Source organism: Colius striatus, chromosome 1 (assembly GCF_028858725.1).
Source record: "Colius striatus isolate bColStr4 chromosome 1, bColStr4.1.hap1, whole genome shotgun sequence".
In the NCBI taxonomy this organism is placed as follows: domain Eukaryota; kingdom Metazoa; phylum Chordata; class Aves; order Coliiformes; family Coliidae; genus Colius; species Colius striatus.
Window position 1 is genome coordinate 60496878 of NC_084759.1, and position 122095 is coordinate 60618972.

A 122095-nucleotide genomic window follows, 5' to 3' on the forward strand; every position below is an offset into this window, starting at 1 on the left:
TACCTATCTTAGACAAGGACAGGTTACTCCCTCCCTTACAACAGCATCTCCTGTACTTCAACACCTGCCGTGTCACACCTTAGTGTTCACTCCATCAGCATAAGAAGATCTGAGATGCTGTGTTTTTCTGGAGATCTCATCGTTTTCACTGCTGTCCATCCACCTATTCTTCCCAAAATGTGACACCTTAAACTGGACAGAGTATTTCATACAAAGTCTTGCTAATGCAGAGCAGAAGAAAATAACTCGACATACCATGTGTGCTGTATTCTTATTTATACGACACATCAGGACATCTGGGTTTTTCAGTTTATCTCCAATTTGCCAAGAACATTTGAATTCTGTTCCTGGTGCAGCATGCCAACAGCCCCTCTCAAGTTTTGCTTGTTTGCAATTGCATTGAGCACAGTTGCTATGCTATCGTTTAAGCTGTTAATGAAAACTGACCCAGATTGCTGACACTCAGCTGCTCTTTTTCAATGGAGTGAAACATGTCATTTTGTGGTGGGAAAACACCATTTTCTTTTTCAGTCTCTGAGTATGCATGTTTGGTACTGTTGTTTGTAATGGAATTCCCTACCTGCATTTTTTTTTCATCCCAAGACCTTTATCAAAACTCGATGCAGGAAATGGCAGCAGGAAAACCTCAGGTTAGGAATAACAAAAGACATCGTAGCAACAGGAATGGAAAAGCAGTTGGATAGAATGTCAGAGGAGACAATGGGACTTCCAACATCACTGTTGCTTATGAACAAGTTGGATGAGACTCCCTAAGTGATTAGAATGTGATATTGCCTTGGAAAAGTCTAGCTCAGCCCCTGAGATCACATCCATGACTCTACCTAAAGATTGCTATCTAGGACTGCTGTGAGTGCACGACAAGTAGGAAAGAGAAGTGAGTACTACTGATTGAGAGGCTACTCAGCAGCATATTGTTACATAAAGCAAGAATAGCTCTGTAAAAGCAGGCAAAATTTCCCTGGGGAGCTTTAATCTGTGAGTAGTTACCAAGTGTGGCAAGAACATATCTGTGTTACACTGCACGAAAAAGAAGCAAAACAGTTTAAAGATAAATGCCATGTTTAGGTGCTGATGTATGTCCAAAGAAGGGCAATGAGGCTGGTAAAAGGACTGGAGCACAAGTCTGATGAGGAGTGGCTGAGGAAGCTTGGGTTGGTTAGCCTGGAGAAGAGAAGGCTGAGGGGAGACATGACCACTCTCTACAACTACCTGAAAGGAGCCTGTAATGAGGTGGAGATCAGTGTCTTCTCCCACATTATAGGCAATAGAATGAGAGGAAGTGGCCTCATTGTTGTGGAGGTTTAAATTGGATATTAGGAAAAATTTCTTCACTGAGAGGGTTGTTAAGCACTGGAACAGGTTGCCCAGGAAAGTGGTAGAGTCATTCATCATCCTTGGATGTATTTAAAACATATAGATGTAGTGCTGAAGGACATGGTTTAGTGGTGGACTTGGCAGTATTAGGATTATAGTTTGACTTGATAGTCTGAAGTCTTTTCCAACCTAAATTATTCTGTCAGTCTATGTAACTATCGAATTTAGACTACAACTTTTTATAATTATCTTGACCTTGAACCACTAGAGAAGGGCAGGAACAACATGCAGTTCACTTTACATGAGCCAGTACATGTAAAAGACAAGGGAAACACATGCTTTCCATCAGAGGGAAAGCGGTCTTCAGAAGTGCTGAATGGTGGATTCACCATCTCTACATACACATTTCACAAATTGTCTTCTAAGTTAATCAGTACTTAATATTTTCTCAGTGTAGAGAGAAGATGGCCAACACTTAACACTTCCCCAACTCATTGCACTGGGTAGTGCCAAAGTGGAGCAGTAACCTGTTTCCCTAATGAGAAAGATTAAAAAATTTGTTGTTCTGTCCTCTCATCCACTGGTGCTTAGCATAACAAAAGTACCATAGTCACCATTATACAAGAAAACAACAGAATTACCTTTTCTAGTGCATCCTGTTTTTATTCTTCAGAGTACAACCAAATTGGGTGTGTGTGCACGTCTGCCTGTGCATGCTGCATAACCGGGGAGGGGGGGAGAGCGAAGTATGCAGAATAATGTAATTACTCATTCTTGAATAGAAGGATAATTACTGTCACAGAAACCCACATAACTTGCAGATCTTTTTGTTCTTTTTAAGATGATAAATACGGTATTTTCCATTTTCTAACAGGATGCATACTTTTCCTTCTGATTCCCCTTCCCCCTACTTAAGCTGAATTACATACATTCTGAATGAATAACAAGGGTTATCAGTTCACATATAGGACAAGATGAGCTTATCTTCATTTTTTTAAAAACAAAATTAATTCCATGTCTCTGGAGTCACTGTGGTGAGTCACTGTTGGTTAAGAAATTGGGCTGTCATTAGTGACAAACTTCCTTCAAGTATGACTTTCAACAGCACATCTGGAAGAGAATGGTGAAAAAGAGGTGTCAGTAGAGAAAAAAACCAAACTGACCAACCACAGCCAGTGTGGCTTTTAAAAGTCACACTGTGAATCTCATTTCAGACCATTAGTAGCTACTGTGTACCTTGCTGTCAGCCACTGATACAGCATAATCCAAAGGCAGAAAATAAGTAGGGTGGCCCTTGCCCAGATATTGAAAGATTCTTGCTTGAAGACTCCCACCAGCAAGAAGCAACACCTAGAACAACAAAGGACCAATGGGGTACCATTGGATTCACAGGTGGTGAAACTTTTGCTTCTATCTCCCTCTCTCCTCACACTCCCCTCCTCTCTCTTCCTTTCTTTTCCTTTTCACTTCTCATTATACCTTTTCATAAGCCTTAATGAAGAATAAAAAGAATAAACCATTCTGTATTATCTGGTCTTGTTTGTATCTTAATCTGTCATAGGGTAAAATAAACATTAACCCCTTACTGTGAATTTGGACTCTATCTTAACTCTTACCTCTTCCTGTGATTCGTGACCTTACAGCTATCACCAATGTTAAACTTCAAGTATGAATTTCACAATAGCTCATCTGGAAGAGGATGGTGAAAAAAGAGGTGGCAGCAGAAGAAAACACACTGACCAACCACAGGGTAAGACTTTTAGAGATCTCACTGTGAATCTCATGTTTAAGAGCATTGATGGCTACTGTGCATCTCACTGTCAATCACTGACACAGCATAGTCTGAGAGTAGACAGCAGGTGAGGCAATGTGAAATGACACCTGAATGGCTGGGAGGTCACAGCCTCTATTGTCTGGCTGGGTCCATTTTCCCTCCTCCTATCCGGATAAGCCTTTGGAAATGGATACAATTGCCACTGTGGGACTAAGGGGCTGTTTAAATGGAGGGACAGTTTGCAAAATATTCTTCTTGCAAAATATTCTTCCAAATAGATTTATTTAAAAAACTCTTTTAAGCCCTGTTGCCAACACTCAGGCAAGGAAGTGAATTTTTCTGGTACTTTTGTTAGGTCTAAATTTACATCTAGAGAAAAGAAGCTGCCTGGTTTTAGGATATTAGAGAAACAGAAGTAGAACAGATACTGGGAATTGCTTTAATGGGACTTTTTAACACTCGCTGATAGAACAAACCTGTTCTTCTTTAGTGACAAGGGGGCTGCAGGGAGAACTTTCAAAGCTCTCATGGGAGATCAGAGCTCAGAGACATCTCTGTGTCTCTAAGAACCACAGTAGTTTAGGAAGCATCTGTTCTTATATCTTCTGAAAAGAAGGGTTTAGACTATTCCTCCCCAGCAAATCTGCATTGAGGTTATGTTACATTACAGCTAGCTTAAAACTAACTGGGCTTTGATGGGAGTATAACCATGATACAAAGCCACCTAATATGACCAGTTTCTGTGTGTTTACCAGGATTTTTTTTCTCCCACTTGTGACACCTACTGAACCATAGAATAACAGAATCGTTACAATTGGAAAAGACCTTAAGATCATTGAGTCAAACATTAACCTAACAGTACCAAATCCACCCTGGCCCTAAGTGCCACATCTACACGTCTTTTAAAGACCTACAGCAATGGTAACTCCATCACCTCCCCAGGAAGCCTGCTCCAGTGCTTGATAATCCTTTCAATGATGAAATTTCTCCTAATATCCTATCTATACCTCCCCTGGCACAACTTAATGCTGTTTTTTCTTGTCCTGTTCCTTGTCACTTGGGAGAAGCAATTGACACTCACCTCGCTGCAACCTCCTTTCATGTACTTGTGGAGCACAATAAGGTCTCCCCTGAGCCTTCTCTTCTCCAGGCTAAACAATCCCAGTTCTCTCAGCTGCCTCTCATCAGGCTTGTGTTCCAGACCCTTCACTAGCTTCATTGTCCATCTCTGGACATGTTCAAACACCTCAGTGACACTCTTGTAGTAAGGGCCCCAGAACTGAACACAGTACTTGAGATGTGGCCTCACCAACACTGAGTATAGGGTGACAATCACTTCCCTGATCCTGATGGCCACACTATTTCTGAACTTTGTGCTGTCTCGATTCCACCATCAGAATTAACTGAATATGCCTTTCCAAGCTGCTGTGACCAAAATGTGGACATAATATAATAAAACCTGCACCTAGGAAACATATTATGCTCTGATTATGTACATAAGAAGAGTGAATAATCCAACTCACGTGGTAGTACCAAATTTCACCATCTGAAAAAGAAGACATTTAATCCCAAGAAAGATTACTTTGCCAGTTCTAGGAATAACCTTACTACAAAAGTAATAATAAAGAAATGAGAACAGGCAACTCCACATCCCACCCAAAATAGCAGGCTGCCTGCTCCAGGCTCCAATTGAAATTCTGTCTGTTTGTGATAGCATCCTTAGCAACCAAAAAATCGCACAAGATAATTCATGTAGGTGAGGTGTATCCAAGCAGCCAACATTTCAAATGCAAGCTTTTCTCATGGGCCTCAAAAGCTAATTTTTTACAAAAAAATCTTGAATTTATTTGAAACTCCATCCAAGATATCTTTCTCACTCACAGATTTAGCATATCAATGTTCCCGGGAAGTCATAATCATTGCTTTCATTCTATAGATTTCCTTGCCCTCTTAACTACTCAGATTGTGTGTTGTCTCAACCGTTCCCTTCAAGTCAGCTCTGACAGCTGAGTCAGACCAGAAGAATGGTTGAATTAAAAAGTCTGACAATCCTCTACCCCTTATTCAGCCAATAACCTCATTTGTTCATTGATTGTAAATTAAAGATGCTAGAAGTGGCTTTATTATTTTTGCTGGTGATGATTTACAGCGCTGCTAATTTTGTGCAAAACTCTATATTATTCATTTAGGGCCAAATTATTGCAGAGAGAAAACAGGAATGCCCATAATCAATTACACTAAAAACACCAAAGAGGAAATAGTTTCAACCAGGCAGGTGTATCTGACTGGTGTCTGCAGCTCAGTTGAAGGATCGCTCTGTAAATTCTCAGTGTTGTACTATTTCTTTCAAAGCAATGTGCCAGAAAGATATTTGCAGGATGCCACTTCTCCAGCAGTAGGAATATACCAGTGGCTTCACTGACTACAGGGAAGCATTGTGCTGCCTGGGGTGAAAATGAATATTTGAGTCCCCCACTCTGTTAAAACTGCAAGTAGGGCTTGTGTTAGCTTCATTGTGTGTTCTGCTGATAGCTGAAATATTCTCAGTGGTTCAAAATTCATATTTTTGCTCTTTTAATTATCCCTTAGCTTAGCTTCTGATATTGGAAAATTATCCTCTAATTTTCTTCCTTTAACCAGATGGTTTATATTTTTAAAAATTCCTGATTATACTCATTTTCATATCCCCACTTAAACATAGTTAGCATTTGCTGACCTCTATCCCCTGTTAAAACAGTGATGAATCAACTGCAGTCACTCCAGCTGTTCACTAAATATTTTTCACATTTCTAGAGTGGATTATTCACTCAATATGGGATTGCAACTCCAGTATCTGAAAGGCTCCTTTTCTAAAGGCTCTTCACATTTATCCATCTGTGCTTTTGACATCTAAAATGTTGTAATAGTAAGATCTGAGGTACTTCTAAATATCAAACCATTTTACAAACACTTATTTTCTCAAGGTGAAGCCCAGAGTGGGCTGTGTTCTTACAGGCTACTTGGCAAATTGCGAAGGACTCCTGAACTATGTCTCAGAACATCTTTCATGTCTACTCCTCTTGCAAAAGATGAGGAATTAAAATGCCTTGATCCAACCTTCTGAGAAGTGCATTTTTGCATGTGTAAAAGATTTTGCGGTTCTCCATCTCTACTTGCTCTGAATGGGTATAGTAACAATCTGATTTTTGGTGATGCCTGTTATCCCTGAATCATAGTCAAACATTTGATGCTTATTTAAAAAAATATTGTTAGTCCTCTCTGGGAAGCACTCTATTTTGCTTAACTGACAGGGCATATTCCTTTAATGAAGTATAGGGCTCAATTCTGGGCTTTAAAACATTCAGGAAAATTACTAGAAACTTTGTTTAAAATAGCCTAATAGTAAAAAAAATATGATATTATGTATGGGTAATTATTTTTCCAAGCAAAAAGGTTTACACTTTTGAAAGTGTAAATTCTTTACTTGAGCAATCATAGTTACAAATATGTATTTGAGGCTTGCAGACCAAAGTGTATCAGAGTTTACATAGCCTTTCTTTACATCCTTTTTTGGTAGTAAAGATGATATTAGAATATTGATATTAAGGAAAAAAGCCATCGGGCACTAGGAAGTAAAAAACCCCACAACTGTAAATTTGTATTTATCATTAGCTCACTCTCAGACAGACAAACACTTTCTGTCCTCCAAGGGACACAAAAGCAGTATATGAAAAAAAACCAAACTTGCATAAACACTGAGGGCATTTCATTGGAGCATTGAATACAAGTGAACTGACATGACTAAAAGACAAATTGCCCACAGGCACCCCAACTTTTTATCCTGTGCTAATTGGCTGTCTAAGGGCCCAGAGGAGCTCCTCAGACACTGTGTGCTCACTGCCTCTCTGGCTACTGTTCCCTGGGGTTACCAGCATGTGAGTATGGGGAGAGAGGGAAGTATTTTTTGACAAAAGAGCAGGTGCTTACAGGACCAGCCCCCACTTGCAGGACAGTAACAAAAGAGCAGCCATGGGGTGGATGCAAAACTGGCCAGAAAGCTGTACTAAGAAATTAGTTATCAATGGTCCACCATCAAATTAAAAGGGCGTATTGAGAGGGGTTTCCCAGGAGTCTGTCCGGTGCCTGGCACTATTCAATATTTGCATTATCAACTTGGATGATGGAATAGAGAATGTGTTTTGTAAATTTACATCCGACTCTAAGCTGTGAAGAGCTGGAAGTGATTTGGGGGACAGGAATCAGAGTCTGAATGAGCTTTGGGAAACTGGAATTGTCTGGAAAAAAAATGGATGCAAAGTTCTACATTCAGTTCTGAACTTCAGCTGTATAAATACAGAGTGGGAAATGACAAACCACGTAACAGCTTTGCAGAATCTGAAGTTATCACAAGCTGAATGTCAGCCAAAGACTTCATGTGGCAGAAAAAAATTAATCCCAACATGCTGGAATGTGTAAACAGGAGGGTCATCTATATAGCACATGAAGCAACCCTACTTTACTTGAGGTTGGCAAAAGCCCAGCTAAAGCATTGAATCTAGTTACAGGAAACATAGCAAAGGAGTAGTTGGGCAAACTGAAACAGCTACAGAAGAAGACTGAAGACATTAACCAGCAGTTTTCAAGAATGTAAGGACCAGGATAGGACAATAAGTCAGGCAACAGGTAGGTCTCAGTTTAGATGATTACCCCTGTCTCTCTGACATATATGGCGGATATATCTTTAAGGAAACTTTTTCGACGTGAAATATTTGTTCTCAGTCACTATGGTATTTACACACCAAGAGGCTCTAACAGTCACTGCTATGCTGTCTTTGTATATGAACTTCTGTGCTGTTTATATCATTTCAGGAAAGAGCCTTGGCTAGAAAATCAGACATTGTTTGTAGGAAATTGATCACAATTTCATCTTGTAGTTACTGTATTTTAGACTTATTTCTTTTCTTAATTTATTTCAGACTTGCTTCCTTTATTCTTTCTCACAGGCATGTACCACATTAACTTCTCTCATCACATTACTTTTATACTGCACACTCCCCCTCCTCCCATCCCTAAGGCCCTATTAATACATCAACTAATTTCTACACCTTTTCTCTGGCTGTGGACCCAGGCATCATTCTCAAGTTACTTGCCTTCAATGTCTGGATCAGCTATAATGTATCATTTCCTTCAGCATAAGGGATGAGAGAGAAGGTCTCTCCCATTTCTCTAATCCAATTTATTAACTGAACTCATCACATCACGATCTTCTCCTGAACACCTCACTACATTGCTATATTTAGATTCTTACATCTTACTGTGGCAAAAAATAGGTGAAAATAGTACTTCCTCATTCAGCAGACTTTCAGCACATTCATGCATATTAGCCATTTACAGAAGTACAGTCCTGTTACCCCACCAAGGTAGTCCCTCAAGGCCAGGAATAAGCATTCAGTCCCCTGTACAACCACCTCAGTTGCTGATACACACAGTTTTTACCTTGTGAGCTCTCAGTTAATAATTAGCTTATGAGAGAACATATGATGATGGAAATGTGTAGTATGTGTGTTTCACTGGAGTTACTTTTCTGTTTGAGAGATGCACAGAGGAATGAAAAATAAAATGCTTCTCCATGTCGTCTTGGCATACACTATCATCCCATGGGCTACCATTTCCCCATTTCTCATGGCAGAGCAGAGATGAGTACTCCACTGCCCCTTCCCCAAGCGTAGCACAAAATCCTGACCTTGCCACTAGGCTGCCAGCATTCACTTTAAAGGACATGGAGGACACTTCACGATCCAGCCTTCTCCCGCTGCTCTGGAGGCAGTAGTACAAAGCAGCTGTGAGGAACTGAAGAGCTTGAGGACCATAATTAAACCTCAGCAGAAATTTACTAAGTCAAAGTATGTCTCAGTACTCCATCTCTTCTAGTTTCCTAATCATGCCTTGGGCTTCTCTGCATCTCTGAAGAGGTCTTGATCTCTCTTTGCCTTCATGGGACCTGAACATCACTGTCATCAGGTATTCAAAGACCAATTCAAAGACTATTTTTCCTGGTCTGCTCACTCAAGTTATGTCCAGGAGTGCTCGTTCCTGAATTAAAATAACATCCTTTCTTGGAAATGTCGGTAAACCACTGCAAGAATATTCACTGAAAGATGTACTTAACTAGTTTGCCCAGCAGACCCAGTGCAATACCAGTGAAAGGTTAGTGACAGAGACAATCTCTACATAGAGTGGTACCAGACAAAAAAAAGGTATTTCCTGAGGCTACACAGATTCAGTGAAGGCTCTTGAGGTGACAGGAGGGCCAAATCAAATGCCTGCTCAGCTTGCTCTGTCTTGATCTTTTAACTCAGCATCTGGTAACCCCAGGCAGAAATCTGAGTACCCTGGGGCGTGTAGCTGCACCCTTTCATGCAGCTATGTGTACACAGACAGATGTGCTAAGCAGCCTCCAGGCACCCTCCACTCTTGCAGTAAAAGATCTTTGTAGGAAAAATGGTCCAAGATACATTATTTCTTGGCTCCACAGGTCTTTTCCAAAAGCATTCCATCATTTCTTGTCAAGGCTGAACTCTGTCTTCTTAGAGTACAACTCATATGCTCTGGATATAAGGGTATTTTGAAATCAACACTGCCAAGGGCACTGTGTAGGGTACAGCACCATCAGGACAGCACAGTTTTACTGTAAATGTATGGAAATGCAATTTAAAAATTAAATCACTGCAAAATGAGGCTGAACTATTTCATAAGAAAACTACCTGGTTTTTAGTTTTTGTAATGTTAATGGAACACAATAAAATTAGTGGCCTGTGAAGGCAACTCTCTATTTAGAACCCGTATGTTATCTGAGTTTAGTGTATTACAATAAATACAAAATCCTTGCTGAAAGTGAAGCATTGTAGTTCATTGGTTAAGAAAGCATCCATTTTGTGAAAGTTCAAAGTTCAGCCCTATTTTGCATTTCAGTTCCTGCATATTTATACTTCAGATGGTAGCACATCACTAAATAAACCATTTTTCACCTTATACTTTTTTAAATGATTGGTCTACAACATTTTAACACTGCTGTATAGTAAACACTTTTTGTAAGAGGTTCATCTCAGTGGTTCAAATGGAGTGGCATTGTCTGCGAGGTCTCATTTCAAAATTATTGCACTTTTATCTTCTTCGTCGTGCCACAAGATGTGAAGTCCAAAATATTTACCTTTCTGATTGTCAGTCTTTCCTTCATAGTGGTGTCTGAGTGAAGACAAAATAGACAACTTGTTTTGTTGAATCAATAGAGGCATATTATCACAGCAAGATTATAATTCAGGTGTACAATACCTGTATTTTACCGAGTACAAAAATGAAACTGCCATGTGCTGTGTGTCACAGCAGGTAACTAATATCAACAAAGTACCAGAGACTATGTTCAAATAATGTGTGGGTCTAACTTCAATCCACAAAAGCAAGGCAATTCAAAGTTAAAGCCTTAACTCTATCCATAATCCACTCTCTTTAGGAATTGCATTACGAATGCAACTGAACACTCATCTCGACATGTAGCTGTGCAGCTACATGTTGCCACAGAGGCGGTGAGAGAAAGTAAACCCACTGTTACATGCAGATTCCTATCGATTATTTTATGTCTAGTAAAGATACCATCTACTAGCATTTGTGTTTACTTGAGCCTGAAACCTGGGACTTAGGGAACAGGCTGTGATAATTGCAAAAGGTGTTTGGGATGAGTAAGGTTTAGATGACTGCATATTTTTCTTTGCTCTTTGGGGCATGTTGGAGTTTTGTGATAGTAGAGAAGGGGGAACACTTGTTTCGTGAACTATCCAGTCTGGTGTTGGTTTCTGTGTTTTTTTGAACTGTAGTTACTGGGGGCATGAAAAAGGAGGGGATATAAGTCTATGTTGAAACTAAAATAAAACGACATCAGTGGTATTCAGTATTAAGAACCTCTTACTTCAGCTTGCCATCATAAGCAAACAAGAACATTGTGTAGGAAGCAAAACAATCTGTTTTCAGCTGAAGATGCAGGGGGAAATGCAACTAACTTAGCCATACCTGAGCCAAGGGATTTGTTTCTATAACAAAGATCAGATTTCAGACCTGGAAACAAAGGTTGCTTTTGAAAATAAATAAACCTGTAATGACCGTGTTAGTGCTATGACCAAAATGTTTAGCCACTGCCAAAAACAGCTGGTATCAGGGACCTATATCTCCCACTGCTCAAAGACTGATATTAGGAAAGCAAATGCTGCCCCAGGCTGCCCCACATCTCAGGAATATTGGTTATTTGCAGCTCTGTCTGGGGTGGTGTCAGTCCTGGAAGTGGAGTTTTGCTGCTTTTCCACAGATTTTGGGGTCAGTGGAGAAGAGAAGGCTTCGTGTTTTCCATGAAGTGACAGACCTTGCAGCTGTGCCATAGAAACACATGGAAGGGGAGCACCCTGAGCACTACATCCCCCTCTCCAGTGATGTTTTTCTACATGCATTATCTATTCAATAACTTTTTTTCCTCTACAGATTTCAATGATTTCAAAGCTCTGATTAATTTAACTAACGGCAGAAGGAAAATCAGTATGGCTAATCTGTAGCTGTAGAATCCATCAGATTGAAGAGCTTCGTAACCACCATTCTAGTAATCTTGAGCTTTAACACACCTTCATTTTTTTATACAAAATGGACCTGAAGCTACAGTCTCACAGCTCCTTGAGCCAGGCAAAGCTTTGCCCTCAGTTTCAATGGCAGCTGCCATCACAGGATTTTCTGGCTGTTCCTGAGGAAAAAATTACACAATGTTTTCATTTCTTGAAGTGAAACACACATTGTGAATGCATAAATGCAAGGAAGCTGAGTTATGGCCATGTGCACCTAGAGCCAGGGTCCTGTAACATTTTCAACTATCCCTAGTGCTGAGTGGCTCAAATGGTGTCTTCAAAGTTTTGAAGCAGGCTGCTAGGCAGACAGGACCTGCCCTCTGCTGATGCTTCATAGCTGGCTCATAGCTTTCATAGCTGTTTTTCATTCATTATATTTCTTTACATCTGTGTGTTCCTGTGTTCCACAAAGAATTCCCAGGTTCCTAGGCTGGCATTTGTTATAATGTCAAGGGAAATAACTAGAGATGAAGAAGTGATGAAGGGAGCTTGAGGACAGGCTGCTGGAGTGTTGCGACAGGACAGCTGCAGCAGCCCATGGTACCCTGTGCTTAGCCCTGAGCAATTTCTCTCTTGGGTGAAACTAGTGAGTCCTGGGATTCATGTGACACTTTATCACATCAAAATGGAGTGAGGGGGGTTATTTGCCTTTTCTACTGAAAAAAGAACCCAAAATACTGAAATCTGTCCCTGTTCCACTCCTGGATTTACAGGGTAAGGCTATGTGATTGAGAATACACCCAGGCAAGACCTTACACTGCAGCATTTCCCCCTCACACACACATAGCATAGATGTGAACCCAGCAGCATCCAATACTTCAGGGCTAGATCCCATCCCCAGGACTGGATGTGTACCCTCATTTTAGGGGAGCACTCAGGAAAGGTATTGCCAGGATGAGGCTTCTGAATAAGTGATATGGTCCTCAGTCCAGTACTAGCCTCTTTCTCCCAAGGAGAGAAGATACTGGGGAGTGGTTTGCACAGCCCTATTCTGTCGGCAAAGCAGCAGTCCACAACCAACAGCCTGTCTGCTCCTGGAATAAATGAAGCTGTGATCTGAGCTGTGACACGAGGTATTACTACAGAACAAATAAAAACAGAGCTAGAACTCCGTACTGCAGAGGTATTCATCCTTTGTATTGCCTCAAAGATTAAGCCTAATCTACTAACCCAAGTAGATTAGTAAACAGTACATTCAGCTTTCAGAGATCTTCAGTATCTCTGTAGGGCTTGTGATGTAAAATAACATCAGTAAAAGAAATAAATGGAAATTTTAGTAAAAAAAAAAGAAACTGAAGTATTATAACTTCTTACTTTCTCACTGCTGTGGGGAAGATCAGAGTCTTTTGTGTCAGTTTTATTTTGAACCCATTTTGCTGCTGAATATGGGAAGAGATTAGTTCACTGCTAATTGTGCTGTTGGTTTTGTGAATCTATGAAAAACCCCTAAAAGTCTGCATGCAAAACCAATGAGGTAGAACATGTTTGACAAGCTTAGTTCCAACATGACCAATGTAGCAGGAAAAGATTTTAAAATCATTGCCTCTCTTCAATAACAATAGTACATACAAGTGTTTACAAGAGGATTAAAAGCTGCTTTAGCGAGTTGTATTGAAGATTCCTTTATCAGACAAGTTTTATCGAAGAACCTGTTGGAGCACTATGCAGCTAATCAGATGCAAAGAGAAGCGGGTGATGTTGCTGACTTTATTTTACTTGTTTTAAAAGGATGCACGATGTATCTGTAAAATATACACCATGCCTACAATAAGCCATACCTATTAACAGCCTGCCCAATTACAACACCAGCAAAAGAAAAAAAAGCTCCACAAGCAACGACTCCTAGCACCTGGTAATTAAAATTGCTAATCACTAGCAATTATCTGGCACAGCTTTATAGCCAGGCGAAACAGTTTGACCCTTTGCCCACTGAAAGAAGAATGTTTGCTGTCTATTGATAAGTGCTTAGGCAAAGCTGTGTTCAGCTCACATCCATTAAGTGGTGACTAATAGGAAGTCAACAAAAGAGCTCTGACATCTGTAGTGGGCAATTCTAGCAGGCCAGGTTTGGGAGCACAGGTGTCCTCTGATGGGTTCTTGCCAACGACCGGCATATAGAACATGGGGACTTTTTCTTACAAAGCAAACCTGAGCTGTTCGTATTTCCTGAGTGGCTCCTCTGTAACCAAAGAGTAAATGCAGTTAGGTTTCCAGAACAAAGATTAAAATAATTACTCTTCTTAGGAGAGGTGGCTTGATTTCGCATTCAGAGAGGTAGGTCTTGTAGGCTCAGTAGTTTAGTCAAAGGTTGTTCTTTGGTCTATTTCTGTTCTTATTAAGCATTGAGGTAAAGATATATTAAAATGTCTCTCTAGTGTGCTTTTTAAGTCTGAGAGAGTTTGAGATAATAAAGAGGTGGCTTTCTTTTCCATAGGACACTGTTATACTCAAAGCTATAAAATATTCTTCCATTGTTATAGCTTCAGGAAGCTGCTGCTAGAGATTATTTGAGCTACAATAAAACATCTCCATTAAAGCTTATGAGCTCACCAGTGACTCTTATAAGGTCCTTTGGGTGGCCTAAATCATTTCAGCATCTCCCTTACCAGAAGCAGGGCGCAGGGAATCAGAAAACAAGGAGAAAGATGGCAAACCAGAACCTACACATCATATACCTGGGATGATGATTCCTCCTGGTACATGTTGGACTTTTGACTGGTCCGGGAGACAGATTCCTTCAAGAAAGGTAAAAAATAGAAATACAGAACTAAAAAAGTGCCCAGTTTATGTCTTGCAGACATAAGCAGACTAAATCCTGACTTCAAACTTTGCAACCGTGTTATGTGAAGTTAAAATTACTTCAGATTCAAAAATTGTAGACTTTATGGCAAATGCAGAAAGTCTGACCAGTTAGTGGGTAAGCAAACAGACTATAAGGGGAACATAGTGTCTGTATTTGTTGGAATATGGTATTCTTACACAAAAGGCAGAGGCAGCCTTCTGAAGCACTTTAGGTTTCACTTTAAGAAGACTGGCAACATTTTACTGGCATGACATAGAGGACTGCTAAGCAGCTGAGGAATCACTGCACCAGAAATCAAGAATTTAAAGTCAAGATCCTCCCTTTATATAGTTTATTTTCATGCTGTGTTCAAATGATGGTCTTGTTCATCTCTAGATACCTGAATAAAACAGAAGTGCAGAAAATTACTGCTGTACTGACTATTTATCCTCTTTAGCCAAGCCATATTCTGTCCCACTTACAGCTATTTCTGCTTTATTTATTGAGATGCTTGTGAAAGGCTTCTGGTTTCTTGTACAAAACTATGTAGCAGATTTTTAAAAATACAAAAACTTGTTAAGTGGTTTTGTTGATAATTTTTCTGATTACCTCAAAGGACTTAAACCTAAACAGTACAATATTTATTTCAGAGAAACCTTACCAGGTTTCCCTGGCATTCTGTGGCTTGTCCTCGGCCCTTGTCCTTGCAGAACCCTATCTGGTACTGAAGGTAGGACTGTTTACAGTTCCCAAGGCCACTTAAAAGATCTATTTTTTTTTAAAACAAGTATCTTTATCATTCTCAGATACATTTTAATGACAAGAAACCATGGTTTAGTTACAAGCTCAGTTACCTCCTGTTTTAGTTGTTTATGCTCACTGCATGCACATTGTGCAATTCTTTCTGCTTAATGTACTCCAGAATCTTCTCTCGACACCTCTTGACTTGTTTTACCTTTATTATTTGAAGAGATGAATATTTTTGTAAAATCTTCTGGATGGAAGGCAGACACAAACAGATTATTTAACTCACTTGAGATGCTTCTACCCTGCTTAGAAGCCTTCCAGGTTCTTCATACGTCCAGAAGATTCATCAGCTCTCTGACTACATTCTTTTGCTAATATTTGAAGTGAGGTTAATACATTGTAAATTGTTTTATAAAAGAAAGCAGAAGGGGCTTGGTCAAAACTCCCAATGTTTTACATACTCCCGTAGGCTCTGAACATGGGGTACATAACATCAGCCAAGCTGGTAGGTCTGATGGTGCTGATGGCACTGCTGCTTCCATTTCTGCTGTGCCTCTTATGACTGTTTGAACCCAAATCAACACAAATTTAGCAGAAAACTATGCCTTCCTGTTTACCATGTCCAACCACTGAAGGAACACCTTCTGCAAGAGAGAATGAACGAAAAGCTCACAAGTACTTTTCTCGCTGAAGATGTGAATAAGTGTGTCTCCCAGAGGACTGAAGCAAGCACCGGTGCATCCATTCATTGGGTAGGAATCAGACACCCAGGGTTGTTTGTAGGCCCTAATCTCACAGTAAGAATGATTCAACACCAATAGTCTCTGTTATGCTGGTATTACATGGACCCAGACAACCAGGACCAGGTTTGGCTATGAATCTGGCTGCAGCTTCTACAAGTCAGAGAACCTCATGACAGCTGGAGCATGGCTTTAGGACAAAAGGGGCACCTGAGCCAACAAGCTCTCTGCCCTCTCACCCTTGGAAAGGTCTCCAGAGTCCTAAAAGGTGCCTGAGACAGCCAAGCCACAAAGACAGTGCTTCTGCTGAAGCACAGCAGCCTCCATGGTTGCCAGCTCTCAAGAAAGCCATCTTTGTGGAGAAGGGTGGATTAGTCAGATATCAGGGTGAGACAGCTCCCAGAACACAGAGACCTCATATCTTTCCAGGCTTATGCACCAATGTCTTCCAGCTTACAGGGTTTCAAATCCCTATGGTTTCTTCTGCTCAATGTGCTCCTAGCCCATTGGAACAATGCAACAAGAGCCTGATAGGCGATGGAGGCCAACCAGAGATAACTGGAGGTGTTAATATTGATCTTTTGCTCTAGCTCTCTAAATCTGAAAGGCAACTAAATAGAATTTTCAGACCAGTAGTACAAATGCATCAAACATATTATCAGACTTGGCTGCAATGTTTCCCCAGTAGCCTATTAGTAGGTGGAAAAGGCCTCTATTAAATAAGAAGCCCAATGTTTTTAAAAATAGGTTATTTCTGTACAATGAAAACTAAACCTTTGGCCACCAAAGATCACTGTTAAGCTGAATACTATGACACGCTTCCATTTCAAAGCATTAGAATAAGGATGTCCTAGATCAGAGGATGATGACACAACAAAATTTCTTTAGAGAGACTAAATGGAGCATTGTTATTGAGATATGATGTCCTTGCTGAGGGGTGTCATGAAGGTAACAGCTCCATGAAACAGCTGAAAAGACTACTGGAGATGATAAAAAAACCCCACAAAACAAAAAGACAAGTGTGACAATAAGGTAAAATAAAAATAAACAAAAATAGGATGGTGGAATGGGAAAGACAGCCAAGAAAAAATGTTAATAAAAGGTATTGGATGAAAGCCCAGAATAGAACTACAACAAATACAAACAACTAGCAAATGTACACATAATAGGGTGGAAATCATAGTCTGTTTTTCTCTTGCATGCAGAACTGAGCAAATAGAGCTACAAGCAATTTTGGAGAATGACAGCTCTGAAGCATCCAGAGTATAAACCTTTCTTTCAGGTCACAAGACAGAGACCAATGCCACCTGTGAAGTATTAAGGAGAGAGATGATGTACTAAAAGCAGACACAATTAAAATATTCCATGGGCCATTCAAATATTCTATGTGCCATTTTTTAAAATTTCTCAGTGCAATGGTGTAACAAAAGTCTCAAAACTATCTATCTTAGTTGTTATTACAATGCCTCCTCTCTAAAAGTTTTTGTAAAGTTTCAGATGATGTTCATCTGTATCTCATGGAGATGAGTAATTCACAGTTCCTGGTTACACAATGAAATCTCTATTTTTCTATTCACTGGATATCTGCAACATTTCGGGTTTATTTAAGAATTTAAATTAATAAACATTGAATATTACTGGTTATGTTTACTCTAAAATATTTGTAATACTAATAAAATGTTTGCTATCCAACAGCTAGAATGCAAACTGTGAGTTTCAGTTTGAGTTTGGTCAAAATGTAATAGCTATTTCCTGGCTTGGTCAGCATCCCATTGCAGCTAGGAGAGATTTAACAAGACTCTGAAGATAGAGTGTATTTGTACAAGATTGAAAGTTTTACATGATAGTAGTCCTTTTTCTACAAGTCTAAATATTGGTTTTGCTAGCCAGAAGAGATATTTAAGAATAAAGAGATGAGGTAGTCAATGGTAAAATGTATTAACTGAACTCTACTTTTAAAGTAAGTTTTCTTGATCAGAAAAAAACCCTGCTGATCCAGATCAACTTGTAAAGGATTCATTATCTTTTTATTTTTTTTGGTCAGAATTCAGGTTTGGAAAACTTCTTCCCCTTGCTGGCTCAGCAATATTTGTCTCATTTTATAGAAGTTCCACTTCCAGGGCAAAAATATTAAAAAGAGAATTAAAATTGGGTATACTTCATATTCTTTAAAAAAGTAATCTTAAGTACTTCAAGACACTTGACTTTTAACTAAGAACACATATGCAGAGGTAAATGTTCATATGTAGTTAGAGATGGAATAGTTTTAAGTGAAAATATGAGTTTTTTTCACAATATAAAGTACTTCTCTGTGAAAATGAGAAGGAATAAAATTAAGATAAAAATGGATAAAGAGAAAGGTTAAGTAGGTAAGTAAATACCTACATTGAAAATTAAATTGAAAAATTGTAGCACAGAAGATAATGTGGAAATCATAGAATCACAGAATCACAGAATGGTAGGGGTTGGAAGGGATCTCTAAAGATCATCTAGTCCAACCCCCCTGCAGAAGCAGGTTCACCTAGATCAGGTCACATAGGAACATGTCCAGCTGGGTTTTGAAGACCTCCAAGGAAGGAGACTCCACAACCCCTCTGGGCAGCCTGTGCCAGGGCTCCCTCACCTGAACAGTGAAATAGTTTTTTCTTATATTTAAGTGGAACTTTTTGTGTTCCAGCTTCATCCCATTACCCCTTGTCCTGTTGCTAGCTGCAATAGAAAAAAGGGAAGTCCCAACCTCCTGATATCCACCCTTTAGATATTTATAAATGTTAATAAGATCTCCCCTCAGTCTCCTCTTCTCCAGACTAAACAGCCCCAGTTCCTGCAGCCTTTCCCCATATGAAAGACATTCCATTCCCCTGATCATCTTGTTGGTCCTGCACTGGACTCTCTCTAGAAGTTCCCTGTCCCTCTTGAGCTGAGGAGCCCAGAACTGGACACAGGACTCCAGATGAGGCCTCATCAGGGCAGAGTAGAGAGAGAGAAGAACCTCCCTTGACCTGCTGGCCACACTCTTCTTGATGCATCCCAGGATACCATTGGCCTTCTTGGCCATGGGGCAGGAAGAAATATTTTAGAAGAGTTTCCTTTTGTATTAAATAAACATTTAAAAAATTGTTAAGTAACCCTGTTAAACAATTTTATATTTCCCAGCCTTTTCTCTTTCCTTCTGTTTAAGAGTTAAACCACAGACCCATTGACCTTTGTCCAATGGATCAAAGCAAATTCCCAAGTGTCCTTTCTGTTTCTCAAGCGGTACACAAACAAATATCTCTTGATCCTCTTTTCTTCTGACTGCAAAAAGAAAAGCTTCAGGAATCAGATGTCTCAGGAAAGTTACTCTCAGAAGATATTTCATCTGCTTTCAGAAAGCCCAATAAACTTCAGTTTGGCTACAGGGATGTTACCATGAAAGAAAATTTTGTACTGACCTGATGGGAATTTTGTGAGGGGTGAGTATTGTTTTTTAAAAGCCAAAGGGACATAGCAAGGCTTTGACCAGCTAAAAAGCAGAAGGCTGGCCTCCACTTTGCACAAGGCAGCACAAGCACATTGTAAAATAAATAAAAAGTATTATGTAAGGATGCACAATGGGAAGCCCACTTTGGGTGTGCGATGGCTCTTCAAGCACAGCTATAGTTTCAAGTACGTTATAACAATGAGTTTTAGGATCAGCAGATAAGATGGGCAATGAAGGCTCCAGAGACCTTTCAGGCCATTTTTGCTGAAAAAAAGGTGAAGCTTAGGCATTAAAGATTGAGAGGATTAAAGAATTTTTCAAACTGGTCTTTCAGCAGTTTTTTAAGGTAGTATAATGTTCATCATTTTGTTGCTGACAATGAAAACAAGGCAGCAGTTACAGAGTGTTTTAGCAGAACTAAAATCCAAGATGTGGAGATATTTTGCAATCCACAATACCTTTGTTACAGTTAACCACGTTTATGAAGTGCTCTATTGGGAAGCTTTCAGAGGACTATGTGTACAAATCCTGCTGGTGTAAACACCTAAACTCACTGAGGATTTAGCAAGAAACATATGAGGGTTTAAAGAAAAAGAACCCCTTTTTACAAAAGGAAACCACATGTGGGTGTCTAAAACCAAAAGGTCTCTTGAAAAACACTGTGAAGAGACATTAACTGATTAAATTTTCAAACTGCATTAAGTTATTAGCCAGGCACAAAGGACTGTGTTCAGGAGAAAAGATAATGAGGATAAGAAGGTTGTTGCTCTTTTTACTCGGAGAATTACAGAAAGTTAATACCAAAGAGAAAATTTCACATGACTGGAAAAAATATAGATGTGAAAGGAAAAGTGATTATTGGTAAAATAGTTGGCATGGGCTACTCAATTCAACAGCTTTGTGGAAGTGATTTAAATCTATGTCATTTAGATGTTAGGCACTGCTGGAAGAAAATAAAAGCAATGAAAGTTTTAACATTCTTCTCTCCAGAAACATTAAGGTTAGGTTTGTTCCTATAAAGCCTTAGTTCAGGTTTTACAAAGTATATCATTAAATGTTCACCAAAACACTGCCCTTACAACTGGAGTGGTAGCAACAGCAAGATTCTCTTTCAAATTGTACTTGTAAGAACGGAATGTGTTCAATGCTACTGCTTGACTTTTCAGTCTCAACAGTAAAAAAGTTATGCTGATTCAGTATTTTGATCCAAGGCTCCACAAGAAAAAATATGGCACATCATAGAAAAATATATCCCAATGAGACTTAACACATTTTATACTTAAGTTAGTCCTGATTTAAACTGTTTATAAATTTCTCTTTATCACAGTCATTTCCAGAAGCTTAAACTTTTAGTATGTTTCATGGATGTCATAGGATACAAGTCTGCAGGGAACTTCTCTATCTAACCTGACCTCAAAAGGACAGGCTATTTGCCTTCACTACATGTGGAAATATTAGGCCCCTGTGAGTAACAGTACCATTAAATTTGAAATCAAATCAGAGCAAATAAGATGCAACTCATTTTTCTTTATAAAAATTGAGAACCTATCACTCTTCTCCCTTTTAAAAATGGGAGAGGTAGTTGTTCCACCTGTTCAGTCACTCAATATATGAACAATGTGCTTGAATTTCTTTCTTGACATTGAGGAAGCAAATCTATGTGTGACATAAGAGCTGCAAATTCACGTCTTTTTGTAATCTAACCCAAGCAACTAGCACTTCTCTATGCCCTGCCAGCTATGACACTAGCTTACAACAGAGAACATTAAAAGAACAGTATTTTAACCATGTTCCAAGAACTGTTAACAAGGCATTAAACAGCCAAACATACAAAGAGCAAAATACAGTTCCAGATTCATCTGCTAAGGTTACTGAAGTAAAAGGAGTAGAAAGCAAAAAGTTTTCTCCTTGCCCGATTTTTGTGGAGTCAGACTTCTGATTCATCCTGGCACTTCACTTTGACAGGGTTCTTTGGGTTTGGAGGTTTTAGCGGGGAGTGCTTTTTTAGTTCTACACTTTTTCTCTGTTTTATGTATATAAAGCATACTTCTGTCTGGGAGACAAAACCAGAAGTGGGCTCATGAAGGAACAGAAACCAAGTAATGTAGGTGTGATTTACAATTATGTGATTTCCCAGATGGACTATAGAAGACTGTGAAAAGTCCTGGTTATTCTTTGCTTCTTGCCTAGTACTGTATCAGGTCTTTGTAAGGAGAACTACAGTGATGACTGTTATTGGTCATGACTACTGCAGATGTGGCCAACTATGACCAGCACCAGCTTTGGTGGTCATCCTACTCACTTTAAAAGGCACTGATTCTTTAGTTTCTCCAGGCAGCACACATCTCAAGGAGCAAAGACCTCTGGCAAGATAACTATAGGAAGAATTCCTATTTTGTTTGGGGTTTTTGTCCAGTCTGCCTTTAGGACCCTTTATGGCTATATAATTGTAATGTGTATTACTATAGGCTTCCTACTTGTGCACTACCAGGAGTTTTGGGAGGTGAATCATGCCCTCATTGTCTGTGCCTAAGGAAACTGAATGGCTCTACCATTTCCACTGACAAATAGACACAGATACAATCTGAGCTCCATCCTCTAAGCCTAGGAGAATATAGTAGACATGAGAAGTGGATGAAGAGACAGTAGTAGTTTCTGTACACCAGCAAACTAACCATTTTAGGATCTTTGTAGATCCTCTGTAACAGAATAGTCTCAAGAAGAGATCTGGTAAAACAATATGAAGGTAAGAGTTTTCCTAGCAGAACCAAATAAGGTGGGAAATAGCCATAGAGAAAGGCACATGTCAGTGAAGGTCTAAGAGGCCACTTTTTCACCAGACTGCACAATACCCTTCAGGATCCTTGTTTTTGACAGCAAGGAAACAATTTGTTTGTTGGTACCAAGACAGGATGTGAGGTTGGGGATGGGAATGGCACATAGAGAGATACTGAGGACATTAGCCTAGAGATGATTCCCATAGTGCTCTATGACAATGGAGCAACACGTCTGCCATGGGGTTTCTCAGAAGCAGATACAAACTGGGTGTTGTGGGGCTGATGAGCTGTTGTCAAAGCTCCCCAAGAAGTGTTTTGCCTGTCATTCATGCAGGGACAGCCTGACACATGTCTGGTTCTTTATACAGGGCTGGAGCAGGGGTGAGGATGCCTTAAATGCCAAGGATGGCCTGAGGAGGCCCCTGACCACTAAACTTTCAGGCTAGATCACAGCACTGATCTCATTCATTTTAGGAGAGGCCTTTAGTTACTAAATGAAGGCAACATCATCTTGCAAGATGGTTCTGTGCAGAGTCAGCAGTAATCAGCTTTGCTCTACATTCACAGCATCTTTTGGGGACACTGAGACTTATTTTAGCATAACCCTGAAACATTGTTCCTTGTCTTGCTCCCTAGTTATGTACCACCATGCATCCCTTATTAATTTGTCTACAGAGTGTAAATCTCACTGAGGATCCTGTCTCACAGGTAAATCAGGTTGTTACTGTGACATATTACAGTTACAGCTTATAAATTCCTGTAGTCATTATTCATATTTGCTTCACATAACGATTGTGGAATAACAGAGAAAATAAATCAATGGTTTTAAGTTTCAACATGTCAAAATCCTTAACATCATGGTGCCTATTATTTCAGTTCTATTTTTGTTTCCTGTGTTTACAAGTTTCTGCAATGCTCCACATTAATGATCCCCCATAGATTTTTTTTTTAATCATTGTCATATTATCAGGGCATGCAATATAATAAACTGATCTGTTAAAGCGCCAGTGATGTCTCTATTGGCAGACTTATAAAGGAGCTTGGTGACCTTGGTTAATTAGCCATGTAATAAACCAGAACTGAAAGAGTCTATTCCCACAAACCACAGCACAGCACCCCTCCACCCCCCGCTTGTCAGAGAGCCTCTGAATGGGAAGTCAGCAGACACAATGCAAAGTGCAGCCACTTAGCCTTAGAACCCTTTGGAATATATGCAAAGATTCACAAAGACATTTCCTTCCAGACATTGATTAAGAAATAGTCTTTAAACAAAAAAAAAATCCGGTTTTGGGGTACTTGTGACGGTTATTTATCTTATTTTACTGGCTACTGTGAGTTACATTTAGATAAATGTGTATCTCTAAACTCTCTGTTTGGTTTTCATGTTAATTTCAGATATTCCAAATAGGAAAAAAAACCCCTCTAAATTAATAGCCATTTAATTTTAACATTACAGCACAGTCCTCTTGAATTGTAAATCACATTAGTACAAATTATAAGGAAGAGTGTGTTACATATATTTTTGTCACTCACTTGACTGGTCCAAAAATTAAGCCGCTAAAGTTAGAAATATACTATAAAAATCAAATGGTTGGCCTTTTATCTGAGGAAACAAAGTAAAATGAATACAATTCTTTTACAGATTCTTTGACTGTATGTTGTAAGACTCTTTGAAAATAAAAGCATATTTATGTACATGGAAGAGTCACTACTGTTTTAAATTGACTCAAATGTCAGTTCATAACAAGCATAACCACAGCTAATCAGGCAGCCACAGAGTTCATATTTTCGTCTGCAAGTTCAACAGTTTTTCTGATTGTTACAGAAATCAGTTCTTTCTTAAGTAAACTTATGCAAAGCCCATGACTGTTATCCTTTCATGGCATGCTCCTGAGCTCTGGCACAACACAGAAAAACAAAAAAAACCCCCAGATTACTAAAAGAAGGTAACACTGGTTTTTGTATCTTTAGCTGTCACTTCCATACAGAGAAGTGATTTTCAGTTCATAGAAAAGAACAATATCAGCATCAGCATCTCCTTTAATTAAACTTTTTTTTTTCTCCAGAACACTCTTAATTTTCCAAGTAAGCATTAAAATTGAGGTGTTTTTATGCAGTGAAACTAATAAATATCACTCTGGTTTTAAATCCTATACATCTGTTCATCCATTAAGGTTTGGTTTGGCTGCAGTCATTTCTTCCCATACTAAAGATCATAGTAAATTCACGTGAACAGGAGTTTCACTGGGTCTGAAAAAGTCTCCAGGGAAGTATCAGTAAGAGTATCTCGGGGAAACTTTAGAAGATCAAGCACAACGACATCCTCAACAAATCAGAGATTACAGTTGATTGATAGCAGAGTACCCAAGAACAAACTTCTTCCTAGGTGTTCTTGATTAGCAAATCCCAAAGTGAAGTGGGAAATGTATTTTGGGCAAAATATCTTTTTTAACTCATTCTCTGTATTTTCTAATGTGATCTGAGAGATCTCTGGAGTATACCTAAAGGCCCAGGAAGCTATACAGCTGCAAGGCTCAGCAGCTCATTCGATAGACTTGTGTGTGTATGTGCGCACGTGCCTTTGTTCACATTCATAAAATCAAAGATTTTGATCCACGTGCTATAAATACAAATGCTAGTACTCATACAGGAGTGTGAGCAATCCCAATGACTTGCAGTAAGAATATACATAAACAGTTCAGGATCAGACACTTCAGCTGAGTTTTCCATTCAGTGCTCAGCTTCTAGGGAAAATACAATCATATCAAAAAAAGCCTAATTAGACAGGGAGAGGAGGAGGTATATGCTGATACAAGGGGGCATCATAGCCTAATGTGAATTTGAAGAAAATACCTGCAAGCAGATAAAGAGAACAGGCAATTATGAGTTAGTCACTTTATTTAGATCCTTCTGTACAAGTAAACACTTCTGCGAGGCAAATCGATATGACCCTTCTCAGGAATTAAGATGGGCACAGGTTTATGAACTGATAGGACTCTTACAGTTTAAAAGTACAGTTTACTGCAGGGCTCTTACAATTTAAAAATGTTATGCTACATAAGGTACAATTTGCTGGTGATTTAACAATCCCAACAAGAGGGCTTGGTGGATACTGAAAATACACATGTGCACCAGGATCTTGTCTGGCAGGCTCTGGTCCTGTCACGTGCCACATGTCAGTGCAAACACACTAAGGGCCAAGGAGCACACTGTTGCATACTCAGCCTGCAATCTAGGGCACAGGAGACCTGGGGTTGGAGGTCAGTGTACCGGGTCAGTCCAGCATGTCATTGGGGAAATCCTGAAGACGCCAGTCCAGAAGCCAGTTCACTTCCCATGGAGGGTTGCCACAGCTCTACAAGTGTATACCCGGGAGTGTGCTTTCCTGACTGCAAAAAGCATGTGCCACAGAAGAGAAAAGTTTGGAGATGTCCCATGGAGGGTTGCCACAGCTTCACAAGTGTATACCCGGGAGTGTGCTTTCCCGACTGCAAAAAGCATGTGCCACAGAAGAGAAAAGTTTGGAAATGTCAGCTGTATGTATGCCTCTCCTCTCTGATTTCCAGCTCCTTCAGATCTGCAGTTGCTAAGGCTGGAGGAGGATGCCCTCCTCTGGCTATGCATCCCCTTTTCATGAAGCCTCCGAGGCTGAAGAGAAATCACTTTGAACAGTGAGGCGGGGAACTGGAGGCAATTACTTGTGATTGATAGCACTAAATATGAAACCACATGTACCTCATCCATGAAGCATGGAATCAGTAGCATATTGTTAGTGGGGGAGATGAATGGGGCTTGAGATAACCTTGGCAAATTAGGCATATGTTAGCATTAAGCTTTGTCAGTAAGCAGGCTATAAATTACAGACATATTGTAACTCCATAAACTCATCTAATGAATTGAATGGCAGTGGTAATTTAAGGTAGAATGGAACTGTTTAACCCTTTTAAGAATTTAGCTGTATTTCTATATTATGCAACAATCCCAACTATTAAAAGGTTGATGTTTCATATATATCCCGCAAGATACCATAACCATAACAGGGAAACAGTTCTTCCATGTTTCATGTACATTTTAACAAAGAGCTGGCAACCTACAAATTATTTTATTTGTGAGTTGATTAAAAAAAGAAAAGAAACAGCTGGGAGGTTTTTTGCACACTCTCTTACTTTGTCGTTGTTTTTCTATATGATCAAGCTAACTATATTTAAGCTATAAGACACAGCATGCTGTGCATTTCTGGATGACTACTGAATGCCTCAGGAGGTGTTATAAGACACGAGGCTAAAGGGCAAGCGCTTTTAGTCATAAGAGAAGTGCAATAATCCCTTCCAAATGCATGGCCTGCAGTGTCTTATTGCTATTCTGAAATTGAATTTATAAATAAAAATAAGAGTAAAAAGTCAGTCTCCCACACTTACTGGCTGCTATTGACAGATTTATGCCATCAGTGACAGCTAATCCAGGATTCTGAAGCCATTTTCTATTTTACTGTGTATTTCAGCCAAAGTAACACTTGAAAATCACCATCACTTCAATAGTATAAAAGGGTTTAAACCCTAAACTGGAAAATTTGATGCAATATGTTATTAATTAAAACACATTGACCTAATAAAAAAATATGTTTGATTTTATTCAGTAGAAGTAACCGAAGAAATGAGTGCATCAACAATACCATAGGTATAGTCTACTTTTAAGGAAGTTTTAGGAAAGCACACTTTTCCACACACTTCTAGGTACTTGATCTTGACACTCACACACATGGCTGAAAAATTTCTCATCAAAATTTGTAGAATACTTGCATTTACACACATCATTCCCTTTCAAAAGACACATCAAATGAAGCAAACGGAAGCATTTATCTCAGTACAGAAATGAGGGCAGCCCTGGGGGGATGCAAAGTTGGAAGGAGTCTTTGGCAGAAGGGAGAGTAAGCAGAAAGTGAAATCCTCAACATATGATTTTTTTTAATTCAGTAAATAATCATTATTTCTGCTGTCTGCCCATGCTAATAAACCATATCTGGATTAAAATTACAGAGTTAAGTGATAACTCAGTGTGAAAAAATGGGAGAGGGTACAGTTACAGGTATTTTTTTCGTGTGACACTTTGTATTTAGCCCTTTGCATGTATTTCATTTTAGAAAAGAATAATATTTGTCACAAGGAGAGGAAATACCGGTTCATTGTTAGCTCTGCTTTGGCTGATGAAGAAATGAGGCCTCCATCTGGCTCACCTGGAGTTACTTTAAGAAGTCGGCAAAAAAAGCCAGGAGGAGTCCAGTCCTGTGAGTCCTTTTAACACATGGTAGCATTAACCCTGTGCTTGGGAATGTGTCTGAGATCAAACAGAGGCTTTCTCTTGCCAAGAGTGGCAATATAGTAAATTTGACAGTGAAAGCAAGATAGCAGAGTACAACAGCCAGCAGCGATATGAACCTTGAATAGGTCAGGGTAAAAAGGTAATTTGTGAACAGCTGGCAAGGAAAGCTCACAGGAGGCAGAGCTTCTTATCCCCAGCTATATATTCCTTCCTCCAAAGCCCAATGACTCCTTTGCCTGTGTTTCCTGTGTGAGCTGAAACTTTCCCTTCTCCAAACTTTCCAGCCCCATGTTAACCTGGAACAGAGTCAAGGGACTGTAACACATAAATAAAAATCTAATAAGGCTTGTTGCCTTCCTGTCGTACTAAATGTAAAAGGTTTCCATTTCCTTTTTTTTTTTCCCATAGAATCATAGAATGGTAGGGGTTGGAAGGGACCTTTAGAGATCATCTGGTCCAACTCCCCTACAGAAGCAGGTTCACCTAGATCAGGTCACACAGGAGCATGTCCAGGCTAGTCTTGAAGACCTCCAAGGAAGGAGACTCCACAACCTCCCTGGGCAGTCTGTTCCCCCATACAATGTAATTATAGCATACTTTGATACATGTGGAATAGAATTTGGGAAGACTTCCTCAAGACACTAGTGTTTATTATTTCTGTCCACATTGTTTTTTAAATCAAGTTTCAATAAACAAGACTCAAACTTAAGCCTTGTAAAGGCTTCTTCCAAAGGAAAAAAATCTGCAGAAAACTCCATGATTTTCATATGTATTTCTGAAATATATATATATATATATAACTTTATCATAATAATATTACACACATGTATTGTGTGAATGCTCCATGTGCCACAAGTTCAAGGTTGTTGACACTTGGGACAATATATAAGGAGTACAAAGAAGAATATCAGCATTTTGATTGAAAGTAAAAAGGTGTAAGAAACAGCTAAATGAGACAAAGGGCATTATGTTCATAGTAAAAGAAATTAAAGTAACAGTAAGTGAACAAATCAATATAATTCCTATAAGACTGACAGAGCAAGAGAGGAATTTACACAGAAATTGCTCCATTTACTCCCCTCCATTTCTAGCCCCGGCAGCCAATGATACTTTGAGCTACTGGTGAGGACTTTTGTGAGAGGAACAAGTAAAATCATTCAGTAACGAGTGGTCTTTTGTGTAGTACCACAACAAGGAGGAGGCTTCAAATATTGCGTGTTCTGTGACCATGCTTTGTTTATTCAGAAAGGCTACATCCTTTCAGCAAGAGGAGAGCAAACCCCGTACTGTAACAGCTGGTGCTGTAACACCCTTCTGCCTGGCATGGCAGGTACCAGGCTTTGTCTGGAAATGGTTCACCTGGATGTGGTTGCAAAGGTCAGTTGCTGCTGATGTTTGAGCTGGATATGAGATACGGAAAGGGGCCTGTCAGCTGTGGCTGCAGTCAATGTTGTCTTCTGATGCAGTCATTCAAACTCTGCTCCCAGTGTGACTGCTCCAGAGAGATGGAGCACACTGAGGGAGACACGTGGCTATAGTTAAGCCCTAAACTAAAGGGATTCTGAAATGCAGCTTTTTGCACAGACTAGCTTCTGGGTTTTGACAGTTCTGTCTAGAGTCTGCCTACTCACAGAATCATTCTTCGCCTTTAACACAGAATCTCCAGGGCAGGCGATGCAGGTCCCGCATGCCATTGGGCACCCTGTGCAGCTGAGGCATCTGAGAGGCTGACAGATCTCATCCAGGACATATTAGAGGCTTACTCTTACAAATTACTTGGGGAGCCAGGTCAGGTATACTGAGGCCATCTGCAGTGGCTCTAGACTTCTGTGTTTAGGTATCTGAATTTCTTCCAGTGTTTGCATGCTAAGAAGGTGTTTTGAGGCACTCAACAGTCTCTTGTGGTTGTAAAAGACAGTCTTTTTTTCCAGGAAACAAATCTAGAACTTTCATACTTATACTGCCTTCTTTTAGATGTGAAAAGGCTTTGTTAAAATAGGTTTGATATTTTTCATGTGAAAAAGAGGAAATTTAAAACAAATAATAAATAAATAAATTAAATTTATCTCATACAGGAGAAATTATTTCCTCTAGGTATCCTTGAAGGAAAGAAGAAGAAAAAAAGTAATTTGTGAGCTTATGGGTATGTCTGAGGTAGATCCGAGGTCCTTCTCCACATCACAGTCACAGATCAGAGGGCCAATACAAACATCTTCATTGGATGATGGAGTACAGAAATGTCTATAGATAATGACCCTGTTTGCATAACATGGGAAATTCACAGACCATGTGTGGAGTAAAGGAGCTGCTTCCCTCTTTTCCATCTTCTGTTGAGAAATGCTGTGTTTCACAAACATAGTGTATCAATGAAACTTTGTAAATGCTTATATAGTGGCACAATGTAAGTGCTTCAGAGTTTTTGGTACAAATCTGACCTCCGACCAAAATTGGTTCTTCATTCTTAATTCCAGAAAAGATTACAGTGACCTTTCCTTCTCCATTTTCCTAATGGTTTCTTCACTACAACGGCAAAATTGAATGACTATCTCAGCCATCTGTAAGATTTGGAATTAAATTTACCTAGTGCAAATCAATAAAGTGGAAATCAAAACTAAAAGCCTGGAGTTATTTTTGCAATACTCTATGTGCAATACAACTTTGCATTTAACCTCTGGACTAAATGGAGACTCATAACTAAGTCACTGAATACATGCTTTACATACTTCAAATAGGATCAAACTGTTTAAATCAGCAATGATCAATTAGAAGAACCATTAAAAGTGGCTTGGAGAAGGGATACCCACTCAATCTTCTGAGTTTGTTAGGCCAAGTCAGAAAACCTACTCTAGATACATATAAAATTATCTTTTCAATGGAAAATGGGATGAATTTTGTTTCAGCTGTATAATGATTACATGGTCTAGTTCTAGTGAGGGGATGTGCACGGGGAAAGGAATCTCCATTCCAACAATGTCAGTGAAAAGTATGTTAAGACTGCAGCCATTTCTCCTCATTCCAGCTGTGGGAATCTCACAGCTATGGACAGTCTCACACAGTCTTTTCCTGGTGACAGGTTCTCAGTGGCACTCACGAGACCACCCACATGAGAAACTCCCTGTTCCTAGGGCTACCATTGAGATCTTGATCGGTAGACCTTGGAAAGACCCACACGCATCTGATTCCACAGATATCAAACTGAAATGATTTGCCCAAAAGCACATCAGCAGGGAAACAATGTTACTGGGAGCTGAAATCCACTTGTTGCAAGCTCAGGTCCCTGTGTCTGCTGGACCACAGTGCCAGTGTGTTGTGGTGCTGGCGGATCACGCACACAGGCAACAGAGCTGTCACCTGGTCTGTGGCACCAGCACTACCTATCTCAGTGTTCCTTACAGTGATAAGAGAATTCATCTGCCTTAAAGGAATAGAGCTCAGGCCTATTCTTATTACCTTACCCCAGGAGTCAGTAACCTGTCAAAATGAGCCAGCCTGACATACTCTTTTTTGGCTTAAGTGCATTGGTAGACACTCAGCAGGAGCCAGGGGCACACAGTCTCTCCAAAAGAAGCAATGCCATGGATCTCATGACCTGCAGTACCTCAGCCACCTCCCCAGCAACTGCCTGCACATCCGGGCACGGTGGCAATGGGGAGCAGAGAGGTGCTCACACTTTCATGGTACTGCTGGCTGCCATGCAAAATCTGTCTGTTCAGCAGCCTCGGGCTACTTGCCTCAAGCTGCTGGTGATGGCTCTGCTCTGGTTCTTCAGCAGCACAGGTGGGGTAGAGAGGGAGAAAGTGTCTGTTCACCTGCTACCATGGTTGAGAGCTTCCCAAGGACTCTCATCAGCTCACAGGGGCTGGGAGAGCTCCTTAGGCTGGGCAGATAATGGATCTCTCCCCCGCTACAGTGTAATTATTCAGTGTTTTGCTGGAGATAAATATTAATTAACTGAGATGAACCTTCTTTTTACCTTAAGATTTCAGTTCAATTTTTATTCTTGCATCAAGGATATGTGTCATACAAGAGGAACACATTAGTGCATTAAAACTGAACATTAGTGGAGACTGGGAAAGGATGGGAGGTATAATTAACTTTCAAATAACATACAAGTATAAGTAGGCAGGATGATAATATACATAACAAATAATAATATCACTGCTTAAGATAAAAACACCTACTTTAACAAAGGACACCATTAAGATGATTTCTAAACATGTTTTTTTGAGAAGTGCCTGTTAATCCCAGCCTTATCTGAACCAGTCTCTACAGGAATGCTCATACAATAATCACAAGTGCCAGTGTGGCCAAGTCCATGCCCAGTCAGGGGTAAGATTGAAGGACAATGTCCTCCTTCATCCTAACCACCTTTATGTTGGTTTCACAGAATCACAGAACCACAGAATGGTAGCAGTTGGAAGAGAACTCCAGAGATCATCCAGTCCAATCCCCTACTAAAGCAGGTTCACCTCAAATCAGGTCACACAGGAACATGTCTAAGTGGGTTTGAAAGCCTCCAGAGACGGAGACTACACACTTTCACTGGTCAGCCTGTGACAGGGCTCCCTCACCATCACAAGAAAGTTTTTCCTGGTGTTTTGGTAGTTAGTCAGGTGTAAATCCAAAGACATGACCACTGACTCCAGCTGTCTTACTGCAGATGGCAGCCTAAGTTGGTTGAGGTTGGCTCTTACCACACAGTGCAGGAGTAAGAGCCTAATCAAGCAAGGCAGAAAGTCTGACCAGATTCCATAGATGAGAAGTTAAGCCCTGACTCTTCATATAACTTCTCATACTCTTTTCTGTACTTTAGGAGTTCAATCATCTCTTAGGTGACATTTTCTGGATGGATTTGTTGTCCCTGTTGAGTTTGGTGAGGTCACACTCTCAGAGTGTTTCATTCTGTGAGTAGCAAAGTTAAGCCAAAATTGAGAAGGCATGTTCTGAAAAGTGGAAACAGCCCGTCAGTCTTCAATCATACAGATTTCAGATTACAAAGACAGAAATCCTCTAATTCAAAGTTCATGTGAGTTAATGCTAAATCATTAAAAAAAAAGAACAATTAAGTAAGTGTTTGTATCATTTCAAAGTGCTTCACAGGCATGAATTAATTAGCTGCAATATGACTAAAACCCCTAGATGTCAAAATGTTCATGGATTTCATTGGGTCTCAGATGTCATTACATAGAAGAAAGCCTAGAGATAGCATAACTTGCGACAATCTCTGCCCCTGTGGGAGCTTCAAAGGCATTAAAGGGGTCACATTTAGTCCCATTCTGAATGGGGGAAGGGAAGGGAAGGGAAGGGAAGGGAAGGGAAGGGAAGGGAAGGGAAGGGAAGGGAAGGGAAGGGAAGGGAAGGGAAGGGAAGGGAAGGGAAGGGAAGGGAAGGGAAGGGAAGGGAAGGGAAGGGAAGGGAAGGGAAGGGAAGGGAAGGGAAGGGAAGGGAAGGGAAGGGAAGGGAAGGGAAGGGAAGGGAAGGGAAGGGAAGGGAAGGGAAGGGAAGGGAAGGGAAGGGAAGGGAAGGGAAGGGAAGGGAAGGGAAGGGAAGGGAAGGGAAGGGAAGGGAAGGGAAGGGGGGCTTAAAAGCAACAGTACTTTTGAGCATCACAACCAATTTGCAGCACTTATTTTCAAGTGAAAAAATATTGCAGATGTTTTAAAAAATGAAGAGGAACAGATGCAGTTAACTTGGAAAACAATGATTCATTAATTAAATTAAGGATCAGAGATCTTGAAACAGCGTGTGAGGAATGAAAAATTGGTCTGATGAATGACATTAGACATCAGACAATTAAGATCACATTTGACAGAACAGAGGTTTAGCAAAGAAAACTAAAGTTTATAAAGAACACTGCAGTAGCTTCTGGAAATGTCTGCATTTCAGTAGATTTTCTTAGAAGCTCTGTCAGCCAAGTCAAATTTGAAATTCATACAAATGAATTTTCAGGATTGTTTTCATCTCACTGTGTTAAACACATCCCATAATAACACTTGACCAACACTTTCTTATTGGTCTGAAAATGTTTGTTGCCCTTTCAGATATAAACTGTTAGCCAAAATTCACAAACTTGAAAGTTTGTTTCCATTATGGTCAGAAAAGGACTATGTTTACTAAAAATGTTCACACAGGCCTTTTCCTCCACAGTGAAGAGACAGGCAACAGTATTTTTGACCCTGAAATCCTTATATGAGTGAGAATAGGCCTCAATGGTTCCTTTAAGTGTGGTACAGGCATTGAAATGGTTTTTCTCATCATTTGAAGATGTCACTCTTTACACTTTCTCTTGTTTTCCTCTTACCTCTGATTCTTGCAGCCTGCAATCAGTGTCCTAGACCTGTTCATTTTGTGAGCCATTTTGAAGGTAAAGATCCTGTCTGTTGTTACATTCCTTCTAACAGCAACCCTGACGACAAAATGAAGAGGCAGATGTCATGACCTAAGGCTGTATACTGGGGTATCCTAACTTCACCTACTGAGTCCTGTCCTCAGACTTGACATGATTGAGATGATCCAACCTATTCTGTTTAATCTTGCCAGAATCACTTGATCTGAAAACACTGTGACAGGGGAAATATTAAAATCTTGTTCTCAGTTGACAAGTTTTATTTGGACAAAAATGTTAGGCCAACCCTGAAAAAGTGTTCTACAGCAAGTCTTGAGACGCAAACAAAAGATTTTGCCCAGCAATTTACTCAGAGTACCTTCACAAGAGTTTCAAGGGTTTCAAGTCCAAGTTTCAGCATTCCACAAGAGGCAGTCCTAATGTTTCTCCTTCACATGGGTTCCTAACAAACATCTGATCACTTTGGATGAATTCCTCACTCATCAAAATAATAGAAGTCTCTCCACGGACTTCAGTGAGATGAACATCACTGTATTTAATCTATCACCAAGATCTCCTTTAATTTTCCACCACAATTGCTCCCTTTCAGTTCATCTCACCAAATTATTTGAAATGGAAATTTTCCACCACAGTTGTTCCTTTTCCATCCACCTCACCAAATCCTTTGAGAAGGACACTCTTTTTAGGCTTCAGTGCTACACGGAAAACAAGTGACATCTTCAAATGGTGAGAAAAGTGAGCTAAATGACTGGTAATCATTAAATACTACGTGATGTCATGTTTACATGTGTAGCATTGCTTTGCTTTTCTTTGTCATAGAATGAGATTGTCCCGTGTTTGTAGGCTGTGCAACTAAGTTGTGTGCTCTTGTATGCACAGACTGCTTCTTCTGTTGCCCAAGTCCTGTGGATTTTCTTCTCCACTTTCCCTGTCAGCAGCAGTAAAACTCACTCCAAGGAGACATTGTTTACAATTACAAACAAGTAATACAAGAAGGGAAACAAATCATCTGGCCTCTGAGTAGTTGGTGACAGTATCTAGTAATTAAATACTAGAGGCTTCACTTAGATGACATGTGCAAGGCAAGACCTGAAAAAAGGGCAGAAGAGATTAACTCTATCCTCACTGTCTTCATGGATGCTGCTAGACTTTGATGGGTATTGGAGCAGGTGCCCAATGCTCTATCTCCCAGTATTCTCCCAGCAAGATTAGGGGCTCCTGAATCTTATACACAGATCCTTCCCCATTCTTGTCAGTTTTCCCTGAACTGATCTGTAAAGACACATACATGATATCACCAGTTTTCTTTATAATATCCCCTTATTTTTGTTATAGTTGTTCCTCTTCAACTTTCTCCAAGTAAATTGTTCTTATTTCAACTTAGGTGGGGTCTTTTACTTTTTTTCCCAATCCCCTCTGCGTTCCACCTGGAGGGGGAGGAGTTGTGGGGTTTTTTTTCCCTTTGCCCTAGCTGGGCAAAACCATGACACTTACGATGAAAGGCTGAGGGAGCTGGGGCTCTTTAGCTTGGAGAAGAGGAGGCTGAGGTGTGATCTCATTATATTGATCTCAAATATATAAAGGGTGGGTGTCAGGAGGATGGAGTCAAGGTGTTCTCAGTGATGTCCAATGATAGGACAAGGGGCAACGGGTACAAGCTGGAACATAAGAGGTTCCAAAGAAACATAAGGAAAAACATCTTCACTGTGAGGGTGACAGAGCACTGGCACAGGCTGCCCAGATGGGTTGTGGAGTTCCCTTCTCTGGAGACATTCAAAACCCACCTGGATGAGTTCCTGACCTACTTCTAGGTGGTCCTGCTCTGGCAGGTGTGTTGGACTAGATGATCTTTTGAGAACTCTTCCAACCCCTAAGATTCTATGATTCTGTGATTCTAGCAGCATTTTGTTTAAAGAAGCCACCCCTGTAGCCCCCCACTACCAAAAGCTGGCCACACAGATCACAGACTGCCAAAGCAGAAGGGAAGAAAGCTGTGATGACCCCAACCAGAGAGAAGGTGTAGTGGCCATTTTTATACCAGAGTACGTGCATTACCTTTGCCTTTCCCTTCAGGCTCATTCAGTGTCATCTAGACTGGAAGTGACGGGACATAGCTTTAGTTTGAAAGATATGCCATAAATACAACCAGAGTTCACAGAACAGGCAAAAGGGATACTTTGCAGTCCAAATATTAAAAAAAAATGTCAGAGCTTAACTAGGCTTTGGTTCCAAAGAGAGAACATGTACCTAGATGTTTATAACTTTAGGATGTTGATTTACAAATTGGAGTTCAGAGTTCATCCTAGGATTAAAACCTTTCTTCTTATTTCAGATCAAAATAACTCAGGAACAGCTTGTACCCATAAGGGAATATGCTTTTGTTTTTCACATCTTCCCTGGTATTTAAAAAGAGTGACACTGAGCACTTAGATTTTTCTCCTGGTGTTCTTTCAGCTAGACTAGGCACACTCAGCCCTTCAGGTTCTTTATCATCCAAGATCTTTCCTGATCTTTTTTTTTAAAATGGACATAGATACATAGATGCAGTCCCTGCATCTTGTTTCAGCAAAAGTGTTTAGACTAAAACTAGCCATTTAGGCTTCTAAGGGATATGGACAGAGCTTCCCCTTGAGCTCTGTCCAGATCAGATGCAGGTAGGCAATAGGGCCAAGGCAACTGTGGGTGATATGCATCAGAACTGCAGGTGTCTAGATAACTTTCAGGACAAAGATGTAGGAGTGCGATGAGGAACAGAATTGTTTCAGGATTTTTAAAGTAACACACTTCAAGTCCACTTAGAAGTCCTACTTACTCATCCAGGACAAGGAAGGGCAACGTTGTCCTCATAATTTGTGAATCCACAAATTCCCAGGGACCAATTTTGATTCAGAAGAATACTTAACACATGCTTGAAGCCACTCCTGGAAAGCTTTTCCCAATACAGCAGTGCAAATCAGCATCTGTCCTCTGGTAGGATTTGGCCCATTCAGTCCACCACCTTCCTTCTGAGGAGATGGGAAGGCTACTCAGAGCCATCAGCTGCCCAAAATCCTCTCTCATTCCTGCATGCAGCATGGTGTTGAGGCAGCCATGGATAACTCCCACCTAACTCCAAGTATGAGGCTAATGCCCTTCATTAGAAGCACCCTGAGCACATTCCTCCTCTTGCTCTACATCCCTGCCCCTGCCCAGCCATGCAGCTATTGACTTACCCATAGGCTGTCCTTGTCCCATCTTGTCACCACAAACTTCCCAATCACCTGGGTCAGGATCAAACACTATTTTAGCAAGCCCTTCTTCTCTCATTCTGCCATCACTGTTGAGATCACTGGGGGTGCCAGAGGTTCTTCAGTTTCCCAGAAGAAAGTTGGTAAAAGCTCAAAGGCACCAGCTTGCAGCTGTGGTACCTTCCAATAAAACAAGATAGGAAATAAGATTAAGTCATTTGAGATATATAGATAGATAGATACAAAAAAATCCTAATTTTTGACACCGTTAATCTGTCCTAGTGATGCTTTACAAGCCTTTGTACAAGACAAAAGTAGAAAGGACAATTACAACTACATGAAGACAAGAAATAGAAAGTAAAAAAACCAACAACTATGTATCACAAACAGCTCAGTAAATAATAGTGCCATTTTCCTAGCTAATAGAATGGTTTAACACCTGAATACACTCACACGCCTGATTAAACACTAACAACATAAACCCATGAAAGAAGATTATAAGTTGTAATATCTCTTTGCAAATAATAGCATATTAGCCACTGTTGCATAGTTCTCCAATTACATCCCTTTAATTCTTTTTATCTGGAAAACAGTTCACATTATAATAGTCAGCATCATTTGTGTTTTAAAACAAGTGATTACTTTGTAGGCAGTGTATATTGTCAAATTGCAGGGCTCTCTCCATATATAAGTGTACTCTCAAAGTTAATAAAAATCAGTAATTGGTAGTACACCTTATCTTTGCCTTGCCTTATATGAAAAAAATGTTTGAACTCCAACAAACTGTTACTCCTTGTCACACTGGACAATTTCCACAGGATTTCTTTCCTTTTTCTTTCTTATGGGATGCTGCCAGAAGCATGAATTATGTCTAACAGCAGCACCCTCACATTTACCAGAATGCACGGGGCTGCTCAAATCCATATCCAGCTTTGTTTAGCTTCTGTTCAGTTGACTTGAAACAAGTGTGTGGTGGCTTGGAAAGAAATGTGGGAAGCCAAAGCCTCTGTTTTCAGTCAGAGTAATCTCTATTCCCCACCTTTTCTAATCAATCATCACCTCTATCCCTTTTCTGTTCCGTCCACTTCCAACTATGTAATTCACTGTCTCTTCTTGCTTGGACATTTGACAACCGTGATTTCCTGACCTTCAGGCCTGCCATCGTGCTTGACTTACTTGAAAATCCCTGGTTAATTTGAAAATCCCACCAAGTGAGGCACAGGAAGAGGGCTCCTGCAGATTATTCTCTTCTGGGGATTTAAGCTAGTAAACAAAATTTCCAACCCAGTGGCAAAACAGCAGAAAGGTGCAACTCAGTGCACTGTAACATTTCCACTGCTGGAGTTCTTTAAGAACGGGATAAAAAGACGTTTCCCAGGAACAGTTTGGGTGTACTCCATTCTGTTTTAATGCATGGGGTGAGACTCCATCATCTGCTGCATTTCCACGATTCCTTCGGAGCACAGAGTGCTGTGGCAAATGAAGCCTGGGGCTGAGCCAGTACAGCAATTTATATGGTTCAGAGGGTGTTCAAAGGGAGAAGGAAAATCAGCCTGGTCTTTTTAAAGCATGCTGTTTGAAAAGAGGTGATATTCATTCATTAAACGTAGCCTAGGTGAAAGTATCTGTGAAGAACAAAGGTAGTGTACTTTGCAGATAATGGCTTTCTCTTTTCTTCTTAATTTTGTATTCCAGCTATTGAGGCATAAAAAATTGTGGCCATGATATATTCATCATCATACATAGAAGAGTGTATTTTAAGAATTCTCCATGCTCTTATGAAATATCAGATATTGGCTGTTTCCTAAGACAGACCAAGGATGCTCTGAACAAGTATTCATAATCAAATCAGCTAATCCTAACTTTCTTATCAAGAAAGTTCAAATAGATGAGCTTTTTCTTTCACTTTTTTTGACTTCTAGAAGTTTACAGTTTGCAGGATCTTTATTGTCAATCTGTCCACTAATATGCATCTAGTTAATTTACTAATTTTGCGGTGGGTTTCACAAGATGGTTTTAAATTACTTCCCTAACTGAGACAAAAACAGAAATGATATTCCTACTCTTTCTAGTGATCATTTTTCCTAGACCATAAACTCTCTCTGTGGTGGATTATTCAGCATTACCTTGACAGAACCCCCCATAACTCTTACCAAAGAGCTCTTAGTGTGCTAAAAAGCCTTATTGGACAAAGTTCACTGGGAGATAAATCAGGTTAAAGAAAAAGAAGGAAGAGAAAATTTAAAGCTTGATAGATTCATGAATGAACTTACTGGTGGCCTGCAAACAGGAATTACACCTGACTCTAGCCCACTTCTACTACCTCTACGGAAATGAGGACAATTATCAAAGGAGACAGATTAGCTAGTTTTTCAGAACTATGGACCTCTACAAAGATGCTTTCAGAATTGAAAATCAGGTAATATAAAAGGACAAATAAAAGACAACTGAAAAAGTAGAAGGCCTGAAAACATTTGGCTGCTGTAACCTCACACCCAGCACACATCTCTGTAGGCACAAATGTAGCTTGGACCAGCCAGCTTGAATAAAGATGGCAGGGATAAGTTAATGCAGCTGGCAAGCTACTTCAGAAACAGGTGCTGCAAGTTAATCAATTGGGCCCTGGGTGATCTCATGGGCAGAAGCAGCATATAAGGAGGTAGCTAGCAAAGGAAGGGTGGCTTTGAGTCAACTCTGTTGGTTGTACTATGTTGCTCATGTATGTCTCTGCATGTGCATTACTTAGACTCTCTATGTCTTAGAGTGAATATTGCCTGTACTACTACAACATTTGGTGACCCCGATGTGATTCGCTGAATTGGTTGGATTAAGAACCCTCAGCAGAAAAGCACTTGGATTCCTGCTTGAAAAGGCAAGTGATCTGAGTAAACTGATATAATGGGAAAAATGATAAGCAAAGAGGAAAATCCTATTGACACCTTCCAGCATATCCTTACTGAGAAAGGATTCGATTATGAAAGAGAGGATTTGCTAAGACTTGTAAGATGGGGACAGGAAGTAGGTCTCTTTGTTTCCCCCCAAGAAGTATATGAAAAGGGACACTGGGAAAACCTAGGAGACATGTTGAATAATGCTCACAGATCAGCATGCTAAAGGATCTGAAGAAAAGTCCAGAACTACATCAGGAAAAAGAAATATGAGTGGAGCTACCAAGACCTCATCCCTTCCTGCCAGTGTGTGTCCCTCCTAGCAACACATATCAGATTGTTTATTTTGACTTTATGGATTTCTGTATTGTATTGTTCAGCGATGTAGCTGTTATTGACCTTTTGTTGCAAACTCATGGCCATGGGTAAAAATATTTGGTTTCTTCATGTACCTTTAATTTTGAAATGTGTTGCTAAAGGCTGGCTGGTTGAAAAAAGAAAAAGGGGGGAATTGTAGGCACAGACGTAGCTTGGACCAGCCAGCTTAAATAAAGATGGTAGGGATAAGTTAATGCAGCTGGCATGCTACTTCAGAAACAGGTGCTGCAAGTTAATCAATTGGGCCCTGGGTGATCACATGGGCAGAAGCAGCATATAAGGAGGTAGCTAGCAAAGGAAGGGTGGCTTTGAGTCAACTCTGGTGGTTGTACTATGTTGCCTGTGTACATCTCTGCATGTGCATTACTTAGACTCTCTACGTCTTCGAGTGAATATTGCCTGCACTACTACAACACATCTCAAAAGTAACAAGAGCTAAGAGCTGACTGTCTGCCAGAAAGCTTGTTTGCCACAGATTTGTAGATTTAGGTTAGTAGGTTAGGAGGGTCTTTTGTCGTTCTTATTGTTAAAATAGGTAGGTACAAAGATAAAATAATTGTGCAGGACATAATGAAAATGTAATTTTTGTTTACCTTTTGGTATCTGCTCAGCTGAAAACAGTTTTAGTACTTCAAATATCTCTTAAAGGCTCTGGATTAATTTGTGTTGACTGCAATCACCTTAGCCACATGTCAGGGTAAGCACAGGCTATATGACAATGTACAGAGTTCTGATTTAGTGCAGTAATGCGGAGCATGAGAAATACATTGCAGAAATGCCAGTGTTGGGCTGGAAGGTGTCTCAAGACCACATCTAGCCTGTCTCCCACAGACTGCTGTGAGATCAAGATGGGACTTCCAGGTAGACATTGCTGAGACATTAGCTGTGATTCTGTGTCTGAACTGCTCAGAGTTAGTTTATTAAAATAAAAAAACCTCTTGACATATTAGCAACTTCAGTTTTATTCAATTCATTCATTAAAAATGAGTCTTGTAAGAAACACAGTATAATGATGTAAAAAAGGAAATGTATATACTTTGTTTCATACATATATGGCATGCCTCTCTACTCTGAATACAGAGGGAAGGCAATAAGGTAAGAGCAAAAATCCAAGGAGTCACTATTCACCCCTTGAAGATTTGAGTACCACTTCAAACAGCTAGAGTCTCTTGAAATGGACAGGGGCAGCTGCATGCTAGAAGATTGCCTTGCACATGGAAAGGCTGTGATCCGGCCTACAAACCTTCACGTGAGCCTTGCTCTCTGCAGCTGTTGCATGTAATGTCAGAACTCTGGTGACAAAGCACCTGCAAGAGCATTCATGCCTTTCCCATTCATTTCTTAATATACACATTTTTTTCCCTCTGGGCTTCATATTTGTTTCTCTTGCCTTCTGTTTACCCTCTCACATCGCAGCAGTGTAGCTGCCTGAGATACGTTTCACGTGTCCCCTCTGTGCAGATGGGCAAGTGCCCCTGCTATCTCCACTTCCCCTTTGTTCCTTTTCGGAGATGCCCTGAGGTGGAGTCATCCTGGGGCACCCAGTGGGGAGGCCAGGCCACACAAGGCCTCTCCCTGACGCTAGGTTGTTGGAAAATAGCACCATGTTGCAGCGTATGCAGTGCCTGGTGTGGTTACAGAACAGGTGTAGAGGGAAAACTGCGTGTCTAACAAAGTGGTTGTGTAGTGCAGCTGTATCCGCTCTTCATCCTTCACTAAGGCCTCATCAAAAGAGTACTATACTTTCCATTTTCCTCATTTACCGAAGGTCAGCATACTTGGAAGCTATTGTCATACAGCATCACAGACTTTTTACATATTTCTCTGGTATTGTTCCAAGCTATCGTATACGCAAATGAGTCAATTGGTATGCAGATTGTCTATCATTAAAGCCATTTCAAAATCGGCTTTGCCGTGGGTTTGGCTTTAGAGCTTTGCACAGACTTCCTGAATGCAATGGGTTGCTCTCCGGGGGTGCAGTGAGGTGGCTGTGCCACACTCACATGGGACCAGTCACAGTTTTCTTGTTGGCAGAGCTTCCACTGAATTTGAGGGAAATCATCCGCAGGGACAGGCCAGCAAGATGAAGTCATGGAATCATAGAATGGTAGGGGTTGGAAGGGACCTCCAGAAATCATCTAGTCCAACCCCCCTGCAGAAACAGGTTCACCTAGATCAGGTTGCACAGGAACATGTCCAGGTGGGTCTCGAAGACCTCCAAGGAAGTAGAGTCCACAACCCCTCTGGGCAGCCTGTTCCACTGCTCCCTCACCCTCTGCTTACAGAGTCCACTGCTTACACCACCTTCCCTGCAAACCACATGGACTACCTGTAGCCATACCGGTGCCTGTACCTTTCCCTCCTTCTCCTCTATTTGCTCAGTTGTATTTTGCCTCAGTGTGCGTTTGTTGAAAAGGCTACAAAAATTTTTCCAAGCCACCTTGGAAGGCTTGTCAGCTGTGGAGCTGGTCCCAGGTTTCCAGCAGGTGACGTGTCTCCTGTAGATACCAACACCAGTATGTGCCTTGCTGCTGATGGCACTAAACTCACATCATCATCCCAGCACATCCAAAGTTCACACCCACCCATGATGGATTGTCCTGCTTTGTGTTTACTATTGAATTCCAGCTTCGAACAAGAAACAGTGCTTCAAAAAATAAAAGCCACTTGCATTTTCTATTCTCTTCACACAGTTATTTAATGTTTCCTTTAGGGTTTTTTTTTTTTGGCAGTTCATATTCAGATATCAAGCTCTCGGTGCAGAACCTGGATTCACTCGTCTACAAAAACGATTTTAATGACTTCTATATGGAAAAAAAAGAAGTATTTTTGTTTGCAGATGCATTGTAGATGTGTCAAGTGGCATAAAAGTCTTCTCTCTTTAACAAGTGAACTATGTAATCATAATCAGAATAACATGGAAGTAAAAATTAAAAACTACATTTATATAAAAAGATTCAATGTCAGAAAATGCTCATTTTAACAATGTGCAATTTATCAGGGGCTTTAGAAGAATAGGAAATGTAGATATACAATTCTTACCAATGGTGAAGGAGAGCTGAGTTAGGGATCATCTGTACAAACCCAGTATTTACAAGTCTGTGAAACCTGATGGGATGCAGCTGAAAAGAGATGGAGTCAAAAGAGCTGGTTGAAGATAATGCAGGTCAAGGAGTCCCAGATAATTGGAAAAGGGATAATACTAAGTTTAGAAGGACAAAAAAAGATCTGGGAAGTTACACATCAGTCAGGCTCACACCTTTCCCTGGGAAAACTGTGGATTGAGCCCTTGTGGGAAGGAACTTCCAGGCAAACAACAAACAAGAGGGTGAGAAGTCATATAGTGGGAAATAGGCTTCTATGATGAAACAACTTGCTTGATACATGAGGGGATAGATTGAGAGAACACTACCTAGATTTTAGGAAGATGTTCGACAGCATCTCCAAAAGCATATGTGTTGACAAGATGGAAAGTTACAGACTGGACAGATGGACCAGAAGACAGATGGAAAACTGCCTGAACTGCTGTGACCAAATGTGGTGTTTAATGATTCAAAGTCAAACTGGCAGATACTCGTAAATGGAGTTCCTCAGGAGTCAATATTGGGTTCAACGCTATCCAAAGTTTTACAGTGTTGATGAAATCCACCCTTGGTCAGACTGCAGATCACATCAAGCTGAGAAAAAGCCACTATAGATGTAGACCCCCAACTGGCTGGAAGATTGGGCTGACAAGAATTGCATGAGATTTAAGAACAATCAATTTAAAGCCCTGCATCTGATGAATAATTCCAAGCAGCAGCAGAGGTAGGGATCTGACTGTCTGGAAAGCCACTCTGCTGGAAGGACCTGGGGGAAAGCAGGATCCAGCAGTGTGCACTGGCAGTAAAGGCAGCAAACATCCTCCTGGGCTGTGTCACCAAGCACACAGTCAGCAGTTCCAGGGATTGCCACTGCTGTTGGCACCCGGAATTGCCAGTAGTTCCAGTAGTTGCCACTACTGTTGGCACCTGGAATATTGTGTTTAGTTTGGGTCCTCCTAGATCAAGAACAACATTGAAAATCTAGGGAGGGTACAGTGGATGTCCAGAAACATGATTAGGGGGCTGGAGAACAAGATATGAAGAAAGATTGAAAGAACTGTGTTTTCTCAGTCTAGAAAAGAAAAAGCTTAGGAAAGACCTAATCACAGTTTTCTGATACCTAACACACAGTCACAGAGGAGATGGAGGTGCTCTCTTCACAAAGATGCACCGTACTGAGATGAGAGGCACTGGACATGAGTTGCTTCAGGAGAAATGGTTACCTAGATACAAGAAAAAAGCCTTTGCTGTGGGAACAATTAAACATCAAAACAGGTTAGCCAGACACATGGGAGAATATCCCTCACTACAACAACTCAACTGAAAGCTCTGCTTTCAGCAGAAGGTTGAAGCAGGTGATCTTTTCCAACCTAGACTTTTCTGGAATTTCTATGGTTTCTACCATAGTAATTGCAAAGTAGCAGGTGAGCTATGCAAAAACAAAAAAAGTTAGGCAAATTAACAGCTGCTGGATACCCTCTTAGGTTACTTCATGGAAATATACTCTTGGAGCCTGAAATCACTCCCAGCATCCCCTGAAAAGCACAGGATAGCTTAAGGACAAGCATGAGTCCAGACACCCAGTCACCATAGAGATTCTGTCTGGAGAGATTCTCTTTTCATTCCCAGTGGGGAGGAAATTAACCAAAATGGGCACATGCTCATAATGTACTGTGAAGGCTGAAGAAGCCATCACTCATTAAGCTAGGAATAATACAATAGAATAATCCCATAAACTTGGGATGTTTTGGTCAGTGAGAAAGTATTGGCTGGTCACAGTAATTCTGACACTACACAGAGTGGATACTGTGCAAGTGATTTGCCCCATGTGATGTTGAATAGCAAGGTTACGTGTATCACTGTCCCAGCTTCTGTTCCAGTTGGGTGCATTGCTTCCCACACTCTCTGCTGCTTGCAAGAGTAGGTGGTACCACGTGGCCCTATAGCACTGGAGACATGCTATGTCAGATGTCAGACCTTTGTAGCTCTTGCTTTTTGACCTCATGCACAGACCCATTTCTTCTCACAAGGTTACATTTTGTTTACACTCCCAAATACATACCTGAGGACCATTCACAGGTAGCTTTGTGTCATCCTACCATGCTGCTGCAAGCCTTTTCATTGGTAATAATGGATGGCTCAGGTTAAAGAAGTCTGCCATGTTGGAGACTTGATCCCCCATTGCTTTTGCGCTTCCCTCTGCTTTTGCATTCACAGGGATCTTCACGTTTCTCAGACATAAGGTTGTCAGAAAGCAGTGGCGTCTAGAAGGAATCATCTCACCCATCACCCTAGTCTGAGGATCCAGTACAAGTAAGAATCAGTCAGTGCACAGAACTAGGAGCTGGCTCAGCAGGCTGGGTCCTGCTCCACATCTTGTGCCTGTGGAGGTTATTGCCTGCTAGCCTTGTTCTCCTTTCAGTTTCTAGCCTTGTCACTGGGAAATGGGAGAGTTTAAAATCTGATAAAGTTAAGGGAAGTAAAAGCTCATGGTACAACTGAAGAAAAATTGAATCACATTCTAGCAATCATGGAACTACAGCAGTTGTTGACTACCGAAACCTATTGACAACAAGATATGTTTTTCCATCGCATCTTCCAAAGACCAAGGTAATATGCATCAAGCCATTTTGCATTACTTTCAATTCAAGTCCACCATCCATATCATACAGTTTGCCAATGATCTTTTTTTTTGTCATGGCTGAAGAAATTTGTTAAAGGAGCCCCCAGATCATGCTAAAACATTGGCTTTTATTTGCAGAGACTGCTTCCATCACTCATCAGTGTCCAAGGGAGAGATGTCACTCTCTGACATCACTGTTAGTGTTGAAGATGGTGGTTAGAGTGTGCTTGGGAATGGTTTGCTAATGTCCCTTAAAGGTAAACCTTAGCCCAGCCTCAAAGCACAATTTGTGATCAACTGCATTAACATGAACTGGTGGTTATTTATCCCCCACCTCTGTTGGATTTAAGAGCAATTGGTGCTTTCCCAACAGAGCGGATACTAAATACTGGTTTAAAGGGATGCTTGCAGGAGCAGCATCTTTTGCACAAGTATCATTTTGTCTTTTGATTTTTGTTTTAAGCATCTGTCATGGTTTTGCCCAGACAGCAAAGAAGCACCACAACAGTCTGTTACTCACTGCCCCTCATCCAGCTTCCACCCATTAGGATGGCAGAGGCTCCAGCAAAATGAAAGGAAAGAAGATAACCAAGGATGTTGTGAATTGAGACAAGGGCAGGGAGGGCTGGCTGCCAATTATGGTTCCAGGCAAAACAGAGTCTAGTACTTGATTTAGAGAGGAATGTAGAAAAGTTTATTCTACTACCTACAAGAAACAGAATGGAATAAAAGTAAAAAGGGAGTAGGATGATGAGAAAATTACAACCAGCACTTTAAGATCTCCCTCCCCCATCCCTCCTTTCTTCCTGGGCCCAGCTCACTGCTCCCAGTATCTCTACCTCTTCCCTCCTCAACGGCTCAGGGGGGCAGGGAGTGGGGGATGTGGTCACTCTCTAACAGATGGGCTCTGCCACTTCTCTCTTCTCAGATCAGGATGACTCCCGGCATTCTTACCCTGCTCCAATATGGGGTTCCTCACACGGGATGCAGTCCTTAATGAATTTCTCTGGTGTGGGTTCCTCCCCACAGTTACAGCTTCTGTGAATATAGGAACCTTCACATGGGACACAGCATCCTCTGGGCATAGTCACTGCCCCTGGCACGGGGTCTTTTACAAAGTGCAAACAAATCACTGCTTCACCAGTCCTCTCTGTAGAATGCAGAGGAGTCTCCGCTCCAGCAGATTTCCTCCTCTCTTTCTTCACTGACCTTGGAGTCTGCATGTTTGCTTCTCTCTACTCCAACTCCTTCCACCACCAGCCAGAAAACAAAGAAGAAAAGCAATAAGAAACAGGAAGAAGCCTCTTTTTCTGGCTTCTCCTTAAAAAGCGATCACGGAGGTGCCTAATTTGCTCAGCCCCAGAAGCAAGTCTGACTCAGCTTGGGAGAGCTGAGTTTTGAGCAACTTCTTATAGAAGCCATCTTTACAGCCCCTGCCCCATTGCCAGAAATGTCTCCACACAAAACCATGACCATTGCCTAAAAGGAAATTATCTGCTTTCTGAAAGCACTCTCTGCGTCAATGTCAGTTAAATTCATGCCAGATCAAATCTTTCCAAATCAGCCTTCCCACTAGAGGAAGTGGCAGTACGTTGTACATGGGCATGTGATGTCTGATGGTGCACTTTTCTGATGGAAGCTTCAGCAGTGGATGGATGCTGAATGTCAGTAAGGTAGCTTCACTATTTGTTTGAAAAAGGAGGAGAAAGAAGCAGGGCAATCTACCCTTTCTACTCCATTTCCCCATGACAGGCCTGAGAGTTGAGATCTGCCCTCTGCTTCTCAGTTTTGAAGAAAAGGGAGAATTCTTGGTCTCTCCGGCAGCCTCTACTTTCCTATGGCAAGAGGAAGAAAAAGATTGCCAGGAGCTTCTACTGGCTCTGTCTAGTCCTAAGTAAAAACACTTAGGTCACTTCAATGCAAGGAGCAGCATCATCTAGACAGAACCCAAACACACACATACAAAAATGTTGATTTATGATTTTCAGCTCCAACATGGCAACCCAATAGTTCTGGAGCCCTAGCATAACAGCAAGCACCTTCTGCTCCTTATCATCTCTTGCCTACTCATTTCATGTTTTCACCTGTAGTATCTAAGCTAAGAGGTCACCAGAGACACCATCCAGTATTGACTGGAAAACAGTCACCTCCAAACACAATTCAATCCAAACTAAAATACTGAAGTTATTCATCTGCCGTTTGTTCCCAAGGTCTTTCTGCTTAAAATTATTCCTCACAACTAGGCAGAGTAAGTATTTACCAAGGTCATACAGTCACAGAAGCATAAAATCACAGAACAATTTAGGTTGGAAAAGACCTTTAATATAATCGAGTCCAACCCAAAACTGCCAACTACATCATAAACCATGTCTCTAAGTGCTGCATCTACACATCTTTTAAATACCTCCAGGGATGGTGATTCACCCACTTCCCTGGGCAGCCTGCTCCAGTGCTTGATAAACTTTTTGGTGAAGAAATTTTTCATAATATTCAATCTAAAACTCCCCTGAAGCAACTCGAGTCCATCAAAAGGGCTTGCATACTAGCATATAGACTAAGAAATTAACTGGGTTGGTGACCTTGATTTGGCTCTTCCTGCCCATCTCCGTGCAATGTAGGGTTGTATAGTTAAACTGAGTCTTATCTAATGCAAGAGGGATGCAATTTTGGTCTTGTGGTCCTGTATTTTCTAAAACACAGCTATCCTCATACTGGTTTTGAACTCTTCCTTTGGGGCTTCTACTTGGTTTTTATTCATGCAGGTCAAGGGAAGTTCTTCCCCTCCTCTACTCTGCCCTGGTGAGGCCTCATCTGGAGTCCTGTGTCCAGTTCTGGGCTACTCAGCTCAAGAGGGACAGGGAACTGCTGGAGAGAGTCCGGTGCAGGGCCACCAAGATGATCAGGGGAATGGAACATCTCTCATACAAGGAAAGGTTGCGGGAACTGGGGCTGTTTAGTCTGGAGAAGAGGAGACTGAGGGGAGATCTTATTAACATTTACAAATATCTAAATGGTGGGTATCAGAATGTTGGGACATCTCTTTTTTCTATTGAAGCTAGCAACAGGACAAGGGGTAATGGGATGAAGCTGGAACACAAAAAGTTCCGCTTAAACATAAGTAAAACTATTTCACTGTTGAGGTGAGGGAGCCCTGGCACAGGCTGCCCAGGGAGGCTGTGGAGTCTCCTTCCTTGGAGGTCTTCAAGGCCCTCCTGGACATGTTCCTATGTGACCTGATCTAGGTGAACTTGCTTCAGCAGGGGGGTTGGACTAGATGATCTTTGGAGGTCCCTTCCAACCCCTACCATTCTATGATTCTATGATCTGTAAGACTGCAAACATTTTTTCCATAGCTATACAACCTCAGCTACAAAAGTACAGGTGTAGATTTTGCTGGTTTTATTGAGTCATTTAGATTACAAGGAAAAACTCTAGTAAGGGAAAATGTGGGAATTCAGAAGGAGATACTTCAACAAAAAAATGATGGTCTATTCGCTGCATTAATTTTGAAATCCAGCTGTGCAAATTTAGTTCGAGAATTTATCAAATAAACCCTAAGAAAACACTTTACAAATTAAAGCTCACTAATGAGTCTAGCCAAGCAATATTTTTCTGCTGAAATGTATTCTAAAGAACAAAGAAAATTAAGTGCAGTAATGCTCTTAATAATAATAACACAGTAAAAGCATATGGTACATGATTCTCTCATGCAGCACATCTTCAGTGGGAAGCCAACAGCTTTTAGTCTGTAGGTGGTAGACTATGAAGAGATGGCCAGGAATAGTATTCATTGAACAGAGGGAGGAGGAGCGCAGTGGAAGTCTCCCTCTACTGCATTGAGATATCTTTGTTTATGGTCCCTTTTTTACCCATGTAAATTCATTTTGAATCTGATTTTTGGATGCCAAAGGAATATGATATGTTGAGTATAAATGGCAAGGGGCTGGCAGCAGGAGGGCTGCAGAGGTGGCCTCTGTGAGAGAGCTGCCTCATGCAAGACACAGCTATTTGCAGTTGGCTGTAGTGGACACACTACTGGTTAGAGCTGAGCCCATCAGTGATGCTGGTGGTGCCTTGGTGATAATATAGTTGAGAAAAGGCAAAAAACACTGAGCAGGCAGAGGAGGAAAAAAAATCAACCAGGTGGGAAACAGCAGTGCAATCACTCAGGTCAGAGAAGAAGAATGCGTTCCAGGCACTGAAACAGATATCAACACTGCATCCCATGGAGGGAGGATCCCACATCAGATCAGTTGGATATTGCTGAAGGAATCTGCAGCCCACATTGGGGCAGAATAAAGATGTGGGAGGAAAGGAGCAGCAGAGAGCAACTACTACATGTGACGTGATCTAGGTTGACCTGCTTCTGTAGGGAGGTTGGACTAGATGATCTCTAAAGGTCCCTTCCAACCCCTACCATTCTATGATTCTATGACCATGAACATCTCCTTTCCACTGCTCATTGCCTCGCTTAAGGGACTGAGTGTATTTGCACTGGTAACACGGGCAGGAAGAGAGGAGTCTGAGGTGAAAGAGCGAGCTTAGGCACAGGAAAAGAAGGAAAAGTCTTGTTTTAATGCTTGGCTTTTTGTTTCTCACCACCTGATTCAGTAATTAAATATTTATTTCAATTGGCAATAGGTTAACTTTCCCCAAGTGGAATCTGTTTTGCCTGTGGCAGAAATTAGTAAGTGATCTCCCTGGCTTTATCTTGTCCCACAAGCTTTCTCATTCCTGTTCTTTTTTTTTCCCCCCTGCCCTGGTGTGTGTGAGTGAGTGGTTGCTTGGTTGTTAGCCATAGCTATTCTACCACATATGACTATTGCCCTGGCATTAGCCTAACAGAACACAACATCCCCCTCCCTCTCCCCCATACTTTTTTAAAATTTTGTTATCCAGGGCTAGTGTCTCAACTTCCACACACAGAGATTATTTCCAGGGATGCCTAATTCAACAGGGAAGATCCTGCAGCAAAGTGAGTGCTTTAGGTCTGCACTGTAGCAAGCTGCTAAGGATAGTAATTATTCTTTAAGAAACATGTCAACCCAAGAAAAGGAGTACTACAGGGTCTCTCACTTCTTTCACTTTTTAAAAGTGTTGAAAAGGGAAAAGAAGGCAATATCAAAATAACAGATGGCATAGAAAGGAACAAGAAAGCAGGAAAGAAGACATATGGAAAGAAGAATGAATTAACATGAAAACAGAAAGGAGGGAACATGTTACTGTAGTCTCTGAATTCGCAAAGCAAGGGTAGTGCTGTGTTGAAGGAATGAATATTACACCAAACTAGATAGGAAAAGAAAGATATTTTCTTATTAAAAATTGTCCAAAATTTTTTTAAGGCCCAAATGTAGGCTAAGAGTAATCATGGGTCCACGTGATCTTGTGTGCACACAAGGAAGGAAGAAGAGAAATTATCCTTTAGGCTCATGTTGACATAGGAACATAGACACGTAGGCTACCTATGGAAAAAAAAATCTTTTAATGGCTGTGATGTGTAACCATAAGAGTAATTCAGGGGCAGACGGGTCTTCCAGTGGGGGTGATGAGAAGAAACAGTATTCACTGTTCTGAGGGTCAACCTCATAGAGTTCTAGAATACCTTAAGTTGGAAGATACACTTAAGGATCACTGAGTCCAGCTCCCTGCTCCTGGCAGGACCATCTAAAACTAAATCATATGACTAAAGAGTGCCATCCAGGTGCTCTTTGAACTCTGAACCTGCTCATGGAAGAAGATCCTTAAACATGGCAGCAATAGCATGGATACACTAACAAGTCTTTCCTCCTATAGCCTCCCAGTCTAGACAAGAAGTTCTCCATTGGGGTAGCAGCTTTGAGTCCAGGCCTGTACTCTAGGGCCCAGACCACATGCACAGATGCTATAAAACTAAAAACTGGATACAACAGCAAATTTAAATCATTAGCAAGGCTTGGCAAGTATCCCTTGAATGTTGGAATACAGTTCTCCAAATTAGTGCTTATTAAAGGCCCAGTTCGACGCTGTTTAGTAGGAAAGCTTTTAGCACCTGACATGGGAACAAGGTAGGAAGACAGCAATGATTTTCCTTCTGTTTGATCCTCTCTGTAACTGCACAAGCAGACTCTAAGGACAAGAGGAAATGTGACTGCATCTCACTAAATCAGATCATTAAAACAGTCAGAACTGCCATAACCATAAAAGCAGCTCTACAGAGAGGCTCCACAGCACGTTAATTTGCAGTGACTTGGAAGTTCCCTTTGTTTCTACTGAAATCAAGAAACTATTGCTGTTCCAGGATTTTCACTCATTCAGAGACACTAACAAAGTGAAAGAGAAAATTTCCTGTCAATGTTGAGACAGATTACACAAGAATGTCAAACACTCTGTGAGATTACCAGCAATGCAGGATCTCCTCTTCTAACATATGGATTGTACGATTCCCTCCAGACAGGAGGAACAAAAAGGCAGATCATAAAAATGTATGAAAACACTGTGTGACAGCCTCTGCAACAGTCTCTGGTTTCAACTGGTTGGGACAGCGTTGATTTGAGCAGTTATTTCAGTGGTGGAGAAAACAGTCAGTTGACTCTTCCTTTCATGCATGTAAGTAATTATTAGCAATTGTTCCTAGTTATAGTATTCACCACTGAACTGTGGTGTGAGATAGCTGTTAATAACACTCAGGTCTTTGCTGTGAGGTCTGGGGCTTTTTTTGGCTGGTCTCTTAATTCATATCAGTGATTATCCTTTTCTGAAACACTCTTGTTACTGCAAAGAACGAATATTAACTAATACTGACACTGCCTGTAAAATAAAATAATCAAAAGCAGATGAACACAGGCAAAACCCAGGAAGAGAAGCAAAGAAGATGTGGTTGCCATACAACATGTGAATCTCAACAAAAACTGCAGTCAACTATCTGTGACTGCCAGCAAAAGAATCCTAGGGCAATGGCATGGACTGAGTAGCTTCAGAAGAGCAGCCTGCTCATGAGACATCTTACTCTAACTCAGGATCGAAAGAAAATGATGAGAAGACCAGAACTTCTGCTATTCTGCCATACCCCAAAACCATGAGCAGCTTTCACAGATACCTGTTATCTATAGCTGCTGTTCAGAAAGGAAAACCACATTACCTGCCTCACAACAGTGGAAAAGTTGCAGTCTCAATTGTTTCATACTAGTCATTTTGTACCATGAGAGCTTTAATATCTGTAATTTTATCTAGTGGGATTGTGTCTTGGTCCTACAAGTGATGAAAGTCAAAGTTTTTAATCGTGAAATGAAAAAAACACCCGTTTTTCTCTCTGGCTTAGGTACTGATATTAAAACTAATTGCATATTAAAAGTATCTTAAGCAGTAATGAAAAACGAACTAACCAAATCTTGGTTTTCCTCCATGTCTGGCTAGAACAGAACACATTTTTGGTGGCTGAAGTGACTTCTGTCTGGGTATTTGGGTCCATCAATGTAGAATTTCTTACAAACACTGGCTATATGAGGTCAGTTGTCATTAATTAATGTTTGGGGCTCCAGAGACGCTTCTGTAACAGTTAGAGTAGCGCATACAGACACTATTAAATTATTTAAACATGTCAGTAAATTAATATTGAGTTTTTACAAATGGCCAGAGCTGAAGTGGCAACATAGTTACTGTAACAGTGATACACAGAAGTTATACTTCTATACTCTCCTATAACGGAGAGTGAGACAGACCCCAGCCCTTCAGGTTGTTTGCCAGAGGTCTAGAAATGCACTTGGATTTCCAGAGACAACTAAATTTGTCAATCCTTTAAAACAGGATCCTGTGAATCCTTCAGCTTTCCCTTTGCACACAAAACAATCTGCCTCACAGACTGAAAATATTTGTGGCTGAAATTCTGCCTACTTTCATGAAACCGCACTGGCAGGCCCCTTAAGCAGAAAATAAATAAAAACTTATTAAAAATGAGTGAAGAATTCCTTCCCTAAAACATATCTGAACTCATAATTATAATTGATGAAGTCAGAGTGTACCCTCAGCAAGTTGGCTGATGACACCCAACTGGGAGGACTGGCTGATTCCCCAGAAGGCTGTGCTGCCATTCAGTGGGATCTCGACCAGCTTGAGAGTTGGGCAGAGAGGAAGCTCATGAGGTTCAACAAGGACAAGTGCAGAGTCCTGCGCCTAGGGAGGAACAATCTCATGCACCAGGACAGGCTGGGGACTGACCTACTGGAGAGCAGCTCTGCAGAGAGAGACCTGGGAGTCCTGATTGATAATAAACTCACCATGAGCTAGCAATGTGCCCCCGTGGCCAAGAAGGCCAATGGCATCCTGGGATGCATCAAGAAGAGTGTGGCCAGCAGGTCGAGGGAGGTTCTGCTCTCTTTCTACTTTGTCCTGGTGAGGCCTCATCTGGAGTACTGTGTCCAGTTCTGGGTGTCCCAGCTCAGGAGGGACAGGGACCTTCTGGAGAGAGTCCAGCGCAGGACCAGCAAGATGATCAGGGGACTGGAACATCTTCCTTATGAGAAAGGCTGCAGGAACTGGGGCTGTTCAGTCTACAGAAGAGGACAAACTCTTAGTTAAACAAGGACATCACCTGCAAGTGATTAAATTAATTGTTTCCAAGCAAAGATCAGAATCTCAGCACAGCTTACCTAAATCAGGAGAACTCAATCATCCCATACTGCAGGTGAGGAAGAAGTTAATGTAAAGCAGGCTTCCCCCTTGGTAGTGAAACTGCTTACTTAACCTTAGGGGTTGACTTTTAACTGCTTCAGTAGTCTAATGCTAATTTAGCCTACGTTTATAAGACGCCAGAGTTTTGCATCATCAGGGAGGTGCTTCTCTCTGGCCTAAATCAGCAATGTGGTGCTTAGAGATTACCCTCCTCTGTGAGACAGCAAAATCAGAGACAACTCAAACCAACTGGCAGTGTTAGTTGCAAGTCTAATCAACCAGGTTCTTCTGGTGAAAAACACAGGGCACATTATGTCAGAGCTGGTGAGAGGCAAAACAATATCTTTGCCTCAACTATGGAATCTGCAAAGTCTTAGTCAGCACATTTGTTCCAAGGGATTGGTAGCCTGCTATGAAGTTAATCTGCCCATTTTGATTTAAATTTAAAAGGTTTCCTCTTGAGAGTGGTATATCTAATTGTCCAGAAAGAAAATTGCATCGTAGCTGAATCCCCACCTCCCTCAGCCTCTGTCACCTCAGCTCCCAGGACTTGCTCACCATTTGAACTGCTCTTCTCTACTTGTCTACATCTCTTAGACCATACAGTGCAATTGAAAAGCCTATGTCCATCCCACCTAGGAAAGTCAGGATAACCTACGGGGGAGCACTGATTCCACCATCATCAGTGTCTGGATGTCCAGAGGCCAAACCTCTTATTGTGGACCTGTGGGTATGAAGCATCATCCACATGGGAGTTCACTTCTGTCATGATTCACAGCAGCCTTGCCTGTACAGCTTGACAGGCTCCTCTGCTTCCCAGGAGTTAAAGCAAAGTAAAGGCAAAGAATAAAAAAAGGCCACGGATATAGTTTATTTGAGGCCAATTTTAAATGAATGGATTCCACACAACTGTAACTTCAGTTGATACTAGTACCAAAGACTTCTAACAGGCTTGTTTGCTAGGGAGATCTGTAAACCAACTGCATCCCAAACTGGAGGTTTCTCCTTCCTCATCCTGCTCAAAAATCAGTGTCTTTCAATTGTAAAAGGCAAAACAGATGTTTGAAAAATGACTGTGTTTTTATTTTTCTGAGGCTGTACTTGTGGAATATAGTATGTGGATAGTTCAATGGCCTGATACAATGACATCCTTGCAAACAACAACAATAAAGAGGTTCCCTCGCCCAGTATCTGGGCAGCAATATATAAACATTTACCAAAGAAAAACAGGCAAGGAAAGAGAAGTAAAGTACTCTTGATTACTCAAGCCATTTTTTATTCTAACAGATCAGATTTTGAAAATTAACTACACTTTTCTTTGACAATACTGAGGTTTGAATTTCAGTTCTTAGGATATTTCATAAGCCATAAGATCACTCCTGCTCTACTTCTACAGCTTGCTCCTGTACAGTGACAACAGAATTTCCCTACTAAATTGTTTGCAATATTAACCTTGAAAACAAACATAGTTACAAATTTAATGTAAGTTTGTCATAAATATATCAAAGTAATGAAAATTAGCATAATTGCATGCTTTATATAGCTTCCTAACAAGAATATGAGGTCTGAGTCCAAAACTCTTGGCTTAAACCAAAGTGATTTCAAATAGAACAAGTATATATAGAAAAAGAATCCTATTTTCTTCTTCAAAAAGGAAAGGATGCCTTCTATAAACAAAAGAACATGTGATTTCCTGGACACAGAGCCAAGTTACAGTGGGAAGAGTTCAGAAAACTACAAATTAAATACTGCATTCATTAAGGATGGTTTCAGAAGTTGACTGGAAGAGGTTCAATCAGCCCCATTTAGTTTGGTAATTCTAGAAACATGAGTGTATAAAAAACCCTACTGTTTTTTGCTTTCTGCTCTAGAGTGCCACACAATCACATGACTGAGAACTTGTTGCCTGTGGAAATGGCAGACACCGATCACGCACGATTTGGTTGCATTCTGTCAACACTGATTGCATTGTCCAACAGGAGGTTCAACATCCTTCGGATACCGAGGTGCAGTCCTTAGCAGTGGTTTCACATATGTGAGCTTCGTCTGCCTCTGGTGCCCAAGGACACACGAAGCCTTGGCTCTCTTGCTTTGTAATGTTCATTGAAGTCCAATCTAAAGCTAAGAAACCGAAGGCTTTCATCAGAACTGGTTGTTATAAGTTTTATCTTCAAATGTCTGCCATGGACTTCAGATTCTCCAGTACAAACAGTCTTTTAAACTGCAATCCCCACACCCTGCTGGCACTATCCATCTGCAAGGAGGCTGAAAGAGCCAGGGCAGCCCCAACATACCCAGGACACCATTCAAGCCCCAACATGTGCCAACAGGAGTCATTACTTTCTTTCTACATTGTATGAACAACGCAGGCCAGGCCAGCATTAGACCACTGCTTGGTTTCAAAATATGTATTTGGTGTAGGACATCCCTAGAGCAGCAATGAGCACCCCAACACAGCAGAGAATCTGCCCAGTAGGGAAGTCAGTGCTGCTGGCCCAGGCAGCTTCTGTCAGTTTAGAGCAAAGCCCAACTATAGTCTAATGATTTCTAACAGCTCTTAAAAAAATTAGCCCAACTACTCCCAGGGAGGAAGAAGGGCACTAGTTGAACCCAGATGGTACATTGGTGGACAGCAGGATGACCACGAGCCAGCAATGTGCCCTCATAGTCAAGAAGGCCAATGGCATCCTGGGCTGTATTAGAATGGCTGTGAGTAGTAGGTCAAGAGAGATTCTGCTCCCCCTCTGCCCTCATGAGACCATATCTGGAATATTGTGTCCAATTCTGGGCCTCTCAGTTCAAGGACAGGGAGCTGCTGGAGAGAGTTCAGTGTAGGGCCACAAAGGTGATGAAGGGAGTGGAGCATCTCCCTTATGGTGAAAGGCTGAGGGAGCTGAGGCTCTTCCGCTTGGAGGAGACTGAGGGCCAACCTCATTAATTTTTACGTATATGTAAAGGGTGGGTGTCAGGAGGATGGAGCCAGGCTGTTCTCACTGATGTCCAATGATAGGACAAGGAGCAGTGGGTATAAGCTGGAACACAAGAGATTCCAAAGAAACACAAGGAAGAATTTCTTCACTGTGAAGGTGAGAGAGCACTGGAACGGGCTGCCCAGGTGGGTTGTTGAGTCTCCTCTGGGGACATTCAAAACCCATCTGGACAAGTTCCTGTGTGACCTACTCTAGGTGGTCCTGCTCTGGCAAGGGGATTGGTCTAGATGATCTTTCAAAGTTCCATCAAACCCTTAGGATTCTGTGATTCTGTGATCTCTTGCACATTTAAAGTCCTCATGTCAAAGTCCAAGATCACTATCGCTTTCAGAAAGGATCAGCAGTTCTTTTTATTTGGGGACACTTTTCTCAGTTCCCTGAGACATGAACAGGAAGCACTGAGCTCTTTTTGACTATGCAGCAGTTTACTCAGCAAAGCTACAGCTTAGCCAGGTGGAAACTTGAATTCTTAATGATAGAAAAGGCTACAATACAATTAAAAATACACAGCCGTTACAAGCTCCAACCTTATCTTAGAAAGCCACAGTACATAAACAGCACACATTAATACAGAAGTTATTCTTCATCTACATTTTCAATCAAAACTCATAAATAAAATCCCTGAAGGATCCCAGACTGACTCCAGAGCTGAAAACGTGTCATTTGCAATTCTCCGCTGTCCTCTAAAGGCTGCTTCAGGAATTTCAGCCTTGGAGTTTGAACAACAAATTGCCTCTGCTCTGTGTCCCTGTACTAAAATAAGGCAAAGGCCTGCGGGTCCAAGAAAAGTGGAAGGTTTCTGCAGAGCTTCAGCTGGAGCTCTGCAAGGCGTTACCAGAGACTGGTCTGTCTAGAGACAGGAGACTGTGTTAGTAGCTATAAAAATTTTTGCTTATCGTCACGTCACATTGTTACCTGTGGCAAGGAATGAGATCAACAGGGTTTCTATTATTCTTCATCCTGTTACAGTCTGCTCTGCTGTTGAGACTTGGAAGTCCCTTGGTGTGTCTGGGCAGCTGCTGTAAATAGTAACATGCATCCAAACCAGCTTTGCTAGGATGAACTCAAAAATGTGGTCCCGTTTGGTCCCTATCTACTTCTTTACAAGGTGCTCTTGAGGAGTTCTTTATTTATTACAGAGAAATAAGCCTACAAATATATAATTGACCATTAAGTCACAAGCTCCTGTAAACTTCTCCCACACAGCTGTTTCTTCTGAGTCACTTACAGTATTGCCCTTTAACGGTCTTAATTAGGGAAACAGCAACATTTGTTCTTTTCTCATACTCCCTAGCTACCATCCAATTACTCTTCCTGTAACTATTTCCTACTCTGTTATCAATGGCTGTTTTGCTCATTTGGTTTGCAAGAGTTTTGATCTATTTTCACTCCTAAAACTTTTTGTCTGTGACATATCAGAACCTGTGCACAGGTTCACACTTGGGGATAAGCCTGGATCTGACAGTATCATCCTTCCACTGCTCCACCTCTCACAGCTGCTTTGCTGATAGAAGATGGGACATCTTACCAGTAAAGGTGTCTCTTCACAATGCCAAAACCAGTTGTTGCCTGTTTCTTGGGTGTTCCTTGAAGATGTTTTGAAAATGTGTATCCACAGGGGCTTATAGAGTAGATCTAATCAACACACAGCTCCTGGGGGTAATGAGGTAACCTGTTTGATGGAATTATGAAAGACTTGGGAGGATATTGCTCGTAAAGCCTGTACCACGTAATGCTAGAGAAGAAGACAATCTGAGTTCAGGACTCTTCAGTGTCTGAATGCTATTGGGAGGGTGGTCTGGGACATTTTTCATGTATGGCTTTCCAAAGGATCCACCTTTCCTGCAACTCTTGACTAACTTCATCTGTCAAGAAGTGTGTTTATGAGATCCTTTAAACTCTCCTTCCTAATTGTATCAAGGATCCTAGTACTCCCCATGATGTTTGAGAGAAAGAAGTAAGGCTGAAGGGGGAGAAAACCAAAGTGAAACAGAAGTTGTGACATAACATTTTCAGAATCCATCCCTCTTTATTTCTCAGTTGTCTTTGAAAACAAGAATGACAAGAGGTTTAGGAAGTAAAGTCACTACACGTTTCCTCTTTAATTGTTTTGGGAAACACTGACCTCTGATTGTTCTTGCAGCTAAACTGCAAATGGCTTTTGCAGAAGTGCAAGGCTTGATTGGTCTGCAGGGCTTATGAAACCCATTTTCTGCAGAGCCTAATGCCCTATGTGGCATTTTGGAGGTAAACAGTGGCTCATCCATTCTGTTGCAAGTGAGAAAACTGGATCACAGCTTTTTCCTTAGCAAATAAAATGGCATAAGAATTATATTCCTGTTGGTCTACTAGCACTTTTATTAATTTTGTGCATGTATCATGTAAACACATACCTACATACACAAAGAGTATAAACTTAAGCTGCATTAGCATCTTTTACAGGATAATAAAATATTTCATTTCATTTACAGCCGTTTTGGTAACCTAGATCACAGCAGTCAAAAGTATATTTCATTTTTGTCTTAAACTTTCATTAATAGTCACAATGAACAGGAATATTCCTGCTTTTCTCATTTATCACCTTTCAAATACCATTTTCACCCCACAATTTATGTTGTCTTTATGCTTTTTGTTGACCAAAAGGTGCAGTTTTACTCCTCTCCATTTGATGGCTCAATTGCTTGTTTTCTAAAGAATTTTGTTTCCTTCGTTTCCTGCCCATTACAATGTGCTCTAATTCTTATTTTCACACATCAGGTTGTTAAAGGAAAGTTCTCATTTGCTTTTTTGGTTGTTATAAGCTTTTCTGCAATTTCCCTCTATTTCTTTGTGCCCTTCAGCATTGTTCATTAGAAACAAGAGGTAAAACTCTGTACAAATACCCTCAAGAAGAGTGTGGCCAGCAGGTCAAAGGAGGTTCTTCTTCCTCTCTACTCTGCCCTGGTGAGGCCTCTTCTGGAATACTGTGTTCAGTTCTGGGCTCATCGGCTCAAGAGGGACAGGGAAGTGCTGGAGAGAGTCCAGCACAGGGCCACCAAGATGATCAGGGGAATGGAACATCTTTCATGTGAGGAAAGGCTGTGGGAACTGGGGCTGTTTAGTCTGGAGAAGATTGAGAGGAGATCTTATTAACATTTAAAAATATCTAAATGATGAGTGTCAGGAGGTTGGGACATCCCTTTTTTCTACAGTAGCTAGCAACAGGACAAGGGGCAATGGGATGAAGCTGGAACACAAAAAGTTCCACTTAAACATAAGAAAAAACTATTTCACTGTTGAGGTGAGGGAGCCCTGGCACAGGCTGCCCAGAGGGGTTGTGGAGTCTCCTTCCTTGGAGGTCTTCAAGACCCTCCTGGACATGTTCCTATGCGACCTGATCTAGGTGACCCTGCTTCTGCAGGGGGGCTGGACTAGATGATCTCTAAAGGTCCCTTCCAACCCCTACCATTCTATGATTCTATGACTCTATGAATGCAGTGTAAAGACTGTTCTTTGCCTCTCTCTTGGCAATTTTTGAAAAAACTTTAAAGGGTGATAAAGTGGCCTTGATGAGTTTTAAGAATGTCCCAAATGCAGAAGTGAGAGCGATCATAGATGCCTAACTGCCTTGGTCTTCTGGCATGTATCTCAAACACAAATTACTGGTTTTCAGTCTCCAGGGCACTGGAAGATTTCAGAGACAGGGTAATCACCATGTAACAGTTTTTGTCAATCGTATCTTTTAATATTCAGACTGACGGTAGCAATCACTCTAATTACATTTTCCATACCCTCATGTTTTGCTAACTTAATTGCTATCCTGACGACTTCTGGAGGAAAACATTTAATAGAATTTGTTCCACAAAGAGCTAAGTAAATTACCTGTGCAGTGACAGAAATTTTACCTCCTACACTCCTGAGATTCTTCTTGGTATGTTTTTCTTCATTCTTTCCTGAGAATCTCTCTGGTCACAATTTGCTGACTTTCAGGATCTCTCTTCTCCACTGCCCTTCTCTCCTCTTGTGAGCCACTATCCGTCACCTCAGTTTCTTTAACTTTCCTGACCTCGATGTTCTCTCTGACCTCGTATACCTCTGCTCATCTTTGTCATTTCACCTGCACTCAAGTCTCTACTTCCACTCATGTTTTGGCCAAATGATTTTCTGAGAGAATGCACAGTATTGGGTAGTCAAAGTGTACTAGCAAAAAGCTAACTTTGGGATAAAAAGATGGAAAATTCTGACTGAGGTATGTTTACTGCTCTTCTGGTGAAAGAGAGTAAGCATCAAGTTAACACTTACATGGGAGTCTTATACCTTACAGATTGCATTGCTCTAACCTAATATAAAGTAGCCTGGCTTAATACTTTAGGGAGATCGAGTGGTTCACACATTAAATTTGCCATGTTCCTTGTCAATGTAAAACTTACATCTTTTCATTATATTTTTAAATCGTGGTTCAGTAAGCCCTGAGTGATATATGACTACAAAGGTTGCAGAAACTCTTAACTCTGACCAATCACAGAGTAAGAGAGAGAATATCTCATTTGAGATTGTTTATTCTTATCCTTGGCACTGTAAGTAATTTTGGTTTATTACACCAGGTAGAGCAGGTGCATGTGGCAATGCTCTTCTAGAAACCATAGAGAATTATTTCCTCTGACTTATTAAACAGCAAGCTCTTATATCTCTCCCTGCTCTACTTATAAATGTTTGCACACCTCTTGCAGCTCTCCCAACTCTTCTTTCCTCTCTCCAATTACCAGAATCTTATTAGAGGTTAAAGTGATATTTTAGGTTTTAAGTAGCCAAAAGTTGATTGTGAAAATTAGGCATTTCTGAGAAGTCTCTGAGAACCTTTATGCGTGTGTGAAATATCCTCTGTGGTCTCTGCAGCTGCCCATTTGGGTGAAAATTGAAATTAGTACAAATATGTCCATCCTCAGTTGGTTTATAAGGTCAGCCTTAAGAAACAGTCACAAAATGTCACACAGGACTCCAATCTTTAAGCCTAGAAATTTTAAAATAAACTTCAACTTTCTGTCCAGATACTTCCCCTGCCTCTTTGTTTTTAAATTTCTTCAATCATTCATTATCTTTCTAATCTTAATATGTTTAAAAATCTGCATGTGTACTTGACAAGTGTCCTTAATACTGAAAATCATCATTAGATTAGGCGTACTGGAAGTTAGTTTCACACCCACTGAAGACAATTTGCCATTCTTGACAGAAATACTATTTTTAAAGGTTGAAAAAAGTTCTTGTCCAAAAAAATAGACACCTTACACATATAACAGGAGGAAGACGGAATCTTTTCACAACCAAGTTTAACAAAATGAATCACAGAGATTTATGGTTTTTATAAAGTATCCTTCTATGTAGAGTTAAGAGGCCTTGGCATTTGTTCACTGCATGTGGTGTGAGAGGAGAAAACCCAAAGGGCTTTGAGTGAGAAATAGAATCACTAAAATGGAACTGGATTATGATTATATTCTGTCCTTGATCTCCTGCTCTAAACCTATACCTAATTCACTGAGAAATAGATTACATCATGGGCATTTCTCAGTGGATGTTTCTTAGATATTAAATTGCATCGCACCATCCCCTGAGGCAGCCGGGCTGCTGTAACTTACGGGAGATCAATTTTTCAGGAGCTGTTTTATAACTTTTTCTTCTTCAGAGTTCACATTGGTTAAGATACCATTTTCATGCCAGTTACCAGAATAAACATCCCATTTAATTTAAAAGAATAAGACAAGAATAAATTCTACTTCTTTTCCTTTGAATGCATTTATGATATTGGTGGTTGCACCGCATCGATAGTGCTTTACCCCAGAAGAGTTTTACATGTTGTATGACATTCTGAGGCAGGTGATCATTTTATTCTTAGTTTCTGCATTTCTGATTCTTACTGCAGTTTGTCAGAAGTTTCTTTAGGCCTTGGAAGCTCCGTAATGAGAAGCTGAGTGTGGGCCCAGGACAAGATGCAGAGAGCAGGAGCTGGGTCTGTTTCAGCCTGCAGGCATGGCTGCTTAGGCCTTCAGTTTTATTTGTATTTTCAGACACTGGAGCTCCAATAACAAAACGATGTTACTAGCCTGAAGCCTGTATTACACACCTTACAAAATAAATAATAACCTTCTATAGTAAAAGTGTGTTAAGAATTATAATCTTTAACATTGATTGTAGGAGATATGTCGTTCAGTGTTAAAAAAAGAAAGTAAAACCTATGTTTCTCTTCAGAAATGTACCTGAATGGTGCTACTGCCACCCACTGCATGATAAGATGCTTGTGCAGTCACAGCAGAGGGAAATTGTCAACTTTTATGCACATTTATGTAAAACTCAATACTGACAAGATCATTTCTCTCTCCCTTTTCTTAGGGATTGCTAATTCAGCAGCCTGACAGAGATGAGGCTGCCATAACCCCAAGTCCAACCAGGAGCAAGGCTTAGGATACAACCCTCACAGGCACATGCACACCACATACATATATATATACGCATGCCAAGCACAAAGGTCAACCCAGACAGACACATAGAACACTCATACAAACAAAAGCAGCACCAACAGCTTCCCCTCTCTGTCTGAGCTGGATGAGTCTATTTTGAGGAGATACAGATGTATATTGGTGTGCATTTGTACTTATAATAATTACAATCTTATTCTGCACCTAGAGGTGAGGGCAAGAGGGGATGCAAGGTTCTTTCTGGATCTCAGTAAGAAAGGCCCGACAACAAATGGTTTAAATAAAACAGCTGTTTTAATATGACAGAATAAAACCAGGAGTATAAATAGGATAAAAAGAAGAATACAAGTAAGAAGTAAAACTTATTCCCCTTCAGATACTGGGCACCTTGCCTTTGTGCAGCATCAGACAGAGCCTTGATGGATGCTCCCATGGTGCACTGCACAGGTCTCATCATCCATGGAAGGTTTCCTTCTTCCATAGCCCATGGCCACGGCAGGATGGGCTGGCACGGGGTACTCAATGGCATTCCCATAGAATAGCTGCTCATGCTGTCATTCAGGCTGCTCAAGCCCCAGGTATGAAGCCCAGTAGAACAAACATGTCTGTTCACTGAATCATAGAATGGCAGAGATTGGAAAGGAGCTCTAGAGATCAATTAGATCTCTGTTCAATATCAGTAACTCCTCAAATATACAACATTCTGCAAGGCCCTTGGTACAAAGGTGGATCCCCCTAGTAGCTGGGCTTACACACATAACTCAGCCAGCAGCAGGCCCTGGGACTCTCTCACCTCTGGATACATGCATCCTCTCACTGCAGGGCCTGCAGTTGCTGGCACCACAGGTACACTTCACCCCTACTCCACTTGCTGCACCTGGACCTCATAACACATGAAAGGAAAGAGGAAGAGGCAAAAGCAGAGGAAGAGGGATTTACAAAGGTGACAGGACAGCACTGACCAGGTGAAGGGCAAGCCTAGAAAAACAAACTGACCAGTGCCCTATTTGCATATGACTGACCCTTTTATCAGCTTATCCCACTATTTTTCCCCCACATCCTCCTCCCAAAATCACCTTTGGGTCACCTGGTTAAATTGCTGCTGAAGAAGAGAAAAGGGTGAGTCACCTTTCCCAGCATTCTTGGTCAGATTGCCACTCTGTGCAATGCGGCATTTCTACAGACAGCATATGCTGGAGCACAGGTAGCTAGCTGCGGGCAGCTCTGCTTGCATTTCTGCTGTAATAGCTTTACAAAACCAGTCTCCCCCTTTATATCAATGAAGATTCTTTCATGAAAGCCATGCTTTGTGCTGCAGAGAAGCAGCACTAGGTAATGCTGATAGTGCCTCTAAGACAGAAGAATCCAGCTGTAGTTGAAGCATAAATCAGTAAAGGGGAAAAAAAGTGGCTGAAATTGCTATAAAAATGGAAGGTGACATTGCTGGCTCCCATCCACTTCCAGGGGAATCTTTCAACAAAGCTGGTCCAGTTACTCTGTACTGGAGATTCTGAACCTTTCCTCAGCCCAGCGGTCAGAGTGGCAATGGCTCTTCCTTCAGTACAGGCACAGCAATCTCTGAGAAAAAGAGAATGGATGCCATTGCCTGAGCTATGGAAGATTTCAGGAAGGGTTCCTCTCCACTTCCAGGGGACTCTCCTGCAGAGCTGGAGAGGTTATTGTATGTCTCCCCTTTCAAATACTTATCGATGCATCAAGTCATCATTTTCTGTGCTAGCTTGAAGTGTTGATGCTCTCAAATAATTAATTACAGTTATTTCCAAGCCTAAAGGAAAATTTGAAGCATTTAATGCTCAGCTCTTGATTCACTCTCTTGATGAGAATCTGGCCATAGTGCCAACAGATGGTCACAAAGACTCATCTTTTTGTCTATGTTTTTCACCAACCTATCTTACTTGAAAAGGAGTCAGTGGTTTCCTCAAGCTTTGCTGGTTACACTACAACTGATCAGTGTCAAACGTAGGATCGAAAGGTACAAAAAACCATGTAGACTGAAATAAAGATGACAGCTGCTGGCTTAGGAGATAAGGAACTGGTCATCAGCCACAACGGAGCACTGAGGACAATGGCAGCTCCTCACTTGCCCAGGTATTCTGTATCTTGTGTTCAAAACATCCCCATCAGCCTGGCAGTCAGAGCAACTCCTGCAGCAGTGAGAACTCTTCCCAGATTGACAGATTTCTGCAGAATCACCTCAAAATGATTGTTCCCAGTATGGCCAGTAGTGCGGGTTCCTGTTTCAATGCTGGATTTGTTTTAGCAGTGAAGAGATCTAAACCTTTCTCTGTGTCTTCTCTAGTTCTGACACTGATGCTGCCTCTGTGGTCTGTGGACTAATGACACATGGGATCATCATAGAATCACACAGACTGGTAGGGGTTGGAAGTGACCCCTACAGATCATCTGGTCCAACCCCTCTGCTAAAGCAGGTTCACCACGATCAGGTCACACAGGAACGCGTACAAGTGGGTTTCAAATATTCCAGAGGAGACTGCACGTCGTCCCTGGGCAGCCTGTGCCAGGGCTCCTTCATCCTCACAGAAAATAAGTTTCTCCTCATGTTCAAGTGGAACTCACTGTGCACTCTGTTTCTCAAAGAAATGGCCAAAAGAGGGCCTGTGAAACTATTTTTTCCCCCCACCAATTTTGGCCAAAACACCATCACATAAGCTTTGTTCCTTCAGACTTTACAAGAAACAATATGCTCCCACTACACCCACAAAAACAGAGTGCTCCTGTCTGTCAAGTGATTGATGAAGTTGCCAAGCTCGGCATCCTTCAGCTTTCCTTTGGCACACAGAGTATCATAAGCTTCAGAGCCCATATTTTCTTACAGCTGAAATGCTGCCTGCAAGTACTCTAAACCCCAACGAGGGCAGTTGAGCTAGCAGGTCCTTTGAGGGCACAGGGTTAGAAGTCTTACATGTTAAACAAAAGCAAGGTCTCTGAGACCCATCCAGTAACGGGAATTCTGGTGTCCAGAGGGCAGAGTAGCCCTGCTAGTCCAGGGCTGCAAGTTGGTACATTGTCTCCATGAGTGTTCACCTCCAACATGACTCACTGCAGCCTCACTTGCACGGCCTGGTGGGTGTCTCTGCTTCCCAAGGGTTCCAGCAGCGCTAAAGGCAAAAGGTGAGAAAGGCCACAGACATGGTTGATCTGAGGACAACTGTTAATTAATGGATTGCACATAACTAACTATAGATAAGACTAGTAGGAAAATCCTGTAATAGATAGGAGTGTATTGATTTGCAGATCCCTAACTGGAAGCTTCTCCTTTCTCACTCTGTGGAAGAATCATAATCTCTCGACTACAGAAAGCAAAACACTTGTTTGAAAGATAATCGTGTTTTTATTCTTCTAAGCTTGCACTTGTGGAACATAATAAATGACCTGATATAATGACAACTTTGCAGAAGAAGAATCCCCCTCTCTCCAACATCTGGACAGCAATATATAAATATTTACAATGAAAAAATAGGGAAGGGAAGAGAATGAAGTCAACATTAGCCAAGTCAGTCTCTTTCTACAGGTTGGACTTTGAACATCAACAATTTCATTCAATTTCATCTTAACCTACACTTTCCCTTCACAGTACTAAGGCTTTAACTTCATTTTTTAGACCTTATGTACAATACAGTCCCACTCTGCTTTCTATAGTTTTCACCTGTACAGTAACCATAGAATTTCCCTACTAAATTTTGCATTTGTTTGTTAATTTTGAAAACAACAAAAAATTAAATAGAAGTTTATGTCTCCTGATACAAAGTTTCTCACGCAGTCAAACACATCACAACATTGAAAATCAGCATAACGAAATGCTGTACAGCTCCTTAACAAGGACAGTAAGTCTGGGTCCTAATCTGTCAGCTTTAACAAAAGCTCTCTTCAAATACAAGTATATATAGAAAAAATAACCCTCTTATTTTCTCGTTAAAAAAAGGAAATGATGCTTTCTATCAACAAAAGATGCAATTTCCTGGACACAGACAGAAGTTACAGCGGCGAGAGCTCAGAAAGCTTCAAATGAAATTGGCATTTGTTTAAAAGGATGGTTTCAGAAGTTGACTGGAAGAGGTTCAATCAGCCCCATTTAGTTTGGTAATTCTAGAAACATGAGTGTATAAAAAACCCTACTGTTTTTTGCTTTCTGCTCTAGAGTGCCACACAATCACATGACTGAGAACTTGTTGCCTGTGGAAATGGCAGACACCGATCACGCACGATTTGGTTGCATTCTGTCAACACTGATTGCATTGTCCAACAGGAGGTTCAACATCCTTCGGATACCGAGGTGCAGTCCTTAGCAGTGGTTTCACATATGTGAGCTTCGTCTGCCTCTGGTGCCCAAGGACACACGAAGCCTTGGCTCTCTTGCTTTGTAATGTTCATTGAAGTCCAATCTAAAGCTAAGAAACCGAAGGCTTTCATCAGAACTGGTTGTCAGCAGGACCAAGAACTGCTGGACGATTCCCTGAAGGAGAAAGAAAAACCCAAGAGAGAGCTAAGAAAACATCCCTGGTGTGTTCTACACAGCCATGCCACTTGGTACCCAGACCTGGCAAGGAGGCAGAAGGAATCTGGGAAAAGGTAAGCAGAAGCATTTATTACTCAATTTTTAGCAAATCAGTTATGCTGGATTCATTCTTTCTGCCAAAGTTCCATCTTCAAATGTCTGCCATGGACTTCAGAGTCTCCAGTGCAAACAGCTCAGTCTTTTCAACTGCACCCCCATGTCCTGCTGGCACCCTCCATCTATCTGAAGGCTGACAGGGCAGCCCCACCATACCCAGGACACCCAACATGGAGACTTCACCTTAGAATCATAGAATGGTAGAGTTGTAAGGAACCTTTAGAGATCATCTAGTCCAACCCCCCTGCAGAAGCAGGGTCACCTAGATCAGGTCACACAGGAACATGTCCAGGTGGGTATTGAAGACCTGCAATGAAGGAGACTCCACAACCCCCCTGGGTAGCCTGTTCCACTGCTCCATCGTCTTCTTTCCATGTTGCATGTACAATGCAGGCCAGGCCAGACCACTGCTTGCTTTCAAAATATGTATTTGATGTAGGCTATGGGGCAGCAAGTAGGATCCCAGAGAAGCAGAGCATTTGGCCAGTAGGTCAGCCAGTGCTACACATCCAGTAACTAACTAGACTCTAGTCATTTGGAGCAGTTTTTATGTGGGACTTGCACATTCCTGCAGCCCATGATCCCATTCAGCTCCAGCCAAGGGAATGCAGGAGCTCCACAGCATGCAGGAAAGGTGAGGACTTTGGTAAGACTCACTTGAAGAGTTCATTCCTGATCTCCATTAAATACTAAAGTGGAGATTCCCACAACAAGAGCACCCCATTACTTCCAAAGATGACAAAGGCAGACCAGGGAAGTCCTGCATGAAAAATCCATAGTAGGGATCAGCAGGAATATAGTCCAAGCAGGCAAAAGCTACATTGCCAACTTGTACTAACTGTGTAGAGCACACAGACTACAACCTATTCACAGGCTACACTTAAAGAGTTTGTCTCCATTTTCCCCTGGGAAAACTGAAATATTTGGACTCGATGATCTCAAAGCTCTCTTCCATCTGAAATGATTCTATGATTTTATGACCCAGGAGCAAACTCCTCCAAGATCTGAAGTCCTCACATCAAAGCTCAAGATCTCTACAGCCTTCAACAAAAGCCACTAGTATATTATAACCTCGGTGTACTATTCTCCTTGTTGGTTTTTTTTTTTTTCAAACCTACTGTCTACCAAGGAACAGTGAATATAAGCTTCAGAGAAGAAAAAGCCAAAAACCTAGATCCAAAAACTGCACACACAAAAATACTGTTAAGTATTATAGTACAGTAAGTTACCCCTACTCAATATCTGAAACTGATTTCTATATATCAAAGCTCAGCATCCATATTAAAAAAAAGTAATCTAAGGAGCACCTGGTAAAAGTGAGTGAGGATTCGCAGCTGTGAGCACATTTTGGGTATTGAGTCCTGAAATTCTTTCACCCTCTTGTTCTCTTCTTCATCTTCTGCCGCAGTTACACCCCACTTGCCCTACAAAGAGACCAAATGAGTTAAGAGGTCAAGTGTCACAAGATGAAGGCTGCTAATTGGGCCATCTTCTGCCCAACTAAATTACCACGTTTATACAAACTAACCACTGCCATAGAAAGTCAAATATGGAGCCTCTAATATTAAAACTATCAGTTCCCTGGGTGGTTGTACAGTATATGGAAGAAACCTGAGGTTAGCAAAGCAATCAAGTCTCACACCAACACTGCATGTCCCACAGACAGTAAGGAGGCAGGCACGGAGCTATGACAATTTTGCAAAAGAGTTCAGAATATTAAAGCCTCTTCCATTTCCTTCAGCTAAGAGACCACTACATTTCTCACCTTACTAAGACTAGTAGAGAATCTACTCACCTAGAGTTTTCAGGCAAGACAGAACACCCTTCAGCGGTTTTGTTTGACTTCACTAGCTACTGCTGCTAACTTTTACATTTGTCCCAAATACATCTTTCATCCTTTCTGTACCTCTACATGAGATCTAAAATCCTTCATATATGAAAAAACGAATATATCTGCCTCAATTAATTTTCATGTTCTAGCAACAGCCTTACTGTACCTCAAGCTCACGCTGTTTTTTCCTCTCTTCAAATTGTAACCTCAGCTGCAATTCCTCCAAAGCAGCTCTGTACATTGCATCTTGGGCATTCTGAAGCTCAATGATCTGATCAAAAACAGCTCGAAGCTGGTTGAGAAGTACCTGCATGACAGTTAAGCAATAAAACCAATGAAACAGTTCCTCAGCAAAAGAGATTTAAGTTACCACCATTCTTCAGAACATAAATCTTTTCATACACAGCTGGAGACACTGTTTTGCAAAGCCCCAAGTCAGTTGTGCATCACCACACAGCTTCTTAGGACCAAAACTAACTGGCTCACGTTGCAATACGTTTTATAACCAGCATCTGTCACTGGGTTTGAGGAGTATGTACAAAGCCTTCCATAAGGTCTGATATCAGGAAGAAAAAAGACCTTTCCTCTTGCTTCTATAACACAAGAGGAGGTAGTTTCTAAAACATGAGACAAGATCACAAAGTCACAATTCAATACAAAGGAGAAGACTTACCCTGGAGTCACTATCCAGCAAGCACCGAGCTATGATTGTATCTAGAAAAACTTCATGAGCTGCAATGATGTGATCCAAGTCCTGTGCTTGTTGGACCTTGTTCCAGAGTTCATCCCACGAACATTCAAGCACCTGGAGCAACGATTCAAAATTGGGCTCTTTTGATTTGCTAGGTGACAAGGTCTTTGAAATTTAAGACACGTAACACATACGGAATCTTACAAGTACTAAATTTTTAAACAACTAAGCGGGTGGACAGAGTATACCTCAAATGTAATGTAATACTGCATTTGATGAATGAAATGGACCATTTCTGATGCCAGAACGTGACACTGATGCAGCACCCCAGAGAGCTCTGTAAGAAATCCAAAGAGATGGCACGTTACAGACTGCAAAGACAGGCACTGCCATCAAATTACCAGTTTGGTAAATGTCTTTCTACCACATTGAATACTTCATAAAACACCCACTAATTTTGCATGCTGGCACCAATACTGGCTGTCAACAGATGAGCAAAGAACATTGCACAATTATATCCAAGATGACACTGACTGTGTGTTCAGACAGTGCTGGAAATTTACTGAGTATCACAAGTGAAAAAGATCCTCTTAGTATCAAGAGACCAAAATATACTTAATGTGTTCTTTTGGTTGAAAATCTGAGGCCACAGATCTTCAGTTGCTTCTGGGGCCTCTCACATCTCTTACCATCGGCCTACAAAACCAGAGACAGTATCTTCTTCCATTATCCAACTACACTGAGAGGGTAGTTGTGACAGAGGTAGGGAATTTGTGGCTCACATGGTCCAGGTTCATTCCATGATCCACCAGAGAGACCCACAGGTAAGTCACCAATGGCCTCAGCTGCTCACCTGTAAGTAGATGGCACCTCTGTTGTGGAAGGGTAATATTGAGATTACCATCAACTGCAATAATTCTCTGGAATGAAGATACTCAGCCTTCTGGAATCATGCAGATATCCAGGCAGAGGAAGTCAATTTCTAAAAAGCTGCCAAAGGAATTGCCACTGCAACAAGTTGTGAGACTACAACAAAAGGAATCCTACATTTTCATACCTTGGGATGCCACAGAACCATTCAGTGATCTGAAAGATATTACCAACAGGCTACTCTGTCCTTCATTTCTTGGGTCTTTGCAGGAAGACTATCCCTAAACATGTTATGTTGCATGTACTTTAAACAGCATCAATGAAAAAAGCCTCCAGGCTTGGCTAAACAACACAAATTGCTCAATATTGGTAAGTTGGCTATAACTGTGTTTCTTCTTCCAGTTACTGAAGGAGAAGGTCAAGCTTGATAATGCACTCTAGCAGTACTCCTTTAAGCCATTAAAATCCCTGGCTGTTGAGACTTTTGGAGAATTGTGAATAAATCTGTTCTTAAAAGTCAACACTACCTCTTTGTGGCTGAAAAACAAAAGACCCTGCAGCTGCTTCCTCCTGTCAGTCACTGTCTTCCATTTGGTGCTCTGTGACTGGAAGGGGAAGGTAGTGTTTTGGAGGGGGAGAGAGAAAACAAAACCAAGTTCTGCCTCTTCATAAATCAGTGCTGGGGTGGACTCTCCATGTATTTCAGAAAAGAATTCTACTTGCAGCTTCCAACTTTGACATGTCAGTGAGCAAGAAAGGCTCCTGTTTCTTCAGGTAGAAGGCAGTACAGATCTTTGTAAACACACTGTCCCTTGTCAGAGGCACAACCGAGGAATACAACACTGCTCCTTCTGCCAACAGTAGCTAAAACAGCTTGGTAAGCATTCTGAATGTCTGCTTTCCTTCAAGTACAGCCAAACCTAAAGGCAACATGCAACTGAGCTTTTAGCTACAGAAGACTGCTCCATGGCAAAGCACAAGAAAGGCCTCCCAGAGGAAGAGTGGTGGTGGTGGCAGTGAGTGCAAGAGGGAAAAAAAAAAAAGGAAGTAAACCCAAACTTCGTCCTGAGAATAAAAGAATAAAACCCTAGTAATGGGAGACAGCTCCAGCCTGAAGACCCTCAGGTGTTAAGAATAAAATGTGTTACCTGCATCCTAGTCTCAAAGGGAACTGAAAGCAAGAACGCAATAGACCACTGATTTGGAGTCAAACAAGCACTTACTTGGGACAGGGAAATGACAGTGAACTAAATCCAGTCTTACAGAAGCTGAAAGGAAACCTAGTCATCCTGTGCAGTTCCAGAGATCAGCCTTGTGCACAAGAGCTTGTCTCCCAGTGACCTTCTAAGGCCAAGGTGTCCACACTCCCACCCACCAAACAGTTCCTAAAACCATAAATATATCTTTGTAACTATTACTATGCCACAAAGAAGTGTAACCCTCAATAGCTATTTTTCTACTGAGAGAAATGTAAAAATTTCAAGAGTGAGCCAGTGCAGATGCTCACAAATAGGACTACATTCTCAGCCAAGAAATAGGATCAAAAAGTCACAGACCATTAAACACAGAGCGGAGCTACTACACTTAAGATGTTTCCTATTTCTTCTAAAACATGTTTCTCTTCTTAGCCTCTTCTGCTCTCAGCTAAATAAAAGCACAGGGAATAAATGAAGGTAAAACTAGTACATTCAGAAGTGTGAATGTGTGAGTGAGACTTACTGTTTCCAGTACAAGAGAGAGGAAGACACAGGATACAGATAGGAAGAATTAAGGAAGATGAATAAAAGGGGATGGATGAGTAACAGTCTTTTTCCAGAGATGTGGAAAGTTTTATTTGCTCACTGCTACAAAAACTCACAACCAGTGATTAAGTAAAACAGAAAACAGGAAACTTTTGTTTACAGTAATGCTACCTTCATTTTCATCTATCATTGAACAGTCAAGAAGGAGCAATAAAATATAACAGCCAGCTGTTTCACAGACTTCTTTCCCCCCCGCCTCCTTAACATACAGCTAACAGTTAATATCAAAATAAGATGCAGCCATATAAATCCAGTTTACAAGTATGTCATCCATCCGGCCTCTCTCACCTGGCATACTTTTCAGAAGCTTGGCATTGCACATGTGCCCCTTCCATATATCAGTAAGAATATATTCCATTCGCTTAGCTCTCCAGAGGAAATTAAACACTCTGAGATAATGGCTCATGCACTCACGTGTAAATACCTACAAAACAGACAAAATATCAGTATAAATTTAATAGACATACTATGTGTTCTGAAGGACAAAGAACTTCTTCAAAGTTGATCTTATCTGACAGTTTCTCGGTAAATATTGTCAAAACAAAATCCCTGGAAACCCTAGAGCTTTTGGAAAGATCTTCCCTCAAGGCTGAACTGAGTTACCTAACATCCAAGTAGGCACAGGGCACTGCAGGAAGCATAAGGAGGAGTGAACATCACAAAGCCTGAATATTTAGGTCTTTTCAAACTACATATGAAAACTTCTTCTGTTGGTCACACTTTAATTTTGATGTCCTGGTTCTTTTTTTAAAAAAATAGTGCTTTACAAGACCTATATAGAGGCTAAATGCATTCTGATCAATAATGCAGCTATTTTCTCTGTAGTTCTAATGAACACTACCTATCAAATTTCATTTAGGCAGTGCAAATAGGTTCTCCTCAAATACATTCTTCAGTTCTTTGCAAATTATCCCAAATTGGTAGCTACAGACTAGTAATAATGGAAGAAGAAGAGCACTCCATTTATTAAGTACTTGCTAAAATCTCTGCTGAAAATTACTATTTTCAGTAATGATTGTTTTAAATGTAGTTTTTCAGCACTCAGTTAATTTATAAGAATTGAGATTTTGGCTCAACTGTTTATACAGTGGGTGCATCCTAGATGCCAAAAAAACCCCAGAAAAGTCCCTCTGATCTTACACTCCAGACTAAAAAAGAAAAAAAAAAAAAAAGTTATTTCAAGACAAAAAAAAATATATTTAGCAATACAATTCAGTATGAGACACGTTGACAGCCAGGAGTACATGACATTACCGTTGCTATTGGCCCATCAACATGATAGTCCAAGCTGAAGACATCCCATCCAGTGTCCCCAGGAGATACCTGTATTAAAAAGATACACTACTTTGACTGTATAATCATAGAATCCTTTTGGTTGAAAAAGACCTTTAAGATCGTTGAGTCCAACCACTGCCAAGCCCATCACTAAACCATGTCCCTCAGCAACTTATCTGAGTCTTTTAAATATCTCCAGGGATGGTGACTCTACCACCTCCCCGGGCAGCCTGTGACAGTATTTAACAACCCTTTCAGTGAAAAAGTTTTTGCTGATATTCAATCTAAACCTCCCCTGACACAACTGGAGGCCATTCTCTCTTGTTCTATCACTTGTCAGAGTATACTAGTGCTGAAGACCCAACTCTTGCTTACTCTTCCATTCTCCAAAGCTTATGAAGAAGCCAAGCATCCACATCAGTGTGATATACAGACGATCCTTGCCAAAAGTAGTAGATGATGCAAAAATTAATCAAATTTTGACACAAGGGTGGGATTCACCTCAGCCAAATATTGATACCTGTAAAGTCAATGATTTTCCACTGGAGCTAGTAAAGGAAATGAAGGAAAGACTTCTTAGGACTCATAAGGTCCTAAGGTATAGACTCATTTCAGATGCTACACAGTTAACTCCCACTTCTGGGACCTGAGCTTTCTTATTAACTCAAGTTTCTTACCAAAGAATTTCTTACATTCACAAAACACATTGCTTCACTCTTTGTGACTATTGGTGACAAACTGACTGCCTCCCTACATAGCTGTTTGCAGAACCTCAAATCAGGGCCACCAGTATCAATTACTGTTTAACTCCAAATACTCAACTTCATATTGTCAATGAAAAGATTGTAAATTTATAGCTTGAAATATAAATAGATAATAAACAGGAAATGGGAAAAGAAGACTTATTAAATGAGGTTTACATAATTCAAAGTAGACTTTAATGAAAAACTGGGTAGTAGGTGTTGGTGGAGGGTTTACTATGTACACATAGGAAAATTTTGCTTTGTATAGATGTCTGCATGTATGCACACACATTAAAAAAGGTACGTTTCAGGTCAATCATGACGATGCAACAGACCTCCAGAAGTCGAACATCCAATCGTTTGAGAATCTCAGGATTATCAAACTGGGCATTAGTTGCCCTCACCGCTGTTTCAAGGATTCCAGTTAGGTTATGCTGATACAAGGTTGTAGCTGGGCGTGCAAGCTCTGGCCTGGTGGTTACAAAACAAACAGTCGCGGCATATTACTGAGATATTCCGCAGCAGCAATTTGGTGGTAACTGCAGCACAGTGTGAAACACTTTTCTGACAGATTTTCAAAACCTCTCATATTAGTCTTTCAGTCTTAACCACAAAGAAAATCAATAAGCAAAATATTTGAGCAGAATATGTCTATTCACATGCAGCTATACACCTGAACATCAGCACAAGGAGCAACTTTATTCTCATTTAATACTAGTAATATGAAATTACCAGAATTGCTAGCGTAACTATTCTGTAATCTGAGCTGCATTCATATCTAAAATGACACAGATTACATCATTAACACATCAAACCAATACTGACAGAAATCTCACGGGCTCAGAAATGCTGGCAGAAGCACACAAACTCACCCCCTCTATGTAACTTAAACTTTCCAAAGAGTTGCAACATGCAAGCAGGAAGCACTCTTTGCTACTCCCCTCTGCCATGATCAGTATGGGGAAAACCCCTCACCACTTCTGCCGCAAATGTAATATTGACTCCTACCATTCTATGATTCTATGACTCCACAAAACCAACCTTATTCTGCTTCACACTAATTTTCACTTAAAAAAGCAGGGTCATGTACACATGACCATGACAACAACAGACAATGTTGATTTTGATTTACAAACAAGTTAAAGGAAGCTCTACTACAAAGCCTGCTTTCTAGACCAAAGGAAAGTTTTGTAAAGGATGTTTTTGATAGATTATTTCATCAGTAGCACCATAGTGTAAAAGCAGTGAGCTTACAAATGCACTTTAAGAACTGAAAGGAGTATTTGTGAGTGTACCTGAACACTTAAAACAGGCATTTAATTTTGCATTTAGGGGTTTTGACAATGATGTTTTGGACCAAACACCTCTAAAATACAGAAGTCTGACATTTACAGCAGTGCTAACTAGTGGCATCAAGGGCAACAGAATTTTTCTGCTTAAATTTTCTGGCAGGAGTGAGAGAAGTGCTAACATTCTTGAGGCTGTCACAGGGTCAGTGTAAAAACACCTATACTGTGCAACTTTCCAAGACGTTGTGAAATGCTACTAAATATACTTCCTACCAAAAAGGAACAACAAAGTTTAAGCCTCAGGGTCAAAGAAATTAAACCCAAAATAGAATAGTTGTTCAATTAAATCTTTGAATGATCAGATACTTCAGGGGTCCCCATCCAGAAGCAAAACAGTTTCTGTGCTGATCAGGCACATTTGCAAGCACCACAAATCCAACAGAACTACCCTTTCTACTCTCTTACTTGAGCAAGTCCATTAAATGTCTGATAAAGTCTCCTTGACCAAGTAGTAAGTAGCGCCTCATGGCCTGCATGTGTTCCAGTAAATTGTACTTCTTATTGAGAACATCCAGTAGGTATTTGCTGGTCTCAAAATAAGCTGCATCAATTTTCTCTTGAAATGCATTTTCCAGATCTGTGAACAAATCAGCAGCTAAAAGAAAAAGAAAAAAAGAAAACAAGTAAAATTAAGTTAGTGTTTTTCCACAACTGAGGTGAATAAGCTTTGGAATTGAAACATACAAGCAGAGAAATTGCTATTTATTCTGATCCACTGCAATATACATTTGGCATAGCCAAAGTGAAAACAAGTCTAAAGCAGCCAATAGTGTTAAAGACACTAACGCTTCTAATCTGTGGTCAGCTTGTGCTTTCCAATAAGAGCTTTTACACAGGCAGTGGTTTTTTTTTAGCTTGATGAAAACCTGCAACTTAGAGAATCAAGTAATTCGAAGGAGATCTAAAAAAAGCTCAGTTAGGGAGATACTTTGATGGAGGAGACCTAGATCAGAAGTCACTTCTATAGGTGGGGGAAAAAAATAAGAAGGAAAGAAATAGAAGAGTTAAGTCAGAACATTCAAAAAGAGTTCCCATATGTAAGTTAGAATGAGAAAGGGAACGTGTGCTATCTGGGGGACTGCCAGCAACTTGATGTTTTCTGCTCCACTGTTAATGCACAGCAATTTGGGAGCAGAAAGCAGGACATCGTCCTTTAATAGGAAACATATCTCACTCTTCAACTCTAAGTTGATTAAGAGAGTGTCTTCAACAAGGCTGTTATGAGATAGCAGGAATTATGGCCTCTTCAAGCAACGTGGAGCAAAAGACCAAATACGGTACTGACAACTACTATAAGACTCAACTTCCTCAGCATTAAAGGATATATTCCCCAAAATGTCAACATTTTTTTAATCACAGCACTATTTCTCTAAAGCTAAAACTGAAGACCCAGGTACTAAATTAGTGTAAGACAGTGCCTTGCCTGCTCCAGGATTAATCTCAACCTGTACTACAGACAGGAAAATTAAAAAATGTAAAGTTCATGTTCTGATGAGGTTCAGTCTCAGTTATTAAAATGCTTTTAAATCAAAGAAAAAAACAGTAGCTATAATAAAGAAGTCACTCTTTAATGAGGGAAAACCTCACAGTGCCTGGTTCTATCACATTACCCAAGGTTTCTAAATTCTCACTCAGTAACCTGTGAAGCTCTTTTTAAGACACCAAAAGTGCAAGATGCAGAGATATTAAAAACAGACAGTTGTATAATATGTTGCCGTGATCAAAATCCCTACAACAGAATACTACTTAGTCAAGTAATAGGCATCAAGCTTAGGAAATGTGAGAATTAATAGAGTCTGCAGTAAGGAATCGTCAAACTCCTCTTTCCTGTCAGTGACAGCAAACCAGGAGACACCTGACCAAGGTCTCTGCTCACTCTAGTTAAGGCAGGGCAGAGATCTGCTGTGATCTGACACAGCAATACTTGCATTGCTTAGGTAAGGAACCACTCAGCAGTGTTCCTACTGCTTGGAAAAAGGGAAAAACAGTTTGTGCAAATGCATTTGTCTCACTAGTACAGGGCAACAGGGCAGTGAGAATGGCCAATCAACTCTAACTTTCATCCAGTCTTTCCCTGTCAGTAGATCTCATCCTCTTCAAAAGATGGATTCTACTGTGGTTGCCTGCATGCGTAGTGGTATGAGCCATCTGATCTGCTACATAGCTTCACTGTTGGCTTTAGAAGAAAGAGGAAGAATGTCCAGAAGGGGAAAAAAGCTAGAAGAGGAGCTTCACAGAGAAAACATGCTAATTTACAATCCCCCATCAATCTGTCACTTCAAGTGCCTTTCCACAAGATGCTGTAAGGCACATGGGTAAAGCAAATCCAGGAGCATTCCAACTCAAAAAGAGTTATGGGCTAATACCTTCAACTACTGGACACAGAGGCTGGGCCTAGGGCTGGCTCAAGGCACAGACAAAGTCAACAGGCAGTAAGCAATTGCCCAGTTCAAATTTAAATGTGTAGCTGTAACACACCATCTTTGCATACATGAACACCACCACTGGCAGTGCAACATCCCTGTTTGACACACAAAACTACTAAAAAGGTTCTTACGTCAACAAACAGGAGTTCTAGGCACAACTTTTTAAAGCTGTGCAAAATTATCTCAGGACACTGTGAAATGGGTCAAGGATCAGGCAAAAAACACTGATAAGACAGGCCCATAAGTTGCTATTGAACATAGTGGTCTCATGTCATTCCTAGTTCTGAAGTTTCCATATTGAGGACAGCTAGAGGCTGGAGCTGGCACTTCTTTATCTGCCTTTTTTACTGTCCTTTTTTCCAAAGGCTGCTTCCATAACCTGTCAGACAAGATGACCAACAGTAGAAGAGCAGTTTCTTCATCTCCGACTTCTTGTTCTAATACATATTGAGACAGCTTTTTACACCATAATTACTTCAGTATCAAAAGGAAAATGAGGAAACATGAGAGTTAAGGTTCCAAAGCAAACTAAAGAAATTTTTGAAATACAGTCAAGCCTATGAAACATTCAGATTTTAAATGAGAAAAAGCACCCCGAATTCAGGCTTTCCATTGTCTCATTATCTGAAGGGACTCTCAGGATACTGTCAGATGGCACAAACAGGGATGACAGGATGCACTTCCAACATCACTGACACAGAATGTTCTTTCTGGATTGAATGGGTAAAATGCCCGAAATACAAATGCAGTTTTGAGCAGAATTCAGGCAGTGCAATAGCACAAGGTATTTAGGCTGCACACTACAACCTCAGCCTGCCTTCAGCATACTGCAGATATAGTGGATAACACTCACTTCTAAAACCACACTTTGTTCTGAGATAGCTATTCTCAGCACTTAAGATAACATACTTGCTTCAAAGCTTTCAACCTCTACATAACAGAGAACCTATACTTGTGCAGATCTTCCATTCAATCAAGGAGAGAGAAACAAGTGGAAATTAAAATTAAATAAAATATAGTAAAAGCACAGCCATATACTTTGTGTTAAGTAGTGAAAGTAGTATGGCCAAAGAATGTTTTGCCTTTTCTAGTAGCTTGCAAAAAGATGGTTCAAATGCATTTACAGACCTTATTCACTTAACTCTGACCCCTCTCTGCAATTCAAGTACATCTTTGAATGCACATGGTACAAAAATCACATTACTGGATGAAATATTCTTCCAGGCATGAATGGGATTTTATTATTGCAACATCTTTCATGGAGGTACTCATGCTAAAAAGTCCATGCTGTGAAGTGTTCAAATAAAAATTAAACCAAGGTTAATCTGAGTGTGTGAAACCCAGAAAACCAAGCTTTAACGCTATATATAATGAAGTCATGTTTGAGTACAGGATGAGTAGAACAGAAAAGATACTGTCTGTACAAGATGCCAAAAAGTGCCAAGAAGGATGTTCTCAGAAAATGCAGCAAAGCACCTGAGAGAAAAACAAATGTAATTCTCCTGACAAAAACTGGATATACTAGTAGGACATTATTATACTTCTAGAATCTATGTACAAAATAGCACCAGAGAAAATGTCCCAGTGATCTAAAACTTAAGAGTTAGACTCCCTTTGGTATATTAAATGAGTTGTAAAAAGAAGTTATAATAGTAAAAAAATCACCTTCATCAGAATAAAGAAAGGTATCCTTTCTCCCAAATGTAGCTGCATCCTACACATTACCTCATCTTCTTTACTTAGCATTTACACATAAAGTCTCCTTAGCTTAGATGTTTATTACTTGCTATCTTTCCTTATAACAGTGTTAATATCATTACAGACAATACGCCACCAAAGAAAAAAAACCTGCAAATGCTACATAAGCTTGCATTCATTAAAACTGAAATATCTTCTAAATAGAAAGAAATAACCTGAAGAAATTGTGATAATTACGTTTTAGTTTAACATTCAACAGCTGGCAACTCCAGCTTTAAGTAACCTTTAAAAGGAATTTTACTAATCTTCCACATACTTATTTCCTTCAGACCTATAAGAGTGATAGGGTGCATTTACAAGCTTCTGTTTTGCCCGTTTTCACTGGTCATTCTCTTATTTACATTTAATTGTTTATTTTTTCTTTTTATCATTATTTAATAATATTTATTTTAATTATAAAAGTCAATTTGATAAGAAGTCACAAGTGCTAAATCCTTCCTGCAGCACTTTAGAATATCCCTGCCCCTCACCTTAGCCCTCTCAACAGAAGTCAGCTAAAGGCAGACTGATTTCTGAATGCCTTCATTCATAAATCTAGTACATGAACAACCGTCCATCAAACCTATTACACATATACATCTCCATATAACTATTGTAAAATACAAGTATCTATTAAAATATCTATATTTTAGAGCAGATAAGACTTTCATAGTCCTTTTCACCCTACTATCCAAAATGTCAGTTTACAGTCTAAACCACGCATTGTACAGAGCTCATTTCAAAGGGAAGAAGCTGACTAACACCGATACTCTACCATCTTTAGAAGACTCTGTAGATTTTGCCACAGCAATCATCTTTGTGGATGGAGTTTGGTCATGACAAACTTGATGCAAGAAGTTTATGGATTTTCCTATTAGGAGGACCTGAACAAAAAAGGATTTTTAAATTACTTTTTTTAAGTGATTTGTATATAAAGAAAAAAACCAGCACCAAACAAAAAAACACCCACAACCACCAAGACAACACGACATTTTGTCATAGAATGGTAGGAGTTGGAAGGGACCTTTAGAGATCATCTAGTCCAACCCGCCTGTAGAAGCAGGTTCACCTAGATCAGGTCACATAGGAACATGTCCAGTTGGGTCTTGAAGACCTCCAAGGAAGGAGACTCTACATCCTCCCTGGGCAGCCAGTCATCTTTCTGTACTCTTAGCTTCACAATGCCAAACACAGCAATTCAGAACTTCAACGCTAACACAGAAAGGTTTTGAACACAATTTCCCCCCCCTCCCCCGTTGAGATCTCCTTAAAGTTGATCAGATAGACAATGGAAAGAAGAGACAGTTTTGTGGTCTTCTTCAGCAAAAAATTTTAAAAGTCTTAAGATGATCATTTATTGTTAAATTTAGTCTCTATTTTCTTAATAGAAATCTAAACAGCAGTACAGAGTAAACAATTAATCAGAAGATTAACTTTAGAACTCATACCTTTTTTGACTGCTCCATTGTAATAAAAGAAGGGATCATTGATTTCCTCAAAGTGTATTTGTCATGCCACAAACGATCAGTTTTAACTGTAGGATCTGAAGCTACAAAAAACTGTAGATTGAATTAAATATTAAAAACAAAAGATGAACATAAACTCACTTTTCTAGTGTTTCATTTCTATATTCAGAAAACGGTAAAAGCATTCTGAGCTGTTCTTTTAACTGAAAAAAAAGCAAAACAAAATATTTTTTCATAGCTAACATGCAGAGTTGTTCTGGCAATTGATATGCAAATTGTATGTTGGCCAATATGAACTCTGAAGAAAAAAGTTAAAAGAACAGCTCACATAATTTAATCTCCTTTATATGTTATGAAACCTTGACTATCTCAGGGCAAAGCGTACTACCTGTAAAACAGCCACTATGAAATACAAGAGCATAGAGGATTTTCCAGCAATAACTTATATACTTAGAGTAGGAGATAAAGTTCAGAATATAAGTATAATATGCTTTTAGTATAATACTTCTGCTTTTACTCAAGTCCCTTTGGATTTCCTCCTATTTTAACAGATGCAGAACTGCAGGAAAAAAAAAACACCCAAAACCAAAAGCAACCAATAACTGAGAAAGTCTGCAGTTGAACTGGTGATCAAATGCTGAGGTCTCTCAGTTCCACACAAAGAATACTTTCATTTGTAAGGAACTAAAACTACATGACTAATTTTGTAAAAATGACTTGTGGATGTATTCTGTCCTCATTCTGTCAAACAAGATACCCATTTTTTGGACAAGAACTTTTTTTCACTGCCTCCAAATACCAAGAACAGCCAATTGTCTTTGTTCAAAAACTATGTCTATGGTATGAAAAATGTAGCTCACAGTATACTTAAAATCACTGTTGGATGTAGTATTAAGAACACTCTTACAGTGCACATGTAAGTCTTTAAACAAAAAAGTTGAAAGCTAAAGAAACCAAAAAAGACCTCACATGTCTGAGAAGTAGCTGGGGAAAAAAAATAGTCAAGGTTATTTTGCACTTCTAGCCAGAATGATTCATAGACATTTCACACAAGTCTCCTAATGCTGACCTTAAAGATCAGCTATGGGCAATATTTGTACTCATTCTAATTTCAATTCGGATGGACAGTTTCAGAAATCAGACGGTGTATTTCACATTCAAGTAAAGTTACTTAGAAATGTCTCAGAAGTGCTCAATTCATTTAAAAAAAAATTATTCTTTGGCTTCTTGGAACCAAGAAAATGTCACTTGAACAATACTGTGCTGATTTGAGACAGGAAAAAAGAGTTGAGAGAGCTTAAAAAGGAATACATTTTTTTTTTCAAGAAGAAAAAGGACATTTACTAGAACTTTGTTGTAGAAGTCAGAACAAATAACTTTGTAGAGTATCTAGAGGAACTCTGGAACCACAAACCTCTTCTACCTGATTTAAGAAACCAAAGTTATTTATGAAGTTGAGGATAACAGTAGGTAGTCAGAGTAAAGTATTCTGAACTTTATTCCAAATATAAGGCTTGCATTCTGAACAGTTACAAAGAACTCTGCATACATTACTATTGTTACACTAAGCGAGAAAAGACTAAGCATCTATATTGGTCCACCAATCTCTACTAAACAGACCCAGGATATGATTCACTGAAGACAATACACTGCATCATTGCAACCTCCAGATATCACATTGGCTGAATCCATAAGGAGAGGCACATTTCATGCTATTATTGTATGTATCACTTACTCATATGCTACACATTTCTGTCACAGTCTGCTACTCAAATTTTCCTTTAAGCTTCCCACAGATTATACTCCCACAAAGCAAATGGACAGAGAAAAAAATATTTATTGTACCATATCCATTACCTCATGGTATGTATCTTCCAGCTCTCCATCATAAATCCAACGATAAAGGAAATTCAGTACAGGATGGGATACTAGGCCTAGAATGTGCTGAACCAGAGATCTCATGTAGGGATCTCCTGTTTTAGTATAGGCATGAACTGCTGAGGCTAGTTCACCACCTTTTCTCCCTGTAAGACCATAGGGGAGAGGAACAGAAATATATGACGGAAAAAATATTTACACCACACTTAAATTCAACAGTCATTAATTTTAGCTAGTCATATGTAGCAAAAGTACAGTTTTTAACGTGGACAGGGAATTCCTAGGTTTTAGGGCATGAATCATTAATCTTACCAAAGCATTAAGCATAGTTCTCTGACATAATTTTCTGACCACTTCTGGTAGCTTGGAGGAACTAAAATTTCAAGGCATCACATCACACACAAGGGTTGACTTTATGCTTCTTCCCCATTGCCCCCATCAGAATAGCATCAAAGGAGCCTTAGTATGTCTCCTGTAGTTGACTGCCTCTCAGATGTTTCTACTACTTCTTTTGCTGTTATGCTGCACAGCTTAAAGGCTCCTTACAGCACAGGCTGTAGCACTCAAAATTTTAATCAATATCTTAAAAGGAAAACTCATTTTTTGTTCAAAAATTGTTATCAATTCAAATAATCAAGGTAAAATAGATGTTGTAAGGTTTTTGGTTAAGATGCTCTTTCCAAAGGGCCCATTTCCAAGTACCCTCAGGAAGAAGCATAGCCTATGGATCAATTACTAGACAAAGTTTTGTCAACTCCAACAGCATTTCTCAGCATTTTCTTGTGAATTGCCAATACAGTCATGCACTATTTGCAGCTTTGTTGACTCACATGAATCTGCAGACAAATTGCAAATTACTCCTCTATGCATTACATAGAGAGGAATATTCATACATAGTGAAGAGACTATGCCAATTATTTCATGGGGTATTAGAGGGAGTTTTTTTAACAGTGTAACGTTCTATAAAAGATAACTAAAATAGCATAACTGACAACAGAATGAAAAGTGTATGTTTAAACTTTGGAGGATTTCTCAAGCACATTCTATTTTTAAAACAGCAAAAACTTCTATGTGTATCAAACCAGCACTGCAATTCATCAGTTTTTTGCTTAAACTAGAAGACAGAGAATCTTCTGGATTAACTACTTCAAAGTTTCTTTAAAAACTGTAACAGTAACATTATTGATATCCACCTTTGGCTTGCACAACCACTCAAAGTTACATAACTTCCCCAAAAATGTTAAATTCTTGTTAAACAGACCTTGACAGTGATCAACAAGTGCTGCAAGGGTCTTTAACCTTATTTTTGGATCATATGTCCAGACTAGAAGACGGCGAAGTGTTAAACTGCTCTCAAGTCCCAAATTCACACCCTGATCATCTTCCAGTTGCAACTGATCAAATTAGAAACAGAAAGACATATCAAAGAATAAAACTGAAGCTGAACTGATGCTTCATAGTTTTTATTCTGAAGTTAGCCTGTTAATATCATACTTGAAATACCTGGTACTACATGGTCTCTCATTAAATCATTGGGCCAAAACCTGAGAGCCATACAAGTGGAGATAGCGAATAGAGAAATAAGCACAGGCAAAATGAGAGAGACAAGTAATAAACAAGAAGTGTAATAGGGCAGACAGAGCACAAAGGCTAAGAAAGTTTAAAAAAGCAAGGTGATAGTTCAGCACAAAAGGAGAGAGGAGCATATGCCTGAACTGCTAACTGGAACTACAGCTAACAATTCCTAAGCTGTCAGCCTGTATGATCTCCCGAATACACGAATGAAGCATGCACTTAATTCCAAGACACAGATTTCTACATGTTTTCAAGTAACTGAAATGTACAGTTTTATAAAGAAAGTGTCTTTCAAAACCTAATTTTTTTCTACCACTTTTGAAAATAAAACTTACAAAAGTCACCAAGCTAATCTCTGGGATAAATTTGGCACAAGTCTTGAAAATGTTGACTTCTTTCTTAAAGATTTCTGCTTCATCAATTATGAACATAAGAAATGCCATCCTCTGACAGAATCCTGGAGAGATAAACTACTGCTCTAACTCCAACAACGACAAAAGGAAGTGCTATACAAGAAGAGCACGCACAGAATGTTCTCTCTCTGCAGTCTGTCTCCCTTAGGCTCCTTGCAGCCTAGCTGCCATGTTCAGGACATCATAGGATGTATCCTTGCTCAGTCCTTCTAATAGCAGTTCACAGATCTGCCTTCTACAAATTTGTATTTTGCAAATTGGCTACCAACCACCTGCTAATTTCACAGAGCCAGACAGACTCATCTCATTCCACGGGACGCTGACAGAACAGCTAATCCTGGAAAACATTTCTAAACACACAGAGGACAAAAAACTTTTCTCAGGGAAAAAAAGAAAGGGGGGGGTCATTTGTGGTGATGGAGTTTGTCTTCCCAAGCAAGTGTCAAGCATGCCAAGGCTCTGCTTTCAGGAAGTGGCTGGACATTTGCCTGCTGATGGGTAGTAGTGAATTAATTCCTTGCTTTGCTTGCACACACAGCTTTTCCTTTCTCTATTAGACTGTTACTAATTTAATCGATTCGTCTTTTTGCCTTCCATTTTCTCCCGATTCTTCAAGCCACAAGGGTCAGCAAAAGGCTGGGGGTGTGTGTGGCTGCTAGCCAGGGTCAATTCACCAGAAAGGCAAATGCAGTTTGAAAATAAGCAATGCCAGAACTTTCCTGTTGTTGTCCCCTTACACACTCCCACTCCCAACACACTCATCTCTTCTTTTGAAAGGTTTAGTGGAGCAGGAAAGGTAGAGGAAACATTTGAAAGAAGTCATCAATATTTTCATGGTTCAGATTCTTTAGAAGTTGGAATAAATCAAAGCTCCAGCAAATCAAGAAGAGAAAACATATTTTAGACAATGTAAGAAATAATTATACAAAGAATAACTGGATAGTAGCCGGGAAAAATAAGCAAAAATTATATATGACAGGCCTTCCAAAAGTCAAGAATGTTAGAAAACTGAGTCAAAGACAGATGCTTTGATAATGCTTATAAAAGCCTATGAAAAAACTACATTTTTTTTTAAGTTGGAATTTTAAATAGCTTTTTAATTTAACTTTGAGTCAACTCTCAGAATAAATTTTTCTCAGTTAGAAATAATGAATTCTTTGAAAGCCTCATATCAAAAAGTAAACGTAAGAAAAAAAAGTAGTTTTTGTTTTAGAGTTAGCATCTAGGTGTACATACCTATAAATATTTGTGGACAAACTGCAAGATTATCAACATTGAGTTATTCTATACACCACAGAAAAACAATAAAATACTGAAATGTCTTAATCTCCCAATACAATGGAAGGCACAAGAAAAATGCACAAACTGCCTCAGACAGAATAAGAAGTTGTAACTGTCACTATTAGCTGGTGCACCGTGCATTGATGAAAAACAGAAATATTTTTTTACTCACTTCAAAGATGTATCATGTTGTTTGGGATTCAAATGATAAAGATACAACATAAAACAAAACATACATTATATTCCTTAAGTAGTACACCAAATAACAGTGAGTTTCTAAGAGAAAAAAATTCATCTGTCCAAAAGAGTAAGAAATGTATCCAAATCACAGAGAATTGTGTCCACTGTCCATAGAAACAGCTGTACATCCTTCCCTTTCTAAAGGGATACCTAGCTATATAAAGGAAAATAAGAAAGTTAAATAAGAAACACTTCAGTTACCTGAGAATGTAAAACAGACAGAAGTCGGTAGTATTCTTTAAGTTCCTGATGTAAGGCTGCACAAAAACTCTACAAGAGAAAAGGGAAACAGGAAGAAAAGAAATATCAAAAAAAAAAAAAGAAAAAGAAAAAAACCTCTCAGTTTTTTTCCAGAATAACTTTTATCACATCAGCACACTGTGAAGATAGTTTGAAATCTCCCAAAATGAATCAAGCTACAAGTTTCAGCACAAAAGCCAACTCTTAAAAAACTGGTTAATATATAAGTACTTCCCCAAGAGATGCACAGACCTTTTCCAATATATACATTGTCAAGCAGCTTTCTGCTTTCTTCCTGTCTTAATTCTATCAACACATTAAACTATGATAAGCATAACTCTCCAAACAGATGCAGCATCTCAACAGAGACATTAATGCCACAGAGATGTGCAAATCATAACATCATCCATGAGAAATTTTATTTAATAATTATGTAAAGTACAGTATGCCATAAGGAATAAAGAGTTTCAATTTCGGGAAGGCCTCTAACAACAGAACACAAAAGTTGGGCAGCTGTCATTATGTATTTACAGTACAGACAGTACTATGTGAACAACAAAACACCATGCACATAAAATACTCCTCCTAGTAAGTTCTGCTTATCAACTACTCCAATTTTTGGTCTTTTATCAATTGACAGTTACATATGATTCTTCACTTGTCATGGAAGAAATTAGTAATGCTAAATGTAGCTTGAGTAGTCTGTAAAATGTGCAGAAGTTCCTGAACTAAAGATTCTTCTTCATAAAACAGTTCTACACACAGTTACTTTGAGTTGATCAAAAATAAATACATAAAGACAGATTTTTAAAGCAATTCCTGAAAGAACATTTGTTTAGTAACAAATAGTTTTCCACAGTTTGGGGTCCTCAGCTTTTGCTTTGTTTTCATAATGTTCTTAACCTAACATACAGACTAAAAAAAAAATCCTACAGCACAGTTTCTAAAACAGAATTAAAAATATGGCTCATTAATTTTGGACCAAGCTGAAAACTTTGGACTTGAAGATCATTAGGGTTTTGAAATTTTTTTGCTTTTTTCAAGAGTACCTCCATACACAGACACAAATTCTTCAGAAGTGATTTCTAAACCAATTCTCAACTGAAGATTTTGATACCTATTTTAACAGACCATTTTTTTTTTAATAGGAAATTCCCCAGGACTTTCCCCTCATCTCCTTTTAAAATCATCACAGTCAAAAGTAATTTGGAAAAAATGATGAAAACCTCAGAATAAGAACCCAAGAGCTTAACATAAAACATACATTCACTAAAGTATGTACAAAGGAGAAATCATTACTACAAGAACAGGGAGAAAATAAATCTTCTTTCCTGCTAAGAGGCCTACCTGCTAAGAGGCTAAGAAGTCTAGGAAAAAAAAATCATTAATCTTGCCATTGTATCCTTTATAAAGAAAGAAGGTTCCTTTCTTCAACTCTATGTTATAAATTAGAAAGAAATTTGAAATTAATTTTATCCCAGAGGATACTGAAGGGCAGAAAGAAATCTCCTTATGGGTAACTCCACTTTTCATTTCTTCTCACTTGCTTCTTCAGTACATTTTTGAACCTATTAGAGTAGCACTTGTCAAGATAGAGGGCAGAGTAGAGCCTCCTAGAAAACTTTCAAGGGCACTATACATCTACTCAAAACGTGAGAACAGTAATCACTGACTTCAGTAGCCAAAAAGATTTAGGATCTACCTGGCCATCAACTTTTCAGAGAAGCTTTAGAAGCTCAAATTTACATGCAGTGCCAATTCCTGCATCACAAACCACAGACTTTTGTTTCCCAAACTGTCACGGAAAACTGGACATTATCCTAGAATTCTGATTTGGTCTACAGCAAAAGAGAATTCAGGAAGGAAACAGGATGCTTGTTCAAGAGAAAAAAAAAATAAATGCCCACTACCTCAACTGGATCTAAATGGGTAAAATTTCGAAATATAAAGGGAAGTTATATTTCATCTCTGATTATTTTTTTCCTTTTGGAGGACAAAGTAGAACTTAGTAAGCAGCAAAGCCAGAAGAATAGAATGTTAAAGTGTAGTATATTGTTATATCTCTACTCCTAATAATTGTCAATACCTGACATTTTGCATGGTAAAAACAGCCACCAGATTCGTAATAGAAAAGGTGACAGTCATCCTACGTGTGGTTTAAACAGGGATTTACACAAGCATTCTTTTAAAATATTAAGCAAAAGATGCCTTAGAATACACAATATATTCTTGCACTAAATTCTTAATGCATAATGTGCAGCACTTGAAATTGTCAGCTATAAAAGCCATGAAGAGCGATGTTATATACTCTTTTTGCTCAGATAATGACAGCAGGAGTAGAATATATGCTTGTATTTGTACAATTAAGTCCTAGAAATATATAGACGTGTTTGTGTCAAGCAAAATTAACAGCATTAGAGCTATGCAGATTCAGCTAGCTTACTGCACAGCCTTCTGCACAGAATCTGAAACCTGCATATGGCAGCTAAGATATTACACATGTAAATTCACTGATGAATTCAAGTTCTCCCCTTGCTGTGAACTTGAAGATTAAAGCCAGAGACAGTAAAAATAAGCATAAGCAGGAAGCTACTAGTTAAAGAATAGGAAATTTCACTCATATAAGGGGGAGAGTCTGAAGGAAATGCATATACAGTAGCACTACCATATAAAGCATGGCAATCATCACTGGATCACTACAAAAATAATTATTATTTATATGTAACTAAAAGGGTTACTTAGAATATGAGACAGAAGGGAACAGAATAAAACATTAGAAAAGTAGGAAGCACTACAGTGTCTCTACTGACCTCTTAAGAAAAATTAGATTGAAGGGAGAAGCACTTCAATTTCTTGGCAGATTAGGTAGGATGTTATGGCTAGAGGCAAGGATAACATTTCTGTCGACTCAGAAGGGATAATATCCAGTTTTACAGAGGGAGCAAGTGAGAGGAAACGGGAATGCCTTAGCAGTAAATGGTTTTGGGTATTACAGCAGCAGTGAAGTTACTGTAGACTACAAATCATGATGATGAAACCTATAAAAACAAAAGTTAATATTCTTTTGATGCTATATTCAAAAGAAAGGGCAGAAGTTAATGGGCTATTGGCATTTTATGTAAGTTAGTGCAGCATTAACACATGAACATCATCATTAGCTGACAAGAGGTCTCCTGTATAGGTCATTAAAACCACTGAATTGGTGCTCAGGGATGACACCATCCCATTTAAGCAGTGGTTTTTTTTATAAACATGCATGAGTATTTAAAAAGAAAAAAAAATAAAAATGAATGAGACTTTCCAAAAACAAATGGCAGGGGCAACTCCTTCTTACAACCAGTAAGAGCAAATATCTTTCCCTTGCTTTCAGACTATGACCCATACCAAAAGTCCATAAAAGGAATAAATCAACGGATGAAGGATCCAAGCTCCAAACTTTACATATCATTCTAATACTGCATTTACTCAGTATTTTTCTATGGGAAACAAGACCAAAATATTGTATTGTAGCAAACCTGATTTCTTAGCTGACCTACCTGTCCCACAAGTCCAAATGCACGATCCAAACTCCTCTGGTCTGTGTATTTTCTTATTTTATTATGTAGCCATCCCAACTCTGCAAGTCTACTTGTAGTATCTCTGAGAGATTTGGACAAGCTCACCTACAAAGTTAACAGAAACAATAACTTGTAACTAAATCAGATCTACCCTGCCTATACTTGTTTCTTCATTAAAGCCCGTCTTTCCCATAAAACAAGTCGGTTCAGGAAACAATCATTTTACATTCTACAGGGGAGATGGCGCCAAAAAAGCAGACAACCATGTAATTAGCAGTAAACTTATACACATAAGCATTGAAAAGGCAGTGGCAGCAAAATACTGGCAACTTTATGGCCTTCCCTTTAGGAAATCTCAATGTAACAATATTCATTGACTCTTGTTACATTAGGCAACTATAGCAGTAACAAAAAGGTTAAATCCTTACAAAAGCGGAAGAAATGTGAAACTTTATGATGTAGAATCACCTTCATCTTATCCTGATAATCAGCAAGACTGAAAATATTAGAGCCCTAAGAGTCAATGACTAATGAAGAAACCTAGGGAAAATAATTACTACTACATGTGAAACAAACCTTTAAAAGAAGAATAATGACCCAAGGTCAGACAAGGTACCAGGATCCAAATTCCAAGTTTATGTCCACTCCACCAGTAACAGCTTTTACATGCTATGTAAACACATGTCCCTCTGAGCTCTTCCAGTCTGTTTCTACTTTTCTTATACTGGATATCTCACTTCACTCTGCCAGCCTGCCTTAGCCCCAGTATCCTATTTAACCACTACTACTATTTTCATCTGCATCAGCACATTTCTTCCTTTAAATTACTAAAACACAAGACACTGTTCCTCTTGTTCCTCCTTCAGATTTGCTTCCACTTCATTTCACCACATTACCCAAGAACACTACCATCAAGTTTTCAAAATTTAATTGGATCAAAAAACTCAAACAATCTTGAATGATACGTTAGGCCAATAGGCAGAGATTGACTTTTGCCCACAGCAATTGGGCCTATCCTGCCTCTATAGACAATATTAACTTGGAGAGCCAGTTGGAAGAGTCCAACCAAAGCAAGGAAGTGCACTAACAAGCTAAAAGGATTGCCAAAGAACTAGAAATCAAGCTCATTCATTAAAACTTTTAGTTAGCAGTACAGGCATTCTCTAAGATAAAAATCAGCTACAGAGTGTGAACCCTGGACCTCTGGTTTAGCTATAAAGGAACAGTTTTAACTTCTTAAACAATTTCTATAGGATAAACTCTGGCCCAATCATGCATAACTGGACTCAGACACTCTGCCCGCAGATAAAAAGAAACAGGTGACTGAAGATCAATTTAGAATTCTGCAGCTACAGAGTATTTGGCACACATTAAGTACAGTACACATCTGCTGAAATCAAATAAGGAACAAGCAAAATTTGCTTAGTGTTATTACATTTGTATCTCTTAGATTAAATCAGAAGCTGCAAGCTTATACAGCGCTGAATGTCACTGACAGACCTAATATTAACACTGACATTAGAAAACATTCCGGCAAGAAAAATAGCTTGGAAAGTGTTTCTGTAAAAAACAGACTGTGTACAATGACATTTTCTCTGTGCAGCTGAGGAAAAACTACATGCTTTGACTACTATTTTGCTTAACATGCACTTAACATGCAGTTTGAGCCAGCAATGTGCCCTCGTGGCCAAGAAGGCCAATGACATCCTGGGATGCATCAAAGGAGAGTGTGGCCAGCAGGTCAAGGGAGGTTCTGCTCCCTCTCTCCTCTGCCCTGGTGAGGCCTCATCTGGAGCCCTGTGTCCAGTTCTGGGCTCCTCAGCTCAAGAGGGACAGAAAATATCTGGAGAGGGTCCAGCGCAGGGCCATCAAGATGATCAGGGGAATGAAACATCTTTCATATGAGGAAAGGCTGCAGGAACTGGGGCTGTTTAGTCTAGAAAAGAGGAGACTGAGGGGAGGTCTTATTAACATTTACAAATATCTAAATGGTGGGTCCCAGGAGGTTGGGACATCCCTTTTTTCTATAGTTTTCCACCCCAAACTAGCCTGTTTGATATAAAAGCTACAAAGAAAACTAATGAAATGCATAGTGACAACTTTGCAATCACTATGTTTTCTTGACATAGAAAAATTCATTATGTTACCTTTTCTTTACCATACATAATCTAACATATTTATGGAACGTAAAATTAACTCAGTACTGGTGTCAAGGTATTACAAAACTTTGCAGCATCTACAGATATAGAGGATGATATCCATTAAGAATCTGCTTATTAACAAGATTTAAGTTTTCATTTTTTCCTTACAATAAGCAGCCCTAAACATCATTGGAAAGTAAGGGGGAACAATTACATATTTCACATTTTGCTATGCTTATGGAGGAGAAAAGAGAATTAGAATCATAGAATGGTAGGGGTTGGAAGGGACCTTTAGAGATCATCTAGTCCAACCCCCCCGCAGAAGCAGGGTCACCTAGATCAGGCTGCACAGGAACGTGTCCAGGAAGGTCTTGAAGACCTTCAAGGAAGGATGGAGGTTCCACAACCCTCTCCCTGGGCAGCCTGTGCCAGGGCTTCCTCACTCTCACAGTGAAATAGTTTTTTGTTATGTTTAAATGGCACTTTTTGTGTTCCAGCTTCATCCTGTTACCCCTTGTCCTGTTGCTAGATTCAATAGAAAAAGGGATGTCCCAACCTCCTGACATGTTCTATTTAAATATTTGTAAATATTAATGAGATCCCCCTCAGTCTCCTCTTCTCCAGACTAAACAGACCCAGTTCCTGCAGCCTTTCCTTGCAAGGAAGATGTTCCAAGTCCCCTGATCATCTTGGTGGCTCTGCTCGGATTCTCTCCAGAAGTTCTCTATCCCTTTTGAGCTGGGGAGCCCAGAACTGGACACAGGACTCCAGATGAGGCCTCACCAGGGCAGAGGAGAGGGGGAGCAGAACCTCCCTTGACCTGCTGGCCACACTCTTCTTGATGCATCCCAGGATGCCTTTGGCCTTCTTGGCCACAAGGGCACATTGCTGGCTCATAGTTAACCAGCACTTCCAGGTCTCTCTCTGCAGAGCTGCTCTCTAGCAGGTCCCCCCTGGCCTGTACTGGTGCATGGGGTTGTCCTTCCCCAGATGCCCGGACTCTGCACTTGTCCTTGTTGAACCTCATGAGGTTCCTCTCTGCCTAACTCTCTCGGAAGCACTATCTTTCCATTTCAACAAGAACCTGAAAATCAACTAGTGAGCTGAAACTGAACCATAATGTAGTAATGTCTAAATACTGAATAAGGAGAAGATACTAAAGCAACTAGCATTAGTTTTTTTGTTCTTTGCTCAGTTGACTCAATTTCACCCTTCAGTTTTTTTTCACATTGTAAATATGCTTAACATGTCACCATCTTAAATCAAGATCTTTTCCCTCTCAAGTTTCTCCCCTGATCCTCTGTGCCGTATCTGACACCTTCCTTTAAATTCACATCAGCTGTTTCTCCTAACGGGAGTTGAAAGTGCCTTCCTCAGTTTTATCACTGGTCCTCTCTTAGGTGATCTGCATGATCCTATCTGATAACTTAGAAGTCATAATCAAGATCCTAACCATCAAGTGGCTAGCATCCATTCCACATCTCTGACTGCAAAATTTAATCCAACAATAATGTGGTCAAAAGACAGTATCTGTTTAATATTAACTCTTATACTCTGGGAAGGGAAATTATGACAAAAATGTTTAAATTATGCTTTAACTTAGGAGGCTTTGTACTGGCTTAATAGCTGGGAATCTGTTCACATCTTGTGAAATGCAACAGTTCTTCTGCAATGTAATCTACTAAAGTTTAAATCAGCACTGTTGAAACTACTGTTGTACCAAAAAAAGAGCTGGGGGAGGAAGTAAAGACTTGTGATACTTTAAGTTTTTACATATTTCTCACGCCTATTTTTCGCCTGTATATCTCCCTCCTCACATATGAAATATAAGTCACCATACAGTACCTTTCCCTCTACTTTGTAGCAATTTTCAGAATTGCACATTTTGATGGTTTTGCCATCTATTCCCTGGAAGACATACAAAACATCTCTTACAAGGTTTGCTTCCGTTATTTCAACAGAGCCTAGAAGAAAAAAACAAAACAGAATTGAGATTTGTTGGGGCAATTAGTTTTGATTACAATTTCTAAAAGCTACTTAAAAGCCTAGACGACAAAAAAAAAAAAGAAAGAAAAGAGAAAGTCTGTGTTTATAAGTTATGAAGAAATTTTTAAAGTCATCTTAACAACCTTTCAGAAAACCCAGGAATTGCCTTTAAACTGTCTCTACTGATACCTGGGATTCTCTCAGAGCAGGTCAGCTTCTATGACACACGGCATGTTATGATTTATACAACACTTCAGCCCATTTTTAAACTTGTTACCTTTTTCAATTCAATTACCAGTGCAAGTTCTTAGGCAAACATCATAACAGCTTTACCTTTCTTTGAACACAGAGCCTGAAGCTGTTAAAAGGGACTTAGAGAATAACCTCTTCTACATTCAGCTATGAAAACAACAGAGTTAACGCAGACAGAAGAGCTGCTTGTTTAATGTTGGCTTTTGAACACACATGCTACTGCTCAGTGAAAAGATTGATCAAAACCAGACTATCAGCTGCATAACAGCTATAGAGCTGGCACAAAGGAAAGTGTAAATACTGTTTCTGAACATAGATATACTTTTGACTTACTAAAGCTTTTTCTGTTGCAGCAGACAGTTTGCTTCTAGCTGATACATCTAGTTAGAGGTTTAATTATGTTTCAGATTTAGGACAGTTATTGATTTAAAGGAAACAGAAGACTGAAAAAGGTGCTGTGCAGGTCACTTCAACTACACCCACCTCTTCCAGGAAAACCAGCACCATCTGCTTCTGTAACTTCATTTAAGATATCAAGAATGAAACAATTTCAACTAGGACTATCCAGAAATTCAGATGCTACAACATGCTTCTCCCAGACTTGACTGCACTCTTACTCTCATCAATTTGTCTCCCCAGTAGTCTAGTTTCCCAGAACAAAACAAAAAAATTCCAACTCTGTTCTTATTTTGGCAAAAGTAATCACCACCTCAAGATGTTTAAAATTCGGACTCCGCTCTTAATACTAAGATGTGCAAGAGTAGCTAGTCCTTTTTAGGTACTCTTAGTGAAATGATAAAAGACTCGAGTGCACTTTTCTTCAATTGGTAAATCATACAACAGTTATTAATACCAACAATCCACGCTCTTAATTTTACTGTCTGTGTAGGTGTAGAAATAAAACACCAGCAATTAACAGCAAACAACTTTAGAAGAAAAACCTTGTAATTTTAATTAGTTAGAAGAATTTCATATTCACAGCAATTTATTTTGTTGACAATATTCTGAATGCAGTCCTACTCTTATTTCTACATCAACAAGAGACCACATTTAAGTCAACTGTCAGTCTCTATAGCCAACCCACATAAGAATCAAGAGTCAGAGCTGCTGGCTGACTGACTGAAACAAGTCAAAATGCTTTTTATGGCAATTAGTACAACAAAAATAAGTCAGTGCTAGGCTTTATATATTTTCTGTATTTACATATATTAAATCTATCATATCTAAAAACCTTATCTATTTATAAATATCTACACACACACACATATTCTCTAGTACATTAACAGTATTGTAAATTAGGCTGTAAATGCCAAATGCTGCCCTCAGATGGACCAGTATAAGTGTTGCTTTGTGCACTGTTACTCATGATGATGCTGGCAGATAGACTCTATTTTAGCGTCTAATGACAACATCTGCTGTTAGCTCCCTTATTCACAAAAGTCTCCCACTTTTACAGAAAAGGAGAATGGGTTGAAACTTACACAACTGCCACAGAGATCATCTGTTAAAACAACATCTTCTTAATTACACTTGTATAAATTGAGAATAGGCATCCGATTCAAGTTTACAGCCACTTAATCAGGAAATCAATTACTAATATTTACCTAGCTACAATATTTTTTACCAGCTGCTCTAAAGATAATGACTGCAAACAGTGTGTTAATTTAAAGAACAAAAAGTAGTTTTAAGAGTTCTATGTTCCAGTGCACACTTTCAACTTGTAAAAGACAAAATAATAAATGGATGAGTCTGTTTCAACAAGATCTATTTGCTGAGCTCTTTTTCTGACTCTCTGAAATCTGTACCATCTTATGATCATCAGAAGTGTGATCATTACTCAGAAACCACAACTATTTCATTATGACAAGCACTACAATGAAGTCACTATTTTAAGAGGACCAGAACACATTATCCAACTGATCACTGCAAAAAAGAAATTGATAACCAAGGACTGTGGCCAAATATACTGTATTTTTCTTTTTTTATCAAATACATTCAACAAGATCATCTCTCAAAAAATTAAATGTGCTATAAAGCTATTTCAAAATCATCCAAAAAATAAAAATTGAGGTTATAGGTAACAATTGTAAAAAGTTATCTCTGCTTACCGCTTGTATCCCCATCTCGCCTTGACCTGGGCACACCACGGGAGACAGGATTTGAGAAGCCTTTTGAGGTAGTGTTTTGTAAAGAAGGCTGACTTGCAGTCAGAGTCCATGCGAGACGTGACCCTAACTGCTGACGGAGGCAATCTCCAACTCCTGGAGCTTGATAGGATTGGCTAAAAGGACAAAAGGAAGAAACATCTTTAAAAACTTTGACTTTATACTCATCATCTGTTTAGAGGTATGCAAATTTTGAAAAATACCCTGAGCTTGAGTTTGGTTTTTGTGGATCATAGAATTATAGAATGGTAGGGTTGGAAGGGACCGTTAGAGATCATCTAGTCCAGCCCTCTTGATGTTTTGTTTGTGTTGTTTTGGTTTTTTTTCTAAATACCTCAACTACAGCACAATACTGAATTTAGGCTGCTACTCTTCAAGAAAAATGTACTCTAGAAACAAAGGGAAACATGTATATAGAGAAGGTCGTGAGGAATGAAGCTCACAGATCTAATTTGGGCTGCCCAGCTCATAGAATATAGGACTAAAGAGGACAATGAAATTGCTACAAAATAGAACAGTCTGAACAGGTCAGGCCAAGAATATGTGAGCTACAGGGCAGGCTCTCTGATATTTTTAATCAAGTAGATATAAAAAAAAATAATCTCATTGGTGTACCTTTCTATACTGTAACAGGATTATATAATGGTTGAGGTTGGAAGAGATCTCTGGAGATCATCTCCTCCAACCCTCCTGCTCAGAGCAGGGTCAACTAGAGATGGTTACCTGGTGCTATGTCCAGTCACGTTTTGACCATTTTCAAGCATGAAGACTACACAAGTTCTCTGGGCAACTCATTTCAGTGTTTCACAACAACCTCTTTTACAGCAAGATAAGGTGGGGTTTTTTTTCCTTATGTTTAACTGTGATTCCCAGTCTGGTTCGGTCTTCTCTACTCCCCATGTCATAACTGTGCATGGAGGTACTCCTCATCAGGAGCAAAACTTAGCTGAACTTCAGAAGGCTTCCGTCAGCCCATTTCTGGAGCCTACTGATGTCTCTCTGAGCAACTGCTGAACTGCAAAACTGGAAGGAGTGGTTCATAACGTATCACTTGCAAAGTTGCTGATGGTGCACTCTGTGTCATCAGGTGGGAAGAAGGATCCAGTCTCTGGGCTACACCATTAGTGACCAGGCTCCAACTATATTTTGTGTCACTAATCAATAATCCTTTCAAGTCTACCAGGTCAGCCAGTTTTCAGGCCACCTCACTGTCACCTTACCTAGTCTATATTTTGTTAAGTTTGTTAATAAGGATGTTACAGGTAGACAGTGCCAAAAGTCTTAGTGAAGTTGAAATGAACACTAGTCACTCCAAATCAGCCACCTCATCGCAGAAGGCCGGTCAAGCATGCTATCTCTCTAAGTCTGTGATGACTACTACAAGTCTCCCTTTCCTGTCCTTCAGGTGCCTGGACATACTTTCCATGATTAGCTGTTCCACTGCCATCCAGGGGTTGAAGTGAGGCTAACCAGCCTGTAGTTCCCTGGATCTTTCTCCTTGAACAAAGGAGTGACATTTTATTTATTCCAGTCCTCAGGGACCTCCCTCAACTGCCACATTTCAAACGTTATGAAGAATGGCCTCACAGTGACACTGGCCAGCTCCCTCAGCACTTGTGCATGCATCCCATGAAGACCCATGGGCCCTGACCATCTTCTGCCAGGGTTAAATTTGGAGCAATGAAATCTTTCCCAAGGGTCCTGGGTTAGTCTTATCAGCATAGACCAAGGCAAAGCAAGCACCAAGTGCCTCAACCTTTTCCACATCTTCTGTCACCCCTGTCCCTTGAGAAGGAGGCCCACGTTTTTACTGGTCTTCCTTTATTGTTTATATACTTATAGAATCATTTCTTGTTCCCTTTTACGTACCTTGATGGATTTAACTCCAAATAGGTTTGGGCTTTCCCTGCACACTCAGTGTCTCTGTCTCTGGGCCATTCTGGATGTCTCTCTGCAACTGCCTCTGCTTCCACCTTTTGTACACTTTTTTTTACGTCTTAGTTTTGTCAGGAGCATTGTTCATCTATGCAGGCCTCCTGTCACCTTTGCTTCAATTTCTGCTTGTGAAAGCGGATCATTCCTGAGCTTGAGGAAGTAATCCTTGAATATCAATTAGCTCTCAAATCAGGTAGTGGGGCTAGAGGATTGTTCTGAGTATCTTCAAATTGAAATACTCTTTTCTATCCTGAACCCTCTTTTTCTCCAGGACAATCTCTCACAGAATTCTTACAACCAGATCCTAGAAGAGGTGCAGGTGTCTTCTCCTGAAGTTCAGGGATGGGATTCTGCTTTTGCCCTGCCTCCTCCTTTCAGTATATTGAACTGCATCATCTCCTGATCACTGCAGCCAAGGCTGCCGCCAGCCTTTGCCTCCACAGCAAATGTCTGTTCCCCACGCTGTGTATGTGTCAGTGTGTGGGCACTCCAGTGAAGTTGTGATGATATTCCAGAACTAGACATGGAACTCCAGATGAGGACTCACGAGAGCAGAGTAGAGGGGGAGGCAGAACCTCCCTCAACCTGCTGGCCACGCTCTTCTTGATGCATCCCAGGATGCCATTGGCCTTCTTGGCCATGAGGGCACATTGCTGGATCATGGTTAGTTTGTTATCAACCAGGACTCTCAGGTCTGTCTCTCCAGCAGGTCAATCCCCAGACTGTACTGGTGTATGGGGTTGTTCCTCCCCAGATGCAGAACTCTGCACTTGCCCTTGTTGAACCTCATAAGTTTCCTCTCCTCCCAGCTCTCAAGCTGGTGAAGATCTCATTGAATGGCAGAACAGCCTTCTGTTGAATCAGACAGTCCTCCCAGTTTGGTGTCATCAGTGAACCTGGTGAAGGTACACTCTGTCCCCTCATCCAGGTCATTGATGAAGATGTTGAAGACTGTGACCCCAGAACCAACCCCTGTGGAACCCCACTAGCCAAAGGCATCCAGCTAGACATTCATCACCACTCTCTAGGCTTTGTCATTCAGCCAGTTCTTGATCCACATCAACGTCCACAGACCTAACCCACATTTCCTGAGTTTACCTATGAGGATGTTATGCAGGATAGTGTCAAAGGCCTCAAGGAAGTCAATGCAGATGACATCCACTGCCTTCCTCTCATCTAACCAGCCAGTCATGCCATCATAGAAGGCTATCAGGTTGGTCAAATAGGATTTCCCCTTGGTGAATCCATGTTGACTCCCCCTGATAACCATCTTTTCCCTCATGTGATGATACCCAGAATGAGCCATCCCATGAAGGATGGAGGTGAGGCTGACTGGTCTGTGATTTCCCAGTTCCTGCTTCTTGCCCTTTTTGAATGCTGGAGTGACATCAGCCTTCCTCCAGTCCTAAGACACCTCTTCTGTACTCCATGATCATTCAAAAATAATGGAGAGTGGCTTAGCAATAACATCAGACAGCTCCCTCAGTACACTCAGGACCTCTGGATTTGTGGGTGTACAGTTTGCCTAATAGATGCCTAACTCAACCCTCTTCAACCAAGATAAAGTCTTCCTTTCTATACTTTCTATCCTCCAGGGTCTGGGATTCCTGAGGGCAGGCTTTAGCAGAAAAGAGGCATTCGGTAGCTCTGTCTTCTCTGTCATCAGGGCACCCATCTCATTCAGCAGAAGGCTCACATTCTCTCTAGTCTTCCTTTTGCTACTGGTATACTTGAAGAAGGTCTTCATGCTGTCTATTCTCTTGTCAGACTTACTTCCAAGAGGTCTTTAGCCTTCCTTGTTTCATCCCTGCATACTCTGACAGCATTTCATAACCTGCTGTTCACTTTCCCATGCGCAGACTCTGAGGCAAAGTATTTCCAGGTACACAGCATAGAATCACTGCTGAACCACTCCCTATCACAGACTATGAACCTATATTCAACCTACGAACATGTGTTCATTTTCCCTCCATGGAACGTTGCCTCTGTGCAAATGCATCTCAGTCAGACTTTGTAGAGCTGCAGAGGTAATACATGAAGTCCAACGGAACAAGAAGGTCTTAGATTTTAAGCAGGTTATTTTTTTTGTGTTAACTTATTCAACAAAGTCAGTACTGAGGCAATCAACTTACAGCGGCCAGCTTTTACTCATCAAAAATCTCAGCTATTTGGTATCTGAATGTCCCAGTTCCAAATGTAGATTCGTCTTGGTATAAACAATTAAACCACTGAGTGGTTTAGGGGTACTTTTCTAATATGTATTTTTTTTTTTAAATCAACTCTTGTATATTTTTCTTTTTTTCAAAAATAATCCTATCTACTCAAGATGTGAGACCATTCTACTCCAACAGCCAACCTGCTGTGAATATGCTTAAAAGAAAGTCAGATCACACAAAAAAAGTCACCCATTTGAAAATGCAGGATGTTAAGTCTACTAATTGACACTGGCTGAGGAATGCTTTGTAAAATGAACTTGAGTGAGGATTGTAAATCCAAGGTGTTTATGGAAGATAAAGACCATTGTAAAGGCTTTCAGAGAAGTGAGAAATTTGAAAAAGGACTTGGCGCTATATTCCAAAGGAGGGGATCCAGTAAAATATCAGCTGTTCAGCAGACAGCCAAGATGAAATTTAAGAATGGATACACTTGGCCAGCCATTTATGGCTTCATATGGTCATCTGACAGCACCTGATATTCAGAACTCCTCAGCTAAGGAACTTGGTTTCTATGCACCTACAGTGGAACTTCCAACAGCATACAAATGGGGAGGGTATGGGAAACAAAAAGAAGGGAAAAAAAAAAAAGATATAATCTCTATCCCTCTCCAAACTTATTTGCAAGGTAAAACAGTTTAATTTACCCTGGGAGGAGTGATTGTGGAGTTGGCGTTGGCCCATTCAGGGCATATAGGTTGATGCTGCTGATCCCACTGCTCCCTATGCTGCCAGAGCTCTGGGCAGACTGAGCACTGCGGTCTTGGTAATTCAGTGGAAGGCTCTGAGGCCTGGCATAGTAATAAGGGGTTGAGTGAGCATCTCGTGGCAACGCCTGAGCAAAAAGTGTGGCATAACTTGATACCTGAAAAGGAAAGGATATTAAAAGGGAGGAATAAAAAGAAAGCAACTCTCAAATCTTTTGAAGTCATGCATCCAGTTAAAAGGAGTATAAAATTCAAGAAATCAAAACAAATAACTGAAGACTGTGTTTATGTACAAAAACAAAAAGGCAAGTCCCTTACAGTAGGAAAAAGTACTTTTAGCAACAGAGCTTATTTTTGCTTGCAAATTGTCATTTCCAGTAGCTGCAGAAAGCACTTAGGTGCTAGCAGAGCTGCAATCACAGGAGAAGTTTTGCTCTCCCTACTCTACTTTGAACTCATCAACATGTGAGCAGACATTACAGCACCAAGCAGAAAGCAAACAAAATCTCTATACATCCAATGAAATAAAAATTTCAGCTGCAGATATCAGACAGCTCATGTTTTCACATTTACTTGGTATAAAAAAAAATTACACAAAAAAAAACACTCCGCAAATACTTGGGTCAAGTGTGTTCTTGCATTCAGCCTTGTACACAAACACAACTTGAGGTGCAGGTTAAGTCTGAATAGTGATTCTTAATGATACCTAAAATAAAGGACACGTTTACTGTTTCTCAGAAGCAACAAAGGTCTCCTCACCTTGTTAGACTGCTTACGTGGGTCTTCACTAAGGCTGAGCAGGAGGTAGAGTATTGACCATTTGTTTTTCAAAATGCCCTTTAAGAAAGATGAAAACCAGAAATTAAGTTTGGTTTCACTCTTGATAATAATGATTTTTTTATTATTATCCAGCCTACTGACATGTACATACATAAATCAATTTCTCCACACAAAATAAGATCAACTCAGAACCATGTTCTTGAGTAAACTGGGAATGTGCAGTGTAACTTCTGTATTGCTGACTTTATGATTTTTCTCCATTGTGTTCAAGTCATGAACTCTCATCTTCTCTGAGATCAGCAAATACATCAACTGAAAATTCACAGCTACCAAGAAGGAGGTTTACAGATATGCATGTTACTCTAACCAAAAGGCAAACAAGGAAAACTCTTGGTACAATTTTAAGCAAAGAACTGTCTTTTCTCTACTTTCCCCTTCACTCTCCATTACAAGGAGGCTTCAAAAGTTTGAGGGTTTCAATTTCTACTACTTTAAAAGCCATTTAACAGTGTTACCAAAATTTTCACAGCTTAACATAGAGACACTGTTAACATGGAACTTGAGGAATGTGCAATATAGTCTCTAACAAACAGACAGATAGATACATACAGACTGTTAGAATAAAAATCCCAGCAGCTTTAGGTCTCAGCAGAAGACAAAACAATGTTAAAGCCCAAGCTACCAGATTAACACTTTGAAGAGAAGAGTTATGGCAAGTATTTAAATGTTTTACTTTAGATATACATTTCTAGATATGTTACTCTAGTTCTGTGACATTAACACTTGCTATCAGTCTTGCAAAAAGCACTTTCAAGGTCACTTTGAAATTATCTACTTAAACACATTTTTATTCTCACCTTTTTCTGTTTATCCTGCATATATGTTACATGGTATAAGAATTATGGCCGTAGAACAGTTCCTTCTTGACAACAGAGCCCACTAATCAAATCTGCTGAAGCTCTGTATTATATAAAAGTATGAGGAGACTTCTGTAGTATTATGTAAAGCAAAAGTCTATTACTTTCTGCTTTGATCTCAACAACAAGCAAAGAGCAGAGGTATTGCATCTGTTGCAAATAATACAGCAATTCATTAGCAACTGGTGAATAACGAGCAGCAATATTATCACTTCTTATGTTGCCAGGATAGAGGAAGTTCAAGTGCCTCAAGAAGCATGGTTTGCTCAACTGGCAAGCTGACACTAAAATAAGCACTGACCTCCTTTTCTCCTTAGAGAAATGAAGTTAAAACAGATTCATACAAGCCTTTTATTTTTGTTGTTCTTTAGTCTTGCTTTCAAGAGAATTGGTAGAAGGAAAAGTCTCATTGATTCAGAAAAAGCATACTCCTTCCATGTCCCTCCCTAAGCTCCCAGGGAAAAGAAGTGATTGTCCACCACTTAATAATAAATCTAAAAGCAGATGGAAAAATAATTAGTGGACTGAATTTTAAAGAAAAGTAGTATTCAGATGGTGTCATTTCATGTGCACAAGATGCTAGTACAGAAAAAAAAATAAGGTTAAAAGAACTTCCAACAATTGAGCAGGCAGCAAAATATGAGGTGCTGTAAGCTTCCGTTACTCTTCTGAACATAACACAAGTGATACGAACGCAGACAAGGCATTTTGATCCAAAGTTTACAGCCATCATGTTCTGCAGCCATGCTGCTTGCCAAATGCAATGGCATGGCAATATAGTACGTAAGAAAATCTCTTATCAAAATAGCAAGATCAGATGGTGTAATATATACAAGAGGTTGAAATCAATGGCTAAGGTCATCATAACAAAGGTCATCATAACAAATGTCTGCACCCCAGTGATATTTGCTTCACTGCACAAATAATGCAAATAATACACAAACTCATGGAATAAGGAAAACACAAGCATAAGGAAGAGTTACATAGTAACTGTAGCTCCAAGCACTAACAAACTGATGGGTAAATTAAGTATGGATGAGGACAGGGGCAGAACTGAGTTCTGTCTACTCATACTCTCCAAATAATCATTTTTCTTCTCATCTTAAAATCTTACTGTTATCTTGTAAGACTCATCCATGATCTGTACATAAATTACCTAATAAAACACAGAACAGAGAAAATTGTTTCTCCTAAACACAAAAAGCAAAATAATGACAAATTTTCTGTTATGTAACAAACACCATCCCTTACATTACTTTTTGTTGGCAAAAATAAGCTATGTGCAAATGACATCTGAGAATCTTATTTTATTACTGCCCACCATATTTTACTCTGGGAATCAGCAAATTTATAATGAATTTAGAAGAGATTAGCAGCAAACATTTTTCACCTATCTCAGCTGAATTTCTTTCCTCCCTCCTAAATTTCTTATCCCTCCTTTCTCCTGATCCATCCTTCTGCACTGTGGGCTTTCTATACACTAATTACTTTTGTCAGAATATCAACATGCAGTATTCCTTGATAAACATTGGTGTTAGCAGAAACATCCATATCAGCAAACCCTTAACCTTCAACATTAAAGACTTGGAGCACTTAAAAATTGAGAAGCAGGGGCACTGTTTGAATTCTAGATTAACAAAAAATAATACCCTTGCAAGGCATTACTGTAAAATAAATGAGAATGAGAAAATTAATCCATTTTACATATTAAATTACCACTTCTATTTTTATAGAGTTCCTTCCTTCAAATGAATGTATCCTTTGTTCTCTTCTGATTTACAATTAAATTCAAATTAATTTCTAATTAACAGCAAACAGATCACAGTAAAAAAAAGTAACTTGTAAACTTTTTCACAAAAAGTACAAAATGGTTGAGGTTGGAAAGCACCTCTGAAGACCATTTAATCCAACCCCTCTGCCCAAAGCAGAGTCATCTACAGTAGGTTGCCCATGCCTCTATCCAGTTCAGGTATTGACAGTCTCTGAAGATGCAGACTCTCCAACCTTCCTCTTCCAGCATTCAATCATTCTCTCCATAAAAATATTGTTAATGACTCAAGCACTCTCCAAAACAACTGTGTAACATCAGAAGGATGGATATGTGTGTTTGCAGTTTCTTTATTCTTTATATGTTTATTGCACTACCTGTGAACTGAGCTTTCTGTAGAGTTCTGAAAACAAAGCAGCATCTGCTTCCCTTCTTTGTCGCACAACTATTGAAAAAAGAGAAACACAGATTAAAAATTTGAAAACAGCATAATAGCCATGTCTGAAATTATGGACTTATGGTAAGCCGGAAAACATACCCAAGAACATGTAATGATGTTTAGTTGTTTCACACTATTTCCTCATGCAAGATTTGCCTGTTTTCATGTTATCTGTGTTCCAGCCCTGAAAATTATTGCATCAGAAGTGATGCAACGTAAGGATCTGTTTTGCCTACAGCAATAAAAATATCTACCTACCAAATAAGAGTCCTTTTAAAATCTAGTCAGCCATTCTACAGGCTTGGGGAATTAAGACATAACTGAAAGAATGCCATAAAGCCTCTCATAAAACTGGAGTGTAGGCTTTAAAAGTAATAAACAAAAGTAGTAATGTTGCTTGCTTGAAGTCAAGCAGAATTTCAAGGTCACACAACTCCCATATACTAAGAAAAAATATAACAGTCTCAATCACTGTCAGTTACAGACAAGATGTCTTCAGAAAAGCCATGTAAACATCAGAAAGAGCCATGTTAAAAAGATAAATCAAAAACCTCTGCAGAAACCTTAATAATAAAAAATAGCTGTTAAATGTTACCAATGTTAATTAACATCAAAAGCCTTTGCTAAATACACTTTTCCATGTAAGTCACTTCCTGCACAGTAACTCAAAAATACATGTAAAGTTCAAAGGATATATACAATCACTTGTTACACAACCACTAACAACAGTCTATAAGTTGAAACTGAGAAGAAGGAAAATTAGGGAGACAGCCCTCTTCAAAACTCCTGGCAATAGGCCCAAAGAATATATGCAGTAGAGCAGATAACCTGCTAAAAGCGGTATTTAGCTTTTCAAGAATTCATCACACCCCTATTGGATCCACACAGTGCAACACTAGAACACGACAGAATGTAACTGCAACATAGCTTACACTGTCATGGTCTAATGTTTTAGTTTTGAGGAGGTGGTTGTAGAAAATTTGTAGAAAGCTTGTAGAGAAACCGAAGGTAAAAAATATCAGGCAAGTCACAATTCCATCAGTTCCCAGGAGGTTCATTCAGCAAGTTTTATGAAGGTACTCATGGGGTTAATTGTGCCAAGTGTAACATTTCTAAAGTGCGTTTCACAAAAACATCAGCCTTCTAAAAAGAACCTGAATTCATAGTCTGAGTACTATTAAAGTGAAAGGAGTGTAATACTAATTGTTCTTTATTTTCATGGTGGCTAGGATAGAAAGTAAATGGCAATAATGAAAGTCAAAGCTGAGCATTCAAAAAAATCTGAGCTGTGAATACAAATAGCCACTCGGGAATACTAATTAGGGAATTGAAGGAATTTCCATCATGACATTTTCAGACAGTGAGCATTATTAGCAGATTAGATAACTATCTGTGAGGCAGAGTTGTCCCATTTCCAGAGGAATGAACTGATCAAATAATTTCTTGAAAATCTTCCACTCCTATTTCTAAGAAAGAAACAAAGCAGCACTTACGTTCTTTCTTGATTTTCTCAGCTACAAGGAATTCATCCCGTTCAACGGTGGGAGCAAAGTTGCTTCCAATAACTCTCACTGCATACTGAAACTGTTGGGCTGCGTCAGCTGAAATAACAAAAAAAGAAAACTCTTTCAGTCAAGCAGAGTGTAAGCTCTCTCTTTTTTTTAATGTTAGACATGAAATTACATTGCTATGGCTCAATCTGACACAAATGTTCCTGACTCAGATGAGACAATATTATAATCCTTAGACATACTTCTAACCAGAAGTGTGTTAGGCGGCAGTAAAGTCCAGTTTACTCACAAGATTATTGTCTAACGTTATACTTCAAACACACTCACCTCCACATACTCTCCAAAATAACTGCACTTAAATTTGTGAATAAGCCTTTCCTATTCTGTGCTGACAGAAGAGACACTTAGGCCTACCCAGTTATTAGAGAGCATTGGCACATTTCAGTTGGCTCTGCCCTTCCCCACAGACTGAAACGCTGCGGGACTTGGCACAAAGTCACACTGTTCAGCTCACATACTAGAACAACTCATCTGTTTCTGCTAACTTTTCCATATATGCTATGACTTATACTGTGATTATCAGTGAGCTTAATACTTGGGAGAAAAAACTAAAAACCAGACCATTACATTTTCTTTATTTACACTGAATGACAATGCACAGTTGTTCTCCATTAGCAAATGCTGCATTTACTGTGTTTTTTCCTTTTTAAAAAATTCTTTGGTTTCAGAACAAAATGCGTCATATCAGTGATTGCAAACAAAATTAAATGCTATGTTTCCTCTCCATTGTCCCCTGTGGTTTTCAAGGTTTAGATTAAATTCAAGCAAACCAAGATCTACACAATTAGAAATCAAGTGGGTTTGCTGTCTTTAGTCACTCAACGGGGTAATTGCAAAATCCAACAGAAGTGTGCAAAGTCTTTAGTGACTCTCTGGGATTTCATTTCTCCAGAATAACTGATTCAGAAAGACAGCTAAACATTGACACAAATTTGGGTGGGGGGTTTTCACTTGATGAAGTTAGTATAGGGATTTATCTCAAAATAATAGAAGAAAATCATAGACTTCACCACTTGTTTGCTTTCCAGTCTGCCTCTGACACTACAGCTTTAAAAAGAGTACCTGTGCTTCTAGTTCAGGGGTACAGGGGAATATTGATAGGAAGATTGAGACATAAAGAAACAAATACGGACAAGTTTCTGGGCAAAAAATCTGAAGATTTAAAAATAAGTCCTCAATCCAATAAAAGCCACAACAGATATACTATTAATAGTAAGCAGCAGGTTGATTTTTTTTTAATGGAGAAGTTTCAAGAGAGATATGTAGCCTTCTATAATAACCTTTCATTTCAATACAAACCATAGCAAGACTTGTTAAAACACAGAAACTTTGTATGGTCCTTTCCTGTACTGTCCTAACAAAGAATCTGAGAAAGATCTCTAGTTGAAATACTACAATTCTATTAAAAAAAAAAATCTGATTATGAAACCTCTTGCACTACTAACAATATGGAACAAAGTTATCTACCCATTACATACACAAATGTGCACTGGCAATTCAACAGCATCATAGCAAATCTGGTTTTTTATTTTATTCAAATTTTCGTGTTTTATTCATATGAAGTCCGGTTACCTTTTTTACAAAGAAAACACCCTGATGTAGGAGTTTCCTCAGCATATTATTTCTTATAAGTCTGTAAAATAACTTTAGATACTAAAGTGGTTAACATAACTTAATACAGATAACTGTCAGTAAAATAAAGATTCACATAGTTTATAACCGACACATTTAATTGCTTCCCTCCTCCTAGAGCAATCCTTACGACAGCAGATAGGCTTAAAATACACAGCAATCTATCTGTGCATGTGTACATCCTTCTTCATCAAAAAGTGATTACAGCATAACTCTATTATGTAACAGCAAGCTCAACATATCTGATGCATGAAATTGCTACAGTCGTTTGCAGGGTAGGGGGAAAAAGAATACTGATGGAGACTTGTTTTCCTGAGATCTGGTCAGAGCAGTGAATGTAGAGACTGCCATTCCCTTAATACACACGTACTTACACAATTAATGATATCTGTAAGCAACCATACAGCTGAACAAAGAAATGGCATTTGTCAAGCATCAAAAATAATTTTTTAATCCTCTGCTTTGAGTAGAGAAATCTGTTAGTAATTCGAGGATCTACTCTTTACCCATTCATTCAAACTTTCCTACAGACAACACAGTATTAAGACTGAACTACTTCAAAAGACAGATAAGAGCATTCTAAAGCTGCAGGAAACACAAGTGTAGCACATAGAAAAACACAGAAGCAGTGTGCAGGAAGAATTCATTCTTAAAGAAAGCAAACAGAAACAGGACAAAAAATAAAGTTTAAAGGAAAGGTGTAAGACATAAAGAGATAATTGACCCATACACTTCCAAGAAGCCAGTATTTCAGAAGAAATGCTGAAATTCAGTAAATCTTTTGCTAAAAAGAAGCTTCTAACATTACCTATATTTCTAGGAAGTTAACTGAAATTCACTCTACCATTTCTTTTAATGCTATCAGCTACAGGTTCTTCTTGAAGTTTCATGAAGAAAAAAGTCCCAAAAACCTAAGTAGTAATTGAAACTATGTTTCCAAACATTAACTGTCATGTTTGTGTGAAAACTTGTTTCCAGGAAAGACAATATTTGGTTATCTTAATTTGTCTGTAAGCATAATTTATAAAATATAGGACAATTCTAAAGAAAACCTATCTAAATCAAACAGTAATCACTTTCTTGAAAGACTTCAGAGATTCGCAAACTCTCTCCACTTTTTCTTTTACCAGTCAGCTGTCTCTCAGTTTTGCTTAAACGTAAATACAAAATTATTGACAAACAATTACACTCTAAATTATATTCAACATTCTGGAGGTGGCACTGACTGGCTAACAACTATTGCTGCAAACTTCTCAGATACAGATGCTGCCATTGAAGGAATGAAGGAATAATAAAACAACAAACTTCTTTCCTGCAACAAACGATTTGCTAAACACCTCACGTGCTACTGTTGCAAAAATAAGAGTCAAAGAAAAGTTGTAGAACTTGAGAACCTTCTCACAAACACCATGAGCAGCCACTGTGTTTGTCAATGTAGTGATGCTGAACCTCCTCTGTTTTAACTATATTAGAAGTTCTACATTGGAATGAATTATTCTACAATTAACCAGGGGAGAAAAACCCTCACTTGCATTAATATGTCATATGATAAGAAACTAAAATACTAGCCTAGAATGCCACTAGTGTTTCTACATACATCATAAACAAAACTGTTTGTTTCTGTAGAAAAAAAACGTTTGAGAAGTTTAATTTTAGGACCTGTCTAGTTATGAAATATTCCTGAAAAAAACCAATTTTGCATCATTTCTGCATTAGTCAACTATCTTAAACTTCTCTGCTGTAAGTTGATTTTTTTCAGAAGGAAAAATAACCATGAGAACCAGTTATAAAATGTAAATGTTAAAATCGTTTCTTAGTGCAAGGTTTTGTTTGAAGCATTTTAAGTTAATCCTTAATTAACCATCATTTTTGTCTCTACAATCCTCTCTTACAAAGGAAAAATATCCAAACAAAAACAACCCCACAAAATAAAACCCAAATCACACACATTCCCATGTCTTTCACAAACTTCGTTGTCAATCTCTGGACACGCTCCACATCTCTCTTGCAGTGAGGAGCCCAAAACTGAACACAGTATTTGAGGTGCAACCTCACCAGGGCCGAATACAGGAGGATAATCACTGCCCTGGTCCCTCTGGCCACACCACTCCCGATACAAGCCAGGATGCCATTGGCCTTCTTGGTCCCCTGGACACACTGCTGGCCCAAGTTTAGGCAGCTGTTGATCAGTACCCCCAGGTCCTTTTCCAGTGGGCAGCTTTCCAGCCACTCTGCCCTGAGCCTGTAGCATTGCATAGGGTTGTCGTGGCCCAAGTGCAGCACCTTGCACTCGGCCTCATTGAACCTCAGGTAACTGGTCTAAGTCCATCGCTCCAGTCTGTCCTGGGCCCTCTGAAGAGCCTTCTGCCCTCAAGCAGATCTACGCACCTGCCCAGCTTTATGTCATCTGCAAACTTACAAAGAAAGCACTCGATCCCCTCATCCAGGTCATTGATAAAGATGTTAAACAGAACAAGCTGCAGCACCGAGCCCTGGGGAACACCACTGGTGACCAGCTGCCAAATGGATTTAACTCCATTCACTATGACTCCGTACCCAGTCATTCGACAGTTTTCCAACCACCTCATAGTAGGTCCATCTAAGGAATGGGCAGCCAGTTTCTCCAGGAGGATGCTGTGGGAGACTGTGTCAAAGGTCCAGGAAGGTCACATCCACAACCTTTCCCTCATCCACTAAGCTACCCTGTCAACTTGCCTTTGCTTCTGTTATTAGCATAGGTCAAAACCCCTCCATATCACTATGCTTTCTCCCTACCACAAAATTTAAACATCTATTCCAATACTTCCCATCTTTAAAAAATCAAAACCAAACAGCAATAATAAAAGCACCACTGACATTACAGAGATTAAATTAAGGCCATAGTATGGACTTCAGGTAGAAAATGGCTTTCTGAAGACTAAAATGCTACTTCCTAGTGCATACACACCTCCAGAAGTACTCAGACATCCAAAAAACTTTTTAGTCTTTCTTTGAATGTTTAGGACTCAAAACCAACTACATGTAATTTGAATATTTACAGTAATACTGTTTTATTCCACTGAAGGCACTAAGAGTCCTCACAACTGACAAGCTTCTACAGCAATCTACAACGTGTCTGACTAAGATGACCAAGAGGTTTGTGAAAGAGAGATAAGAACAAGAAGCTTTTTGTCAGAAGGATTAAACTCACTGTGCAAAGAGAAGCATGCAACCCTGTATAACTGCTGGAGTCTACAAATAAGGGGAAAAGAAAATATAAAATAATAGAAATTACTGCAGGCGTGCTCACTGCAAGATCAGGTATAAGTGTAAAAGGGAGGTAGATAGCCTGGATAAATTCAGAAAGACTCCTAATACAAAACTAGTTCTTAGACACTGTGGGGACATGAAGAAAAAGCGCAGCAACAGCTCCAACAACGGAGCACAGAGATCCCCAACTAGCTGCAGTAGGTGACTGCAGACACACAGCCCTCACCCGCTGGCTGAGCAAAGCACAGGAGCAGAGAACTTTCAAACTTCAGTTCTGGAAGGAAAAAAAAAAGTTGAGGTGTGGAGTTGTTTTTTTCTAACTTTCAAGAATTGTTCCATGTAACTCAGCAGACCCTATAATGAATTTCTCAGAGGCAGAGCTGTTTGTGATTAAAAAAAATAGTAACTAAGCCTATGCAGCTTGTTGACTTTTAAAATAAAGCAAAGCAAATACTTAGTGTACAGTCTCAAAAAAAGAGGTGAGAAGAGAAACGATAACTCCATCACTGGGAGCCTCTGCTGTCACATTCCATCACAGCATAAATTCACTTCAATATAAATCTTTAACAAGTGGGGAAAGTGGAGGCCTTCTAAGGCCATCACGGCCAGAAGCAAAAGAATTCTTGATGGAGTCTGTTATCTGCTGGGTTTACAAACGACTTCGGGCATGGGACTGCAGAACGCAGACACAGATGTAGAGTAAGACCACTCATTCCACATTAGCTCTAAGTGGACTATTATGATCCAGACATTATATAAACAGAATCCTTCAGCTCCTTCTGAAGCCAGAGCTTCCTCAAACGTATTAAAAACACAAATGCCGAGGAGGAACACAGCCAAGTAGGAAAAACATTCTGAAAGACAAGCTCAGAGAACATACAGGGAGGAAGAACCATTAGACCATCGAATCTCCTATTATTTATCCATTACATTTCACACAATTACGTCAGTATTTCATATTTTACTAGAGCACTTACTCCAGCTATGTATCAAAACCTAAGATTTCAAGAAATTCATAGCAGGATAACTACACAAATGTTTAAAGATGGGTGTTTGCAACTAGCTTCATCTTGTTACCAATTTTTACTAGAAATTTTTCTAATATACTTAAAGATCACTGAAGTACCCACACTTTACCACCTAAACTCTGTAGGCAATTGAGCATCATAAATTACTTACCAAAGACTAAATTGATAGTACTTGTGAAGTTTGCTTCAAAAAGAAACTGTGTATATACAAATCAACCTAACTTCAATGGTACACAAGGAGGTGTGTGTAGGTCACTAACCATCCACACATACTTCAAACTTTTCCTCTGCTGAAAGGAAGTTAGTTACAAGTCTGAAAAACAGTAGCATTATACATAACTTGCATATAGCCCTAGGTTATAAGGAGACCACCTGTCATCTACCTCAACACAGAGGATGCTGGCTCTAACAAGATTTCCTTATTGTGTTTACTTGTTCTGCTGACATAGCAACCAGAGGGGAACAATTACCATACAGATCTTTCATGACTGAGATTTCTTTCACAAACTTCTTGATTTATCAGTCTCCGTGCACTTTAAATCAACAGTTGAGCTGATGACAAATTAACTCATGGACTACAGTTGACTTCCAAAAGAAGTCTAACGTTAGAAAGGTGAGCCTTCACTGCTAGAGTCTCTCTAACACAGGAATAAAGAAAGAGGCAAGGACAGACTTCCTATCCTCTGCACAAAAAAGTGGCACCAGTTCCCTTGCATGTTTTCCCATGTACTGCTTGCAAATAAACATTACTCCAGTCAGAAGAGATAGAGCTATACAGAAACTACGGCTTCAAAGAGAAGGCTACATCCAAAGCTGGTTGGAAGTGAGGTGCCTCTCCTCAATACTCATATCTTGACTGATAAGTACAGAGGTTTCTGTTTCTATTCTCATGCTTGGTTTAAGTTCTATAAGTACTATGGAACTAGATAAGATACTCAACACCAAGAAATAAGCTTAAAACTGAGTTTAGATTGCAGTCCCTTTCAAATCTAAGAAAGAGAGTCTTGTAGAAAACAGGATCAGGCAATATACTGTGCCTTTACAGAGGACAGTTTGAGGGAGAATCACAGAATCCCTTTGGTTGGAAAAGGCCTTAAGATCATCAAGTCCAATCACTAACCTGCCACTGTCAAGTCCATCACTAAACCATGTCCCTCGGCACCTCATCTACACATCTTTTAAATATGTCAAGAGACAGAGGGAGACAACAGGTAGGTTTGCACTTGGTCACTCATTTTCTAGACTTCTAGACAGTAGCAATTCACATATAGGCTACTGTTTTAGTCAGTTTGAGCTCAATTCTTTACAACAGGTCAATACTTGAAATTATTAGTTACTGTCAGGGAAATACCTAGAGGTAACCAGGAGTGACTTGTCAGAAGAGAGTGGCATCAAGGGAGAAAATAACTCATAAAAGACTTTATAGCCCCTACTAATGAGAGAGAAATCCATTTATCATACAAGAAAATAGATCCAACACAATATGTGGCATGAATTAGTCTAGTGAGCAATGCTTACAAATAGAGCAACATAAAAAGAAGACTTAGCAGATGCACCTCTTCCTTTCACCCTCCAACTGCTTACTAAAAACAGCCTCTGCCTTGACTGCAACAGATAGAAACTTATGCAAACACGCAAGAGATTAATTCCCTTGCTGGAGAATCACAACAGCATCAACACGTAGAGGATGTGGCAGATGTCAATGGCAGAGCTGACACCGGAGGAAGGCGGAGATTCCTGAAGCTGTCTACGACGCCCTGCCGCCTTTCGCCACCAACCCCCGCGGCACGGTGCCCCGGTCCCCGCCGGAGCAGCGCGCCAAGAACCACCCCAAATCCCCTCCCGCCCCCGGGCCGCCCGCACCCCGCCTCCCGGCTCCGCGCCGTTCCCGCCCGGAGGCCCAGGGCGGATGGCCCGGGCTGTGAACACGCACCTCCGCAAGCCCCGCCGAGCCGGGGGCGGCAGCCCACCCCTCCCTGACGAGGGGGACGCCTTTGGCGGCGGAGCTGGCAGGGCCGGCACCGCTCCCGCCGGGGCAGTCCCCACTCGCCCGCTACCCCCTCCCGCCGCCCCCTCCGGCTGTCGGCGTGGGGGGAATGGCGGGAGAAAGCTGTTACCTTCGCTCTTGCCCAGGATGCGGCAGCAGAGGTTCTGCAGCAAAACGTTGGGGGATTTTTGGTCCGGAGTCGCCATCGCTGCCCAGGAAGCGGTGTGAGGGAGGAGCGGGCAGCAGAGTCAGGGGCACGGCGGGAAGGCAGAGGAAGGGACGGAAGGAGGAGAGGAAGCAGCCAGCCGCTCAGCAGCGCCAAGACCCGGCGACACCTCCCGCCGCCGCCTAAGGCGCCATTTTAACAGAACCCGCCGAAAGCCGCAGCGGCGGCAGCGCAGCGCCCACAATGCCCCTGCGCGCCGGCCGGCATCGGACCGTGTCTCGCCGAACACGCTCCGCCGCGCCGCCGCCGCCGCCGCCTCCGCCCGGAGGTTCCGGGACAGGCGCCGCCCCCCGCGCGGAGGCTGAGTCGCCGGCCGGCGCTGGTACGGCGGGAGGCGCGGCCGTGCTGAGGCGGCGCGGCGGTGACCAGGCCAGGGCGCAGCGCCCCGGGACAGTAGTGCCCTCCGAATTACCTCAAGAATGGAAGTAGGGAATGCCTATTCTGCATCAGCTTTCCGTTATTTTGGCAAACAGCCTCTCTCACCCGTGCCTCAAAAACCCGGGGAGATGAGGGTCACTCTTTCCTCCTCATGTTACCGAAAATGCTAACCAAGGAAGCTCTCTTAGAAAGCCGACATGGGTTTGTCACAGTGCTGAGTGCAGGAAGGGAGGAATCTCCCATCCTAACATACACACTGAGTGACAAAAGCACGACCATAATGTACATGAATAAAATGAATGTTCATAGAAATGTAATGCATAGTATGCCAGTGCGTTGCCGAAACCTCCTCCTCACAAGGGTACTGAATTTGAGGAATGGTCTGTGGTGGTCTCTGGTGGTCATTTTGAGGCAGACTTTAAATTAGTTTACCCATACCTGCTCATAACTCCCAATTTGGCAATTTCTACTTCTGAAATTCACATCAGCAGAACCAGGATGCTCAGTACCAACTGGCACCCAAATTGCCCTTTAGCAAGCAGACTTGCTTACCTGCTTTGTGCAAAATTTACACCAAGGGGGTCTTTCTTTCCATTCTTTGTACATTACCTATGCAAAAGGGGTCTGTTCTTCACAAAGACTTTGCCTGTCTTGCCTGTCAAAGGAGGACTGTTCTTTCTATCTTTGGTATCACGCAGAGAAGAGCAAGCTAGATACAGCCATGGGGTGTCCACACTCACTGCAATTCACTGCCTTGAGGGGAGTCAAGGCAATGTCTGTAACTTTTCCACACAAAATAGTTATGAATCAATGTGGATCAGGAAAACGTATGTGAAGAATCCTCCTCCCACATCTTCCCCTTACAGCTTGGCTTTGGCCGCTGTATCCTGTGGAGGTCACACTCCTGGGCAAAATATGGGGACTGTGCTCTGATGATCTGATTCTCAGGCTTGACACCCCCTAACACAGACATTGACTATCCAAGATGTCTCTCATTTCTTTCATTCAGTAAATTCATTATGGGTCCAGCCCAAATTAGGGAATAATTATTCTCCTTGTGCTGATGGGGCCTTCTAACTCACTTCTGCTCTGGCTCATAAGAGGGGCTTGGAAATGTCATGGCAGCCAGGCGGTCTTGGTGCACTGCTGCCTGCAAACAAATATATTCCTTCTGTGCAGCACACTTTCTGGTAGCCCCAGTTGGCTTCATTATCTCTGTGTAGCCAAGGTTTTGTATGTATGCCTCCTTCAGACACATATATGCAAGCCTTTTATTATAGTAACATTATAGATGTAAGTGATGGCTCATCATTATCATTACTTGTAGAGCTTAATTATTACGGCATGCCAAGAACTTAAATTCATTTAAGGATATTTGGGATTTTGTTACTTTGAATATTGAAGCAGAACCACCATGATCTCTTCACTCACATTGTACCTCTTCAAGTCTTAGTGATACTTTCTTTAGACTTTTTTGAGAAGTAAGGTAGAACTCCAAATTAATAAAGTTATCAGAACTTTATCCCATGTGAATAAGACAAGGGTTGTAGGTGGCCTTTCTAATAATTCTGGAGGAAAGACTTCAAAGACACTGAAAGACAGAAAAATCTCTGTTTCATTCTTTATGAAAGCAAATGCAGTTGTTGTACAAAGAGATAGCGACTCACTGCTGCTGATGGTCACTTCATATTTAGATTCCATCATGAAAAAACAAACATAAAAAATCCCAACACATTGGTAGTAACATCAGGAAGTGGTGTCCTTTGCATTCCAAGGAGATCCAATCACTCACCAAATATCCCGTTGCTGCTTTTAAGTGGATATTGCTAATTCTTTATGATCACACCGGTCATTTTACCTATGACATTGTGTCAGCATTCTGAAACCAGCATAATAAGAATGTGCTGTTAAAATGGACTCACTTCTGTGTGCATGAAATCAGACATACAATTACTGATCTCAGCTTTTCAAGTTCAGCAAAACCATATCCTACGTTATGCTTCTGAAGTACTGTAATAGCTGACCATTCTGTCACACTCTTTCATTTCTAACCTCTTTTTCCCAAGGAAATGAGTCTTCTGCAGTTATTCAGTGCCTCCTCATTACTGTTAGACACCTTCACTGAGTTTAAATAAATTTAGTAGAGGGATAGAGTTCTTGAGGATATTAACAATAAAAATTGTATGGAATTCAGTGGCTGAGAGTAGTAAGGTCCAAAGCAGTGCTCTCTTGAAAGGTAAAGAGAACTTATTCTTCCTAACATGTTTGGTATTAGCAAACTAGCTGATTGATTTGCACACTCTGGTACATGCACCTAGCTCTGAACCAGCTACAGTACCAGCTCCTTCTTGCCTGGCCTGATAGATGGATGATGCAGGAAATGAAGGTGTAAAGGACAGAAAGCTCTAAAAGTAGCATGGGAAGTAGTCAGAAAAAGATAGGAGGGATACAAATTACTGGGAAATAGAGGAAACTATGCTTCATTAGTTCTACTACTCACAGGTCTCCTTGATTTTTTTCTTAATTAATTCTGCAATTCTGTTTAGAGATGGGTACTCTGATAAAGCAGGTTCCTAGCATATGGAGGTTATTGTAGATTTATCACCTCCAGTACAGTTGTGATCACCTAAATCACCCTAAGATGTGCCTTGTCATTTTTATAGACTTTAGAAAGAATCATATCATAATCTATTTCATTTTCTTATTGTATAAGCTTAATTCACCTTTCTGCTTGTCCTCTGAACATTGAACAAATAAGGAAAAAGTAATTGCTGCTCAAATTTGTCATAGTACAGAAAATCCAAGAGCTGGCATGGTTAAATGCATGCTTTAAAAAGTGTTATAGTGACTTACAACAGTTATCCTTAGAAGCTTAAAGAGAGTTGTGCTCAGAGCTGCTGTATAAAGAATGTGTTTCTGATAGCAAATAGCTTTGTAACAGAAAAATGTATGAAGAGATCCAGCAGGACAAAGAAGTTGAAGCTTACCAAAACAAGGATAGAAAAATACATGATTTTAATGCAGTAAGGGTAGTCAATCAGGAGAGAGAGAGTTTAAGACTGTGACACCTTCTCCCCATCTCAGACATTTTAAATCAGCCTTCTATTACAGACCTAGTGACCAGATACAAACTGACAGAAGCTACTGAGTTGTGTTTATGTGATGCACAAGATCAGACTGGAGGGCATCATAGTGCCTTTCAGTCTTAAGCTTTCTAAATCTAAGTAACAATGCTAAGAAAGGATTCTTACCCTTATGAAAACCCTGAGGATTAATTCCTCTGGTTTTCTTAACTTATTTATGGTTATGTCTGCAGGGCACAATACCTTAGATAGCTCTAGCTGTTGGTGGGACACACCAAAATCAGTAGAGCATCATTTCAGTGTGCCAGATAGACGTTGCAGTCTATGTAGTCTTGTATAACCAGTCCTAAGAATTCTAGTGGCTGGAGACAGTGGAGGATACTGTCTGTGCCTTACTTAGCATATGGCAGCCCTGGAGGAGCAGCAGCTGAGTCTCTTCTGACTCCAGCACTATTTGGCTTCTGTACCTAAGCATGTATTTTCCATGGTATAAGGGCCTAGAGCCCTGGTATGCTGAGTCTGCAGCATTAAAAGGATCTTAAAGATGCCCACAGATTTAATTTTTGAAAGGCCATATGTGTTAGGTTGAGGTGGTGTGACCTGATTTCAGATAGATGTTTTCCCTGTGGACAACTAGGGCTCAGAATGAAGAGAGTTTACTCCGAAGAATTTAAAGCTCCTGAGTATGTTAGTTCTACATTGCAGCCTACTTGTTGAGACTTTCACAATATTACTACCACCTTTCTGTTCTCAGAACTCTTCACTTAAGCAGTTCTTCTGCTGACTGATGGAGCCTGAAGGCTATTCTACAATGACACATACCTACAGAAAGTCCATTGAATTGACTTGTATATCAAACGAGAAACCTGTTGGGAAATATGTAAGAGATGCCAAACTACAATTTAAGCTATATAAAGGCAAAACTAAGGGCATTTTTTTTTCAGTATTTACAAAAAATAAAAATTTTAGATGACTAGCTATTCTCTAAATTGGAAGTAGTACTAACATTTTGCTTCTCAGAACAGTTGCCTTTCTTCTGGTGGTGCCTCCCCTATCTGATGGTTCATTTTTATCAGCTGAGTACTTCTTAGTCATAAATGGAATTCTTCCCAAAATGAAGATATACAGACACAAACACATTGAAGCTCACTCGATGTTAAATGCTATTAATCATACAGGGATGGACAGCATTATACACCTTTGTAATGAATAGTATAACTGGCAACCAGGTGTTCCAACAAGCTCAGTAAAACTATCTGCCATCCTCTTAAGTTCCCATGCTGCCCACAGTATTGCAGTCATGTTACATAGATAGAGCTGGAGTGAAGAAATCACATCAAATCATCTTCTACCAGAAAGTGATTTGATGAAAATGTTTTTCAAGAGTGCTTCTGGTTTGTCAAA

General features: G+C 40.1%; 1 protein-coding gene across 2 annotated transcripts; it reads right to left on the reverse strand.

The window, feature by feature from the left end:
- Positions 1-64679: 64679 nt before the first annotated feature.
- Positions 64680-117469, reverse strand: TUBGCP3 (tubulin gamma complex component 3). 2 transcript variants are annotated; one of them, XM_061996838.1, is made up of 22 exons: positions 117135-117469; positions 109031-109138; positions 107476-107543; positions 104393-104470; positions 103574-103791; positions 98722-98894; positions 96221-96339; positions 92214-92339; positions 88639-88707; positions 86190-86322; positions 84908-85074; positions 83033-83143; positions 82360-82468; positions 77827-78016; positions 76408-76543; positions 75309-75377; positions 74343-74478; positions 71631-71719; positions 71365-71496; positions 70858-70998; positions 70168-70284; positions 64680-68701 (listed from the first exon to the last, which is right to left on the reverse strand). In XM_061996838.1, exons 1-22 carry the CDS (start codon positions 117208-117210, stop codon positions 68543-68545), a joined length of 2724 nt encoding a protein of 907 aa, XP_061852822.1. In that variant the 5' UTR covers positions 117211-117469; the 3' UTR covers positions 64680-68542. The 2 variants fall into 2 exon arrangements, with proteins under 2 accessions (XP_061852822.1, XP_061852831.1); XM_061996847.1 differs by lacking the exons at positions 64680-68701; positions 70168-70284; positions 70858-70998; positions 71365-71496 and adding an exon at positions 72072-72235 and having other exon boundaries at positions 71654-71719.
- Between the last annotated feature and the right edge of the window lie 4626 nt (positions 117470-122095).

Excerpts from the sequence above, each read along its gene's own strand:
- TUBGCP3 (XM_061996838.1), bottom strand. The coding sequence starts at position 117,210 with ATGGCGACTCCGGACCAAAAATCCCCCAACGTTTTGCTGCAGAACCTC. Across the intron at positions 103,792-104,392 it reads CACGTAAGCAGTCTAACAAG|GTATCAAGTTATGCCACACT; the intron begins GTGAGGAGACCT and ends TTTCCTTTTCAG. Across the intron at positions 74,479-75,308 it reads TTGATGGGCCAATAGCAACG|GTATTTACACGTGAGTGCAT; the intron begins GTAATGTCATGT and ends TCTGTTTTGTAG.